The sequence below is a fragment of the Labeo rohita genome, chromosome 17, assembly GCF_022985175.1.
Source record: "Labeo rohita strain BAU-BD-2019 chromosome 17, IGBB_LRoh.1.0, whole genome shotgun sequence".
In the NCBI taxonomy this organism is placed as follows: Eukaryota; Metazoa; Chordata; class Actinopteri; order Cypriniformes; family Cyprinidae; genus Labeo; species Labeo rohita.
In genome coordinates, this window is record NC_066885.1 from 3,794,113 (window position 1) to 3,938,291 (window position 144,179).

Genomic DNA, 144,179 nt, shown 5'->3' on the forward strand with positions numbered 1-144,179 from the left:
AAATGATGGTTCATGAATCATTATGCAGATCGAGACTTTGGAGCACGAATGATTTGATTTAGGTCAGGATTTCGGTGCAGGTTCATTTGGTTCAATGTTGTATGTTATAAAACAAAACAAAAACCAGAAAAAAAGACAAGGAAAACTATATCCAAATACAAATCCCTTAAAATTAACCATGGTTCTACTATAGTAAAAGTGTAGTAACCATTTTTGTATAACCACAGTTTTACTACAAATACTGTGATTAAACCATGGTTAGAGTAGGAAAACCATGGTTAATTTGTGGGGGGGTTTTCGAGTAAGGGAAGTGTTGGCAGGTTAACAAAAAACAAACAAAAAACAGTTTAAGTTGACATCATTGCATTTGCATTTGCTTTATTTCATTTTATTAGTATATTTTTGTTCATCTATGTATCTTTTTTTAACATTTGAAAAACATTGATAAGTGAGATCTCTGTTTAAAGTGCTTGAAAATGAAAAAGCGGCGCTTGAAAAGTTCTTGAATTCATTTTACGGTATCTGTACGAATCCTGATACACTGACCGTTGTGCATTAACCCCAATTGTGTCATTACTGCAAAACAGAAGCAAGCTGACCTCTGAAATATGTGCTTTTTTAGGGACCATTGCAACTAATCAGACTAGATCGATACATAGATCATCCTCAGTTTTCAGGCCTTTCTGGCCTGCGGAGACGCACACAGCCCCGCTGCGCATGTTATATTTACGACGCACACGGGGCAAATAGAGGATTTTTTGTCAGTTCGCCGCCAATTACCCTACGGCAGCGAGCCGGTCTGGCCCCAGATCACCCCTCGAACAAATACGCGTTGGCCCCGAAATAAAAGTTTGCTTGTTGGAGTCATACGCTTGCGTGGTGTCTGATTGTTGCAGTCGGCCCATCGATTTATAAAGCTCTAGTAGCATGTGTGCCCCTTCTTGGCGGAGTTGACTTCCTGAAGCTCTGAACACACGGACCACACAGGCGACTGGCAAAGCTCCAGCGCTGCTTGGCTGCCGTCAGCTTTCTCCATTTCTCTCCCCCTCTCCGTCTACTTCTGATCCTCAGACCGAGCGGGCGTTCGGCCTCGTCCTGTCCTTAAAAAGCTTTCTTCCCCCCTTCGCTAATTTCGCGGGAGCTGCCATGTGAAATAATCCATTGTTTGACTCTTCAGAGGAGTCGGCCCTCCGCGGCACGGCAATTAAAGAAACGAAATCTAGACGGATGTATGTTTCCCTTTCTTCTTCCATGCGTTTTATTCCCCGTGTCGCCGCTGCGTGATTGATGCGCTCTGACGGCTCTGGCTGATATTTGATGTTGAAAGCGTGCTGGTGTTTAACGAGCTCAGGGTGTTATTGCGGGTCACGCCACTATCGTATGGCAATTTAACATGCAGGCGGAGGTTTCGCCAGCGACGCGGCCGCGCCGTGTTTACACGCTCGTATTATTTACCATCATTAGGCATTTTGGCACGAAAACTTTCCTTTTGAGGATATAAACAACCTTTAACCGTAAGTATTAAAGTGTTTTTTTTTAAGAAATGAATACTTTTATTCAGCAAGGACGCATTAAATTAATCAGAAGTGACAGTGAAGACATTTATAATGCTGCAAAAGATTTCGATTTCAAATAAATGCTGTCCTTTTGAACTTTATGTTCATCAAAGAATCCTGAAAAACAAAATGAATCATAGAAAATGTTTCTTGAGCACCAAATCAGCATATTAGAATGATTTCTGAATGATGCTGAAAATTCAGCTTTGCATTACACGAATAAATTAGAGTTTACAATATATTCGAATAGAATCTGTTATTTTAAATTGTAAAAACGTTTCACAATTTTACAGTTTTTACCATATTTTTGGTCAAATAAATGCAGCTTTGGTGAGCAGAAGAGACTGCAACATCATAAGATCCAAGTTACAACATTTTAACATTGTACAAGCAACTTTTGTAAAGACTATTTTCTTTTCCCCCCACCCAAAGCAAAGTTTTATTCTTCAGCCTTAAAACTAATAACCCAAATTTTTGCTGTAACAGGATCTTTTTACTTTATTGCAGACGTGTCCATTTGAGTATTTGAGCTGTGGCGCTGAGAGATGTTTTTGGCACTGATGTAAACGTAAGAGCACTCTGCATGTCTCATAGGATGAGCATTAGGGATTTTCCTTTAGTTCATGCTGAATCATTCGCTGAATCCGTTTTTTTCATTCTGGAAATTTAGTCTTGGACTTCAAGTCCAAGAGTCATTTACTTCTGTCCTCTCCAGCAGTGCTCATGTTCATAAGACGTGATATCCAAGGTACTCGGTATAAAATCATCTGTTAAATGCCATGACTGTATGTAAGTAATAGTGTTACCCAACCTAACATTCCTGTGCATGTTTCTTGTCTGGAGTTTCAGAAATGTCAAAATCTGCAATTGAGATCAGAAAACTCTTAAAAAATTAACTCTCTTAAAAAAAAAAGCTTGATATTCTCCAGCGCTGCTCAAAACAAGTTTATAAGACATACAGTACACGACAGTGATGAACATGATATGCCACTCAGAATAAAAGCATCTGCTAAATGCTGTAAATGTAAATGTAAATATTAGGCTTACCAAATGTTTCCGTACGTGTTTTACATCCAGAGATTCAGAAATGCCAAATTCTGCAATCAAAAGCTAGAAAATCGAATTTGTCATCGAATTTAAAAAATGGTTTCTCTTGAAAAAGCTTTATGGTTTTACTGTTTGACAACTGTTTTGTCATTTTGTCTGCTTTCCCAAGGAAACATCTGCTGACACTTTAATGATCTCCTTTAAGTCTCCTGAGCAATTAAAATGCAATGAGTTCATGGACTTGAAAAGGCCCTTTACATTACATATTCATCATGTATTCAAGTCAGTGGTTTGTGTTATGTAACCCATGCTCATATGTACAGCTGCAGCAACAAGAATTTGTATATGGAAGCCATATATGTCTGCTATGGAATTTAAAAAATAATAATAATAATTGTGACTTTCTCACAATTCTGAGGAAAAAAAGTCAGAATTGCAGGGTATAAACTCAGAATTCGGACTTTTTTGCAATTCTGCTGTTTTGTTTCTGCCATGGAATGTAAAAAATAAAAAAAAATAATTGTGACCTTTTATCTCACAATTCGGACTATATCAACTTTTTTAAATTGGAATTCCAAGTTTAAATTGTGCAATTCTGACATTTTTCCTCTAAATCCTATATGTTTACATTTTGCAATTCATTTTTTTCCACTATGGTATAAAAAAAAACTAAAAAAAGTAATTGTAACTTTTTAATCTCACAGTTCTGAATACGGAGTTTATATCTCGCAATTCAGAATTTTTTTTCTAAATTCTGGGTTTCTGTTTTTTTTTTTTTTTTCCCCGGGCAATTCTGCTGTTTTCGCCATGGAATAAAAAATGTACAAGTTACTATCTCACAGTTCTCGCATTTCAGAATAAGAATATAAAAAAGAAATAAAAAATTAAAAAATAATTGTGACTTTTTATCTCACAATTCAGATTACATTTTTTTTTCTTTTTTGCAATACAAAGATCTTGCAATTCTGACTTTTTTTCTCTAAATTCTGGGTTTCTATTTTTTTTAAACATGCAATTCTGCTGTTTCTGTCATGGAATAAAAAAAAATGTAGAAACTAATTGCAGCTTTTTTTCCCACGATACCAAATTGATATTTCACAATCCTGAGTTTTTCTCAGAACAAAAGCCAGAGCTGTCAGATATAAGCTCCAAATTCTGCTGTTTTCGCCATTCAATTAAAAAAAAAAAAAAACGTACAAGTTAATATCTCACAGTTCTGACTTTTTTTCTCTGAATAAGATTATAAATAAGAATTTTTTTTTTTTTTTGCAATACAAAGATCTTGCAATTCGGACTATTTCCCTATAAATTCTGGGTTTCTATTTATTTTTTTTACATGCAATTCTGCTGTTTCTGCAATGGAATAAAAAAAATGTAGACAAATTTTTTATCTCACAATTCAGATTTTTCACAATTGCAAGTTAATATCTCACAATTCTAACAAGTTTATTACTGAATTACTTTTTTTGTTTGGTTCACCATGGAAAAAAAATTGTGAATTTTTCATCTCACAATTCTGATTTTTTCCCCTCTAAAATGTAAGTTTATTTTTCGCAATTTCTTTTTATTGTTTGTTTTCACCATGGAATAAGAAATAAAAAAATAATTTTTTCCCACAATACCAAATTGATTTTTCACAATTCTGACTTTTTCTCAGAAGCTAGAACTGTCACATAGAAACTCTAAATTGTAAGAAAAAGTTGCAGTTAGCTTTTTGTTTATTTTATCCCATAGCCGAAACAAATTTCATATGTATATCTTTCATAAAATTACATTTGGTGAAAATATTGGCAGATTCTGTTTCACGTCACTCATGAAAGTGAGCAGCTCAACTTCATGCACACACACACACACACACACACACACAGAGGCCTTATTCATCTTAAACTATTTTAAACCGGTTTCCCTTTTTCAGCAGCTGCAGTATTGATTGTGCTTCTTTAACAGCGTATAGCGAGAGGGAATACTTTCAGGGAATTACTTCGCTCTCAACGCAAAGTGCTCGACGTTCGCCTGTGAATGAGGAGCTGTGTTTGCTCAAGTGAACTCCAGAGCACAATCAGGTTTTGCGAGATTGGAGGTAGCTCTGGCTCGAACCGACTGGTGAGCGGCCAAGCTTTTGCAGGAGTTTCTCTTTTCTTCTGTGCGATATTTACTTTACAGCCATTCAGAGCAACCGACCGGGGCGAGACAGACAAGCATGGAAAAAAGGTTCACAAAGTCCCTCTTTAACACATATTCTTTTGGAGTATTGACACAACAGTGCCGTTCCAATGAGATCAGGTTCTTTAGTGGAGATGTTGAGCTACGTACGGACTGGAAAGGGCGGTTCACGTGATCGGGAAAGGGGTAGACGTGGGGGCATGGCGTGACTCGTACTCTTTATTGCAGGAGAGAGGATTGAGTCTGTCCTCTTTTATGGGAAATGAATGAATAAACATTGGCGGGTCATGCTTTTGTCGTGACTCACAGACATAGTTTCAAGCATGATAGGAATAATAGGGAAATAAAGCAGTTGTGTAATTTGACTGTGAATTCTTTTGGATCCATGCCACGGTGTAAAACAACGGCATGTACGGGCAGGTAGAAAGTCGATTTACTTCCCCTCCTTTTGTGCGCCAGTCGCTATTGTGAAAACTGAGATCTCTGTGATTAGAGACCCAGAGATCGCTGATGCTTCTGACCCACATACTGATCTGCTCCTTTGTTTTGCTGCGTTGTTTGGTAAATAACGAGGTTTAATTGTTTGGTTGGCCATCAAAGGGACAGTTCGCACAAATGTGAACCTTCAGTCATCGTGTTGTTCGAAACATGTTTTCTGTGAATATTTATGATAACAGCATCATAAAAGTATTTTATACAATCTGTGTGCTATATTTCATGTCTCCTGAAGTCATACAATAGTTTTTTTCGGGTGGAACAGACTGCAATTTTAATCATGCCTTCAGCTGTAGATGTCAAATCTCACTTACACTTCAATGACTAATGACTATTTTAATTAACTGCGGTCTGTTTCTCTCACAAAACTATGAGGTTTCAACCAATGTGAGGGTGTGTAGATGATGACTAAATGTTCATTACTGTCTGAACCGTCCCTTTAAGAGTGTAGTTCACCCCCAAAAAATGACACTGTCATCATTAATTTATTCTAATGTCACTTGGGGAATCTACAAACCGATCCTTTCTATACATTGAAAGTAAACAGTGACCAAAAATAACAAAATCACCATGAAAGTCCCATGAAAATAGTCCATGTGACTTGTTATGAAGCCATCCCATTGCTTTGTGTTTATATTTTAAGTTGTTATTTGCGCTCTAAAATCTCATTGGCTCATTTTGTGAACATTCTGTATAGCATTTCATTTTGTGTTACTTGAGAAAAAGAAGTCGTCATACGGGATTGAAACAACAAGGAGAGTAAATTCAACCAAAAATGACATCATTTATTCACCCTAGGGTTATTTTAGGATATTTTGGGGAATCTACAAACTGATCTTTTCTATACAGTGACAAAAACACCATGAAAGTACCTTGAAAAGTACCGTTTCCATTCACTTTCATTGTATAGAAAGAGCAGCTTTAACATTCTGCATTAAATCTCTTTTTGAGTTTCTCAGAAGAAAGCAAAAAATGTTCCAAAATGTTAAAATGTTCATCACTTGGCAAACTATCCCTTTAAAAGAGTGAAATTTCCCAAAACATGACATTTCTGTCATCACTTATTCAGTCTAATGTCATTTTAATGTCATTAAATGACATTTTGGGGAATCTAAATCTAAGACAAACTGGTCTTTTCCATGCTGTGCAAGTAAACACTGTCCAAAAATGACAAAAACACCATAAAAGTACCATCAAAATCCTCCATATGACCTATGTACTTTATGCAAGTGTTCTGAAACCATGCAATAGATTTGTGTCAAAAAACGTAAGTTATTTTATCTCATTTGTATCTATTTGTCACACAAAACAATCATATGACTTTAAAAAAGAGAAATAATTACTTTTAGTGCTTTTTATGCTACTTTCCCAGCTTGAACATTTTGCATAACGTCTCGTTTGTGTTTCTTGGAAGAAAGATGCAACAGGTTTGCAATCAAATGTGTAGTATAAAACAAGTGTAAATAATGCCAAAATGCTCGTTATTTGGCAAACTATCCCTTTAAAAGAGTTACATTTGCCTAAAAATGACAGTTCTGCCATCATTTATTCACTCTAATGTCATTGAGAATCTACAGACTGATCTTTTCCATCAGATGAAAGTGAACGCTGACCAAAAAAAAAAAAAACAACTAAATATGTCATGAAAAATAGTCTATTTAACTTTTGTGCTTTATTTGCAAGTTTTGCAATAGATTTGTGTCAAAATAAAGTAAGTATAAGTTATTTGATCTAATTTGCACCTATGTGTCACACAAAACAGTCATATGACTTGAAAAGACTTGAAATATAGAGAATAGATCATTTTTGCAGTGCTTTTTATGCTACTTTCCCATTCACTTTTAATGTATAGAAAGAGCAGCTTGAACATTTTGCATAATATCTCTTCTTGAGGTTCTCAGAAGAAAGATAAAACAAACAGGTTTGCACCAACATGAGGTTGTGTAAATGATGCCAAAATGATCATTATTTGGCAAACTATTTATTTAAAAGGGTGAAATTTACCCAAAAATGAGAGTTCTGTCATCATTTATTCACTCTAATGTCATTTTAAGAAATTTTGGGAATGTACAAACTGATCTTTTCCATACAGTGAAAGTAAACACTGACCAAAATTGACAAAACAACCATAAAAGTACCACGAAAAAAAGATTTAAAATTTAAAGCGTTATTAATCTAAAAGGCTCATTTGCATCTATTTGTCACGCAAAACAATAATATGACTTCAAAAAACAGAGAACAGATCACTTTTGCAGAGCTTTTTTTATGCTACTTTTCCCATTTACTTTTAATGTTTAGAAAGAGCAGCTTGAACATTTTGCATAACATCTCTTTTTGAGTTTCTCAAAAAAAAAAGAAAAAACAGACAGGTTTGCAAAACATGAGGGTGTCTAAATGATGCAAAAATGTTCATTATTTAGCAAACTATCCCTTAAAAAGAGTCATTCATTCATTCTAATGTAATTTAAAGAAATTTGGAGAATCTACAAACTGATCATTTTCATACAATAAAAGTAAGCACTGACCAAAAATGACAGAAACACCATAAAAGTGCCATGAAAATTTCTCTTGCAAGCGCTCTGAGACCTTGCAGTGGATAAAAGTTATTTGATCTCATGTGCATCTATTCATCACACAAAACAATCATATGATTTCAAAAGACTTGAAATATAGAAAATGGATCACTTTTGCAGTGCTTTTTATGCTACTTTCCCATTCACGTTCAATGTTTAGAAAGAGCAGCTTGAACATTTTGAGTTCCTCAGAAGAAAGATAAAACAAACAAGTTTGTTTTACGAGCAACAATATGAGGGTGTGTAAATTATGCCAACAACTTCATTATTTGGCAAACTATTCCTTGAAAAGAGTGAAATCTGCTTGAAAATGGCATTATTTATTCACTCTAATGTAATTTTAAGATGTTTTGGGTATCTTTAAACTGATCTTTTCCATACAATGAAAGTAAATTGACAAAAACACCATAAAAGTACCACCAAAAGAGTCCATATGACTTCTCTGCTTTATTTGCAAGTGTTCTGAAACCAAGCATCCAAAAATGTCAGTTATTTGATCTCATTTGCATCTATTTGTCACACAAAACAATCACATGCTTTCAAAAGACTTGAAATATAGAGAACAGATCGCTTTTACAGTGCTTTTTTATGCTCCCATTCACTTTCACTGTATAGAAAGAGCAGCTACAACATTTTGCATAACAGACAGGTTTGCAATAACATGAGAGTGTGTAAATGATGCCAAAATGTTCATTATTTGGCAAACTATTCCATTAAAGAGAGTAAAATTTGTTTTAGAAAGACACTTTTGCCATCTAATGAAAGTTTTGGAAATCTTTAAACTGATCTTTTCCATACAATGAAAGTAAACTGGCCAAATATGACAAAAACAAGTGTACTGAAAACCATGCATCCAAAAATGTCAGTCATTTGATCTCATTTGCATCTATTTGTCACACGAACAATCATATGCCTTCAAAAGACTTTAACAGATCACTTTTACAGTGCTTTTTTATGCTACCTTCCCATTCACTTTCATTGTATAGAAAGAGCAGCCTGAACATTTTTGCATTTTCTCAGAAGAAAGATAAAACACACAGGTTTGCACCAACACGAGGGTGTGAACTACTGAATTTTTGAGTGAACTATCCCTTTAAAGGTGATCAGAATCGAGCAGTAGGTGTATTAACTGCAATTTCTGTCTAATATTGTTCGGTAGGACACAGACAGAAACTGGAAGACCCCCCTAAACCGCCGCTGTTCTCCGAGCGCCTGAGCGAGTTAGAGCGTTTACGCCAGACCACCATGAGAGTTGCCGTGCAAACCCAGAGTCCCCGGCCGTCTCTCAACGCCACGCCGAACTCCTTCAATCCGCAGGGGCAAACTCAGATCTCAGGTAAACCGGCCCCGGCATTTACCCTTAAATGCAAATATTTCAGCCTGTCTGGCCGTCAGCCATGACTTTTAATGGAGAATCACTATGGTTTATGTACTGTACAAACATCAGTATTTGAAGAACAGGTAGGTTTATACAAGAGGCCTGATTTGCTGAAGATAAACCTGCGCAGATAAAGGAGAGTGGGTGAGAATGATGCAAGAAATAGAAATGGTGAATTCGACAGCGTCAATCAGATTTAAACAGGAGATACTGATGGACGTGCCAAATCAGACAGTCGCAAATCCTTTTGTCTGCTTTTACGGGAACGAGGCATTATCTTTGTTTGGGAATTGGCTGCTTACATCACCTTAAAGAGATAGTTCACCCAAAAATGAAAACTTATTGTTTTCTCACCCTCAAACCTGAGTTTCTTTATTTAAAGAAACACAAAAGATGTTTTGATGAATCTTTGAAAACACGTCTGTCCATTCACTACATTCAAGTCTCCAGAAATCATATGACAGCTTTAAGTGGGGAACAGACCCAAATATCATCAAATCTCATTTAAAATGGCGCAGACCAGACTGATGAGGATTCCTCTTATTTTGTTCCACGGAAAAAATAACAGCTTACGGGTTTGGATCGACATGAGAGTGAGTAAATAATGACAGATTTTCATTTCTGGGTGAACTATTGCTTTAATTCCATTACATTTGTCCAAATATTTTCATTAGTTCCTGCTTCACTTTTGGCAATTTGGAGCGTGTGCTTTTTTTTTTTTTTTTTGTCTCAAATGCGCTCAGCTTTAAAGTTTGCATAATGTTTGCCATTCTCTTGGACCGTCTCCAGCCCCTCTCCTGTCAGAGCGGACGCTGTGTTTACTAGAATACTGTAGAAAGCAAACAGGAAACCGTTCTTGGCTCTGAATGTGATTAAGCTATTTACATACCACGGCCTTTTATACTAGTCTGCTCGCTCTCGGTCTCCGTATTGTTATAAAAAGAAAGGTCACAAACTTGTCCACAGTGAGTATTTAAATATGGATTCTTCTGAGGGTGAATCTCAAAAACATGTCCTTGTTACCCAGAAATAAATAAATAAATAAATAAATACATTTTGTTTACATATTTGTTTATGCCCCTTACAATTTTTTGCATTGCCTTGCAAAAATAATAATAATAATTAAACAACTCATCTTCATTTTTTTAAATATACATTTATTAATCAGCAAAACTGCAATAGCACATTAAAGGCAACTAAATGTATTTATTCATTCATTTATTTATTTGTATTATTATTAATATTATTTTTATTTTTTTTAATAAACATTGAATCAGCAAAAATGCAATAGCAAATTAAAGGCAATTATATATATATATATATATATATATATAATGACATTTTGTATATGTAAAATGACTATATATATATATATATAATATGTATTTTTTATGTCATTTTATTGTATTCATCATTATTATCATATATATTTTATGTAATTTTTTTAATTTTTATTTTAACATCTACAAAATAGATATAGATGGATAGATAGATATTAATATCTATATATAAACATAAATGTATCTATCTATTTATAACCTGTAGTATGTGTATATATATTATCAATACTACAGGTTATATATTAAACCTAAATCTAACCCTTAAATCTAACTGGTCCTAAAAACAGGCTTCATTTTCTGCAAAACATAAATTCTTTTTTTCTTTCCTTTGGTTTTACAGTGAAATATAACTTGACATGTTCTTAAGAGCTTTCACAAGATTCACTATTTTTTGTGGTGGCGTGTGATACCGTTCATTTTTGAGGTCTCTGTTGTAAACATGACTGAGCTATAAAAACACTGCTGTGGTCCTGAAAGAAGAGGCTACAGTCACACCCTAAAACATCTTTGAAGATGCTGTTGTGCAGATGTTGACTGGAGCTATCTCATTTATCATCCTCACAGATCCGCGGCAGGCGCAGTCCTCTCCGCCATGGTCCTACGAGCAGCCGTACACTCCTTACCTGAGCCAAATGACGTCTCCCTCCATCCACTCCACCACCCCGCTGTCCTCCACCCGCGCCACGGGCCTGCCCACCATCAGCGACGTGCCAAGACGCCTCTCAGGTAATCCAAGACCTTATAGAAAACACAAATCAGAAATAAGATCTCAAGAAATTCTCAAGTTCTACCAAAATCAAATCCACATTCATTTTATGCACTACTGGTCAAAAGTTTGGAATAAATGTGATTTAAAGAGGTTTCTTCGTACAGAGGCTGCGTTTAGTTGATTAAAAATACATTAAAAACAATAAAATTGTGAAATACATTTGCAAATTAAAATAACCATTTTCTATTTGAATATATGTTAAAATGTAATTTATTCCTGTGATGCAAAGCTGAATTTTCAGCATCATTACTTTAGTCTTCAGTGTCACATGATCCTTCAGAAACCATTCTAATATGCTGATTTGCTGCTCCTATATTTTCCTACAGTATTTAAGTATTTCAGTAATTTCTGAGTCAAAATTTATATCTAAAGTCAAACTGAAATCAGTCATTTTTCAGGTTGTTTCAGCAACCATCTCATTTTTATTACCCATTATGATTATCAATTTCAGATGGATAAAATCCATCCCCGCCCTACTTTTTCTGCATTGAATATCCTGTTTCACTCAGACAAATGTCAGATTACAGAAGTGAAGTGAGTTTTTCACTTGTTGACTCCACATGAATCACAATTGAGCTATAAAAGACCAACCTCTAAGCAATAAAATTCTCCTCCGGCCCATATCGCTTTCTTTGCCAACCTCTCATTTCAGAAATGTGGGAAACGGAGTGTCTCAACGTGCCTGTGTTTACTTTCTTAGCTGATCGTGTTAGCCGTGAACATTTGTCCAAACACTCATTCGCTTCTTTTTCCGCCGAAGTCGAATCAAAGCATTTTTCCAGCGTTAACTTTCTGCTTTGTAAGCGTTTGTTACGTCGCCCGTGGGCAAATGTCTTGCAAGCAATAGCACCTTTAAAAATAGAGAGCATTTGAAAGAATATCTCCTCTAACCCCCGTCCTCTCCGATGGAGTCTTTGAACTCAACTCTCTTTTGAAACGCCTTGAAAAGGAACAATAAAACAGACTAGAGTTTCTGACTCATGGACCTCAAAAGGTAAACGGGTAGTTGGAGCATAACATGTCAATGGGTTTTTATGATACAATTTATTTGAATGCAGGGACAGTGTGTCATAACTCCAATACTCAATACTAAAACTAATAATACTAATATTAAAATACAATTTTATTTTAAAAATGCAAAATAATATTTCACTTCATATGACCTCACAACAGTTGCCTACACAATAATTTCTATTTTTATATATATATTGTTTTATGTATTTATTTACCTTTTTTTTTTTTTTACATTACAATGATTCAACAGCATTTTTAGTGTGTCATAAGTGTTGTAACTGATCACTAATTCTTTATTTTATCTATTTATATTTCTTTTTGTATTATATATACTACTGTATTTTCATTATTTTGTCTTCAGTAGACAATTTTAAATTATGTAATACTCGTGAATTTTAAAAATGTATTTGTCAGACTATAGGATTATTTAAAATGGTTTAGAAAAAAAACATTACAAATAATTGTATAAATATAAAATACATAATCTCTAAAATAATATATATATATATATATATATATATATACATAATTTTAATGTTTAATATATTAATCATTTAATATAATATATTAAACGATTAACATATTAAACATTAAAATTATGTATATATAAAATTATTTATTTATATATATAGATATATGGATAAATGGATATATCTATATAAGTGTCATGCATTTTTAAAACACAAATATTGCATAATTTACAATTATGTAGTGAAGTCAAAAAAGTATAAATAAATGTGTGTGTGTGTATTTTTTTTTACTTATTCATTTACTTTTGTTTATTTATTTACTTATTTTAAGAATGTAGTGGCATAAAAGTAGTGTAAATAAAACAATAAAATGAATTATATGAAATCCTAGATAATTCTTCATCGCATTCTCACATCACATTCTTAAAAAAAAAAATTATATATATATTTATTTATTTATTTATTTAATATTTATTTATTTATTTATTTATTTTAAAGCGACCTGTGGTGTGGCAAATGCATTTTTTAAACATTAAATTAAAACAAATATTGCATAATTTAAAATTATCTAGTGACAAAAAGTAGTGTAAATACAATAATAAAAAATGAAATATAATATTTTTCTTTCTTTTTTTTTTTGCATACAATAATTTATTATATATTTCATGTATAATCTTATTGTTTATGGTCCACACTACATCATTGTAAGACACAAATATCCCACATGGCATTTAAATTCACATGAGTTCATAACGGTTGGCATGAACAATAATTACAAAAGAATGTTGTTTAAAATAGCTTTAGATGGGGTATTAAAAATAGATTTAGATGGCCTTTCCAAAAGCAATTTTCGTCAACTACCCAAAAGCTCTTGAGTCCAAACCTTTGGAAGAGTTTGCTGTGACCGTGCCTTTATTAATGAAATAGGCACCAGATTGTGTTCCACCCGCCCTTTGGGGTTCGTTTTGAAACAAACACACAGCATGGACGTTTTCTTTAATACACCTGTTTGACTCTCCGCCAGGTTGGTTTTTGAACTCTTTTTTTTTTCTCTTTCTCTTGGCTCCCCACCCTAACTGTTTTCTTTGAGCCTGGAGCGAATGTGAAAGTTTAAATGACTTCTTGGTGTGGCTGCTTTTTGAACCCCGGCCAGCTGCCTCGTTGGGTTTGATTAGTTTAGATTTCACCCGGCTTTCATCTTGGAGATGTCAGCCTTTGTTCTTTCCTCAAAGAGACACACGCACCTCTTGGTCCTAACGCCCCCTATTCTTCCTCGGAGCGCCGCTGAATGGCTCGGCCTCCAGAAGACACGTCCCGAACGCATCGCACCTTCTGCAGCTGCTTGCGTGGCTATTCTTCTCAAGCTTGGGTTCGTGTTACACCTTTCAGCTAGAGACCTGGTGACTGATAAGGACGCAGATAAAGGCATGCATAATATCACACAGAGAGCAATGTATCAGAGTTGGATCATGGGACACTGGAGGACCAGAAAGAACTTTGATTTTACCATTTATGAAAGTCTGTTTTAGGATATATGCAATAACACATAATGAATATACAGATCACATGTCTGCTAAACAAACAAATGTAAATGTACTTTAAAGTCTTCAGATAATACCATGGTTCTGACTGACTGCCATATTAATGTTATGGTATTCAAATGGTACTAGAAAGTAATGTTTTTAAAAAATACCATGTTGTATGTCCACAAAACCATGGTATTTCCATTGTAATTTGATATATACAATGCTACCGAATGATTACTCTTACAAAAGAGTACTTTAGCACTACCATGTTTTTGAAAGAAATCTCTTCTGCTCACCAGGGCTGCATTTTTTGATAGAAAAATACAGTAAAATACAGCAATATTGTAAAATATTATTACAATTTAAAATAGCTATTTTCTATTTTAATATATTTTAAAATATAATTTATTCCTGTGATGAAAAGCTGAATTTTCTGCATCATTACTCTAGTCTTCTGTGTCACATGATCCTTCAGAAATCATTCTAATATGTTAATTTACTGCTTTAGAAACATTTCTAGGGCTGTCAAACGATTAATCGTGATTAATTGTGATTAATCGCATACAAAATAAAAGTTTGTCTAATATATGTGTGTGTACTGGGTGTAATTATTATGTATATATAAATACACACAAAAAAGATGAATCATTTGACAGCCCTAATTTCTGAATATTATCAATGTTAAAAACAGCTGCACAGCTTACGAATATATATAAAGTTGAAAAAAAGATTAATAAAGATGAATATATAAAGTTGAAAAAAAATTACATTATTTTAAATATCATTTTTGTAACATTATAAATGTCTTTACTGGCACTTTTGATCAATCTAATGTGTCCTTGCTGAATAAAAGTATTAGTTTCTTTCAAATAAAAATCTAAATCCAAACCAAACGGTAGTGTACATGAACCAAAACATAATGATACGTATTTGTTAGTGGCTTCCGTACCTCTTAATGTGCTCTTAAAGTAATCAGGCAGTCTTGTAGCCCCGAAGCAACCAGAGGTCAAAGGTCGCAAGATCACACTGATGATAGGTCACAGCTTGAGGCATGATGGTCCTCTTGGTTTCTAGCCTTGAGCTTCAGCTACTAGACCACACCATCCCTATAATACAAAGTGATTGATGTTGTATTAAGTTTAGCCAAAAAGAGTCTGGCAAGAGCCGATAGCATAATGGGTTCATTCTCGTGGATGTCTGTGGCGAGGAGCGATGCTTAATGGTGATTGAAGGTTGTATATGTGAATTTCTGTCATTGTTTTGGAAATGGGACTTGGGTCTCCTCTCTTCTACACTGTCTCCCTGAAGTGTCTTTTTTGTTTGGTTTGAAATGTCAAGAGTTGATAATGTGGAGAGACAATCTGCTCATAATTGGCCACACATGTTCCGTAAAGTTTGCCGAACTGTCACTCACAAAGCGCCGCTCACGGACGACACGCGACCGCTCCTACACCAGCAGACGAGCTGACGGGAAAGACGCCGCTGGATTTATCGTCAGAACTGTACTTTACCTCAGCATAAGGGTGAGAGGAAGGATGAGATCTGATTAGTTCAGAAACTTCGTTTGAAGTGAAGGAAAAGAGAAATGGACATGAAAAAGGGGAAAGAGAAAAGTTTTTTTGGTTTGTTTGAAGTTAAGGAAAATAGGGAGAATGGAAATGAGAAAGACTAAACTGTAAGGAAATCGGAAAGAAAAAGATTTTGGTTTGTCTGAAGTGAAAGGAAAGAAAAGGGGAAACTGAAGTGGGGAAAAGTCAGGAAAGGGAAAATGAAAAGTACTTTGTTTGAACAAAAAGAAAAAAGGGAAACAAAGAGGAGAGGAAAGGGGAAATTAAAAAAGGGGAAAGGGGAAAGGGGGAAGTAAAATATTTTGCTTTGCTCTAACACCATGTCCTAACTAAGATTCCAGTGACAAGCAATTTCACTGAATCACTGAAATATCACAGCCATTCAAAAGACAGAAACTGAAAGTGAAATTGGCAAGTTTATAATCTAATTCATAAATATTAAACATTTTTAACATCATTAAAACTAGTGACTGAGTGACTGATACCATCTTTGTCATGGAAAACACTTGTTGGTTTGCATTGAGTTTGCAGTTTTAACGTGTATGTTTTATTTAAATTTATTTACAAGATCTAAAGTAAATTATTTATTATTGATTTCGGTATGGCTATAACTGTCAGGCAAACTGTCACACTCATATTAGACACTTTCAACACTAAATAAGCACATAATCAGTATCGTTGTCATAAGTTTGTATGTTGTCGTTCCAGCTGCGATGTTGTAGAAATAGAAACCATTTCTAAAATAGAAATTTTGTGTCGCAGTCATGGCTAGTTACGACAACAGCGCCACTTAACGTGAAAAAAAAAACTTTTATTGCATGTAGTTAGGGAGCGGTGTAAGAAAACGGAAACTGAATGGTAAGAAAAAGTAAAATAGGAAGGAAAAGACTTAAGTTTGTCTGAAGTAAAGGAAAGAAAAGGGTAAATGGAAACTGAAAGGAAAGTTGGAACAACTTTGGTTTGTTTGAAGGAAAGAAAAGGGGAAATGGGAAATAGGAACAGGGAAAAGAAGAAGAAGATTTGCATGTTTGAATGATAATAAGGGAAAATAGAAAAAGGAAAACACAAAGGAAGTGATTTTGCTTTTTTGAAGTAAAAGAGAGAAAAGTAGAAATGGGTAAGGAAAAGGGAAACAGTAAGGATAAGGAAAAGGAAAAAATAGTTTGGTTTGTTTGAAGTAATGGAAAAAAACTGAAATGGGAAATGAAAAGTTAAAGAGTTTGGATTTGTTTGAAGTCGAGGAAAAAAATGGAGCATGGAAATGGGAAAGGAGAAACTTTAAGGAAACTGGAAAGAAAAAAACTGGTTTATTTGAAAGGAAAGAAAGGGGAGACTGAAGTGGGGAAAAGTCAACAAAAGGGGAAATGAAAAGAAAATTAGTTTGTGGTAAAAGAAAAAAATAGAAATGGCAAAGGAAAGGGGAAATGTTAATTAAAAGGGAAAATTGAATGGTAAGAAAATGTAAAGTTTTAGTTTGAAGTAAATTAGAAAAGGGTAAATGAAAATTGAAAGGAAAGTGAGAACGATTTTGGTTTGTTTGAAGGAAATAAAAAGGTAAATGGAAAAGGAAATGACAAATAGTACAGAAAGGATCAGGGAAAAGAAAAGAAAAAGATTTGCATGTTTGAATGAACATCAGGGAAAATGGAAAAGGAAAATGAAAAAGGAAAACAGAAAGGAAGTGATTTTGCTTGTTGGAAGAAAAAGAGAAAAAAGTGGAAATGTGAAAGGAACAGGGAAACGGCAAGGTAACGAAAGGGGAAAGGAAAAAATAGTTAAGTTTGCTTGAAGTAAAAGAAAGAAATAGAAATGGGAGAGGTTAGGAAATGGGAAATGAAAAGGAAAAGATTTCAATTTGTTTGAGTTAAGCGAAAATGGAAATTGTAAAGGGGAAACAGAAAGGAAAAGGTTTTGGTTGGAAATTGATATGGGAAAGGTCAGGAAATGGGAAATGGAAAAATGGAGTGGAGTCTGGCTGGTTTTATGACAATGGAAATTGTAAATGGGGAAAAACAAAGAAAAGAGTAAGGTAAAGAACAGAAATGGGATTTTGGTTTGAAGTAAAGAGATGAAAAGAGGGAATTGAAATGGGAAAGCTCAAGAAAGGGGATACGGAATGATTGGGTTTGGGTTTGTATGAAAGGGTAAATGGGAAAAGAAAAGAAAAAAAATGGGAAAGAGCAGATTTTACTTTCTTTGAAGTAAAGGAAAGAAAAGGGAAAACTGAAATGGGAAAGCTTAAGAAATGGGAAGAGGAAATGAAAACAGTTTGGGTTTGTATGAAAGGTCAAATGGCAAATGGACAAGTGAAGATTTTACTTTCTTAGGAGAAAAGGAAAGAGAAGGGAAAACTGAAATAGGAAAGGTCAGGAAAGGGGAAACAGAAAGGAAAAGAAAAGAGCTTGGGGTTGTTTGTTTGGAAGGAAAGGAAAAGAAAGGGGAAATACAATGAAAAGGAAAAGAGGAGAGGAGTTTGGGATTGTTTGTTTATAGCCTTTAATTTAGCAGGCGGCTCCATTTGAAAAGCCAATCACGATGAATACAGAGTGCAAAAATAGACAGATGTGGAGATGATAAGACGTTCCTCTGGGATTCTCTCTCCTGGGGTTCTGGGAGTCACAGCCCATTAGTGGTTTATAATTTAAAAACATCTTGTGGTTCTAAGAGAGAAGATCGGCCCTTCTCTTTGGCTAATCGCAGACATGCCACCACATCTGAGACTGCTCATTATGCATCCTGTGGAAACTGTTTTTTCCTCTAAGCGTTTCCATGTGCGCTCCCAGTTTATTCCGACATTTCTCTTTGATATTCATATAAATGCGAGGATGCGTGTGTTTGTGCATGCGAGCGTGAACGCACACGACGCGTTCGCATACAAACCCCCGGACAACCTTCGGCAAACGACGCCGAAGTAACAAACAGCCAGAAGCGAAACCCGAAATCTTTCAGCGGCACGTTTGACAGTTCATTTGCATATAGATCTTTTATGGCCCGGTGACATTTTTTCAGCATTAGTATTCATCCTGAACTTGAATCAACCCAAGCATTGTGTAATTCAGGTTGCAAATAAACATTTAATTCAAGTTTAAGTTTTGCTAAGGCAATTAAACCGCTGACATGCAAGATGAGCCAGTTTCGCTTGTCGGTTGGTTTAAATTTATTCCATTTTCCTTGATTAAAATTCCTAAGACTGAGCTTGTAAAGAGAAAGTGTACATGTGGAGTCACAAACAAGAACTTCTGGATCAATGCACAACAATAAGAACTTTCCTTGTACTTTGAAGTGTCATTCTGACGCTTTCATGGCTTGAGATGTTTCAAATCTGACTTGTATAATAACATAACAGACAAAATTGTTTTCACTCTAATCAAATTGTTTGTTCATATTTACTTTTGTTACTTTTCACATTCATTATTTAGAAATGCAGAAAAAGTTGCATGCACTCCATCTTTCTTTTTTAGTTTATAAAAGGGAGTTTTGTGCTGACAGGCTATTTAGTTTGAGCTGTATGCAAATTAAGTTTGACAGCGCCCTCTTCTGTCTGACTGAACAATGTCTGTTTATTCATTTCAATCTCAGTTGTCCATGAAGCTACTTTAAAACTCAAGCTACTCATGATTTAAAGTTGTTATAGTCAAAAGTCATTATTTTTTTATAAAATTGTAAGCATTTATCTAATACAAAAACAATGATGACCACGAATATGATTTCACAGGTGAGCTAATAAATAAATAAATCTAGTTGAAAGAGTTAAAGTGACCCAGCAGCATTTAGTACAACTAAATATTTAACTACATAAAATATGATAATATAAAGTGACCCACTGATACTTAAATATGCTAATAAGTCAGTTTTGAAACAGATTTATTTTCACGAACTGCTGATATGAAGAAAAAAAATGGCATCTGAATGTTATATGCAACGGTGCCTAAAAATGTGGCATCACATAAAAAAAATATTGGATTAAAAAAAAAAAAAAAAATTACAGATATACACATCCTAAATCATTTTACATTCTAAATTAAAAAAAAAAAAAAAAAAATTAAAAAAAAAAAAAAAAAGTATTTTTTATATTATAAAAAAAAAATATATATATATATATATATATATATATATATATATATATATATATATATATATATATATATATTTTTTTTTTTTTTTGAATTAAAAATACAGAAAATTTTGGATCTAAAATTAAATAATTTAAATTAATTAATTAAATTAAATAAGTCAGATTCTGCACTTTTTCTATGTGACAGAGAAGTAAAAATGTTTTTAAAAAACACAATTTTTTATTATAATAAATGTATAAATTAAACTTTGATGGAAAATGTATCTTTAAAAATTAATAAATATTATATTATTTATTTTTAGAATCACAGCATTTATCTGGTACAAAAACAATGAGTAAATTTAAGTAAAAAAGTAGGACATACTGAATATAATAGAAACTGTACTGAAAAATGCATAAGTTAAAAAGATGCACAAAAAAGCATTTTCACTAGTGCAATTAGACTTTCGGAGCCCACTAATTGAAGACGTGTTCAAAATATTTTCTTCATTTAAATATCACTAAAAAATTTTTTTTTTTCTTTTTTCACCAGGTACGTCAGATCTCAGTCCGTTCTCGGCCGACCCACGCCAGTTTGAACGTCAATTTCCCGGTCTGTCTTCTCTCACAGATACCCGGTTCCCCAGTCCCAGAATGCACTATCCTGCGACGTTCACGTACACCCCCACGCCGGTCACCTCGGGCATGTCTCTGGGCATGTCCACCACCACCCACTACCATACCTACCTGCCTCCGCCGTACCCCGGATCCACCCAGAACCAGAGCGGGCCCTTCCAGACCAGCAGCACGCCATATCTCTACTACGGCGCCTCGTCCGGGTCTTACCAGTTCTCAATGGTGCCCGGCGGAGATCGATCCCCCTCTAGGATGCTGCCGCCTTGCACTAGCGCGTCCACCGGCAGCACCCTCATCAATCCCAACCTGCCCAATCAGACGGACGGAGGCGAGGCGGACGGCAGCCACAGCAGCTCGCCAACTGTGCTCAACTCCAGCGGCAGGATGGACGAGTCCGTTTGGAGACCATATTGAGACGGGCTGGTCGAACGAGACCTCAACGCAGCACTGTTAGCCTTAAAGACAGAGTGCGAGAGATAGTTGCATGAAAGAATCAGCGGATTTGAAGCACAAACTCATTGGTACTCGTTGGTACTCATTGATACTCACTGGTACTCGTTAGTACTTGCTGGTACTCACTGGTACTCATTGGTACTTGTACACATCAGTACTCATTGGTACACACTGGTACTCGTTGTACTTGCTGGTACTCACTGGTACTCTGTTGTACTCATTGGTACTTCCTGGTACTCATTAGTACTCGTTGGTACTCGCCAGTACTCGTTGATACAAAGGTACAATATTGAATGGTTGCAGTGTATTTTTATGATTACACTGATGTTTTTTTAATTCTATTAAACAGATGACCCTTACAGGGAATGATTTAAGGCATTAAGGTACGACCACATTAGCAATATTACAGCGAAATTTTGCCAAGCAATGGTAAATGTGAGCGTACCTTTAGTCTAATTCACCCAACATTCCACTTTATCAGTGATATAACACATGCAGGTCACTGAATTTAAAGGAATAGTTCAACCAAAAATGGAAATATACTTACCTTCATGTCGTTCCAAATCCGTATGACTTTCTTTCTTCTGCAAAACACAAAAAGAGACGCTTAGCATCATGTTGATGCTGCACATTTAGATACAACAAAAGCATAGAGTCACTGTCAAACTCCAAAATCCTCTTTAAGATAGTTTTTGGTGCTTTTAAACTCCAAAAAAGTGGTCCAATCTATTCAATAGCTTTGTGTAAAGACCTATATTTAAGAGTAACTGATGCCAGAACGTTAATTTTTGGATGAACTATCCCTTTACCTGTCTTAAAGTAAACTTTCATTGCAATAGGAATGCATCTATTGGCGCAGAATATTTTTATACTAACTCGGTATAATTTAGCATTTCTTAACACTGAAAGCAATTTTTTATTTATGCGTGCTAGAAGTCAGCTATCTGAAACAGTACTGGCTAATTCCCTCTGTTTATTTTAATTTATGTATGAAACGGTAGCAAATGGTACTGATTCGAGAAGCAATATAAGCCATATAAACTTTAAATTATGCAATGCGTTTAGAGGGACGAAATTTAAGACGTTTGAATATTATTTTTGGGACATCTATTAATAACTTAATGAAATATTTACTCGTTTTGTAATTTAAATGTTTTGTTATTATTATTATTTTTATTGTAAAGCAACCAAAAAGAAAATCCAATGATACGTAAGCAATGAAGGACAAATATTTCATTGTAAGACTATATCCACATTTAAATGTTTGTGGATTTTTCTTATTTTTCTCAAAATAAAATCTCAGTCAGAAATGTTCCACATTAAGCATTAAGACATCCAGAAATGTTTTCGACTGAGTAGATAACATCTATAATCAACAAATGTACAAAATATGTTACGAGAGGTGACGTGCTGCACTCTCCACTTGTTTGATTTTGGTATCCAATGTTTATCTAGTTAATTTATTTTAGATTTATTGTTTATTTAATGTTTTTGGTGACTACAAGAACGACCAAACTCTTGCAGCAGTGGCCTAAATCTTTGCATCTTCGGACACAGACATGATCAAATCTCACGCATGCACTCGCAATAATAAAACGACCGGTTTCCGTCTCTCGTGCAGATATGAAATCAATACAGTCATCAGCTTTCTGTTCTATAACTGGATGGTTAACTGCACTTTGTAGGTTAGTTAAACACTATGCAAACTGTACTACAACAATCAAACTCAGAAATGTCTCTTTGCTGTGTGCTAATGTTCTTGAGGTACAATATAATCAAGTACTTTCATATTACTGGCATGTTAGACAACAGAATCTTTGGGCTGCAAGACATTTTACAAACAAATACTGAATGGACAATCAAATTGAGTAGCCTAAATTACACAATGGATGTTTACCAGAAAAGTTTATCATCTCTATTTCTATAATTTATTTATTGGTCAACAAACCATAATGAGCTGGGATGAAATGAGAGCTCCTGCAAATATGTTACCAATTCTATTTGTAATAATGCAATTTTCTTTACACTTTGTAGTTGGCGTCTTTGAAGAATAATGTATGTTTCTGGATTCAACAACAAGTGGTACTTGATAGAAAGTTTGTCCAAATGTAAGTTAATAGGCTGCTGGCAGCACCCTTCCGAAACAAATGTCACTTGTCTTTTTTATTTCTGTTTTTGTTTAGAACAAAGCACTTCTTATTTTAAAGGCATGTAAAAGAAATAAAGCCTCAATGGCAGATATAAAGAACAAAAATGAATGTCCAGGTTATATTTTACTTACATTTTGCATGAAAAAAATGAATTTTCATCGCAAACTCTCCTCACTGTAATGCAAAAAAATCATGTGAAATAAATTAGCATCAATTAAAATCAGTTCAATGGCATATAAATATATTTTAATAAATATAAAACACGCATTTTTTTTTTACCTTACAGTGATTAAAAACGATGCAAATATTTGCAATGCAAAAAGTCTTAAACATGGTTCTAAACTTAATGCATATAATATTTTGATAAAATATAACCTGAACATGTGCTTTATCGAAGATTCACCCAAAAACTAGCAATCTGAACGGCATCTCTATTTGGGGTACAAATTTGTACAAACATCATGCCTGTATGCATTTGTCGGCCCGCTATTTTCTTCTGTACAGTATTAAACTCCATTTCTTTGAGTTCGGCAACAAAAACAACACTTACACTGCTGTTCTTAATTGCCCCACAATTTGATTTTGCCTTTTCTTTTACCGTGGTGTCTTCTGGTAGTGAGGAGAGCGTGTATGTTTACAGAATGTTTACAAAAAGCTGCAAGCAGGTAACTGCAAATGTAAAGAACCTCTGCACTGTTAACTTTGTATGAATCCGTGTTTAATTGCTTCAATATGTCTGATAATACAAGAACAACATTGGTCTGTCTTAATCGAACATGTCACAGGGCCAAAATATTTCTATGCTTTTGGGCTATGGACTGTGTTTTTCATTGACCTTTTTTATGTAGTACCCTTGCAAGAATCTGTCTTATGGGTCACTAGCAGAGATTTCTTCCATGAGACTTTCTTCCATGTGACTTATACATGAGAGATTTATATTCATTCTATACATTAAAAAGAGCATTGAGATTTTGAGTACATTCTGTCATTATCACAGAGTTTTGGGCTTCTCCTTGGACTATCTATTTGCAAATTTCATTTACATTGCCAGTACGTAAGGTCAAATTAACACATGAAGAAAACCAAATGCTTCCATGACGTCTTTTGCGCTCCATTATTGTCTGTACTTTTAACTAAGTGTTTCGTATTTGAAACCCTGGAAAACTGCGATCGAAATATGCATCGTTTTGATTCATCACAATGCTTTGTTTGTAAACAACGGGAGAACGCATTATCTCATTGGTGTCGAGCATTATTTCCTTGCACATACTGTACAGATGTTTCAGTTTCGACAATCTTTCGTTCTGTTTCATCCATAAGGTTTGTGAAACTTTAACCTGTTTGTATGGGACTAACAATCCAGTAAAAATTTGTGAGATTTTTGAGCATTTCTGATGATTGTATCATTTGTCTTTGAGAATAAAAATGGCTTTTTTGTTATAACTCACCGTTCCGTTTCATAAGGAAAATCTGATGGTTAGTTAACTAAACGTGCAGTTTGGTAGAGAAATTTAATGCATGCATGCATGAAGTTTGAAGGGAAAGAAGGATTGTTCTCAATGATTTTGTGCAAAAATAATCAGAATTGCAAAGAAAAGTTTACAATAACATGCATTTGTCCTATTCTAGACATTACGCGTGAATGACTTAACCAAATATTATACAAGCATATAAAACTGTACATTTACTTTCGACCCTTTTTCAATAATAAAAAGTCTTGCAATGGTGATTGACTTCATTTAAAACACCTCAAGAGCAGGTGCTTCCCAGAAAATGTGAACTTGTGTTGGAAGCACCAAGGGGAGCAAGAAAAGCTACTTTCACTGCTGTTTCACTCAGCTCTAGTTAAAAAACAACCTCAGGCGCTGCTGGCTTGACAGTCTGTATTAAATATATGGCTGCACTGGAAAACCCCCACAGCCAACAAAAAGAGCTAATCATCAAGGAAGTGCTTCATTAAACGTCTGTATCTGAGTCATGGTTACTAAAACATGTTCACAATCTTTACATTTAGAAATGTCATTTTAAAATGCTGTTCAACAGCTAATAAATAAGCTGAAGTGAGCTGAACTCAACTCAACTGAGCTCAACCTTATTGAACTGAACAGAAGAGACTGAACTTACAGTGCCCTCCAAAAGTTTGGAAACGCCCTAGAAAGTGGGGGTTTGGACAATATTGGCATGAATCCTTTTTAATTTGTGATAATTTTGCACTGATAAGGGACAACACAAACTACGAACAACACTTTATACATAGAAAAAACTTAAATTTTCGATTCATCAAAATATCCACAGCTCTGCATAATCTGGGCCTAAATTCACTGTATTCTAAACATTCCATTGTTGAAGCTATTAAGGTGTGCTGACCCAAAAATCTTTTAAAAACCTGGGCCAAGTTTAAACCAGTAACCAGGCATCACAGCTGGCAAAGGGGCATGTCTGACTTTGACATGTATACATTGCCATTATTATGTAATCAAAATGAAAATTATTATTGCTGCTCTTCAATGATAATGTCAACTTACTTTAATGTATGTGCACCAAAGAAATTAGGATTTATGCTGATATCGTCCACACTTTGCCAGGGGTGTTTCCAAACTTTTGCAGGGCAGTGTAGCTAAATTAATTTTAAGGGAATTAAACTGAATTTAATCAAAATTAGCTGAACTACAATGAACTGAATCAAACTAGATTGAACATAGCTTATATTAAACGAAATGTAAATAAAATCTACTATATGAAAAAAATTAAAATTAGCCATCAGCAGTTTTAATGAACTGAATTTACATCAAACTAAACTCAACCCAACCATACTGAACTAAACTGAACAGAAGAGACTGAACTAAGCTGAATTATATTTTTTTTCAGGCTAAACTTTTAATTGAAATTCAAACTGATTCAAATTGAACTTAACATAAGCTGAGCTGAATATAAACAAAAAAAACTGCAACATTTAGAAATTACATTTGCCAGCGATTGTGTTTAAACAAACTTAGCTGAACTGAACTAAATATAAATAAAATAAAATAAAATAAAATAAAATAAAAAAAAAAACAGAAAATTTAGAAATAACATTTAACCATCAGTAGTTTACTGAACTGAAACAGAAAAACTAAATGGAGCCAAGCCATACTGAAGTAAACAGAATTAAATTTAACTGAACTGAACAATTTCATCAGTAGTTTCACAAACTGAATTGACACTAAAACTGAACTAGGCCCGAACTAAAGTAAATGGAATTGAATTTAACTGAACTTAGCTGAATTTAACTAAATATAAATAAAAACAGAGAAATTTTAGAAATGACATTTAGTCATCAGTAGTTTACTGAACTGAATTGAAACTAAACTGAACCGAACTTCACTGTACTAAGCCAAACTTAAGTAAACAGAACTGAATTTAACTGAACTGAACAATGTCATCCGTAGTTTAATTAACTAAATTGAACTCAACTAAGCTGAACTGAAGAGAACTGAATTGAACTTAACTGTACATAGCTGCACTGAACTAAATATAAATAAAACCAGAAAATATAGAAATGACATTAGCCATCAGTAGTTCACTGAACTGAACTGACAACAAATTAAATCAAACTAAACCGAACTAATCCGAACTTAAGTAAACAGAACTGAGCAATGTCGTCAGTTTAATGAACTGAATTGACACTGAAATTGAAGAGAACCAAGGTGAACTGAATTGAATTTAACTGAACTGAACCATGCAATCTGTAGTTTAATGAACTAAATGGACACTAAAAATAAACAGAAGTAAACTGAATTGAATTTAACCATGCAAACAGTAGTTTAATGAATTGAATGAACACTGAAAATGAACAGAACTAAGCCGAACTGAAGTAAACAGAACTGAATTTAACTGAACTGAACCATGCAATCAGTAATTTAATGAACTGAATCGACACTAAGAATGAACAGAACTAAGCCGAACTAACGTTAACTGAATTTAATTTAACTGAACTAAACATAAAAACAGAGAAAATTCAGAAATGACGTTTAGCCATCAGTAGTTTACTGAACTGAATTCACACCAAACTTCACTGAACTAAGTCGAACTGAAATACTGAACTTGAATTTAACTGAACAAGACATTGTCATCAGTAGTTTCATGAACTGAATTGACACCAAAAATGAACAGAACTGTGTCAAACTGAAGTGAACTGAACTGAATTTAATTGAACAATGTCATCAGCAGTTTAATGAACTGAACCGACACTAAAATGAATCTCAGCTTCGCTGAACTGAAGTGTACAGAATTTAACTGAACAGAACCAAATTTAACCTAACATCGCTCAACTGACTGGAAATGAAAACATGAAACATCTGCTACATTTAGAAATGACATTTGCCAGCAGCTCTGTTGAACTAAATTGATCTAAACTGAACTAAACGGAATTAAACCAAACAGAACTAAAGTTGTACTGCCGCTGTCTGTCTGCTTCCTGTGGGTTTTATGAGTTTGCACTTCGTAATCTTTCCAAAGAACGAAAGATATAGCCGGTCTGCATTTTACATTACACTTCCCCGTCATACGCGATGAAAATCAATAGGGCTTTCTGAACAGCTCTGATGAAAATCCGAGATAGAGAGCTTTTCGTCCCTGGTTTACATTGTGCAACGCTACTTTAACGTGAAGAGCATAGCAATGTTTAAACGTCTTCGATTCAGTTTGTTGAACGGATCTTATCTGCGCATATCTTGCCAGAATATGTAGGCTCAAATCTCCATGAGATTTTATATGATTTCCTGTCACTTTTCCTGACTATATTCTGAATTTCCACCGGAGACTTTCATAACATACACTCCAAGACAGACAAATGCTCCATTATGCAGCACGTGATGATTAATGCCCGTTAATGTGTCAGATGAAACGGATCGGTTAATGCTGTGAGCTGTTCAAACACATTGCCAACTGTTTGTCTAAACCTGCACTGAGGGTCTTTAAACGGCCCTATCAATGAACGCAAACATCCATAAGTTCAGCTTGGATCAATGTTTGGTTTGGATCGCCTCAGCCAGGAAACGACTCAATGGGCTTATTTAGCGCTACTTAGAGCGAGTTCCACACTATTACATTGTTTTAAGACAAAACATGTGTGTTTCCTTTTCAAAATGAACATTGTGCTCAACGTTCTGTCATCTTTATCAGGGCTAATTGATAAAAGTTCTCCGATTCTGTTTTCATTTGTGGGTAGGCACGTTGCCTGATGGTTTTAAGTGAAAATAAACAAGCACGACAAGAGAGCAAGAACTAATGATGGTCCTTCCGTATCAAATAGAAGTGGGGTTGATAGCGCAAAAGCCAAACACTGAGAGGATCTAAGAACTAGAAACATCATCTTTGGCCTTTTTAAGACAAAACTCAGAGCGGCAGCTGATAAATGGATCTTATGGTTTCTTGTTGCTGTGCTGAAAAAAAAAAAAAAAGGATTGCTTCAGTCTCAGAGTTCAAAAATAAACAGGTAATTATGAGATTATTTTTAAAATATGAAAAAGTCACATTGTGAGACATAAAGTTACAATTACCTTATTATTTTTAAGGAATAAAGATATTTGACTGCTTGTTAAATTTAGTTGATGATGCTAAAAATCAGCTTTGAAACCACATTATTAAAAATAATATTAAATATATTAAAAATATTTAAAATCTTACTGTTTTTGCTGTACTTTGTATCAAATAAATGCAGGCTTGATGAGCAGAGGAGACTTCTTACTGTTCAAAAAAAATCTTACTGTTCAAACTTTATATATATATATATATATATATATATAATAAAATGTATTTTACATATATACATTTTAATATATATATTTTAATATATATGATATATACATATTTTTAAAACATTTATAAAATGTTTATTATATATACATTTTATGTCATAATTCATTGCATGAATTTTTAAACATCACTCAATTCCCATCTATTTACTTACACAGTTTATTTAATTTCATATTTTGCTAAAGTAATAGTTTTGATTATTGTTCATTTTTGTTTATTGTCGTTTGGCAGATAAAATAAATGCCAGTCTTTGGGAAAAATAAAACAAAATTAAATTAAATTAAATAAATAAGGGTTTCGGTTTCATTTGCAAAGGCAGGTTACAAAACAATTTAAATTTTTATTTTTGTTCATTGAAGACTATACCAAATGTGCTCAAATTATTTTTTTTCCCTTTGAAAATCCCTAATTTAATTGCTAGCAAGTTTTCCTCTATTTAATTTAATAAATTTTATTAAACTTTTGAGTGCAAGAACAGAAGCCTTTTCTCCGAACACCTCAGTGTCTTTCTTTGAGAAGCACTGATTTACGCATCATTTCCTATCGTTCTCTCCGGATGAAATAGGAGGCTTCTGGTTTCACAGCGTGATTTGAGGGTCAGTCATTTCTCATACAGTTAAGCCCCAGGTTGCTCCAAATCACTTCACAAGCAATCAAATCTGCATACTGCTGTCCCAGTTTGGCTGGAGGTGTGCCAAGGACAATGCCCCGACGCCTTTAACAGGGTGAAACCTGCGGGACATCTGAAAATAGAGACCCTTAGTGTCCCACGGCTGTCTGAAGGTTGCAGACGGGCTTGTCGGGCCTGATGATTTATGCTGGCAGCGCTCGTGAAGTATTTGCTGCCGCTGGGAGGTTTCCGTACAAATGAAGTGTGAAGCTCACGGGAGCACGGAGGCGGCGGGGTGCAATCCTTAAACACCTCCAGCGCGCCGGCAGTAAACGGGACACTTTGCAAGGGGGGGTAGAAGTAATGCATAAAGGTGTTATCTAAAGCTGAGCGCACCTGTAAGCTCTCGATTCATCTTTTGTCCTCTGTGCAGCCGTGACGTTGCCAAGTAGGACGTGTTCCTGGATCAACACTGTTTGTCCTTGATCAACAATCCTGTCAACAGTAATATTGTTAATATTTGTATAACTTAAAATACACTCCCAGTCAAAAGTTTTTGAACAGTAAGATTATGTTTTTTAAAGAAGTATCTTCTGCTCACCAAACCTGCATTCATTTGATTTATTTGAAAAACAGTAACATTCTGAAATATTTTTACTATTTAAAATAGCTGTTTTCTATCTGAATATATTTTAAAATGTAATTTATTCCTGTGATTTCAAAGCTGAATTTTTAGCATCATTACTCCAGTCACATGATCCTTCAGAAATCATTCTAATATTCTGATTTGCTGTTTAAAAAACATTTATTATTGTTATACTGAAACCATCTAAGAAGATTTTTTTCAGATTTCTTTGATGAATAGAAAGTTCATACGAACAGCATTTATCTGAAAGAAAAATATTAATTTCTATATTAACTTCTATAATTCCCCCCCCTGCCCATAAAAAAATACTGACTCCAAGCTTTTGAATGTTACAGTGTATAATGTTACAAAATCTTTTTATTTCAGATAAATGCTGATCTTTGGATCTTTCTATTCATCAAAGAATCCTGACAAAATATTTAATATTTAAATATTAATAATAACAACAATAATAATAATAAAATGTTTCTTGAACAAATCACCGTATTACAATGATTTCTAAAAGATCATGTGACACTGACTGGAATAACGATGCTGAAAATTAATTCCTGTGATCAAAGCTAAATTATATTATCTATAATTATATTATATTACACCCCTCTGTAGCTTTTTTTTTTTTTTTTTTTTAACCCCAAAATAGTATATATTAGTATCTTAAAGTTGCCTTTTGAAATGATCCAGCGACAGCTTTTGTAGGAGTAATTGTAGGAGCAGTTTTGCAGGATTTTTTTTGTCAGGAATTTAAAAACAATTGAGAAAGCTACAAAACTGTGTGTGAATGAATGTAAGACCTCAAATGCATCATCACCTCATTCCCAGTCCTGCTTCAAGGTCAGGTCTGTGCTGAACCATGGGCAAATTTTACGAAACACTGCCCTCCTGTGGGTAAGCTTTACTGCAACTACTGTCTCAGAAATCTCAGAAACCAAGCTGGTGCTGCAACAATAACACAAAATAAACATTAATGAATGCAAATTAAAACTCTTCTCAGCATCAGTTTCACAGCATGTTGCAACATTATATTTAACTACTTTAAAATATTTAACTAAAACAACTGCAACATCATGACAACAGCATGAAAGCTTGAAGAGAAAGAAAAAAAAAAAAAAAAAAAACAGGATGTTAACATACACTTGCAAAGGTGTCTTCTTGTTGGCCACCCTACAGTAAATATGGTGTTTTGATGGAAACGACGGTTGCGCCTTGGTAAACTTGGGATTCCCTCTAGCTAGGGAGAGGCGAGGATGGAGGAGGTGAGGAGGAGATCCAAGAGCATGAAGCCAAAGATCAGTCATTTAGTCTCCATAAATACTATTATGAGTCATAGATGGTGAACAGCAGCCCTTAGAAACCATGAAAAAGAATTTTTCTGATGCACAAGCAGAAATATTAAACTTAAATTATCTTAATCTTAATTATCTCTCTAAAAAAAATCAGAGAATCAAAGAAATATAAACTCACTTCCCTTAATTCCCTTAAAGACAGTCATGTGTTTATATATAATAAAATCTGGTGGTCATTAGCTTTTCAGTTAGTTACAATCTCCACATTTCATTGGTATTGGTATTTACTTTGATATCATGACCGCACTAAACGTAAGAACATGCAGTGAGGCTTTCATCATTATTTTCGAGCCCTGCATGACATGCGCTCTGGTTTCAGAAAAAGAACGTGTGAAACAGAAGCGAGGCTTCGTTCTGACACCTCGCTGGAAACCGCCGAGTGCCAAAGCCTAAACAAACACACGTGTGTGAGAGTGACACTGTTCTACCCCATCACTCTCACCCTCTCTATCTTCCCAGCATGCAGTGGGGCCCGACACCGCTGGAACCCCGCGCACAGAGCAGGACGGCTCATATTATGACCGCAGAAGGGTCATTCCACGCTCTGCAGAGCGATACGGTGACTTGCTGCCAGTAGGTAGCAGCTGTTTACACTGACTGAGGGTTTGTTCTCGCAGTTCTTTTGAGTCGGTTTAGGTTTCGCTGCAACAGATGATGTAGATCGAGGTGTTAAGGTGACATCACAAGCTTTTTGATAAAACATTGTGGTTTTACATTTTAAATTAGATAAATAGTTCGCCCATAAATGATAATACTGTCATCACATACTCACTCACATGTTGATTCAAACCTTTAAGATTTTCTTTTTTTCTGCTTTTGTAAAATGAAAGCATACAGTGACTAGAGGTTATCAAGCTCCAAAAAGGGCATGAAAAGCATCATAAACATCTTTCTTACACTTTATTTCCAGTCTAATTCCTTACAAGCAAATTTACCTTATATTTCAATGCAAAATTACAGAGTAACTAAAAAATACAGCACGCAAATTGTATAATTTTGGCTTTTTTGTTTTGATAGCCCCTGTTCACTAAATGCTTTCATTGTTAGTGCTGCACAAAAATAATACTATAACTTATTTTTTGTGTCACTGAGTTTGTATTACTATTTTGAATAATATTTTTTAATATATTGTCAATTTTCATTTTATTTTAGTTACAGTTTGTCCTTTTATTTATTTATGTGTTTATTTATTTATTTATTAATTTATTAAATGAAAATAAGGAATTTTATATAAAAATGTGTTAATATATTTTTTTCATATATTTTAAAAATATATATTTTATATTTTATTTCAGCTAACATTTATTTTAAGTACAATAGGTTGTCATTCGTTAACATCATTTATTATATTTATTAACATGAACGAACAATGAACAATACATTTATTACACTATTTATTTTTGTTAATGTTAGTTAATAAAAAGTTGTTTATTGTTTGTTCATGTTAGTTCACAGTGCATGAACTAATGTTAACAAACACAACTTGTGATTTTAATAATGCATTAGTAAAAGCTGAAACTACCGTTAACTAAGCTTAACAAATGCTAAAGAAGTATTGTTCATTATTAGTTCATGTTAACTAACGAACCTTATTGTAAAGTGTTACCCATAATTGTTATGGTTTTAGTTAAATATAATAACCCTTACACAGTAAATAGAGGCTTTTTTAAAAAAAAATTCAAAATACCTCCTTTGCTTTCTTAGAATGTCATATGTTTGGCTCGCCAGTCAATGCTGATGAGTAAATTTTAATTTTGGGGTGAACTCTCCCTTTAGGCTTTCCACGGAAAAAAAATACATCATATTGTGATGCAGATCTAAACACTAAGATGGACAGATGGGGAATACATGAAAGCATAGCATACATATACAGCGCGATGGAAATTTAAAGTAGATAAAAGAGTGTATCCCGAAATCCCAAAAGGCAAGCTGGCGATGGACAAAATAAAATATTCCTACCAAAGCAAACAATACCAAATGCCATTTCATACACTCTCAGCATGAAGACTTTTAATTTTCCACCATAAAATGTGAAACCTCTTGGATCTCTTCATGAGGTGCAGACAGACAGCATTGAAGTCTAAATCAAGATCTGACTGATGCATACCCACAATTACCCTGCTGTTTGAAACAGGGGCAAACTTCAACATTTGGTATCATTTAGAGCCCAGGCGATGTCACTGATGCACAACCGATCCACAGTCACAAATCCAACAAGATCTCAAAGGATATTACTGCGCAGCGATGCTTGAATCCAACTCTGTGCGTTAGCCTATAATTATAAGACTCAAGCAAACGCTTGTTTTGATAAAACAGTCCGAGTGAACTACAGGTTGCCTTGCCTTTACTGCCCTGAAATCCTCTGATGTTGGTGATCCGAGCCGAGTTGCGGAGGAATCGCATGCCTTTTGCGTGGTGCGTTGGCAGTGTCCGTGGAGTGGGCTCTGCTTTTGATTACCTTTGGGTTTTGAGCTATGAAAACGCAATTGCCACTTCAGCATAAGTTAAATCAGGTGGGAAGTGAGTAATGAAGTCAGCGGCTACTGCTGCTTTGACACCCTTCAAGAAAGGTAGAAGCGTTCAGGAAAAGGCTCATTTTCTCACACGTACTGTAATTGCTGGTTCCAGGACATATAATGTGCTTTTTCCAGTGCTGTGATGGTATCATTGTTGCTTTCTTCTGCTCAAACACTGCTACCACGGTTTCTGTCAAAAGAAAAGATACTTCAGTTATTGTAATATGTTTAAAAAATGATTTTTACATTTCCTAAAGCAAATTTGAGTGCAAAATTTGATTATGCTGAAGCATCTGCCAGGGCTTTGCAATGCTGTAGCAACGGTGTTTTGAGTGGTTTTCAGCACTTTGCTATGCGGTTGCTTACTGGCCCAAGGCAATGCCATAGAGTCCCAAGGCAATACCATAGAATCACTATGGAAGTATTTACATGTAAATGTCAAGCGTTTTTACAAATCTGTCATTTATGTAGATACGGACTCAGTGTAGCAATATCATGGAAACAAATTTTTATAGCTGGGTCAAAGACGAAAAGGGTTTTTTTTTTAAAGCATCCAAACAATTTTATAAGAAGAATGTGTCCCGTTTAATTTAATGACTATCATATAATGACTATCATATATTTGTGTATTCTGTGTATCAACAGTTCATATACATTACCAGTCAAAAGTTTTTGAACAGTAAGATTTTTAACGTTTGTAAAGAAGTCTCTTCTGCTCACCAACCCTGCATTTATTTGATCCAAAACACAGCAAAAGTAGTAATATTGTGAAATATTTTTACTATTTAAAATAATTGCTTTGCATTTGAATATATTTCAAATACATTCCTGTGACCAAAGCTGAATTTTTAGCATCATTACTCCAGTCTTCAGTGTCACATAATCCTTCAGAAATCATCCTAATATGCTGATTTGCTGTTTAAGAAACATTTTATTATTATTATTATTATAATTATTATCAATATTTTAAACAGTTGAGTAATTTTTTTTCCAGGATTATTTGATGAATAGAAAGATCAACATTTATCTGAAATAAAAAGCTTTTGTAACATTATACATTACACCATTCAAAAGCTTGGAGTCAATATATTTTTTTATTTATATTATTTTTATAATTAATTTTTATAAATTAATTATAGAAAATAATACTTAGCAAGAATGCTTAAAATTGATCAAAAGTGGTGATAAAGACATGTTTAATGTTACAAAAGACTTCTATTTCGGATAAATACTGTTCTTCTGAACTTTTTATTCATCTATATTAAAATATATTCAAATAGAAAAGAGTTATTTTAAATAGTAAAATTATTTCAGAATGTTACTGTTTTTGCTGTACTTTGGATCAAATAAATAGATGCTTGGTAAGCATAAGAGACTTCTTTAAAAAAAAAACATTAAAAATCTTACTATCCCAATACTTTTGACTGGTAGTGTATATTTTTACCATGATTTACAGAAAACACTCAGTAAAATGCTATTCTGTGTATCAATAGTTCATACAAGAAATTCTTATGTAAAAAAATCACTATGTACGTATAAAGTCACTTCTGTAAATTAATATAACTAAGCACAAATGGAAAAAAGAATACCTGACTGAATGCAATCCGATCAGTAAAGTCAAAATAAGCACCTATTCTGGTCACTCCATCAATGCAAGTCTACTGAAAACTCAAAGTCAGAAAAGTTAAAGTAAAAAAGTGAAGTTGGGAAAACAGCACAGATCTCTCAATAAATTAAGCTTGCATGTTGTGTAACAAGCAGAGATTCTCTACAGTACTGGGGGAAAAGAAAAGCGTGTTGGAGAAGGATTTCCATCAGCAGACAGATGATTGTGTGTTTGGCGTGTTGATGTGTGGGGTGTGAGTGAGTCAACTGGGCCTTCCATGCGCTTGAGGCCGCAGGACATTTCATCCAGAATGGTGCAAAACGTACTGAAATGATCAAGGAATGAGCCAAGTGCATGTTTAACCGGTCCTTTGCCCCACTGCCCAAATAAAGATTGCAGAAACAAATGCAGATGGTTTAAATTTGCAGTGAAAGAAATGTGTTGAACGCCTCAGAGATGGTGAAAGGGCTTCCTCAACAGGAAGTAGGGTAATTAAAACCCATGAGGCCGAGCGGCCCTGAGCTACCAGAGGAAAACCTCTCCTGTTTCGGCCTGTGCTCCAATCTGATCTCCGTGCTCGTATAAAGCAATATTATTCTTCTGCCAGCTAAACCTGACATACAGACGTCACACGTGCTGGAAATCAGATGGAACGACAGCATTTTTCACACGTACTTGACAGCTTGATAGACGGTGACCATTTGGTTTTTGTGAAATATTATCTTAAGCATCTCATATTGTATCCAGTTGTTAGTGGTCCCGCAGCTCAGCAGATGTTCAGTTGTAACCACACCAAGTTATTTATGTCAAACGAATATGTTGCCAATTGCAGCGTCATTCAAGGTCATGTATGTAATTTTGAGGAATTAATGTTCATTTATATCCTGCTGAAACAAACAAAAAAACACTTAAACCACCTTAATATGGTAGGCTGGTGTTCAACTGGTTTAGCTGGTCAGCCATCTGGTCTCCCAGTCAGGCTAACCTTAACTGACAAGCAAAAACACCTCAGAAACCAACAGACTCCCTTAGGCTGGTTTTACCTTTCGTCTGATCTGTTAAAATAAATAAATAAATAAATAAATAAATACAAATGTTCCAGGATCAATATAAGATAAACTCTACAGAGCATGTAACGTCGTATTGCCACTGACGATAAATTGCGACTAAAACCGTTAAACAAAAATCGCGTCTTCTTATAGGCCTACACTGGAAATCAAGACAAGAACAAAAACAAACGTTTTGAGCTTAGTTTTGAAACTTAGTTTTGAGCGTAGAGCTACAACAAGTAAAACTACACGATTAAACATGAGAGTAGTGTGTTAAAACCGTTTACTAACCTGCATTTTCTTTCAAAACAATCCTGACAAGACGATAAACGCAGTGACTTTCTCATAGAACGCGGAAGGATACAAAACAGGATCGTCATTTAAAGCGAGTTTCCGCCCAGAAAACTAGTTCCGCAGATACAGTGACGATTGCAAGGGCGTAGAATTTAGTAGGAACTATTAAATTGTCCATATCAATAATTTTGATCGAATGTTATCTTTGGAATGGAAATGTCGATATTTTAATTATAAACAACTTCTTCGCGCTTAATGTTATGAAACTAGGGAGTTAAGCCAGTAGCAGTACTGACAACACAGACATGGCTGAAGGAACGAAAAGCGGTGGAACAGACAAACCGATTCAATTGAGTGTGTCATTTATGCTGGAACCTCTCCGATTGATTCAAACTCGTGACTTCAAACATACAAGCGATTCACTAGCAAACAGATCAAATGAGCCATTCATTTTCGAATTTGGACATCGCTTGTAATCAAAAAGCACTATTCCATTGTGTCGCACAATGATTCGAAGCTTTCCGAATCGAAGCGAAATGCGAATCATTTGATTTAGATCGGCACTTCGGAGCGGGTTCGCGAATCATTTCATCGGAACTTCAAATATCGCGATTCATTTATTCGGATCGGGACTTCGGAGCGCGGATCGCGAATCATTTGATTAAGATCGGAACTTCGGAGTGAAAATCATTTGATTTAGATCGGAACTTCGGAGCGCGAATCATTTGATTTAGATCGGAACTTTGGAGCGCGAATCATTTGATTTAGATCGGAACCTCGGAGCGCGGGTCGTGAATCATTTGATTTAGATCGGAACTTCAGAGCGCGAATCATTTGATTTAGATCGGAACTTCGGAGCGCGGGTCTTGAATCATTTGATTTAGATCGGAACTTCGGAGCGCGGGTCGCGAGTCATTTGATTTAGATCGGAACTTCGGAGCGCAAATCATTTAATTTAGATCGGAACTTCGGAGCGCGAATCATTTGAATTAGTTTGGAACTTCGGAGCGCGGGTCGTGAATCATTTGATTTAGATCGGAACTTCGGAGCACGAATCGTTTGATTTAGATCGGAACTTTGGAGCGCGGGTCGCGAATCATTTGATTTAGATCGGAACTTCGGAGCACGAATCATTTGATTTAGATCCGAACTTCAGGTTGCGAATCATTTGATTTAGATCGGAACTTCGGAGCGCGGATCACGACTCATTTAATTTAGATCGGAACTTCGGAGCGCAAATCATTTGATTTAGATCGGAACTTCGGAGCGCGGGTCGCGAATCATTTGATTTAGATCGGAACTTCGGAGCGCGGATCGTGACTCATTTAATTTAGATCGGAACTTCGGAGCGCGGGTCGCAAATCATTTGATTTAGATCGGAACTTCGGAGCGCGAATCATTTGATTTAGATCGGAACTTCAGGTCGCAAATCATTTGATTTAGATCGGAACTTCGGAGCGCGGGTCGCGAATCATTTGATTTAGATCGGAACTTCGGAGCGCGAGTCGCGACTCATTTGATTTAGATCGGAACTTCGGAGCGCGAATCATTTGATTTAGATCGGAACTTCGGAGCGCGGATCATTTGATTTAGATCGGAACTTCGGAGCGCGGGTCGCGAATCATTTGATTTAGATCGGTACTTCGGAGCGCGGATCGCGACTCATTTAATTTAGATCGGAACTTCGGAGCGCGAATCATTTGATTTAGATCGGAACTTCAGGTCGCGAATCATTTGATTTAGATCGGAACTTCGGAGCGCGAATCATTTGATTTAGATCGGAACTTCAGGTCGCGAATCATTTGATTTAGATCGGAACTTCAGGTCGCGAATCATTTGATTTAGATCGGAACTTCGGAGCGCGGGTCGCGAATCATTTGATTCATTAAGGCATTGCAGCAATGAAAAATGAAACAATAAAGTATGCACAAATACAGATCCCTTAAGAAATTAACCCTGCTTTGCCTTTTACTATAGTGAAAGTGTAGTAACCATGTTTTTTTGTATAACCACGATTTTTCTACAAATATATGGCTAAACTATGGGTAGTGTAGCAAATGAGTTGAATGCCTGTGGTAAACGACAAAATGGGTGAGTATGATGCATATGAGCTTCTCCCCAATATTATTCTTGCAGTATGACACGTTATTAAACAAAAGAAACTTCACAAGCTTCATGAAAAAATATATTTTATTAATAAGAGACAATTAATATTGTTGTTCAGTTCAAATATATTAAAATTCCACACAGGGCTAGAGATACCTGAGACCTAAACATGTGCCTATTTTGATGATGGCTTTGATTTTATTATACAAACAATAATTATTTTTTAAATATTTCTTTGTGCCAGTGTGTATATACTTTATCAGCTGCAAAATAAGGCTATTTTAAATAGCTCAGCTTTATTAATGTCTCCACTAGGTGGGGCTGTGTGCTTAAATAGAATTGTTCTCAAGCCAATTCTAAAGAAATTACATTCTTTCATGATCACCTTTTTTCTCCTATGAATATTTACACAGCTTAACCATAATAAATACTAATGTTGAATATCATACTCTTAGATTAAGCACAAAATTATATTAGTTTCACAAGCTAGCAAAAATAATTTATACATTGCAAAATTTGAGAATTTGGACTTTAAGTGAGGAGAATCATCATCCAACCCTGAAAAGTTGTAGAGAAACAGTGGCACAGTGTTTTTTCTAGACCGTCATAGATAGCGACACTAATAGAGGAGTTTATGTCACTTACAGACAGTAAACATAATGGCAATAGCATGGGAAGTACACACAAGCATGACAGCAGTATTACAGGACCAAGTCAATGTCCTGTAGGCAAATTCTGCTCAATAACTGCTGAAGAAAAATCATTTTGTGAGACAATCTTTCACCAAGAGAAAGGTCACCCCTTTAGCAGTTTTGCATATGATTATTAGAGTCACTGATTAGTGCGTGTTCATTTGCCCAGCCGCTTGGCCACATCCTGATAGGCCAGTTCAATCTCTCTGTCTGCCGCACAGGTGTTGGTGAATTCATCCCGGGCGTAGGCGTTCTGCAGGTACCTCCAGACTCCACTGAAGTCTGATGGGATCTCAAAGTTACGATACTTCTTGGAAACCACCTGAATGTGGACAGAAACATCATGATGAAAAAAATGACACTGCTAGTTTATGATCTATTTCAAACAAATCATCCTATGAGGATTTTAATAAATGGGGCAAGTTGTCACATGTCATTTTATATGTTGCAATTCATCAATTGCAAATTGCAATTCATGAAACAGTAAAAATGTCAATTGTCAAAGCCATCCCTAGTGAAAAATAAATATACTAAATGTATTTAAAATAAATTTATTTCATGCTAAGTACACCACAAATGCATTTACATATTATGTAAATGTGCTCTACAATTGTACTTTTAGTATACTAAACTGGTATACTTAAAATCTGCTAAACTGGACCAACTAATTTTGCACCCTAATGCAAAATTGATTAAATTGAATTAAATTTGAAGTGTGGAAGTAGTGCTGAAGACCAACTAAAGATATACGTAAGTATATTTGATTGTGCTAAAGTCGAACTATCGTAAGTATACTTTAGGTACACAATAATATTTTGCATTTAAAGACAGATATTATTTAAAGATCATACAGTCCCCATCAATAGTGACATTAAAAAAACATATTTTAGGCTTAATAAAATAAATGTGCATTGTGCACAAGTAGTACTCCAAATAAAGTTTAATTACAAATTTTATATCAGTAAGTCTTGAGTGATATATCTGTAAACATGACTTGAACTATACTTAGTATAAAATAAATGCATTTGAAATCTATTACTTTTTTACTAGGGTTGTCAAATTTATTATAGTGTTTTATACAACAGAGATTGTTTCAAAACAGATATTGCAGTTTGCATGTTACTTACTTAGGTTACAATGCATTTTAAATGCACATATGATTGGGAAGATTACTTTTTCATATACTTTAGGTAGAATTTCATATTTGAGAAAAGGTATTTTTCTCAATCAGTGATAATAAACTGAAGGGTCCCTGCGTGACAACTTGCCCCATTTTTAATACATAGTGTGACAAAATACTCCGCTGCATCTTTTTCCTAGGCAATAATAAAGTTATTTAAGAAAATGTGCTGAAATGTTATGAACTGAATGTTGGATACAAATAATGATGAAAGGAAACAACTGACAGTGCTAATTTATACCCTAAAAAATCATCCTAAGATTATTTTAATAAATGTCAGTTTGGGGCAAATTGTCACATATGTATTATATGTTGAAAATGCAATTCATGAAAAAGCAAAAATGAAAATGCAACATGCAAGGATTTATTGCAGTTCAATTTTTCAATTAATTTGCCTGTAATACATTTTCAGTGCAGATATGATGTGGATAATAACTTTTAATTTTAATTTAGGTAGTATTTCATATTTCTGAAAAGGTATTCTTCTCAAATCAGTGTCAAAAAACTGCAGGATGCAATTGTGACAACTTATCCCATACATAATGTGACAACATGCCCCACTGTTTTTTTCCCTGATTGTTTGAAAGACTTTAAAGTGTATCTGTGTTTTTGAAACATTTGATAAATCTGGAATGTTCAAAATACTTTAACCCAGATAATAAATTAAGGTTATAAAACATTGTTTTGAAATCTTACTAAAACGATACAATGTCCAGTTTCTTGCCATGATTCTAAAGTTATTTAAAAGTTTCAAAAGGTGAAGCTTTGTTTTTAACATTCTAAGAATGTTAAAATGTCCAGTTTTTGTATTATAATTAGAACATTATTTAAAAATTACTAAAATATTTCTAACAATATTCTACTACTTCACCCTAAATATGTTACTTTAACATTTATTTTTAATAATCTAAGCACGTTTTTTCTCAGCGTTATGAGAACGTATATTAAATAGCCTATATATTACTTTTGTCGTAAAAAAAAAAAAAAAAAACATTAAAAGTTGTGAGAATGTTTACCTCCAGAAAATGCAGGGTTAAAAACAACCCAAGTTGGGTGAAATATAGAACTCAGCGATTCGTTTTTATTCGTTTGGGGGTTTTTTTCGACCCAGCGGTTGGGTTAAGCTAAACTTTTTGGTAGTTTTATGTAACTCAACTATTGTTTAATAGTTACTATATTTCTTCCTTAAAATGAACCTGAAGTTGGAGGGTTGAAAATGAATGTTTGTTATTATGAATAAATACACATTTTATTAATAAGTTAAATAAATAAGAATTAAATAATAAACTTTTAAATGGCTTTTAAAATTTTAAATGGCTTATTATAAATGTTCACCTTTTGATTGTTGCTGATGCCTCTAGTAATTATGTGTCTGATTTTTAATTTACAACCTATTTTGGCTTCCTTTCAAGCCAGCTATATAGTCATTTTTAAACAATATTTGAGTTAAATAAAACAACCAAGAAGGTTCGGTTAAACATTTAACCCAACTGCTGGATTTGTCCATATTTCGTGTTTTTTAGAGTGTCCCCTGTTAGCTGGAAAGGTGCGTATCTGTGCAAAAACTGACTTATACTAACATAAAACCCAACCTAAAACATTCACTGCAATAAAAAGAACATTTTTGGAACATTTCAGCAATAAAAAGGAACATTTCAGGAATCAGCACTATATTATCTTGCACTAAATGATCAATTACAGCAGCTCTCCCAGCGGTACATCACCTTCACTACGTGCAGTTTGGGGAGGAGGTTGCAGTCCGCGAGCGTTAATTCATTGCCGTCCAAGTACTTGCGGTTGGAGCACTTCTCCTCCCCCGTACTATCGGCATCAATCTCATCCGGCAGAGGGGAGTTCAGGAAGTTGTCCAGTTTCTTCAGAGCTTTCAGTAGCCCCTTCTCCAGACCTACACAGCCAAAAGTTTGATATGTGCTTGTGCTGAATGTTTTTATCTGAAGAAATACAGTGGCTTTAAGTCAAGACAAATCCTGTAAAGGCCTAGTGGAATGCGAATGAGCTCTGTGGCTCCATATTTCGCCGCTGACAGCGGAGCATCCATAAAGAGCTGTAGATATTCCTTGAACCTGTCTAATAAGTCATAGAGCAGACGTTAAACTCACTTGCGTTGGCTCCTGGATTTGTGTTCTTGATGTAGGCCGAGAACTTTGCAAAGATGTCATTTCCCGCCGTGTTGGACTCCTTGTTCTTCGCAGCCAGTTTTGGATACCTTTGGACGTGAATGAAAAATTATGTTGTTCACCTTGCATAAACAACCATCCCTCTGTGAACATCTCTGTGTCAACCTACTTGGGAGGCGCTAGCATCTCTTCCAAGAATTCCTCGATTTTGTTGACGTCTGTCCGCACTTCGCCATTGAAGGTAAGGAATGGTGGAGGAGTACCAGGAGCGAGGTTATGAAGATCAGCTGGTTTCCTTAAAGAAAAATGAACAATTTTAGATTTTCACATCTGATCATTACATAACACAGCTGATTAAAACCAATGAAAATGCTTCTGGTTGAAACAGGACTTTTGGATGGGACATATCTATATAAAGCTAACAAAAATTTTCTAACAGCAACTCTAATGCCAAAAACTGATTTTTAAACACACTTCCGTTACCTTTTCAGGTCAACAGTGGTGACGTTAAACACGACTCCCTTCAGCCATAGGATCATAAAAAGCCTTTGAGAAAAAGGACAATTTCCAATACTTTCTCCATCACTGCCAGCCTGAGGAACACAAACAGATAAACAAGTATGCCAGGTTTAATATATATAAGTACAATACCATGGTATCACCACAGTATTTTTTTCAAATGCAGTAAAGATCTCGAAAATGTAAAAATGTATTAGCTTGTTAGTTATAATAATTAAGCAATGTAAAAAAAAAAAAAATTACACAATGAATTATGACCTAAAATGTATGTATATATGTAATTCTTATTAAAATAAGTAAAGAATTATTAAATATAATATATACATCTTATAAATACAAAATCTAAATATTTAAGTAAAAACTAAATATACACTGTGTATATAATTTGTATAAAAATTACTAAAAAATTAAAACTGATTAAATATAATATATACACCTCTTATATATATATATATATATATATATATATAGTATATATAGTAACGTATTAAATATAATATATACATCTTATAAATAAAATCTAAAGACAATATCTTAATCAATTTTAACATACATTTTATAAAAATCTAATATAAGTAAAAACTAAATATATAGTGTGTGTATATAATTCTTTTAAAAATTTATAAAAACTGTTGAAATATAACATATACATCTTAAAAATATAAAAAAATTAATAAACTATATTTCTTATAAACATAAATAAGAAATTACTAAATGTATGTATGTATATATATATATTCTTATTAAAATAAATAAAAAAATAATTAAATACAGGCCTATGCACATACACACACACACACACACACACATATATATACATATATCAGTTAAATATATAATTAATAAATATATACTTGTATAAAAAGTATATGTAATATAATATATTATATTATATTATATATACTTACATATTATATATATATATATAATATATACATATATTATATTATATATTATATTAGATATACTTACATATTAAGTATATATGTAGTATGTATACACACACACATATTACATTTATTGAATTTTAAAGTTAGACATTTTTAAATAAATATAATAAATACATTTGTATAAATAAAGTTTCAGTTTGTATATATAACTCACAAACCCAGGCATGCATGTCAGTGTCATTAGGGCAAATGTGAGATTAAACCCATGTAAGTCATTCACCATTCAGTGCATGATTTGTAATCTTCAATACAACAGTACACAGCACAAAGAACCAACAGGATTCAGTGCCAAATTTCCATATCTGAAATTAGGCAATCAAGCTATCCAATAGCATCCTTAAACTGGGCCAGTAACCTGAGCCGGACATCAGATCCTCGCTCGAGCTGAATTATGCATTGAAATTCCATTACCTGCCCCATTAGCCCACAGAAAAGGCTTTGGGATCATACTGTACCTGTCAACACAAGTTTGAGTTAGACATCATCCTTACCACCTAAAATTAATGTTTAGCACTTAACTGCGCCGGGATAAAATGCATAGAGGTTAGTTTTCAAACGGTCAACGCTTGATTGGCTCAGATCAAATGTCTGAGTTATTGCTTCTGCTCACACGCAGATGTTTACTGTATCTGACATTACTCAATCCACCTTCCCATGGGATAAATTATATTCAGAGCATGGACTAAATATAATTGTATTATTTTAATTAGTTATTTATATTGAACAGATGTGTTTTATTATTCTGGATTTAGTCCATGCAAAACTTGAAATTAAAGGTTCTTTTTTGGAATTTTTGGTTGCATAGAATCTATCCATTGCACAAAAGTTTCTTTATAGTGTAAAATGTTCTTTACACTTAGAAAAAATGGTTCTTTTAAGAATTGTTAGTTGGAAAGTTCTTTCTATGGCATTTGCTTTTAAAACATTCATTTTTTTTAGAAGGCAAAAACAAAAAAATCACAAAACAATTTGTTGATTCAACTTAAAATAATTTGTTACCCTGCTACCTTAAAATTTTAAATGTTGAAATGTTAAGTTGCACTAAGTGACAACTTAGATATTTGAGTTTAAACAAAAATTTTGGTTTGTTAAACTTAAAAGCTGGGTAAGTTACCCAGCTGCCTTAAAATGTTAAGTTGAATCAACTCAAATATCTAAGTTGTCACTTAGTACAACTTAACATTTCAAGTTGGCTAAGCTTAAAATTTTAAGGTAGCAGGGTAACAAATTATTTTAGAAACATTCCAAGTTGTATAAACTTTTTTGAGTCGACTGAACTTAAAATGTTAAGGCAGCCAGGAAACAAATGATTTTAAGTTGACTCAACAAATTGTTTTTGATGGATAGTTCACCCAAAAATGAACATTCTATTTATTCCTTCACAAAAGTAGATAAGTAGTAAAGAATGTTGGTAAACATGACGGTAGCCATTGACTTCAATAGTATGATAAAAATACGGTAGAAGTCAATGGCTACCGGCAACCGTTTGGTTGCAAAACAATTCTTCAAAATATCTTCTTCTGTGATCAACAGAAGAAAGAAAGAGGGTAAATAAATGAATCATTCATGTCTGTAACACAGTATGCAGAAGTTTAATATTAAAAGTTAGGGGCTGGCAAATCACTAACCTATAATGTTAAGCAACTTAGCAAACATCACATGAGGTCATATATCAATAGTCAGCAAGCAGTAAACACAAAGTTTTTCAACCCCTCTGCATTTACTCTCACTATTAGCTCTATTTATAACTTCGACGCCATGTGGAAAAAACACAGCGTCTGACCTTTTGACGGTTCTTTGATTTATAAAGCTTTTATACTGTTTTTATCAACATTTCATCCTCACTCTTTCACCATTATCAGCTCTTAGCATCGTCTAAACGTCATCACATCTGCAAAACAAACCACAGAAAGCAGCAGAAGAAAGGAGACACTTGAACACAGAGGAATTAGAGCGTGAGGTGTTGATAGAAAGGAAGAAATAATTCAAGAGAAATGTTACTGTCCCGGGCCAAACGCCCATTTTATCGTCAACGCAAACTGCTGAAACTACCAGAAAGCTTTTACAAGTAATGCCAGCATTGATTCTTGGCTATTGATTAAGTGTGCAACAGCCAGAGAGCTTAGACTGGCAGATAATGAAAGCTTATCTTCAAACTTACCTTCACGAAAAGCTCAATATCAGGATCTTTGTCCTCCTCATTTGAGGTCATATCGCTGAAGCTCACTCGAATGCAGAAGCTGATGGAGAATTATGTATATGTAACCTCCTTTTCCTTAAATGTGGGAGTCTGTCCGGTGAAGTGTTGTGATGGTCTCGCCGCTGTAACAGGTTGGCGGAGGTGCGGTGCTTGTTTTGATTTGGCCCCTGCGGTCAGCTGTCAGCGAGAGCTGCTCCGACTGTCACAGGAGAGCCAAAAATAGCCTCCACGCGGCGCAGGAGCACAAGGGAGGAGTATAGTGTCACCTACACCAGCTCAGTGACTCTCCAGTCCTTTATAGAAATATGATGACTCATATTTCACTCCTTCGTGTCAAAACCTGAGTCACGAAACGCTGACCTCTCACAGCGCTGGTGTGAAAATCCTAACTGGGTTTAGTAGTCATACAAAAATGCTGTGTTCTTCACTGACGTCATCATTCCAGTCAGCTGGTGTTAAAGTGATTTTCAGTGGATTGACAGATGTGGCGTACAGTAAGTAACACATTTAATGGGGTCACCGTCTCACAGGCCCCGATTCCGATTCATAATCAGCTGGCGGTTCAGTTTGGGAGGGTTATGGGTAACCATTCCAGTAAGTTCTCTCTAAATATAGAGCTGTAACCTCCCTGAACGCTCATTTACACATGATTACTGACCTCAGGACTGTACAGTAACAGTCACACACTAAACTGCTGATCTATATTAAACACCGACTAAACAGATAAGCATTTGTGGTATGTCATATTAGTTTTAATAAGATTAATATATATAAACAAACATTCAAATGTTTGGGATCAGTATATTTATTTATTTATTTATTTTTAAGAAATTAACATGTTTATTATATACACATGACCATTACAGTTTATCAAATGTTTTTTTTTTTTTTTTTTTTTTTTTTATTATTATTATTATTATTATTATTATTTTAGCAAACTAAAAATTTTAAATTGATCAAAATCAATAGACTTTTTGGAAATTATTTGAAAACTATTAAATCATTTTATATTGGTGTTATTTTATATTCTTATATATAGGTTATATAAAGGTAAATATAGGTAAATAATTCTGTTTTTAACATTGATTTTTTAATATTTAAAAATTGATAAGCAAATCAGCATATTAGACACTTGACTGGAGTAATTATGCTGAAAATTCAGCTTTGCATCACAAGAATAAATTCCATTTTAACATGTATTAAAATAGAAAACAGTTATTTTCAATTGAAATAACATTTAACAGTATTACTGTATTTTTTTAATAAAATAAATGCGGCCTTAGTGAGCATATTAAGCATATTTTATATGTATACACTACCAGTCAAAAGTTTTTGAACAGTAAGATTTTTTATGTTTTTTAAAGAAGTCTCTTCTGCTCACAAAGCATGCATTTATTTGATCCAGAGTACAGCAAAAACAGTAACCTCCCTGAACTCCCTGAAATATTGAAATGTTTGGGATCAGTATATTTATTTATTTATTTATTTTTAACAAATTAACACGTTTATTCAGCAAGGATTCATTAAATCTATCAAAAGTGACATTAAAGACATTTTTTTTTTATATTTTCAAATAATTTAATGACTGTACACATGACCATTACAGTTTATCAAATATTTTTTTTTTTTTTTTTTTTTTTAAATTATTTTTTTTTTTTTAGCAAACCGAAATTTTAAATTGATCAAAATCAACAATGAAGACTTTTTGGAAATTCTATTTCAAATAAATGCTTTTATATTTTTGTTACTTTATATTCAATTAAAAACCTTTTAAAAAAAAAAGAAGAAGAACAAGAACAATTCATCAAAAAATATTACAAGCAACAACTGTTTTCAACATTGATAATAATAAGAAATTATAATATTTAAAAATTGATAAGCAAATCAGCATATTAGAATGATTTCTGAAGGATCATGTGACACTTGACTGGAGTAATGATGCTGAAAATTCAGCTTTGCATCACAGGAATAAATTACATTTCAACATGTATTAAAATAAAAAACAGTTATTTTAAATTGAAATAATATTTCACAATATTACTGTATTTTTAATCAAATAAATGCAAAAAAAAAAAAAAAAATCAAATAAAAAAGTTTCATGTTTTTTTAAAGACGTCTCTTCTGCTCACAAAGCATGCATTTATTTGATCCAGCGTACAGCAAAAACAGTAACATTTAAAATATTTATACTATTTAAAATAACCTTTTTCTCTTTGAATATATTTTAAAATGTAATTTATTCTTGTGATTTCAAAGCTGAATTTTAAGCATCATTACTCCAGTCACATGATCCTTCAGAAATCATTCTAATATTCTGATTTGCTGCTCAAAAAAACATTTATTATATGATTATCATTATTTTTCTTTGATGAATAGAAAGTTCAGAAGAACAGCATTTATCTTGTAACATTCTAAATCTTTATCATCACTTTTGATCAATTTAAAGCATCCTTGCTAAAAATATTAATTTCTATAATTTCTTCAAATCAGCATATTAGAAGGATTTCTGAAGGATCATGTGACACTGAAGCCTGGAGTAATGATGCTGAAAATTCAGCTTTGATCACAGGAAAAAATTACATGTTAAAATATATTCAAACAGAAGGCAGTTATTTTAAATAATAAAAATATGTCAAAATGTTACTGTTTTTGCTGTACTTTGGATGAAATAAATGCAGGCTTGGTAAGTAGTAGAGACTTCTTTTAAAAAAACAAAAGACCCCTGACTGTCCTCACAGCAGTGTCATGATATACAGTGACCTGTAGTTCACCTGGTGGTTGTAAAATAACACAAAGTGAGACCTCTAGTGGCTGCTTGACACTAAAAAACGTCAGACTAAAAAAAAAAAACACTCTTTAAATATCCGAAATAGATATTTTATTTGATTTACAGTTGACAAACGTCATGTATTTCGGAGTGAGAAAATGTTCCATAGGGTTTTGCTTTGCATAGATTCATGAAGATTCAACAAGCGTGAACATGACTACAAACATTTGATAGCCAAATACTGCACGAGCCAGGGTGTTCTCCTGTTTCAGTAACCAACCATTCAGTAACTAAAGACTGATGCGAAATAATATTGGCCATTGCTAAATGTACAGACAAAACTGAGAGCAACACTTATAAAATGACAAGCAACGAATTAAAAAGTCAAAAAAGATAAAGTTTCACACAGCTTTTCAATTTCATTTCAAGTCAACAGTCAAACACCAGCATTAGAAGTCAAAAAAAAAAAAGTGTAATATTTCCAAAAAAACAAGCAATGCCATTTTAATAAAAAGAACAACTGCTATTAATTAAATAGAAAAATAAAATCCCTGTCATACAAACATTTCAAAGCATGAATAAAAATTCCTCATTTTCATTTTCCTCAAATCTGAAACTACAGTGCAACAAGCAAAAAAGCGCAAGCTTTACAGTCTATTTACAAACACAACAATCTCTGAGAAACATTCAGCACTCAGAATCATTCAACTACAAAAGAAACATTCGCTCTTCAAGTAAAAAGCCCTCGTAAACCCTACAGAAATACTCCTCAGTAGGGCGTTTTTAGAAGAAATGTGAGATTTAGCATTCCTTTAGTTGCATTTGATCTAAACACCTTTTCTGCAAAGCAAAACAGACCAAGCAACTTCTAAAAAAAGAAATAAATATTCAGCTTTAACTAGTCGTGTATTCCCTAGTGGTGAAAACAGATAAAACACGTGACTTAATAAATAAAGTTTCACTACAGGCAAACTCAGTACGGGCATTTCTGCATTTTCAAGTAACCTCAGTATCCCGTGTCTTCACTGAAAAGAAGCTAGTATTAATTATTATTGCTTATACTCTGCACTTTTTTGTTCTGCATTTCTCAAAAGCACTGCATCAATGCTTTCTAAGACTTATTATGCTTTTGGGAGACACAAAGCAGTTTAAGAGCATGAAGCATGGCGTACCTTAGTAACCTGACTGGTAAAATGCAGTATGCATAGATATAAAGCAATATTTATATGCATATGATAATGCTAAAAAAAAGCATTACTGGAAGAAGCACGATGTAATTATTCTGAAATCTTTTAAGCGTGACGACAGCATGCTTGTGCGTGTGAGATTATACAGGATATTATCTAACACAATCAAAATATTTGTAGCTTTTTTTCGTATGTTGTCGCCAGGGTATGGAAGCTTATTTCTGCCACAAAAATAAAAGAGTAACTGGGACTTATCTCACAATTCTGAGAAAAAAGTCAGAATTCTAAAAATGTAACTGCAAGATATAAACTCGAAATTGTGATATAGAAAGCTAAAAATTCTAAATATTCAAAATAAAAGTTCATGTTTACATACTATATGTGTGTGTACTATGTATATTTATTGTGCATATATAAATACACACATACATGTATATATTAAGGAAAAATATGTATACATACAATTACTTTTTAAAATATATACATGTGTGTATTTATATATACATAATAAATATACAAAGTACACACATATAATATGTAAACATAAACTCTCATTTTACGTTTTCTGAATGTATTTTAATTGCAGTTAATCATTTTGCAGCCCTAAATTGACCCTTTTTATTTTTTTTATTCGGTGACGTAAACAAGCTTTACTTTTTTCTTGTAATTATGAATCTATAACTTGCAATTCTGACTCAAAATTCGTTTATATCTGGCTATTCTGAGTTTATATCTAGCTATAAACTCCATAAACTCAGAATTATGAAATAAGTCATTTTTTTTATTTCTTATTCCATGGTGAAAACAAGCTTTTTTTCTCAGAACCTTTTTTATTTTTTTTATTTGGTGACGGAAACAAGCTTGACTTTTTTCCTCGTAATTATGAGTGTATAACTTGCAATTGACTGAAACTTAGTTTATATCTTGCAGTTCTGAGAAAAAGGAAAATCAGAATTACAAGATGTAAAGTTGCAATTACCTTTATTTATTCCATGGTAAAAACAAGCTTGACTTTTTCATCAGAATTGTGAGTTTTCATTACGCTACTCTGAGTTTATATCTGGCCATAAACTCAGAATTACAAAATAAGTTGCTATTAAAGTTTTATTTTTTATTCCATGGCAAAAACAAGCTTGACTTTTTATAAAGAAATCTGAAAAAGTTTTTTCCTTAAAATTGCAAGTTTATATGCTCCAATTCTGAGTTTATAACTCACAATTACGAGGAATGAAATCAGAATTGTAAGATATAAAGTCAGAATTGTGAGATAAAAAGTCACAGTTATCTATTTTTCTAATCTGTGACGGAAATTCCATACTAAGTAACTCATAACCTCGTTAAAGGGACAGTTCACCCAAAAATAAACATTCTGTCATATTTACTAACACTGAAGTTGTTCCAAACCAGTTCCAAAACCTACTTTCTTCTCTTAAACATAAAACAATACAGAAAGAAATTCATACAGGTTTTTTGGAACAACATATGTGTGAATTTAAATTTTTAGGTGAACTGTCCCTTTAAGAACAAGCTAAAAATGTTACAACTAAACACTAGTAAGCATTTCCATCTCAACTGCTGCTGACATGTTATGTTCATTAATATTTAGGTCTAACGATGACTCATCATTATTGTGCCTTCTGTGTATGTTACTGGCTTTACCACGGCTGCATTTCTCCCTTACAGTTTCAATATGATTGTCATCTCTGCACCATTTCAACATTTAAAGGAACAGTTTATCTGAAAATGAAAATGCAGTTATCATTTAGATGAACTATTCCTTTAACATATCCTGCATGTGCTTGAATCTCCATCTAACACAGTACCTGCATCTACTAACATCCTTTATTCAAGCAGCGGCTCGTCGTCGGCGTCGTCCTCTAACTCCAAGCGGGCGAACGGACGTGGAGACGAGATATCTCTGTTCTTCATCAGCTTGAATAGACAGGTGAAGGTAGTCAGGATGATCAGAACCCCTATGACGAGGCCCACCGCTAACGCTAGCTCTCCGCACTGCTCGTTGACTAGCGCACAGCGCACGTGAGCGAAGCTGCCGTTGTTGAGCTCCGGAGGGACGCCCACGAGGTGGCACATGAGCGGGTAGAGATCCACACTGTTAAAGCTGGACATCTTATAGCCTTTGCGAAACGCAGGACCGTGAGCGGCCAGGAAGGGGTGCATGCTGGGAAGCGTATTGTCGTAGCCATGATCGCCCACTGCGAAAAATATGCATTTTGCAACACACTTCATTCATTTGAATTCATTAGTTCAATTAATTAATGGCAAATGAAAGGAAGACTTACGTCGTGGGAGTTTGCCATTTTTGACAATCGTCCAGCCTTCATCCGCCACCAACAGGATTGGCTGGATCCTTGCGTTGTTTTTATAGTGCAGCCTATCGGGAACATCGGCCTTCCGGTACGCCTTCATGTTGCTGTGACAACTGGACAGGTTTTTGTATACAGATGAAGTATCTGTGAATTAAATTAAAAAATAAATATGATGAAACATGCATATTAGCAGGTCCAGATGGAATCTGTGGACTGATTTTGGAAGACAAAAGCATGGGATTTTGATGGAAATGGATATAAACAAAGCAAAAAGCATTAAATTAAGCTGAGATTATTAAAGATAAACCAGCACTGTAGACCAAAATCTACAGCCTTGTCTGTGGATAATGCATCAATGCAAAACACTGTTAAAATGTTGTGTAAAATACATTCAATATTAATGTTAAATAATTTATTTAGTATGTTTAATTTAATATATATTATACACAATACTGATTAAATATTATTTAATAAAATGTTACATATTTAATTTAATATCAGTGTTACTTTAGTATCACTGCTATATTACTATAGTCCATTAATATTTTAAATTACCTTTTATTTTTAGATTTTTAGTTTTGGCTTTACTTTTAGTTAAAATTGTAGTAATTTTGTTGTGCAACTTTTTGTATTATTTTTAGTGTTTGTTTTTAAAACAGCATGTCTATATAGTTTTTATTCATTTATTATTTTCTATATTTAATTTATTTTTTATTCATTATTTAATAGATTTAGTTTATTTAGTTTTTTTAGCTTATTAAGCTGAATTTATTTTAGTTAGTATTTATTTAATTTTTATTTCAAGTAACATTTTTTCTGTACGATTTAACACATATTGAATTTAATTTATGTATATATATATATAGATGCACTTCCAGTCAAAAGTTTTTGAACAGTGAGATTTTTAATGTTTTTTAAAGTCTCTTCTGCTCACCAATCCTGCATTTATTTGATACAAAGTACAGCAAAAATAATACAATTCTGAAATATTTTCACTATTTAAAATAACTGTTTTCTATTTGAATATATTTTTAAAATGTAATTTATTCCTGTCATTTCAAAGCTGAATTTTTAGTATCATTACTCCAGAAATCATTCTAATATTCTGATTTGCTGCTAAAAAAAACAACAACAACAACAAAAAGATTTATTATTATTATTATGTTGAAAACAGCTAAGTAGAATTCTTTCAGGTTTCTCTGATGAATAGAAAACTCAGAAGAACAGCATTTATTTGAAATATAAATCTTTTGTGACATTATAAATGTCTTTATCATCACTTTTGATCAACTCAGAGCATCCTTGCTAAATAAAAGTATTCATTTCTAAAATTTCTTTCCCCAAAAAAAAAAGTATACTGACTTCAAGCTTTTGAATAGTACAAAAAGCATCTTACAAAAGCTTTTTTTTAATTTCAGATTAATGCTGATCTTTGGATCTTTCTATTCATCTAAAGAAACACAGTATCTAACTATTTTAAATATTGATAATAATAATAAAAAAATGTTTCTTGAACAGCAAATCAGCATATTAGAATGATTTCTGAAAGAGTAATGATGCTGAAAATGTAGTTTGATAACAGGAATAAATTACATATAAACACATATTCAAACAGAAAGCAGTCATTTTAAATAGTAAAAAATATTGACTGTATTTTGGATCAAATAAATGCAGGCTTGGTGAGCAGAAGAGACTTAAAAAAAAAATTACAAATCTCTAAAAACACGCCAGGCAATTTGTTTTTTTTTAAAAAAAACCCTGAAATAAATAGAGAATAAATAACAAATAATTACCTTCCAGTGGGATGATGGCAGCCACAGGAGTGAGATCCACCACCATATAGCTGCTCGGACTGATGCAGTTATCCAGTTTGATAAGACGCTCTTGAGAACACTGGGCCATACCGTGATCGCTAGTGATGATGACGTTTATTTTTCCCCATAATCCCGTTTTGTTGAGCTGCTCCATTAGGTAACCTATATGACCATCCACTTCCTTTAAAACCCTAGTCATCTCTGTGGTGTTATCCGGGCCGTATACGTGTCCGCTCCGGTCAGGCTCTTCCCAATACAGAGCGGCAAACTTCACCGATTTGTCCTTTGTCATCCACTGTGTGATGTTCCCCAGCCTTTCCTGGAAGGTCACATTGGGGTCGTACTTGAATTGGTACTTTAACGTGCAGTTTTGAATATTCACATCTGTTCCTGGCCACATAGCAGCCGCTGCCCTGTAGCCAGACTGCTCCACCGACACCCAAATCGGAGTGGCTTCGTCCCACCAGAAAGGGTCATGGTCATTCAGAAGAGAAAAATTCTTTTTCGTTACCGGGTCGTACATAATACTGGCAAGTATCCCGTGGCTCTCCGCGTACAGGCCTGTGACGAGACTGTAATGATTAGGAAAGGTTTTTGTGGTGAACACATTGGTCAGCTTGCGTACAAGGACGCCATCCGAGAAGAACTTCTCGAGATTGGGAAAAGAGTATTTGTTTAGGTAGTCTGCACGAAAACCATCAAACGACACCAGGAGGAGTGGTGGCGCTTCGTTTCCAGACTTCAGTCCTGTTTGGTTTCTGTTCGGCAAAGACAGGGTTAATCCACTACAGGCGATAAGAGCGCAGAGATAACCGCTGATCTGCATCCTGTGGTGCGGCTGTGGCAGTCACTTTTCTCACTGTGAATATACAAAAACATTTTTAACAAACAAACCACCGCTTGTTCAAGTGAAAGATTCATAATGAAATTCATTTTTACCCACAAGTCAGCAATTTCTTCAATAACACACACTCTTTTCAGCAGTGGACAATACTACTTAACTTGTGACTGTTACAAACCATTACCAACTCACCCTGAACTTTACTGACTGCATATACAACTTAAAATTACTTGGTTTGTTTGTTTATGTTACTGCCGTGCCAGCTTCTGTTGCTATTTTAATAGCAAGATTTTTTTTTTTACAATTTATTTTGGCTAAAAAATTCTAAAACTGTATTTGGCTTAACTTAAAAACCTTTAAAAAGAGTTAAGTGAATAAAAAAAGTTCTCACAGGGTTAAAAAAAAAGAGCACAATCTAATAAAACATGCTTTAGGGATAAGGAGTTGAACTTTAGTTAATAGTTAATAGTACTTACACTGCCATTCAAAAGTTTGGGATTTGAGATTTTTTTTGTTTTTTAAAAAAGTTATTTTCTGCTCATTAAGGCTGCATTTATTTAATTAAAAATTCAGAAATGACAACAATACTGTGAAATATTATTGCGATTTAAAATAGTGTTTTTCTACTTTATTATATTTTAAAATAGAATTTATTCCTGTGATGCAAAGCTAAATTTTCAGCATCAATACTTCAATTTTCAGTGTCACATGTTCTTTCAAAAATCATTTATTATCAATGTTATTAGTGCTGCTTAATATTTTTTTTGGAACCTGTGATACTTTTTTCAGGATTCTTTGATGAATAAAATATTAAAAAGAACAGAATTTATTTAAAATAAAAATATTTTAAAAATCACTACCGTTCAAAGGTTGAAGTCAGTAATTTTTTTTCGTTCTTTGTTTGAAAGAAATTAATACTTTTATTCAGCAAGGATGTGTTAAATTGATAACAAGGGTTTGTAAAGACTTACATTGTTAGAAAAGATTTCTATTTTGAATAAATGCTGTTCTATTTAACTTTTTATTCAAAGAATCCTGAAAAAAGTATCACAGGTTCCATATTAGAATAATTTCTGAAGGATCATGTGACACTGAATACTGGAGTAATGGCTGATGAAAGTTCAGCTTTGCATCACAGAAATAAATTTTGTCTCAAGATGCACACCAGTAATTTTTCTAAGGCATGTTTATAAAAATTACTTTAATATCCTAATTGAACTATGGCCTAATCCTGGCTTAGTCTAAGCCCTGTCTGTGACACCAGTCTTACATAAACTAAAACCTATTAAAAACTATAAAAATGACAAAAGCACACAACAAAATTACTATTCTTGAACTTATACTTACTTCAGCTAGCTGACAAGACAAAATTTCTAATTTTTATTTATTTTAAGTTGAAGTATTAAAACAACTAAAACTAAAACCTAATAAAAACTATTTAGACATACATTAAAACAAAGGACAAAAACAACAAAATTACAAAAATAACTTTTTCTTTAACCCATTCTTATTCATTTTAAATGTAGTATAAGATGAAGCACTAAAACTAATAAACACTTGCACATATTGTTTTCCACAAAAATGGTTTTCTATAGTAGTTTTCTCATTTTTTAAGACAATTATGAATCCAGACGATGTGAAATATTTTAACTACAGTCATAGGGTTTAATTAATGTGAGGGAGAGACTTTAGGCTTAGCAATAGGGCTGAAATTACTAAAAGATTAACTTTATAATAATCGATAATTAAGATAATTGCACATAATTTTTCATTGTACATAGCCTACATAGATATATTCAATACATTTGCTTTCATTGCCTTCAAATTGACAACATTGGACAGGATGTCGAATTTAGTACAATTTTGTAAATGATGGATTAAAATGACTATATATTAAAAAATGAACAACTTCGTTTTTTTCCATCTGATGTACTAACTAATCGATTATACTGTACTAACTAATTATACTGTACACTAAAAGTTAACTGACTGTATGTTAAACTCTTTTTGAAGGTGCTTTCAACTACAGAGTGACACTTATACACTTATTTATAGACTTCTTGCAGAACCCATGACCAGGAACTTCACCTGTTAGTCAATACTGGAGAATCCAGAGGATGTTTCACCAAATAAATGTCTACCTTCCCTTACTTCAACTTAGAAAAACGAAATGACATACAATTATTAATATCAATATTTACAATAAGTATAACTTTTGTGTAAATTATTTTGTGTTTTGTAGCTATAACAAGGAAGTGAAACAGGAAGCACCTGAGGACAAAACGTGGTTCTAAACTAAATTCTGACAGTGAATAGGTGCAAAACATACAGAGACCTGCTCACATTTACTGGAGCTGATCAATAATCAACACACGCCTGATTAAAACTCATTTATAATACAATGTCATTCTATATAACGTCCAATAGACGTTTCGAAGACAAAATTGTGCACAATAAACTACGAAAAATGCAACCTAAAAGAAAAGAAACTTGACAGTCTAGCAGTGAATACGACCCTGATCACATTATTACTGATTATGCATTATAATCATTAAATAGATGGATGATCAGTGACGGTTTTGACCGAACTTAGCCACCAAAGGAACTCGAAAAAGACGAAACATTAACGTACCTTTCTGCTCGGGACGTTGGAAGTCGTATATTGTAACTGCAGTCACAATAAACTCTTCGTTGATATCGATGTGATTAAGAAAGTCATATGTTCAGGGTTTACTGCCGTTTCTTGCGCTTCCTCAAACACAATGCCCCGATGACGTCACAGTATGACTGACAGATCCAGCAGCCAATAGAAACGAGGTACGTCCCACTGCAGGTGCTCTTCACTTTTCATTATGATGTAGGTGTTATTTTTTTAATATACCACATTTTTTTTAATTGAGCACAACTAACGTGAAAATAATACATCCGGTTCAGAACGATCTTAATTTAGAACTAGATGAGTAAAGTTTGAGAACAAACTTTAAGTTGGCCTGTGAAAGCCTAGCCAGAAAGTCTGAAGCAGCTGTAAAAGTATGAAAGCAGCTAGCATGATTTAACATATTGCTTACATGATTTAACATTACATGGTTGTTAACATGTTTTAGAATGATTAGCTTGTTGCTTGTATTTTTATAGGCTGATTACAATGTTGTTAGCATAATTAGCAAGTTACTAGCATGTTTCTAACATAATTTGCATGTTACTAGCATGTTGTTAGCATGTTTCTAACATGATTAGCATGCTGTTAGCATGAATACCAATTTACTAGCATGTTAGCATGATTAGCATATTACTAGCACGTTGCTAGCATGTTTCTAGTATGATTAGCATAACTAACATGTTGCTAACATGATTACTAAGTTACTAGCATGTTGTTAACATGATTAACATGTTACTAGCACATTGTTAGCATGTTTCTAGTATGATTAGCATGTAACTAGCACATTGCTAGCATGATTACTAAGGTACTAGCACGTTGTTAGCATGAGTAGCATGTTCTTAGCATTTTGCTAGCATTATTAGCATGTTACTAGCACGCTGTTAGCATGATTAGCAAGTTACTAGCATGTTGCTAGCATGATTAGCATGTTACTAGCATGTTGTTAACATGTTTCCAGTATGATTAGCATGTAACTAGCACGTGGCTAGCATGATTAACAAGTTACTAGCATGTATCTAGCATGATTAGCATGTTACTATCATGTTGTTAGCATTATTAGCATGTTACTAGCATGTTGTTAGCATGATTGGCATGTTACTAGCACGTTGCTAACATGATTCCATCATGATTAGCATGTTATTAGCATGTTATTAGCATGATTAGCATGTTACTAGCATTTTGCTAGCATGATTGGCATGTTACTAGCACGTTGTTAGCATGATTAGCAAGTTACTAGCATGTTGCTAACATGATTAGCATGTTACTAACATGTTGTTAGCATGATTAGCATGTTTCTAACATGTTGTTAGCATGATTAGCATGTTACTAGCACGTTGTTATCATGATTACCAAGTTACTAGCACGTTGCTAGCATGATTAGCATGTTACTAGCACGTTGTTAACATGATTAGCAAGTTACTAGCATGTTGCTAGCATGATTAGCATGTTACTAGCATGTTGTTAACATATTTCCAGTATGATTAGCATGTAACTAGCACGTTGCTAGCATGATTACCAAGTTGCTAGCATGTTGTTAGCATGATTACCAAGTTACTAACATGTAGCTAGCATGATTAGCATGTTACTAGCATGTTGTTAGCATGATTAGCATGTTTACTAGCATGTTGTTAGCATGACTGGCATGTTACTAACACGTTGCTAACATGATTCCATCATGATTAGCATGTTACTAGCATGTTATTAGCATGATTAGCATGTTACTAGCACGTTGCTAGCATGATTAGCATGTTACTAACGTGTTGTTAGCATGATTAGCATGTTACTAGCATGTTGTTAGCATGATTAGCATGTTACTAACATGCTGTTAGCATGATTAGCATGTTACTAACATGCTATCAGCATGATTAGCATGTTACTAGCACATTTGCTAGCATGATTACCAAGTTGCTAGCATGTTGTTAGCATGATTAGCAAGTTACTAGCATGTAGCTAGCATGATTAACATGTTACTAGCATGTAGCTAGCATAATTAGCATGTTACTAGCATGTTGCTAGCATGATTTAGATAGATTAGAAATATTAGAAATATTAGAGTGGAAGCTTAAATGAGTCTAAATGGATTAGAAATAGTGCACAGAATGAGCCTCAAGGAATTCTGGGAAGTGTTGAAGAGTGTTGGCTCATTTGAACAGTCTGTCAATGTAAGTCTATGGGATTTTTGGTGGCTTTGAAAGTCTGGTTTACGAAAACCGTAAGCCGGATCAGTCTAAAAAGATACAGCACACCGAGTCAGACCAGTCTGAAGGTCTGGGCCTAGTTTGGTGGTTCTAGCTTGAAAACTCTAGGAGGAGGTAGATACCGAAATTTGGCTCAGAAGAAGAAGAAGAAGAATCTTAAATAGTAGATCAGTAGGTTGGCTTTCTCAAGCCAACTTAATAATTTATATAATTTTTTCTCTTCCGAAGTGAAATTCAAAAATCATATTTTTAATAGCTGTTGAATAAACAATAAAACACACGCTGATATCTTAAAGCCTCGTGTCTATATAAGATTTTACTTTTTTTTTTTTTTTATCAAATAAATCTAGCATCTGAGTGACAAAAGGGATAACTACGTTAGCCCCGCCACGCAAGGACGCAGATTTTTCTACGTGTTTCTGATACTTTAGTTTTCACACATGTGCATTCGTTAAATAAAATAAAAAATATTTTGTATGTGAACGTTTCTTGTATGCCTTTGACGCATTAAGTTCATAAACGTTCCTGTGTGACGCGACGCGTGCATTGCAAGCGATGGAATTCCGACGTCGACCAATCAGAGCGTCTGTCTGTACCGTCACCAGTACCCAGTCGACCAATGAACGACCTCGTTGACGCGACGCGGCACGGACGCGTTCATTTGCAGTAGATGGGGTTTGACTCAGTCACTAAATGCGGCTTGGTGAAGGTAGGTTGTTATTCAAACATTTTTATTCCTCATATCTCTAAAATAACATAGAGGGATCACTGCACAGTCTTCACGAGCGCTGTCACTGAAATGCAGTTATTTATTAGTCTATATTTTTATCTCAGCGTGTCGTCTGTAATATTTCCTCTGTGGTCTTTGTAGAAATGACGTCACGGCTGATTTCGAGCTTTCAACCCTCTAAGAAAATACTAACTAGAGTCTTAGTTTTTATCAAGGCTGTTGTTTGACCTGTATTTTTCATAAAATGTCCTAAACATTGTAGTTGATAAACTATACAAACAGTTGCAGGTTAGTTTTTCTTTCCAACTGGTTAAGATCAAGGAACCAACAAGTCAGAGAGTGAGATTGTGTTGCATATAATGCTATTGTCATACACTATAAATATATTCTATATTGATAGAATATATCAATTCTATAAATATACATTCTATATTGATGTGGTTTTTACAGAAAAATATTATTTTAATTAATAATATGTAAGAAAGTAGTATTATTAAAATTATAAATATTATTAATAAAATGTAAATTCAAATTTAAAGTTATTTTTTACTTAAAAAATACTTAAATATTTAAGTAATATTAACTAAAAAAATTAATCTAACAATTAAAATAATGATATTTATTTAAAATATATAATAACATTTCTATATTATGATATTTTAATTTTTTATTTTTTTTTTATTGTGAAGGAGACATGTTCTTGACAGTTTTCACAAGATTTGAGTGGTTCATTGGTTTAGACATCATGATAATCAGCACACACTCAGCATGTTCACATTATAGTCATTGTCTTTGAGGGACAGCATCCTGTTGCTCAGTTTAATGGTGACTTTTCCATGATTCACAACTTGCAAAAATACTGAGCAGCGGGAAACTTTCTGTGGCTATTTCATCTATTGCATTTTCTACAGTGGACTCTCTGTTTAGTTAGCCAACTTTTTTTTTAGTTGGTCCTCCAAGCATTTCTCTTGAATTCTTTATATAACGGGTTGCATTTCTCCACAAAATTCGCACACACTTTTCTTAAAATCGACCCCAAGGCCATCCAAGATGTAGATGAGTTCAATATCTTGTGAAGTAAAAAGCCTTGTGTTTGTATGTAACAAATTCATCATGAAGACTTTTTAACTTTAAACTGTTGCTTCTGGCTAAAAAGTCCATAATCCATAACATTGCTTTCTCTACTGAAAAAGTTGTTTTATATGAACCAGGAGAGAAATATGCACAGATCAAGCACTGTTTACAAACAAAAGCAGTCCAAAACAACAAATATGTTAGTGGATTTTAACGAGACGACAACAAGGGATGGACTTTTTAGCGTTATAGTGGATTATGGACTCATATTGTGAACAAAAACACCTTAATGATGGGTTAGTTTCTTATAAATGCAGTTTTTCCTTCTCAAGATGTTAACTGATGGACTGGAGTGGTGTGGATTACTTATTGTGATGTTTTTGTCAGCTGTTGTCAGCTCTCATTCTGAGGGCATCCATTCACTGCAGAGGATCCAATTGGTTAGCATAGACTCCAAATCTGATGAAGAAACAAACTCACCCACATCTTGGATGGCCTGAGGGTGAGAACATTTTTAGCAAATTTTCATTTTTTAAGGTCCAGGACAGAGCTTACATAATGTGATGCTATGTTAAGATATGATTAAAAAAAATCATACAATATGACATGATAAAAGCTTAATGGTCATATAAGGAGTTTGTCTGGTCTGCTCTGGTTGATGAGAACTAGAATCACTCAGAGACGCGCTGGACTCAAGGGGTTCCCAGTTTAGCAGGCAGCTGCTGTGTCCTAGTTCACTGCTCAACCTCAACTACAGTCATATGGAGTCCGGCAGACTGTGACCATATCACATGTAAACAATTCACTCCTATATATATATATATATATAGGACTTATGCATTTAAAGAACGTCTTTACTGTGTAACTGTGCTGTTTGTCAAAATTCGTAAAAGAATGTTAGTAGAATTTCTTTCATAATTTGAAACCTTGAGTGATACTGTCATGATAGAGGTATATGGGAATCTCCTGACTGTAATGAAATTAATGCATGAAATGGTTGTACAAACTAACACCACAATAAATATGTTGTTCAGTTTACAATGCATCTGTTCATCCATTTATGTAAAAGCTGCTGTTCACTCATGCAATATGTTGCATCATATGATGGATACGTCAACTACTTAAGATAAAATAAACATTAAATGAAATAAAATATTGTAATACAAAAAAAATTGTCAAGGCAACATTTCTTATTTTCATTATTTTAAGTACTAAAATCCAAAAATATTAAGACAGGGTAGACTGTCCGCCCAAAGAGCGGCTTGCAGATGCTCCAAACAATAAACAATCCAGGGGAGCGGTGGGACAGGGGCGAGACAAGGTGAGGGTTGGAGGACCAGGTCCATGTGGAAGACCTGGGGACTAAGGCAGGACCAGCAGAGGAGGGTAAGCTAGGGACCACCACAGCAAAGCTGACGAGACCAAAGATCCCCACGGCAGAGCAGACGGAGCAAAAACCCTCAAGGGCGGAGCAGACAGAGCAGGAACCCTCCAGGGTGGCACAGATGGAGCAGATGCCCTCCAGGGCGGCGCAGACGGAGCAGATGCCCTCCAAGGCGGAGCAGAAGGAGCAGGAGCCCACCAGGGTGGAGCCGGAGGTCCAAGACCTCATCAGGGTGGTACAGACACCCACGGCGTAGACTGGGACCTGGGGAAAACAGGGACAGAAGAGGCAGACAGAGCAACAACGAGAGAGGCAAGGAAAACAGTAGGTCTTATTAGCATGTCTTTGGCTGAGACAGAGGGGCCAGAGAGTTCAATGATGGCCTCAATAGCCGTGACCCGATGGGCAGAGAGTTCATTCATGGCCTCCATGACCGGAACAGGACAAACAGGGCGTTCACAGCTGAGGTCCTTGGCTGTGGCAGGCAGGGCTGAAAGTTCATAAACGGCCTCTGTGGCCGGTTCAGGACTTGGCGGGAGTTCGCAGACGGCCTCCAGAGTTACAACAGGACAGGCTGAAAGTGCATAGGGAAACTCCACTCCTTTAGGAGACTCTGCAGCCGGAGCTGCCACCTCCGGGGGCACTGGCGCAGACTCGTAGACAGACGAGACCTCTGGAGCAGACTCATGGACAGACGGGACCTCTGGAGTAAACTTGTGGACAGACGAGACCTCTGGGGCAGACTCGTGGACAGACGAGACCTCTGGAGCAGAGTGTGCAGCCCACACGCACAAAATGGCGACAGCCATTAGGGGGAAGAGCAGCAGCGGGTGGCAGGATCTCTATAATGATTGAGCTTGAAGGTACTGATGCCACTGGGATGCCTGCAGCCCACACAGACATTAGTGGTGGGTCCAACACACTGGCCATCATGATAGGTTGAAACCTTGGAGTGTCAGACGAAACATGGCGAGGCTCTGAGAGGACAGACGAGACGTGACGAGGCTCTGGGAGGTCAGACGAGATGTGATTTGATTCTGGATGACCAGCTGAGACTTGACTTGGCTCATGAACATCAGCTGTGGCTTGACTTGGCTCATGAACATCAGCTGTGGCTTGATTTGGCTCATGCAGATCAGCTGTGGCTTGACTTGGCTCATGAACATCAGCTGTGGCTAGACTTGACTTGTGAAGATCAGCTTTGACTTTGCTTGACTCGGAAACAACAGCTTTGACCTTACTTGACTCAGGAACAACAGCTGTAACTTTACTTGACTCTGGAGACACAGCCATGACTTGACTTGACACAGGAGTGGAACCTGTGACATGACGGAGCACCGTTTTCGCCAACATTTTGTGAACGGGCTCCGCCAAATTGTGCTCTGGTGCGGCCGCAATTTCATGAGCAGTTTTGCACACCGGAGTAACGATCAGCAAACTAGAATGTCCCGGGGCTTGCGGCAGACTAAACTCTGCAGCAAGCCCACACAAAATAAAGAAAAGTCCACAAATTGCACGAGTGATGAACGCGGACCCTCGCAAATAAGTTTTGACTTAAGCGGCTGATTAATGCCCTCGCAGAAAAAGTTGATCAAAACACAGTCCTGCAGATCAGAAAAGTATGCAATGTCCAAACACTCTTGTATATAACCCTCAAGCGATCTCGTGCTCTGCTTGAGGGCTAATAACAGTCTTGCAGTGTCCATACCTGGCCAGTGTCCGGGCGAAAAGCTGTTGGATCCTTGTGTGGCCGAGTATTCTGTTACGGAGTGAGGGAGACGTGAAGCGGGCGGATCGATCTGCATAACTTTATTAGAGCGAGACAGAGGCATGGTCATAAAACAGGCAGGGTCGGACATCGGCAAAACAGGTATGTAAGAGCAAGACAAAAGAGTAGTCCGTAAGGCAGGTGTTGGTTGGTGAACGGTGAATGTAATCCAGGGGGCTAGGCAAAAGGGTTAATCCAATAAGACAGGGTAGAGTTCCAAAGGGCAGGCCGCGATACAGACAAAACGAGAAAACCAGGCGTACATTCAAACCCAGAGAACTAGACAAGAACACGGGTAATTTGGACAAGGCTTCGAACCAATGCTAACACAATACAATACTCGGCCAATGGCAAGAGGAAGTCCAAGGCTTATACAGAGTCTCTGATTGGATGCAGGTGATCAGCGCAATGCCTGATGGGGAACGTAGTCCGGAGTGTGGTGCAACAGTCAGTGTAATGTGAGTGTCAAAGGAGTGAGAGGGCGACATCTGGTAGTGAGCGGACCGAAGGTCTCCGGCCAGATTCATGACAATAACATAATAAAAAACATGACTTTTGAAAAAAAAATATATATATATATTTTTTGCAAACAAGGTGTTTAAGGTATAGTAACTAAAACTAAAAAAAAAAAAAAACCTATTAAATCTATTTAGACACTATTGTAAAAATAAATAAATAAATAAATATATATATATAAAATTCAAAAATATTTAAAACCAAATAGTTACTAAAACTATAAAAGTATATTAATTAATCATAGTAAATAAGCATTTTCTTGATGTCACTTTGTTTTGATATATTATGCACAAGGATTAGTGCTTGTTATTTCACAAGAGTCAACGATGAGCCAAGAACAAAAATACAAGGAAGTGGTTATTATAAAAGAAGACTAACTAGTAAAACAAGTGTTAGTTCACTTATGTTGATATAAACTGTCATCATTACAGAACTACACAGGTATGTTTCTTTTACTAGACGATTTGTAGATGTCAGTGTCAGTTCAGCACATTAAAACGTACAGTAGATTTCAATATTTACTTGTATGCATTTACATGCATGGTTTGATGTTATTTGTGTTTCTTTTTTATTTCAGATGCCTCATTATTTCATCACTTTCAGAAGTAAAACATCGTCTGCAAGACTTGTTTGGAAAAACGACACTGAGAGCAAAAATATGAAAAACTGCATTAGTAATGCAATCATCTTCAGTAATGAATCATAAATAATGTTGATCTAAAGTTTTCTAGAACAAAAGATATTTGCTTTTTGCATCCATGGATCCGCGTTTCTCGAACAGTATCCAGTGATGTTGGTTTTCCAACTTGTTTCATTTTATCAGTAAATGCATTTTAGTTTCTCTGCAAGTAGAGAAAAAGCTAGTGGAAATGTCGCATGCATCTAAGACCCCAGAAAGCCTTGCTGCGTCGCAGGTTGACCACCTCTCCAGCCTGAAGGCTTTGACTGAGAAGCTCAAGCTGGAGACCAGAAAGCCGTCTTACCTGGACTGGAGAGCGCAGCTGGAGGCGATGCTCGCTCACAGCAACAGAGACTCAGAGCCGGCAGCGGTGCCTGGTGATCCTGAGAAACAGAGAACGGCAGGCCCTGTTAAATGGATGAAGCCATCGCCGGGTGTTAGTGTGGTCCATGAAGGGAGGCAGCTGTCAGGAAACACATTGGGATTTGGAAGTATGGACCAAGCGCTGGAGTGGCTCAGGAAAGAGCTGGTGAGTTTTTGAACTTGGTTTCTGTATAAATAAATGAAAAATAAAATAATACATTTGCTCTGATGTAATTTTGTGGGTAAAATGTGTGGGTAAAATGCAATATATAACATATAACACATATACTTTTTGTGTGTTTATATGCTTTCAGCTTATTTCCTATTAAACTGTCACTAACTAAACTGCAGTGGGCAAACTATTTAAGCCTATAATACAGTGAATTAAGCTACAAACTCGATCATAATGCACAATGTTTCAATCTGACATGTATTTTAAAGTGCAAGTGCAGCTCGCCATATTAATGGAGTGTTTTCACTAGTTAGCAGTAAACCGGTTACCTCACCTGAATACGTTCGTAGATTTGTGTTGGATGTTATCTTTAGAATGGAAATAATAATATTTTATTTGTAAACATCATACGTTTTAGCTTATTTGAGTTAATGTCATGGCTAAAGACGCGAAAAGCGGAACAGACAAACTGAATCAATTGAGTCATTTACGATGGAACCGCTCCGATTGATTCAAACTCGTGACTTCGATCAATCAGTTCAAACGATTCACTAGCAAAAACGAGGTAGAATTAAAAAAAAAAACATTAATTTTCGAATTTCGACATCGCTTGTAATGTTTTAAAAAGAACTTATGGCGATGGGTGAAACGGAGCTTTTCGAAACTCCGCATCAGTTGAATCATTTGCGCCGCAAATGACTCACTGTTTCGAAAAGCTCCAATCGGATCGCATATCGCGAATCATTTGATTCAGACCGGGACTTTAAATCGCGTTTCTCGAATCAGACTTTAGAGCGAATCATTTCATTTAGATCGGAAGTTCGGAGAGGGTTCGCGAACAGTGGCGATTTCTTTAAGACTGCAAGGGAAGCTCAGCTTCCCCTATAATGTCACAAAATTAATGGTCAAATTATGTACTATTGTATTAACATTTTATTGACTAAAAATGCGTTAGAAAACGTTCATCTCAAAGACGAGTTCGTTCAGAATCAGTTAGATATAGCAGGTCGGCTGACTTGATTTTCTTCTCATACATTCCCGTCGTCACAGTGCATTTCCCGTTGAAGCCCAGCGTCCATTGACTTCAATGCGGCTGCTTTGAACGTTTTTTTTCAGTGCTTTGAAACTAGACGGTCATTGGATAAACGCTGCGATTATGTCGCTCAGCGTCTCTGGGGGTGAATGAGGAGCAAATGAGGAGTGGGCTGGCCTGGACTCCGAGCTTCTGCGTGATGATTGGAGGGTCTGTCGAAAGATTGCATCTCCTTTTGACTGACAGCGATTTTGTACTATAAGGAATCGCTGAAGCTATTCGCACTCAGTCCCATCGCGGATTTCTCAAGTTGAGTCGAAATAAAAACTGCTGCAACCTATTTCTTTATATTTGCTTGGCGAAATTGCTTGATTTTCATCATACATATCACACAATTATACACCACATTCCTTGTTTCACTTTTACAGAGTTTAATATTTTTTTTAGATCGTTCATTCATTCATTCATGTTAATATTTAATGTAGTAATCAGTATATATAGATATATATATAGATTACTACATTAAATATTAACATGGAGGATGACTATAAATTAATATATATATATATATATATATATAGTAATCTTGAAAAATTTTAACATAACATAATGAAACCTTATATTTCTATTAAAATACTTTATAAATAAATAAATCTCCATAAATAACCTTATTTAAATTGCAAAATATTTATACTATATAGTAGCATTTGACTAAAAGAAAAAATACATCCTATTTTGCATAATAAAACTAAAGCTTTTTTTTTTTTACGATTGTTTGCATTGTGACTTACTTATGACAATAAGGCACATTCTTGTGAATAAATAAATAGACAATTTTATGATGTAGGCCGAAAATGAGCTTCCCCTATTTGACAGACCAGTAGCCGCCACTGTTCGCGAATCATTTGATTCAGATCGGGACTTCAGAGCGGGTTCACGAATCATCTGATTTAGATTGTAACTCGAAGCGGGTTCGCGAATCATTTCGCGAATTAAGTGATTTCGCGCTCCGAGTCCTGATCTGAAATGATGGTTCACAAATCATTATTCAGATCTTGACTTCGGAGCGCGGATTACGAATCATTTGAGTTAGATCGGAACTTCGGAGCGGGTTCGTGAGTCTATTGATTAAGATCCGGACTTGAGAGAGCGGATCGCGAATCATTTGAGTTAGATCGGAACTTCGGAGCGGGTTTGTGAGTCTATTAAATCAGATCCGGACTTCAGAGCACGGATCGCGAAAAATTTGATTTAGATCGGGACTTCGGAGCAGGTTTGTGAATCTATGGAATCAGATCCGGACTTGAGAGAGCGCGGATCGCGAATCATTTAATTCGGATCGGGATTTTTATTATTTAATCGGGACAATTATTATTTTATATTAGTTTAATTATAGATTTTTACTATTATTTTATTGGATCAGCATTTTTATGTGTGACCCTGGACCACAAAACCAGTCTTAAGTAGCACGAGTATATATGTAGCAATAGCCAAAAATACTTTGTATGTGTCAAAATTATTGATTTTTCTTTCATGCCAAAAATCATTAGGATATTAAGTAAAGATAATGTTCCATGAAGATATTTTGTAAATTTCCTACCGTAAATATATCAAAAATTAATTTTTCATTAGTAATATGCATTGCTAAGAACTTCATTTGGACAACAGGTGATTTTCTCAGTATTTTTTGCACCCCCAGGTTCCAGATTTTCAACTATTCTAACTAACCATACATCAATGGAAAGTTTATTTATTCAGCTTTCAGATTATGTATACATCTAAATTTCATAATATTGACACTTATGAGTGGTTTTGTGACCGAGGGTCACATATATTGACCATTTTTTACAAAATAAGTTCAGAATCGCTGATTCTTAGACATTTGAAGGCACCTTTAAGTGTAAAGGACCACTGAAAGAACAAATCTGAACAATCATTTTTGGTGAATTGTCTAAAAAGATTCACAGGTATGAATCAAAATTCACACTACTAGTTTAAGCAACCTGAAATGTCAACCTCAGTTTTAAGCTGTTTTCTGAACAATAGCAGATGTTGGCTGAAGAGAAGACTGGAAACCTGTTTGGAAACAATTTTTTGTTTTACATTTTACACTTACACCACAAGTGCTGAAGAAATGGCATACAATAACATGCATTATATATACAGGATATTCATTTTTTATTAACTCTTCCACTTCTATCGCAGGCTGAGATGCGTTTGCAGGACCAACAGCTCGCACGTCAGCTAATGCGCCTGCGCAGCGACATCAACAACCTGAGAATCGTGCAGACCTGTAACCAACATCGCAAGATGCTGAATGACGCCACATTTGAGCTGGAGGAGAGAGACGATATGTCCGATTTGTGTGACGTCCCCATGTCTCCTGGATTAGGCCTCTCAGCGCCGCTTAAGGTCATCGGGGTCACCAAGATGAACATCAACTCTCGCCGGTTCTCCCTCAGCTAACGCTGCACCGAGGAGCGGGTTTTAATCTTAAGTGAAGGATACTGAGTGGTTTCATAGAATATAAAATATTATAAAATAAGGGTATTTTTAAAATGTCTCTGATGTTATGCTTACATTGCCTTAAAGTGCAAAGAGTCAACCGTAACAATCATCTGTACAGTGTAATTTGTGTTTGATATTATGTGACATACTTATATAATTTGGGGAAAAAATGATATTAAATTCATTATCAAACAAATTCTTACCAAACAGGCCTCTTGTCAGCTGTTTTTATTTTAATCTTTGTATTTTATCTCTTTAGAGCTGAATATTTGTTTCCTACAACTGAACTTCCCATCAATAAAACAACAACAAACAATAAATAATTATTTTATTGAAAAAATTAAGGAGCAAATATTGATATGTAATTTTTCAGTGTGAAATTAAAACAATGAAAATGTTTCACTGTGTTCTAAAACATATTTGTTAGTAAATAATGGCAGAATTTTCATTTTTGGGTGAACTACTATTAAAGGCAAACTCCATTTTGGGTTTCCATTTATTTTATTTATTTTTTTCATTTTATTTTATTTTATTTTATCAATGTGACATTAAAAACCTTTTGCATAGTATACCTGAATTTTCATTTTGTGATAAACTACTATTAATGACAAACTGCAATATATTTTTTTAATTATTATTATTATTATTATTGTTTATTTATCTTTATTTTAATGTTATTTAATTTAATGTAATTTTTTCAATATAACGTTAAAAAACGTCTGCAGCATACTATACCAGAATTTTCATTTTTTGGGTGAACTGCTATTAAAGACAAACTGCATAAGGAGTTATTATTTAATTGTAATTAAATTTTATTTTATTTTTCAATCAGAAATTAAAAATATTTCAAATGTTTTACTATTTTCTAAAGCAAGAAATAAGTATGTAAATTTTGATAGCAAATATTTGTTAGAAAGAAATGACAGAATTTTCATTTTTGGATGAACTACTGTTAAAGGCAATCTCCATTTTGGGTTTATATGAAAATAGCTTTTTTATTTTATTTTATTTTTTCAATGTGACAGCTACTATCAATGACAAACTGCATTTAGTTTTTAAATTATTATTTTTTATTTCTTTTTTATTATTTAATTTAATTTTTTATTTTTCAATATGACTCTAAAAAACTTACGCACTATATTATACCAGAATTTTAATTTTTTGGGTGAACCACTATTAAAGACAAACTGCATACTGATTTATTTTATTCTATTTCATTTTATTTTTCAATATGACACTAAAAACCTGCAATATATTATAATAGTACATCTGCATTTTGGGTATATATGATTTTTATTTTTATTTTATTTTTTTATTTCAGCAGTGCGAAGTTAAAAAACCTTTCAACACTTGCTGAAGTATTAGTAAAATTAAAACCTTTCTAACACGTGTTGTCATGTTTTATCAGAGGAAAAACACCATAGCTATTTTCCAGAAAGCATTACCAACAGTTCAAACCGGTTCTCCCAAAAACAAACACTGTTTTCTTCTGCGAGTCCTTCTGTTTTGTTCACAGAAGGTCAGGAGCAGCCACAAACATAATACTTAATTAATTATAATACAGGTGTTTATAAAAGTGGTGTTTGCTAAAATAAGCGTCACTATTTCCATTCATAGTTAATGTCAGTGTTGTGATCAAACACTCAATAAACTTAAAACCAATATCCTGAAGCATTTATGTTACAGACATAAAGGCTTTGACAGTAGCGTTGCGTATCATATTTCACAACATTCTGCAGCACATATCACGTCCTCCCACAGATATACTGTTTCTCATTATGCAACAGTAAAATATTTCTGTTGTTTGCAATGCCGTTTTCACAGGCCGCCATTGTTATGAAATAGGTGTGTATGCATCATTATTCTGCAAACCTCTCCCTCTTTGTACTTTTCAACCTGTTTGCTCAGTCACCAGAGGGTAAGGCCTATAGCAAAGACTTTTGCTGAGTTTTAAGACACTGACAGAGCTCAAAACAAAGCCGCTCACAATGGACGTGCCGTGGAACTTCAGATTTGGGATAGTCATTCTTGGAGACTCTGCCGTGGGGAAATCGTCGCTTCTGCATCGCTTCACTGAAGGAACGTTTGATGAATCCCGTCAGTCTCCACTGGGAATCGATTTCAAGGTGTACAACATGAACTTTGACCCTAATGTTGTGATCAAACTGCTTCTGTGGGACACTGCAGGACAGGAGAGATTTAGGTGAGCGTTTGTCACTGAAACATAAAGTTTACACTGACGGGTGCTTACTGATGTTATTTTCTTTTTTAAGACATGTTTATGTGAATTCAAAACCTGCAGGGTATAAAATATAGACGTGGGACAACAGACCACAGATGAATTATAAGAGTGGCCCAGGCTAGTTTTTAAAATCTTAATTCAAAACTGTTAAATTAGGACGAGTTTTGTGAATTTTGTCCTCCAAACTTCAATTTCAGTATCAGCATTTTTGGGGAACACAGTAAAACACAAAGATAAGACAAGAGTCATTATAATATAATAAAGATAGGATTGAAATTGTACTGCTCTCTGGACATAGTATTTCTCATGAATGGCAGGGCGGGGCAAGTTGTCACACGTGTCTTTAAATGCTGTCATTTTAATGCAGTTCTCTATTGGCCAAAACTGGTCTGATGATTTTGTGTTACCTTTTACATTTAGTTTCATTATTTTAAGTATTATATAATATATTTCACTAATTTAAACACATATTTCACTATTTTACTAATAATATCAATATTTTTGTTTTAATTTATATTTTATTTATTTATTTATTTTTTAAATACACGATTTGTACAGACACTGTAAAATGACATTTCCAGTACTTTCAGGGACTTACTGATCTGAAGCAAAAGATTCATGATGTGCACTCAGAAGTTTCGACTTGAATCAAAAGATTTGTGAGTCTGCTCCGAAGTTCAGATCTAAATCAAATGATTCACGATCTATGCTCTGAAGTCCCGATCTGAATAATGATTCATGAACCATGATTTCAGATCAGGACTTGGAGCGCAGATCATGATTCATTTAATTCACGAAATTATTTGCAAACTGGCTCTGAAGTCCCGATCTAAATCAGATGATTAACAAAACTGCTCCAAAATCTCGATCTGAATCAAATGATTCATGATCTGTGTGCCGAAGTTCTGATCTGAAAATGATTCATGAACCATTATTTCAGATCAAGACTCGGAGCACAGATTGCGAGTCATTTAATTTACAAATGTTCTGCAAACCTTCTCCGAAGTTCCTATCTAAATCAGATGATTCGCAAACCCACTCCGTGTCCCAATCTGAATTTTGTGATTCGTGCTCCAAAGTCCTGATCTGAATCAAAAGATTCGCAAACCCGCTCTGAAGTACCGATCTAAATCAAATGATTCACAATCTGCACTCCGAAGATCTGATCTGAATAATGATTCACAAACCATCATTTCAGATGAGGACCTGGGACGCGGATAGCGAATCATTTAATTTGCGAAATGATTCACAAACCGGCTCTGAAGTCCCGATCTAAATCAAATAATTCCTGAACCCACGATTCAGGAATTTCCTGAATTCACGATCTGTGCTCTGAAGTTCTGATCTGAAAATAATTCATGAACCATAATTTCAGATCAAGACTTGGAATGCAGATTGCAAGTTATTTAATTCAAAAATTATTTGCGAACCTTCTCTGAAGTTCCTATCTAAGTCAAACCCACTCCAGTCCCGATCTGAAATAAATGATTTGTGATTCGTGCTCCAAAGTCCTGATCTGAATCAAAAGATTTGCAAACCCGCTCTGAAGTACCGATCTAAATCAAATGATTCACAATCTGCACTCCGAAGATCTGATCTGAATAATGATTCACAAACCATGATTTTAGATCAGGACACTGAGCATGTATTGTGAATCATTTAATTTGCAAAATGATTCACAAACTCGCTCTGAAGTCCCGATCTACATCAGATGATTCACAAAATCGCTCCAGAGTCCCAATCTGAAACAAATGATTCGCGAACTCGCACCGAAGTACCGATCTGAACCAAAAGATTCACAATCCGCACTCTGAAGTTTTGATCAAAATCAAAAGATCCGTGAATCCATTCTGAATTTCCGATCTAAATCAAATGATTCACGGAACCGCTCCGAGTCCCGATCTCAATCAAAAGATTCGCGAACTTGCTCCAAAGTACCAATCTAAATCAAATGAATCATCATTTCAGATCAAGACTCGAAGCGGGATCGCGAGTCATTTAAATCACAAAATGATTTGCGAACTCACTCCGAAGTTCTGATTCGAATTTCGAATTCAAGTTTCGAAATTCAAATTCAAGTACTTATCCTGTAAATAAAAGAAATTAAAAACCTTCAGTTGTCAATGCAGATCTTATCATTTTAGAAATTAAAACTTTTATAACATATCTGTTGTCATATTTTATCAGAACAAAAACACCATCACCATTTAATATATTATTTTCTGTTTCATAATTGTTTCATCGTTTAAATTTTGTTATTTAAGGAAAATTAAGACAACAATAACAACAACAACAACAAAGGCATAAAGGTATGTTGCGGGCAATAGCTGTTTACTTCAGCCATAACTCATACTTGTATATGTCATATTTCAAAAAAGAGGTGTTCTTCATAAATCCGTGTCAATGTTTTTCTCCCTGCCAGTAACTGTGAAAATATTCAGTACTTTGCTATTGCCAAGACTTTAAAGCTTGTTTCAAAGCAGAAATGAAAAATACAATACAATAAAATAAACAAATAAACATTTATTTATTTATTTATTTATTTAACCTACCCTAAAATATTCAGTAATATTCATAAGTGTTGAATGGTGCAGATTTTGACTTTGACTTTTTTTCCTGCAGGTCCATATGTAAGTCTTACATGCGCAACTCTGTGGGCTGCATCCTGATGTTTGACGTCTCGCAGCGACAGACGTTTGACCGTGTGGACAGCTGGCATCAGGAAGTCTTGGACTACGTGAAACCGAACCCAATGTTCTTCCTGCTCGTGGGTCACAAATCCGATCTGGCCGTGGGACGACAGGTCAGGAAGAGTGAAGGAGAAGCTCTGGCTAAAAAACTCAACATGCTGGCTTATCTTGAGGTGTCTACAAAAGAAAACATTAACGTCAGTGAGTCGTTCGAGACCTTGACCAGAGGCATATACAACCTCTACAAGAAAGGCAAAGTACCCACCCGAGACAACTGGCAGGGGTTTACAGTCGGAGCCGCCATTAAAAAAGATCCACCTGTGACCAAAAAGTCTGCCTGCTGCAACTGCGGATGAATTTACTGCATGAATCAGACTCAAACAAACCTTCCTGGACAAAGTATTGTATTGCAAATGATGTTGGCTACAGTATTTTACATGCATACTAAAACAGCATTGAATTTTATGTAGTTAAAGGGTTGAATTGTATGTAGTTAAACGGGCTCATATCATGAAAAAATCCCATATGGCATACCATTCAAAAAAAAAAAATATGGGCAAAATATACTTAAAATCTATGCTAAATATATGTTTTATACTGTGAAGCTCAGTGAAATATTTTTTTTTTTTAAATATAAAATGCAAAAAAAATGTCATGATGTTAATATTTTTTAAATATATTTTCAAAAAATACTTTTTTTTTTTTTACATGAGCCCTTTTACTTTGTGCATGTCTGTAATATGTCACAAGTTTTTCTCTGTAGGTGTCTGTTATTCAGATTTCCATTAAGAGGAAATGGCAATTACAAACCTGTTCAGAGGAACTAAAACTAACTTCACCCTGGTGAAAAAAACAGCATATGCTGGTAGGTATGTTTTGATGCTGGTTTAAGCCGGTCCTTTGCTGGTTTTTGCTGGTCATGTTGCTGGTCAAGGACCAGCATGAACCAGCATAAACCAGCAAAGGACCAGCATGAACCAGCTAAGGACCAGCTTAAACCAGCATCAAAACCTACCTAACCAGCATATGCTGGTTTTTTCACCAGGGCAGGCAGATGTTTATAGTACTTTGGTTTTGCTGACTAACTGATTTTATCAACATTGTGTTTACAAGCTGTCATTTGCACACAAATAAATGCTCGGAAAAACCTGCACATTTGTTAAAAATACCCATGTTAACGACTATTTTGTTTAAAGATTGTTTTTTCACAAAACTTGTTTCTATTAAAATAGGTCTTAAATACAACAGCGACATCTAGAGGCGTTGATAAGCAACTTCCAATGGAAATAGTTTCATTTTGTACAGAACGATTGATTTTAATTCAGACAGTAAACATACTTTTAGTGCAGTAAGCCAAGATCCATTTTTTAATGCAATAAAAGCATGTGTCTGATTAACCTTCTTGTATAATATCAGCACCTCTTCCACCTTCATTTTAAAGGGTTACTCCAGGCCAAAATTAAAATTTTGTCATTAATCACTTACCCCCATGACCTTCCAAACCCGTAAAAGCTTTGTTCGTCTTCGGAACACAATTTAAGATATTCTGGATGAAAACCGGGAGGTTTGTGACTGTCCCATTTACTGCCAGGTAAGTTAAATACCACTGTCAAGATCCAGAAAAGTATTAAAGACATCATCAAAACAGTCCATCTGCCATCAGTGGTTCAATTAGTTAAATTTCAATTTTATGAAGCAACGAGAATACTTTTGTGCACACAAAGAAAACAAAATATTTAACGATTTTATTTCACAATTCGTCTCCTCCGCGTCACCGTAGCGTCATTTTGGAGACAATCCGCTGGACGCAAACTGCATACACTGTTCTGTGTCAGCCGCACCACACGGATACGTTTTCTACGTATATTTACTCTTTTATTTGAACGAAAACAGCATATCTGGCGTACTCCAAAATGGTGCTATGCTGACACAGAGACAAAGAATTGTTGAATAAAATTGTTTTTTTTTTCTTTGCGTACAAAAAGTATTCTTGTCGCTTCATAAAATTAAGATTGAACAAAAGATTGGCAGTTGGACTATTTTGATTATGTCCAACCCGGGAGTCAATGGGACAGTTACAAGCCTCACGGTTTTCCTCCAAAATATCTTAAATTGTGTTCCGAAGACGAACAAAGCTTTTATGGGTTTGGAAGGACATGGGGGTAAGTGATTAATGACAAATTTCATTTTGGGGTGGAGTAACCCTTTAATGTAAGAGCGGTTGCGGTCATTTTGCAGAGTAAATGTGCGAGACTTCCGGTTTCATCAGCTTATTTTTAGCACAGAACAGCTCGTGATGCTGCTTAATACTTCAAACTGTTTTTTTTACGGTATTATTCTAATTCATCAATCATAAATACACTGGTTTGTAACGTTAGCATAAACAGTTTTACAGTTTACCGTACTTATTCTTCTAGTTATGAATCGGAAGTCTCGTACAGTCATAGAAAATTGCTTACGTTTGCAATCAAAATTAGGTGGATATTAAAGTTTTTAAATTTGCATTAAAGGAGACGTCCTCTTCTAAAACAAAAATTCACATATAATGCACTCACCCCCTTGTCATCCAAGATGTTCATGTCTTTCTTTCTTCAGTCGTAAAGAAATTGTTTTTTGAAGGAAAACATTTCAGCCTTTTCTCCATATAATGAACTGATATGGTGTAAATGCAGCTTCAAACAATCCCAAATGCAGTTGTAAACGATCCCAGCCGAGAAAAAAGGGTCTTGTCTAGCGTAACGATTGGTTATTTTCATAAAAATAATACAATTTATATACATTTTAATGTGAAACACTCGTCTTGTCTTACTCTGCCTGGACTGTTTTTGTTCCGGTTCATGACAGTTAGGGTATGTCAAAAAACTCCCATCTTCTCCCTCAACTTCGAAATTGTCCTATATCACCGTTTTACCTTTTTTGTTACGGGTGTTTGATCTTCTTTGCAAGTTTACTTTGCAAAGACTGGGTCGGTACTTCTGCAGCGATGCAGGATGATTTTGATTTTTCAAGTTGAAGGAGAAAAAAACTGGAGTTTTTCTACATACCCTAACTGTCTTGAGTCAGAATACACAGGGAGAGTTCAGGGAGAGCAAGGCGAGACAAGCGTTTGAGATTAAAAAGTATTTAAATTGTATTTTTTAATGAAAATAACCAATCATTTCACTAGATAAGTCCCTTCTTCCTTGGCTGGGATCATTTACAACCGCATTTGTGATCGTTTAAAGCCGCATTTAAACTGCATTTTGGAAGTTCAAAATCGGGGCACCATATCAGTCCATTATATGGAGAAAAATGCTGAAAGAAAGAAAGACATGAACATCTTGGAGGACAAGGGGGTGAGTACATTATATGTGAATCTTTGTTTTGGAAGTGGACTTCTCCTTTAAGTCCATGATAACTTGATGATAATGAAACTGATGTGACTATTACTAAATGGCTATTGAATGATGGTTTCTCTTGTATTTAATCAGCACTGCTAATATAGATTTCAAATGTGTTCAGGTAATAAACTTTCTCAGGAAGCAGACGAAGAATAATGAGTCTACATGTTTTCAGTCACATTTTATTGTATTAAAATGACAAAGATACAAAATTTAAGCATTTGTCCATGTACATTTGTATCTTGTTCATCTGTGGAATCTGTACAATACATATAAGCTTTGTATCATCTTCATAACAAAACTTTAGATGTTGCATAAAATTTCCAACAACAGAACAGACATAAAGATATTTGAACTCATAATGGCATGTATCTAAAATGAAAACCTGGCACATTCCCTAAATCCATAAACACTGTGTAAAAAAAATCAATAAAATAACTGTACGTTTCACATTTGCCCTGGGAGACAACTGTTTTTGTACTCTATTTGCGTTAATTACAAAATAAACCACGTGAACTATGCTGCTATTTACCCTGATCTGCGCTGTACACTCGGTGTGTAGCGGCCGGCTGATGTTAGTCCATTAAAATACAGTTTGAGGTTAAGACTGAGATGTAGCAATATTGCAAAACAAAACTAAAACAGCTTTCTTTCAACTCCATTTCTGTTTCAGAGTCATAAGACCTGCGTCAAATTGAAAACAGTAAACAAAAAATGACGTTGATTTTTTGCTGGTGATTATTGAAGAGCAGCCTCGTGAAATCAGATACTTTCACTTTATGAGACGAGACCACAGAAAACCATTCACAATCTGACATGATGAAACAATAAATCCTTTGAATTACAAAGACACCAGACAAAATAAAAACAGAATCACTAAAATAACAAAAAATAGAAATGTAAATATACCCGAATCTTCGGAATACCCCTTACGCTGTTAACTCATCAACTATGGCACACCCATGCAAAATTACACAGACGATTTTTGTTTTTCTAATATCTTTTTAGGACTTCTCTCTCATTTTTTTAAATATAAAATCGAAAAGCTACTGAAACACAGACGATTTTTTCATATCAAAGATACAGCCAAATCGAAACAGTCAGATATCTAAAGAATAATATACATTTTCAGATTCCGTACATGTTTAGACAACACGTCACACGAAATTAAAAAATAAATTTATACCTAGATTTCTTGAATCCATTTTAACATTCCGACAAACGCAATAACATTAATACAATCCATAGATCCAGTCAAAAATAAACTATAATCAGTCTGACAAGTAAAAAACTGGCTTTTCTCTAAAAACATAAACTACCAAACTTTTCAAACACATACTTTAGAATATAAACCCTGACCAGACAACTAAGTGCTAAACTACCTTTCAAGTAAGAGAATATCCTTAAAACACATTTATGGGTAAATACAATCACCCCTAACTGAGAAATCAAATGCGTTCGTATGTCAAATGTCTCCTGTAGGTACTTTTGCTTGGGGTCGCCCTGCACTGCTTTGTTAATAAATGGTAATAAATAAATAATAGGTTTGTTGCAAGTTATATTTGGTCTCACAAACGTGATAAATGGTTTGTTTTATATTTTCATGTTCCACGTTCAAAACAAGTTCTACTGACAGCATCAGAAAATCATCAGAAAATGATTTGAACTCACAACAAACAACTACACAACGAACAGGGAATTCACAGAACGTTCTGGCAACGTTCTTTCAATGTAAAGAACAGTAAAGTCAATAGAACGTTCATTCAAAGTTACCTGGTCTTTAATAATTTCCTCAAAACGTTAGCACAAAAATATTATTCATGGAACAGTTTTCTGAAACATTTACTTGGATATTTTAAATGGTTTCCATAATGTTTGACCTTGGACCACAAAACAAGTCATAAGGGTCAATTTTTTTAAATTGAGATGTATAAATTATCTGAAAGCTGAATAAATAAGCTTTCAGTTAAAAGTATTGAGAAAATCGCCTTTAAATTGTCAAAATTAAGTTCTTAGCAATGCATGTTACTAATCAAAAATTCCGTTTTGATACATTTACGGTAGGAAATTTACAAAATATCTTCATGGAACATGATCTTTACTTAATATCCTAATGATTTTTGGCATAAAATAATAATTTTGACCCATACAATGTATTTTTGGCTATTGCTACACATATAACCGTGCTACTTAAGACTTGTTTTGTGGTCCAGAGTCACAAATAATAAAACAGATTGTTCCTCTTAATGTTGTCTTTAACATATACATAACCAAGAATTTTTTGGAAGTTTTGAATGCTCAGAGAACATTAAGAAATAAATTAAAGAGAACATTAGCAAACCCTTCTTAGAACATATTTTTTTCAGCTGGGCATTATGTGTAGAGTAATGCACTTACAATGGAAGACAATGAGGCATTGCACTGAAATAAACATAAATAGCAGCCACAATGTCTGAGAAAATTGCTTACAATCCTTGTCTGTAATCAACATTTAATCTTCTGAATATATGAAGCCAGTAACCCCAGTAACTTTTACACTACATTATGATGATTAAGATTTTACAGCTTAGATAAAATACATTATTGGTGCAACAAAAATATGTCACACGTCTGCTTTTAAACACTACGCTGATTTCCATGTACTGTTGTGTTTTACGAACTGAGAAATGAGATTAAATCATTTTCTGTGGTGACTGATAACATGCCACACATCCTGTCCATAGTTAAACTTGTTTTGAACCTGTAATTTCTCATAAAGTAATTAACTTAAAGGAATAGTTAATCAAATATTGAAAGATTTGCTAAAAATGTAGTCACTCTCAGGTCATCCAAGATGTAGATTAGTTTGTTTCTTTATCAGATTTGCAGAAATGTAGCATTACATCACTTACTCACCAATGGATCCTCTGCAGTGAATGGGTGCCGTCAGAATGAGAGTCCAAACAGCTGATAAAAACATCATAATAATCCAAAAGCAATCCATGCCACTCCAGTCCGACATCTTGAGAAGCCGAAAGCTGTGAGTTTGTAAAAAATAAATCCATGAAAAAGTCGTCTCATCTGAATCAGGAGAGAAATATGCACTAATTAAGAACAGTTTATAAGTAAAAACAGTCCAAAACAGTTCTAAACAAATATGTGGGTGGATTTTGATGAGAGGATAACAGGTGATGGACTTTCTTCTACTGGAGGAAGCGATATTATTGATAATGTATTTTGGCCAGAATCAACCGTTTTAAAACGTCTTAAGGATGGATTGGTTTCTTACGAACATGCAGCTTTTTACTTCACAAGATGTGAACTAAGGAACTGGAGTGGTGTGGATTACTTGTGGATTATTGCAATGTTTTTATCAGCTGTTTGGACTCTCATTCTACGGCACCCATTCAGTGCAGAGGATCCCTTGGAGAGCAAGTGATGTAATGCTACATTTCTTCAAATCTGTTTCCGGGAAGAAACAAACCCATCTACATCTTACTCCCTGAGGGGGAGTAAATTGTCAACAAATGTAATTTTTGGATGAACCTTAAATCAATTGATTGATCCAAAAGCATTTAAATGTCAAATAAAGATGCAACAAACAAAAAACAAACACAAATTTATCAAGTAACATTCCCTGCATGTTTAACCAGCCGGTTTGGAGTTCAGATGTGCTTGACTTTCAGTACAGACTGATACATAAACACACAAAACATTCAATTTCACATTCCACAAGGATGCATATAGTAAAATCTAAGATTCAATAATACATACAACAGAGATGTCTTTTACACAGCACACACTTTGACCTCAGACAATTCAGACTCCTGCTCGGAACGACTACGTTGTGTGAATTATACGTGTTGCATGAAATAGAAATCTTCTATATTACATCATGACGTTTGTTGAGATTTTACTCGGTGAAAACGTGAAAAACAACAATCCACGTCTCACCAAAAAACCTGAATAATCATTTGAGGCCATAAGAGAGCTAAAACACTTTATATTCAATATCCAAACAAAACCTGTAGATCTGCCCGACGTTATTTAGATTTAACAAATACAACTTAATCTTTATGCAAGTCCCAATATCATTTAAAGGCTACCATGAAATAGCAATGTTCATGCACTACAGTATATCACACACCTGTTAGTCGAGGTTTAAAAAAATATATAACTATTCGTCAAGAGGAATTTCAGCGTGAATTTATGTGGGAATGAACTGCTGTATTTCCAAATCTAATCACAGGAACCTGTCGTTATTGTGCTGTTCTTTCGTCCCAAACAATTTTATACTTTGAAGTGAATCTGTTTTATGACAAACACAATATTCAGTTTACATTATACACTCAAAACGTACTTTGAGACATGAATAAACATAAAAGGTTTATCATAAATGAAATATTTAGAACATACAAATAAGAAATGTTCCTTTAGAGCATCAGTATTGGTAAAATATATTGCACTGTGCTTTTCAGCATATATATGTACCATATATATATAATATTTATATTATATTGTATAACAAGTTTCTATTTTATGTGAATAAATCATATGTGGGATAAAAATAAAAGTGACATTCCTTCTCAAAGCAGCTTGACTATTTGTACTGTTTGGATACCAAAGAATATGCTTTTGTGTTTGATCAGAAATCGAAAGAAATATTACAACAAAGGTAATATTAATAATCTGAAAGGGTATTTCTGAAACAACTTTGGTTTGGGATCTACAGCCATCAGATGTGACAGCTGCTCTTTATAACACTATATTATAAAGAGGAGTTTCATATAACTTATACTGATAGCTTGCATTGCATTTTACACGGTTTCAATGTAAAAGGGTAGGACTAAGGGTATATGTAAATATAAAGCTTAACCAGTCTATTAAACCTTTAGCTTTTGTGTTTGAGTTTTTGCGTTCTTATAAACTGTAACCGTTCCACCAGTCGTGCTCATAAACCCTTAAGAAATAATTTTTTTAGACATAAAAAAAGAAAATATACCAGAAATACTTAAAACTTAAAGATTTTAGAACATTTAAATCCTGCAAAGCCATTTTTGAGCCTTAAAAAGAACAACAGATTCTTTTGAAGTAAATCCAAATAAAATCAGAGTAAATCAAACTCAAAATATTTTTTTGTAATTGCATAGTCTGGAATTGAGGAACTGCATTTTGATTGTTGAATTTGTACTCATTAACCGTTGTTGTCCATTTGAGCATTGAACCCTATCTTTTCACAATCCTGCTTGAACATAAAGTAACTTATTTACAACATTTTAGAAATACATATTTATGTGAAGCACTTCACAACAAAAAAAAAAAAAGTCAAAAATGTTCTTACAATGAGGTGAAAAACTAACGTTTTCAACCAGGAAAAAATACCTCATCCTCTAATATTTCAGTGCCAAGGAGAGTTTAAAATAATAAAAATAAATAAAACTATATTTGACACCTATTCTAACTGCTAATGTAGCATTACAGGGTTACCAGAAACATTCTATACATAAGCAACACTGTAATGTCTACTGTATATCATATTCATCAAGCAGTTCCCACCGAATCACAAAAACAAAAACAATATAGATAAAAAAACATTTTTCATCTGTACATAACAACAGAAACATACTTCTACTGTACATTATATACAGGACATTTGTGTTCTGTAATTTTTTTGGATGAACAGTCTGATACGTCGATCAGTACAAGGTAAGGCTTTACAAGAACAAATCTATACATTTAAAACTTAATATACAAAATATGGTTCAGTTTTAGCACCTTGAAGATATTGTTCTCATCACAGGTGAAGCAGTACTGGACATCACATACAGAAATGAACATTAGCCCTAACGTCTGCCTCTCGTGCCGAGCTAATAAAGGCCGATGTCTAGTACTGCTTCGCCGCCGTCTGTGGAGCGTCTGTTCCAATGCAGTCACATAACCATGCCAACGCTGGAATGTTTACATCGTCGTTCTGTCGTGTTGCTATGTTACATGTGTTTATGTACAGTTCCATTTACTGCATTGGCACGTTTGAAAGAAAACAAAATAGAAATATTACTGGCATTGTTGTTTGCTGAACTGGTTGCCTTGGCGGTTAGAAGCACCGACGTTTTAAGGCACCACGGGGTCAAATAAATGGGTGGAAAATGGAATAATGGCAAATGAAAATTCCTATCGACATCACAGCCTAATGATGACATCAGAACAGATGCCATCTTTAAGATGTCCGTGATAATCAAGTACAGTCTTAAAAATAAAGCTTCCGAAAGGTTTCAATGAACAGTTCATAAAAAAGCCATTTTCTTTGTCTAAATGTAAAGAGCATTTTCATATTCTAAAATACCTTCATTCTTAAAAATAAAGGTTCCAAAATGTTTTTTTTTTTTTTGTTTTTTACAGCGATGCCATAGAAGGACCATTTACAGTTTCACAATGAACCTTTCAGTGAACAGTTGTTAAACGAACTGGTCAGGCTCCTAGAGAACCAGTTTCCCCCTCGGACAGTTTTCATGGTTGCATTCGCACCGGCAGCAGGAACTCTGAAGCGGCCGACGGCGACGTCTTTTTTTCATGGATGGAGGACGCCGTGATCGGAGCTGTTGTTGTGTCGTGGGTTTTGTGATAACGGAGACTGAATGTAAACACACAATTTACACGACTGAAAGAGCATTAAAACCGGACTAAATCTCCTACGACAGCTTGCAGTGTTTACATCATCGAGGCTGAGGAAAAAAAACACAATGCTGCAAGACAACAGATACGTAAATACCGTAATCAGCGTTTTCCATGTTTGTGGATTAAATGTGTTTACATGGTTTTTTAAAAATGCTGTGTAGCTGCTGTTTCGTATGCGTTTGGCCAATCAGGGTACACTTACGTCTCTGGTAGTTCCTATCCAACTGATTTTTGCCGTAAGAGCGGGCGCGGCCGTTTGCAAATTTTATGAGTCTGGCTTCCAGTCTCATCCACGTCCACCTATTTTTGGCTGTACAAAACATCGTGTTTTGCTGCTTGATACTGCAACTTGGTGCGTCTTACTAATTACTAACTGATTAAAATCTTACGTCTTAATAATTGACCATTTTCAGCAGCAATAATCAGCAAAATATGCGAGTATTGTTCACTTCAGTGGCACTGTTTACATTCAGTGCCACCAATATGGCCAAGTCATGATGCATTGTTAAAAAAAAACAAAAAACTCTATAGCGGCTAATAAACTGGAGGTTTTGGCCATATGCTTACTTCCGCTTTAAAAAGTAAGGTGGATAGAACTGTTTTAGATCTTACTGTGAAGTAGGAGCTAATTTAGTTCCCCCAAATAGAGTTCCTAGAACTAAATACGTTTCTAGTTCCTGCGGTGTGAACGCACCAAAAAAACGGGGACTTCCACCAACAGTTCTAGGAACTATGAAAATGTTCCTGTGGTGAGAAAGCCCCTAAATATTCAAATAATCATAAGCACATTTTTTCCACTATAAAAAACCTTTTGTGGAATGGAAAGATTCCATAGATGTTAACAGTTTTTCATGGAACCATCAATGCCAATAGTGAACCTTCATTTTTAAGTGTAAAGAACATTTTAATGATCTATTAAACCTTTTTTTCCCACTGTTAAGAAGCTTTTGTACAATGAATGTTAAACATTCTTAATGGAACCACAGATTCCAATAAAGAAACTTCATTTTTAAGAGTGTTTTTCTATTATAAAGAACCTGGAAAGGTTCCATGGGTGTTAAAGGTTCTTTATGGAACCAATAAATAAGGCTCTAGTTTAACATAGTGGTATTAGCTTCATTATTATATATTATATCTTATAATAAAATGTATAATAATAAATGCAGAATTTTAATATACACCTGTATAAATAACTGAATGCTGCAATATTGTCTAATACTGTCCATATCAAGGAAGCCCTTGCATTCTCTGACAGTAGCTGTTGAATATTTCAGTTTGACATATTCAAATCTGTCAGAGGAAAATAAAATGCCTGAGTAAACCAAAAATTAATTTTGACTTCATCATTGCAAGTACTGTCTAACAGGACAACAATAATGTTTGAGGTGTTTTCAGCACGGTTATATTTCATAATACAGTCCGCAGCAGTGGAAGCTTGTTTCTAAACCTTGGATGCTCACTGCTTGGTTAGAAGGAGAACTAATCACAGTGTATTAGTGCCCGGAGGAGGCCAATAGGTGCCTAATATTTACAGCACGGATGTGCATGAGTGAAGATGCACCGACGGACGTAGTACGGCACATCTGGCAGCCATCAAAAAACATAAAAACACACTTTGGCAAAACTCAAAATGATAGCATGAAAAGATGCAGGTTTCTCCAGCAAACAACAGTGATCCAGAATGCAGTGGATGAGCGAAATCAAAGCAAAACATGCAGAGAAATCACACACACAGCCTTGAAATGAACGCTGGAGGAGCTGGACTGTCCTCAGGATGACCTATTACTATAGAGTTATATTTGCAGGGAAATCTAAAACATGAATATCTGCACCAGAATACACCTGAGCCACATGTTAATGTGAGGGAAGGGCTAGCAGCAACCAGGGAGGAAGCCGAGTCAAGAGACCCAGTGTTCAAGAGCAATTTTAGGGGATTTTATGCCAATTGGAGCTCTTTCTCCAACCTGGCAAGAACCCTTTTCACCTGCTGGATGCACCTGTATGGCATCTGGTTGTTGGGATCAAAGCAGGCACAATGGAGTCAAGGACATATGTGATCTCCTCTATGTGGTGCACCAAGCCAGTGCTGCTTCAGGTTCACTCTTAAACTGAAAATGGCAATGAATTTTTGTGAAAAGCAAGAGCCATGACACTGGAGACAATTCAAAGTTAAAGGTGCACCAAGAAATTTTTGTATCCCAAACTGCAATGCATTGAAGATGGCAAATGTTGATTAGAAATATGCTTAACATTTATTTTTATAAAATTTTTTATGTTTGACTAAAAATTTACTATTTTACCCAATGTTTGTGAGAGCTATATATATTTACATTTGCTAATGTCAAGTTTTTTTTAATAAATAAAACAATGATTACTGGAGTACATTTTACAAGAAAAACTTCAAAATTCTATGCATCACTGCCATTTCTTTGTGAAATTTACTAGCAAATTTGAAACTGAAAATTGTTCCTAAACCAATTTTTTTTGTACATCTCATGCATTTAAAAAAGCACTGTTTTTTTTACGTGGATCACTTTTAAAAATCACTTAAAAATTACTTGGTGCACTTTTAATAATCCCACAGTGTTCACATGGCAAAATAATCAAAGTAGCACCAAAAATCAAACGGCATGCTTGTAGATAGTAAGAAATAAATGCTTCACTATAAGCACCAATCAGCAAAGATGTTGACCTTTACAGGCGGCTGGATGCACCAATAGCAGAGAGAGACTGTTACAGTAGAGGATGTGATTTGGCTTTGTTTCGCGCTGCGGGCAGCAGCGAGCCCTGTGTGTTGAGGCAATTATCATCCTCTTCTCAAACGATCGCAAAAATCCTCCTATGGTGAGACTCTGCCACGGTTACTTGTGTAAATACACTCAGGTATATTCAGGCAAAGATAACTTCAAATGCCATTAGCTTAGCATCTTGTTGCACCTTAGAATAAAATTAAACGTTAAAAAAGTGACAATTACGTCATTACACATAGGAAAAATATGTGGGCCAGGGTTCCTCAGAGAACCACAGCCACATTTCTGCACCTCACAAGTTTATTACTTGGAATTTTGGATGACGACACTAGACAAACAGATGAGAGTAGTAACTGTATGCACACTATGCAGTCTAAATGCTCGAAAAGAGGTTGAAATAATGGAGATGATCAGTCACACAACGCCACCTTGTTGAGGGTTTTCTGTGCTTATTTCTGATGAGATAAAACATGCGCTATTGTTCACACCGCAGTTGAATCTGGGCTAAATATTATTTGATTTCCACTCACGTGTGAATGCAGTGGCATCGACCAATCAAACTCAACATTCGTTGGTCAGTGGAATGACATTAAACCTTGTAAATACTAATAAATATATAATTTTTAGAATTGCATCTTTTTTTTTAAATTACATTATATAATTTTAAGTGAAAAATTATTGAATTATAAATAATAAAAATAAAAAGCAATAAAATTAAGATATAATTATAATAATATAGAAAAATAAGTAATACATATCATTTAAGAAAATAAAGATTAGAGGCTTGCAGTGTGAACAAAGCCATGAAACAAAAGCATCCCAATAATTGAGGAAAAATAATCTAAAAATCATCAATTCAACGTGCTATTCTCGGTACAAAACTGTTCCTTCAAAACCTCCCATGAGCGGTGTGCTTTTATTATTTAATTATTAATATAAATTCCCACTAAACTTTACAGATGATTCTCAGTGCAATATTAACCATACTTATTGTGCATACTTGAGGGTTTAATGGATCTGAACTGTGCTATAGTCAATGAGGTATTTCTTTTTAATAACCAAAGAATACAATAATCAAGACACTAACAAGCTAAATACGGATTTTAAGGCAAACAGACAATGAATGCCACTTGGATTTTGTCTGACAGGTGGATTCTCGCCTGCAGAGGTCAGTGTAAAGGGGCGCGTACAGCAATTAATTCACTAGAGGTCGCCAAATCACTCTACTGTAGCTAGCTAGTAGAACTCTTACTGAAAATAAATCAGTTATGATTGCATTGTCAATGCAAATCACTCTCTGCAAGTGGAAAAGTCTAGGCTATAACAGACGCTTTTTAAATATAAACCACAACTTGAGCATATCGATCAATGCAAATGTGAAAATAAGCTTTGAAATATCAAATCAGCTAGTATAGATTAATAAAAGTTAAGAACACAAGGAGGTGTTGATGTGGTCAACCGATCTCCATTTTTCCAATGTAATGGTTTCCGCTGGCTGTAAACACCATGACGCATACATATCCCTTCATGGGGACACATTTCTAAACGGATATTGTAAAAAAGAGACAGTATATACATACAAAATATATACACATCTTCTGGAGGCTTTTCACATCAAAGAAAATGTGCAATGCTCGATGCTTACACTCTTTTACACACAAGTACGCATTTATAACCAAAATAGCATGCATTTTGCGAAACGTGGCAGATCTGAAACTAAACGTGGACGTCAGATGTCACAGGGACGACTCGTACTGCAGGAGCTCATACAGCAGCGGTCCGTCCCTGTACCTGATCCCGACAGTGGCGGGCGTGATGAACTGCAGGATGTTTATCGTCCTTCGCAAGCGCCTGTCCACAAAGTGCGCGTCCCAGGCTGGGTAGCGTTTCCTGGGCATGTCGATCTTGATCAGAGGTCCCTCCGGCCGGTAGCGGCCCAAGGGAGTGGTGGGCTCGGGTGAGCGCACTTGAAACACGGGCAGGCAGGTGTCCGCTGAGGCGTCATCCTGGTGGCCAAAGGCCCCCATGGAAGCCCGGGTGGGAGTGGGTTGGGACGCCCGCGGTCCAGGGGTGGGTGCCATGGGCTCGGCCTCCGGGGGTAACGGAAGTCCCCAAAGAAGCTCGGCACAACAGGAGCTAGCTAGCACCCTTATTTTAGGTCCCATCGGATGAAGGAACCCATAGTAGATGCCCATGAAAACCACCCCTGAGGCGAAGGTTAGGTAAACCCCGCAGAGCACCGGCACTGCATAGGAGTCGGTGGTGACTGGGTCTCGGTAGGCGTACCACAGGCAAGTAAGCACCGTATTCTCGGCAAGCACCACGAAGTAGTAGATCACCATGCGGTACCGGGTTCGGCCCTCCTTCACGTTGAACCAGCAGAAGATGTAGACGATGCCCACCACCATGTTGAAGAGCACCTCTTCCCATTTGGACATGCAAAAATCCGTGCCGCCGTGCACAATCCAGAATGCCATGGCGCACCAGTGCACGACCACGAAAATGCCAAAGTAGATGTGGAAGATGGAAGCGAAGAGGGCAAAGGAGAGCACCCGGGAGGATATGGTGAAAAGCCTCCAGAAGATGTGGATCAGTGCGCCTCTGTAGCTCATGCTTTTTTTGTCGTCTCTGGAGTCGCGCAGGAGCTTGTGGTACGAAGCCAGGACCCAGGCCAGCGAGAGTAGGGAGGCAACGGAGGAGACACCTGTGGAGGTGTTCATGATGAGAGACATTCTTCAGTATACTTATAAGCGGGTGGTTCTTAACCACATTCCTGGAGCCCCCCAACACTGCACAGGAACATGGTTGAGAACCACTGTAATAGTCCCCATTTCCACCTGATATTAAGATGTTTTCAGTGATCCCATTACAAGCGATCAGCCGAGACATACTACCGTTTACACCTGGCATTAACATGCATTTTAAAGGCATCTTCTATGACCATTTGTGTTCATGTTTCATCTAGACCAGAGGTGGGCAAGTTCGGTCCTGGAGGGCCAGTGTCCTGCAAAGGTTAGCTCCAACCCTAATCAGACACACTTGAACAAGCTAATGTGTCTTCCACATCACTAGAAAGCTTCAGGCAGGTGTGTCTGATTAGGGTTGGAGCTAAACTATAAACTAGACAAAAGGTTGTCCAAACTAAGTCCTTGAGGGCCACTGTCCTGCAGAGTTTAACCTCAACTGGCCTCAACACACCTGCCTAGAAGTTTCTAGTATGCCTAGTAAGACCTTGATTAGCTGGTTCGGGTGTGTTTAATTGGGGTTGGAGCTAAGCTCTGCAGGACAGTGGCCCTCCAGGACCAAACTTGCCCATCCCTGACCTAGACCAAGAGTGTCCAAACTCAGTTCTGGAGGGCCACTGTCTTGCAGAGTTTAGCTTCAGCTTGCCTCAACACACCTGCTTGGAGGTTTCTAGTATGCCTAGTTAGACCTTGATTAGCTGGTTCAGGTGTGTTTAACTGGGGCTGGAGCTGAACTTTGCCGAAGAGTGGCCCTCCAGGACTGACTTTGGACACCCTTGGTCTAGATCAGGGATAGTCAACTTCGGTTCTGGAGGGCCACTGTCCTGCAGAGTTTAGCTTCAGCTTGCCTCAACACACCTGCCTGGAAGTTTCTAGTATGTCTAGAAAGACATTGATTATCCTAGTTCAGGTGTGTTTAACTGGGGTTGGAGCTAAACTCTGCAGGAAGTTGCCCGTCCCTGATCTAAACCAAGGGTGTACAAACTCAGTTCTGGACTGCAGGTGTCCTGCAGAGTTTAGCTCTAACTTGCCTCAACACACCTGTCTAGTATGCCTAGTAAGACCTTGATTAGCTGGTCCAGGTGTGTTCAATTAGGGTTGGAGCTATACTCTGCAGAACACCGGCCCTCCAGGACTGAAGATGCCCAGCCCTGATCTAGACCAAGAGTGTCTAAACTCAGTCCTGGAGGGCCACTGTCCTGCAGAGTTTAGCTCCAACTTGCCTCAACACACCTGCATGGAAGTTTCTAATATGCCTAGTTAGACCTTAATTAGCTGGTTCAGGTGTGTTTAATTGGGATTGGAGCTAAACTCTGCAGGACAGTGGCCCTCCAGGAGCAGGATTGGACACCCCTGATCTAGACCAAGAGTCCCCAACCCTTGTCCTGGAGATCTACCTTCCTGTAGACTTAAGTTCCAACCCTACTCTGTCACCCCTGCCTATAATGTTGCATTCCATTTGTACTTGGAAGTTGGAAATTCCAATTTCCCGTAGGAACTCTCAACTGACTCAGAACCTTGGAGGGATCACAACAACTCCAGTTTCAGAATCCAATATGGCTGCTCAGTGCATCAACAGAAGTGAAACAGTAGAAATACAATGTTTATATTGAGGACATGATACCATGGCATTATCTGTACAAAATAAAGATTTTTATGCTTTTTAAATCGACTGTTATTGTTAGTCCATCTTGGTTTTCTGACTTCTCTACTGGAACATGGCTCACTTGGGACATTCCCAGCACCGACATCTAACTTTCGAGGTAAATCGAATGCAGCACAATTTTTAGGTAACCCTGAACACCTTGATTACCTGGTTCAGGTGTGTTTGATTGGGTTGAAGATCTCTGCAGGACAATAGCTCTCGTAGTACGGTTGGAGACCCCAGATGTACATGCTCCCTTCTCATTTAAAAAAAAATTGTTGAATAAAGTCACCGTTTTTGTTTTATTTGCACACAAAAAGTATTCTCGTAGTTTCATACAATTAAAGTTGAACCACTGTTGTCACATGGACTTTTTTAAGAATGTCCTTACTACCTTTCTGGGCCTTGAATTTGTCACTTGTGTTGGTGTCTATGCAGGGTCAACAAGCACTTGGATTTCATCAAAAATATCTTAATTTGTTTTCCGAATATAAACGAAGATTTTACGGGTTTGGAACGGACAGGAGGGTGAGTAATTAATGACAGAATTTTCATTTTTGTGTTAACTATCTCTTTAATTTTCCTGAAAACTCATTTAACCACTGGGTAGCAACTACTAGTAAATGTTTCACTAGTCACTAGTGGGTATTACCCATGTATTTTATGTTGTAGAATAAAACATAAAAATATCTTGAGCTTGTGTTAACCACAGACCGTATTTCAGGCATTTAACCAAAAAAATTGACTTCGGGATGATGGAAGCGGAAGTGCAAAAATGCATGTTTCTGGGTTTCAGGACTCAATCCTGGTCTACAGTACTCTATAGATGTCTAGATGATGTAGAGGGATCTGTTTAGCTAGTATTTATCATGCATTCTGAATGTTTACAATTGCAAGTGCAAAACTGCACCAATACACTCACACTGCAGTGTCTCGGCCCGGTTCTTCTGGATCATTATACAGAGTTGTAGCACCAGTTGGGGGGCACTCTCTAGAAACGTCTCCAGCAGCCGGAGCATGTTGACGTCGGCATACTCGTACATCATCGCCCAGTAGAAGCGCCGCCTGTGTTCCTTCTGCCGTCGACTCTGGATACCCAGGTACATCGTGCGGATATACCTGTTCAAAAGATCAAAAAATTACTACAAAAACATATACGCAGTCTGCAATTACCAGAAGCTATCAAATACCCAGCACTATTAGTTGCTCAGTATCTCATCATATTCCAATGACCCATTCCAATGAGATTCATAGCTAATCGTTGTTGCCAAGTGGCTACCTTAACACTGTTGCCGTTGGTTGCTTTTGATGCCCGCGGGTTAAAGCGACCCCAATAACGTCATATTTAGCCCCTGAAATATGAAAAACTTGTATTTTATCCCCAGGATATGATTTTTAATGCGATTGGGCTAGTTTTGAGTAGCAACTGGGCGGGTTTGTTTGTGCAAATCTGGTAACCCTCTGGTCAAAATGAATAACGCACACGTCAAAAATATACTGGCCTTCAAATTTTGACCAGTGAACTTGGAAATGTCTAGTTTTCATTAAAATAGCATCTATTTTTCCAAATGTGCACTTGGCATCACCATCTAACTTCCCATCAAAGCATTTTACCAGAAACGGACATGGTTACAAAACATAAAGGGTCCTTGCTGTCCTCAAAACGTCGGTGCTTAAAAATATGAATAAAAAAATAAATGCATTGATGTATCCTATTAAAACAATTTTGGAATACCACTCATTCAGAAGAGATGTTCAATAAACTGTAGCGTTCGCATGTGCCCATCATTTTCACTGGCTGCTTGAGGCACAGCAACTCTGGACGTGAGTGTGAATTATTTATGTCTATAAAATGAGCTGGAGCACATGGCAGCAGGAGTTTCCCATCAAGGGCAGAGTTATTACATCAGTGTTTCTCCATCCTTATCCCAGAGGACCCAAAGACGACACGTTTTGGACGTCTCATTTATTTGAATTATGCTTATGCTCACTTCAGATCAAATATTTGGGGCAATATTCAGATTGCAACAAAATATGGCTGACAAGAAAGCATCACCGATATACATTTTTAAAATATTTTGCATTCGTTTTTATTTTTGTATTTTGTTTGTTAACTAAATGAACAGGAGAAATGTTGCTGAAATAGCTAAAATAAGTATACTTTATTTTATTTCAAGTAACAAAAATGTTTATTTATAGTTTAATTTTATATAATAACTCTGCACTGCTCACATACTCCAGTGTGTAAAGCTGTGAACACAGACAAAAAGAGTGCGATTTCACACTATACCACATACGCATCTCAGCGATTTCACAGTTTGCATATTAACACTGCATTTATTTACAGTCACTACAGGACATTTCTGCACTATTATGATTAATGGCCAATATTGACTGTATGCAAACAAACAGACAACCTCTTTGTGTTGATATATAGCCAGTGGATACCGCACCGCCTAAACCGGGATATTAAAGCCTCTGCGATCCAGCAGACTTCAGGCATGAGTCTAACGCCAGTCAGAAAGAGTTATATCTCAAATCTCTCTAAAAGTACCACAGGAAGTCACTCAGTGAGCAGCTTTTATTTTATTAGCTTTTATATGTTTCCAGCTGAATGAGTCACCGTACGCAGCTGTGCCACTGATATTGACCCAGATGGGATGGAAATGGGTGCAGGTTACAGTAATGTTGGGTTTCATGACATCCAAGCTGTTTCCCGTGTTAATCGATACTGCCTTAAAAGCATAGAGTGCATGTACTAAAATCACTGTATGAAAGCTGATAAATGTAGCCACAAATTCATAGGATGTACTGTGACATACAGTTCAATATTTTAGTAGCAACATTTGTGAAATAAAGAAGTGTCTTATGCTCAACAAGGCTGCTTTTATTTGATCAAAAATACTAAAAATTTCCAAAATATTTAACAATTTCAAATAACTGTTTTCCATTTGAAAAGTTTTTTAAATGTAATTTATTCCTGTGATCAAAGCTGAATTTTCAGCATCATTACTCCAGTCTTCAGTGTCACATGATCCTTCAGAAATCATTCTAATATGCTAATTTGCTGCTCATGAAATATTTAATATTATCAGTGTTGGAAACAGTAACATTTTTGTGGAAACCATGATTTTTGAAGATTTTGTAAACAATTTTTATTAGAAAAAAAGAGAAAAACTAGCTCTACAGAGGCGAGAATATAGATGTTCCGTATTAATGCAAACTATCGATCTCTAATATCATAGTCTCCATTATACAAGCAACAAAACTATGAATTAAAATAAACATGCCAGCACATCGATCCACATAGAGCAATAATCTTTTCCAAAGTCTAAATACAGACAAACAGAACTAAAGATTTGCATTCTATCTATAAGTGTTACATCTTAGATGAAAGATTCACATTCCTGTGAAATCCTGGAGTTTTCCTGCCAAATCCCTCCTAGGGAATACTATGAAAAAAGGATTTCCACTGTTTCATATCATCCAACAAACATACGGAGAAAGACAATGGGAAAATGACTGGGAACATTATGCATGCATGTGATATGCCAGATCTCACTTCGCAGCACTTCCAAGGCGCAAAGTACATTTTTAACATAAAGCAAGTTGTAAGAGGTGGTGAAACGTAAAACATGTTTTTGCTTTAGTAATACAGAAACAAAAGTAAAGTGGAAAATAAAGAGACAGAGAGGTAGACTTACACTCATCTCGCCTCGTTCCAGAAGCCTCTTTCTTTCTGTCTTTCTCTCTGTGAGCGAGTAAACCTCCCTGTCCCAAACCAAACTGCTTCTGTCTAGATCATCAGTCCATCAGGGAAACTAAAGCAAAACAAACAGAACATAATGGAGTCATGAAATGAGAATGGGGTGAGGGAGAACACACAACAACCAAACTGCAACAGAATTATGGGATCGAGCAGACATCAAATGAAAATGGGTAAAATGACTCCAAACAAGGCATAAATTAGAAACTTGTAAAGCGGAGGGACAGACATGCTTTTCAGAATGAGAATTCTGGACTTGAATACTAGCTTTACCAGGAAAGTCCTATATCTCTCGGCAGTTGTGTTTCTCTTGAATCGCTAAAGAAATTCAACATATTGCAGAAGGTTAATATATGCATGCATATGCATATATTTACAAAAACAAAATATGAATAGTTTCATAAGACGATAAAATGGCTATAGCATGCAAACATGTTTCCACAAAACAATAAAAAGAAAAAAAGGCAATTGTGACTTTTTCTTTATTCAAAATAATAACTCTCATTATTCAAAACTCAGAATTATGAGATATAAAGAGAACTGCATGATATAAACTCAGAATTCTGACTTTAAACTTTTGAATTGAATTTTTGCAATCACTTTTTGTTTTTGCGAGAGAATATAAATTAAAAAATTAAAAAAGGAAACACAACTTTTTAACTGGCATTTTTCTCAGAATTGTGAGTTTATATCTTGCAATTTTGAGTTTACACTACCAGTCAAAAGTTTTTGGACAGTAAGATTTTTAATGTTTTTAAAGATGTCTCTTTTGCTCACTAAGCTTGCATTTATTTGATCCAAAGTACAGCAAAAATAGTAAAATTTTGAAATATTTTTACTATTTAGAATAACTGTTTTCTATTTGAATATATTTTAAAATGTAATTGATTCCTGTGATTTCAACGCTGAATTTTTAGCATCACTACTAAAGTCGCATGATCCCTTAGAAATCATTAAATCATTATAATGTTCTGATTTGCTGCAAAAAAAAAAAAAAATATATATATATATATTATGTTGAAAACAGCTAAGTAGAATTTTTTTCAGGTTTCTTTGATGAAAAGAAAGTTCAGAAGAACAGCATTTATCTGAAATAGAAATCTTTTGTAACATTACAAATGTCTTTATCATCACTTTTAATCAATTTAAAGCATCCTTGCTAAATAAAAGTATTAATTTCTGTAATTTCTTTACCAAAAAAAAAAAAAAAGTAATCTACTCAAAGTAATCTGATCTACTCAAAGAGTCCTGAAAAAAAAAAACAACACTCAACTGTTTTAAATATTGAAAATAATAAATACAAAAATGTTTGTTGAACAGCAAATCAGCATATTAGAATGATTTCTGTAGGATCATGTGACACTGAAGACTGGAGTAATGATGCTGAAAATTTAGATTTCATCACAGGAATAAATAACATTTTAAAATATATTCAAATAGAAAACAGTTATTTTAAATAGTAAAAATATTTCACAACATTACTGCTTTTGCTGTATTTTGGATCAAAAAGTGGAAGCTTGGTGAGCAGAAGAGACTTCTTAAACAAAAACTTACTGCCCAAAAACTTCAACCTTAACTCAAAAAAAAAAATTGCCTCTAAAAAAACAAGTGCCTCTACTTATATTTTTGCATAAGCTCCAAGGCTTCAAAGGCTTATTTTCACATGGAATACACTTTTACAATGGTGTATAATTTGTAAACGAACACATTTTGAATTTGCATCACATAAGCAGCTCCATATGCATGGCTTTTTTGATGAGGTAAACTTGCTTGCTGCCTCACCTGGTACAGCATTGCTCTTGCAATGCAAAGCATGTGGGTACAAGTCCTGTGAAACACCAGTAATGATAAAAGAGCTCAAAGGCTTAAGCAACCTTCCACAAATTAGATTTTCTTTCACGTTTGTTTTGTTAACACTATTAGTGAGCTTTAGAGTGGGTTTTATTGTTAATTGTTATGATATTTGACAACAAACTGAGAAATAAAAAAGATTTATGTTCTCAATGTTTCGGACAAATTTAAACGCAACGGTAGCGTCATTCTTTCACTAGACATTTCACTTTAAAAAAGTGCAGAAGAAACAAAACATAATTTTGCAGAAATGCCACAAGCATGTTTTTCTAATGAGCCTGAGCCTGAGTTGGAAAAAATGTCCCATAAATTCACAACAAAATCTATTCTAGTTATAGAAATGTTGCAGGAAATGACAGTCAGTCATTAATCACAAAACAACTCCCTTCAGGGTGATACAGTTATTATCATAACTGTACATTATCCCTCAAACATTTATCAACAACACAATATGACATGATACTAAGGCCATGAAAAAGAGCTAAAGCAAATACTGTGAGGAGGGTCAGAATTCACGGGTGCTTGTTAAAGCAAAAATTGTTGGCATTTTTCGATGTGCAATAATTCATTTTATATATCTAGGCCAGATATGTAAAATGCACATACAAAAATGCCCCGCAAGTGAATTCTTTTCTAGGCCTACGTATATTGCATAAAATATCAGCTCGAAAAACACTGAATAACACTCTAAAAACACTGTGACAACTGCAAAACAGCAAATACATTCAAATGCATGGTGACAGATTCCAGCAGAGACCTGCATAATTCAACACAAGGATTGGCAAGTGATTTCAAATGCTTTCCAGCAGAGCATTTATTCCGTTATGATATGTTATACATTATTTAAAGATAATTTTGCTGTTTGATATTTATTTAATTTGTCTCTTAGTTCTAAAACTGTATGTCACAGTCAAAATTGTAAAAAGTTTTGAATAACATTTAAATTATGCATGCTGGCATACACCAGAGAGTTTTCCCACATGCAGAGACAAGTGTCTCTCAATGTCAGGAAATAAGACAATGCTCATTTTTTTGGATTTGTTTCTTACAAACACACAGCTTTTGGCTTCTCAAGACGTTAACTGATGGAGTGGTGGACTGGAGTGGTGTGGATTACTTGTGGATTATTGTGATGCTTTTATCAGCTGTTTGGACTCTCATTCTGATCGCACCCATTCACTGCAGAGGACCCATTGGTGAGCAAGTGATGTAATGCTACATTTCGCCAAATCTGATGAAGAAACAAACTCATCTACATCTTGGACTGGAGTCTTGTGTATTACTTGTGGATTATTGTGATGTTTTTATCAGCTGTTTGGACTCTCATTCTGACGGCACCCATTCACATCCATTGGTGAGCAAGTGATGGAATGCTACATTTCTCCAAATCTATTCTTGGATGGTCAGAAGGTGAATAAACATTAACCCTTTTTTTAGTTTTGAGTAAACTATTCCTTTAAAATATGCAAGTCTACAGTAGATTGTCTGGATTTTTGTGAAACAAGAAAATTTGACGTTTGCTCCTTCATTTGACCCCTAGATGAAGTACTCAGACGCTATTTCCAGCGAGTGCATCATGACTAAGAGAAAGAACCTGCTGAGACACTGTAAACTCTCTCTCTTTCTCTTCTGGAGAGCTGTTACTGAAACTCCCGCAGGGAGAATAGATTCAGTTCACAGGCTTTATGCTTTTACCCTGAAAATTTCACAGATTGTGCCTGCAATCAATAATTGAACAACTTTAACACTGAGGCTTGTGTGCAACTCAGGTTCTCATAGCAGAATCTTTTATAAGGAAATAGTCTAGGTTTAGTTCATAAAAGCTTTACAATTTAACAGTCTGTTGAGCAGTTAGCAATACAATCTGAGGAAACAGACTTTAAGACCTGTTTTTCAGCTACTGAGACATGTTTCTGAGCATTGATTACAGCGGGGTGATCATGACAACATCTAAAAGTCAGATGCACTATGAAAACATCCTGTAAATTTTAGATCATAACAAAATGTCTCACTTTCTGAATTTATGCAACTTTCAGAAATCAGCCAGATGAATATTCTGGTCTTTACAGAAGTAAAAAAAAATAAAAACAAAGATTGTTTAATACTAACAGTCTGCACACAAAAACATCAAATTATTATAAAAGAATTATAAGAAAATGCATGATACTATAACATTAGTTAACAGTAGATTCTCAAAGTAAAGTATTTTCTGTCTTTCAGTCCCTGAAAGTTACTCGCTATCCTGCAAATCCCATTTTCAATTTTCTGTTTGATATTTTTAGTCACAGCTGCAGAACGAATACAACAGTCTTAATCCTTATGAACACTCATACATGCACAGGCAGGAACTATAGCTGCAATCGTCTCTGAAAGTCCAATAAATCTAATTCCCCAATAAAAAGAAACAATAGTTGAGGCTCGCAGTTATCTGAAAGGTTAAACGGATGATAGAGGATTATATGGCTAAGTAGATGTAAGAGCTACTCAGGTTTAGAAGCTGAACACATTATTAAATTAGAAATATCCCTGTGAATATTGACCGTTTCAAACTGATTTCATTTCTACATTCATATCAAATTCATGTTAGTGTCATCAAGATTCTATAGTTTATAATTTTCTATTTTTCATTTTAATTTTAGTTAACATTTTAGTCATTTTGTTGTGTGTTTTTGTAAGTTTTAATAATTAATCATTTTTACATTGTTTTAAAAAAATAGTTTGTATTAATTTTTATTTCATTTTTAGTACATCAAATTAAACAATTAAAATGAGAAATGCTGAATTGGCAATAATGTCAATTTTGGTAATTTTATTTTAATTCAGTTAATGTTTATTTCAAGTAACAATTTTTATGGTTTTCATTCTAGTTTTAGTTAACTATAATAACCCAGATGCATGTTCTTGTCTTGAATAATAACAGATTCAAAAAAATAACTGATTCAGATAAAAAGATCAATATTTTAATAACTTTCCGGGGAAATTAAAAATGTTGAATGAAATAAAAACTTAAATATAAATATAAATATATTTTATTTCAGCTAGTTGCCAAAGCAAATTTTAACATGAAGTACTAAAATTAAAAACAGAAATAAAAATTAATAAACAACAAAATTACTAAAAAAAAATTAAATAAAAGTGGAAAAAATTAAAATGTAAAATTTATATATAAAAAAATTATTAAAAGCTATAACAGTATATCACTAATAATGGTAACACTTTAAAATATGGTGTCATTTGTTACCATTTAATGTTAATGTATTAACTAAGATGAACGAACAATGAGCAATACATTTATTACACTATTTATTAATCTTGATTAATATTAGTTAATAAAAATACAGTAGTTCATTGTTAGTTCATGTTAGTTCACAGTGCATTAACTAATGTTAACAAACAACTTGTGATTTTAATAATGCATTAGTTAATTAGTTAAATTTACATTAATTAAGATTAATTAAATACTGCAGATATATTGTTCATTCTTAGTTTATGGTGTAGTTAACTAATGTTAACTAATGAACCTTATTGTAAAGTGTTACCAAAATAACCATTAAACTAATACTGCATATTTTGGAAAAAAAAAATAATAATAATAATAAAATGCATTAATCTTCATTCTTCATCGTTATTTGACCTAGCTTTCTTATAAACCTGGGATTGTACACTATGAAAATACCGTTTGGCTCTGTGAAACCGTCACTTATGTTTCTATTTTAAATTGCTTTGGATAAAATGCGTAACTGTAAACTGGAATGGGACAAAGATTCAAAGAATTTTAACATCAAAAACATTACACATATCACCTATAATTCTCATGCTATAAGCAACTGGTACTCTTTCCGTAGAAGGTCTTTCTGTTGTATTTCTCATGTCATTCTACAGAAAGAGCCTGAGCAAAATAAATAAACAATGTACAAATGCTGAACATTAAACAAGGTAAAGGTTGCACAAGTGGGTGGACTAAAAAACATGAAAGCAGGGATCCAGTGTGTAGAGCAGCTGCGTCTGTCTCGTCCCAGGAGCCGCTCGGCCTGCGGTTAAGTGGAGGCAGTAAAAGCCCAGCAACGGGCCGGTGAAAGGTGTGAGCTCTGGGGCTCGGGGTGACTGAAAGTGCACTGAACAGATACAGGAGAATTCAGGTCAGTGTGTCAGTGCCAGCATCTACAGACACACCAGATGCTGGAGTACAGATCATGCCTGTGTAACAGGACCGCATGGACCCATACTTTACCCATTTCATTAGGACGTTGTCCAGAGGGTTAATAACAGATGCTAGAATGCAAATTAGGTTTTTGTGTTCCCTTGCTAGGTGAATTACATTAGGCTGCTACACTTGGTGGTTTCACACTGGTTCTGCAGTCAATGCTCAAGTCTTTGTTATATTCTTGTCTTTAGACATGGCTCAGCTTTTTACAATGCAAGTCTGGGATTTCGCCCATTTTTATTTTAAGCAAAATCTCCATAACTAGCTAATTATTTGAGGAACCATTCATGCACAAAATCACACACCGCAAAAAAAAAAGATTTTCTTTTTCTTACTCAGTATTTTGTCTCGTTTTCCAGTACAAACATTTTCAAATAACTTGGCACGTTTTTTTCCCAAGAACAAATATCTGCCAAAAATTCTAGTTTAATTTAATTTAGTTTTACTGATATTTTTTCTTGTTTTGAGCATAAATTCACTTACCTTTAATACATTTCTCAGAAAACAAGACTTATCTTAAATCATTTTACATGTCAAGTAAATGTATCTTGATTTAAGATTGTTTAGATATTTGTACAGGAAAACAAAACAAAAATAGATTTTTTTTTTTTTTTTTTTTTTTTTTTTTTTTTTTTTTTGGGACCAGTTTTTAGGGTTAGACTTGTCTGTTCAAATCAACTCCAAAAACACTGTAAAAAAAAAAAAAAACAAACAAACAAACAAACAAACAAATATATATATATATATATATATATATATATATATTTTTTTTTTTTTTTACGTGGTTAAAAAAAACTACTGATGTACATTAGGCCTAATAGTTTGTTAAAATCAGTAACTCCAAATATAAATAATAAATTGTATTATTTATTATTATTTATTATTTTTTTGTAAAAATATTTTATTATGAATAATTACATTGAAATAATATTTTATTTTATTTTATTTTATCTTATTTTATTAATGGTTAGGCCTATTAGTTTGTTCAAACAATTAACTCTAAATACACTGTAAAATAAATAAATAAATAAACATGTCAAAAAAAATGTCAAGCTGTCAAAAAAAAAAATATTAAAGTAAATTAGGCCTACTAGTTTGTTCAAATCAGTAACTCCAAAATAAATTTATTTATTTATTCAGTTTTTCTACTTAAAAATAAATATATTTAATTCAATGCGTTACTTTATGTTTCTTACCATTTTTTTCTTGTTAAATTTACTTACAGTTTCTAAGTGAAAATTGTTTTACAACAGCTTTTTTTGTGCAAAACATCACAAATTAAATCCTCTATGAAAGCACCAAAATGTATTACTACTACTATTATTATTATTATTAAACCAGTATGGGAAAAACTTTTTGAGCTTAAAAAGGAGTGTCCAGGCCAAAATATGCAGCCAAAAATAATATGTATAAAAAACCAAATACAACTAAGACCAGCATGGAATACTGAAAAATTAAACAGCAGACAAGAGGAAAAAAAACATCTTGGAGCTGTTGATTAATTCAAGTCATATGTTAACATTAGGGTCCAAAAGTCCTCTTGGTAACATTGAGAACATCATTTTCTCAATTCTACAAGCCCAAATGTCACAGAACAACAACTGGACATGATCTGCATGTGTCAACTAAATGCATGGAAGGGCTGAAAGGATTCTCATGCTGAGAGAGCTCAGAGTCAAGCTGGGGTCTTACACTCTGAACACCGCAATCAGCCCTCATCAGTGTTAGATCTCTGCCAAGGGAAGCATATGTGCATCCAGAGAGCGTGAGCGCTGCCGCCACCGCCGCCGACGGGGAACAAATTCTCTGCCTGCGCCTGTCAGCGTCTGGTCACCCCTGAGCCCGACAGATGATCTTAACCGGCGTGACAGTCAACTAATTGTCTTATTCAGGCCTGCAGACACTGAGTACATTTCCTGTCGCCCTGCCGATGAAGCCAAGCATCAACAACAAGCTATTCTTACATATCACTGGATACAGGTCACAGAGCCGTATGGAGCTAATCACAGGCGATTATCCATATTGAACAGAACAGTGCGCAAAAATTATGATTTATTACTTGGAAATGCTGTAATCTGATAACTGGATTGACTGAAAAATCATGCAGCCAAGAATCCTTCTCTAATTTAATCATTTCTATGAAAATGCTATTTAAAGTAAATGTTCTACTTTATTTAACCAACAGACTAAACTATGGCAGAAAATAAAGCAAAAGGAAATTAGATGAATTTCACAAAAAAATTTGTCAGCAACATGTTTGCACCACTATATTTATTATTATTATTATTATTATTATTATCATTATTTATTATTATTTTATTTAGTGAAAATTAAGCACATTTTACCCCCAGAATCCCCACAATAATTTAATTGCCATTATTTTAATGCAGAAAACAGAAAAAAAACAAGAATTTATAACATTTAAAACTGTACACATTTTATAAACTCTTATAATTTTTAAATTCTCCTAAAACATTTTTTTCTAAAACAAAAAGTCTAATTTATTATTATTATTATTATCATGTTATTAATTTAGTGACAATTAAGCGCATTTTAGCCCCAGAATCCTTAATAATTAATTTAATTAGCATTATTTTAAAGCAGAAAAAACAAGAATTTATAACATTTAAAACTGTAAAAAAAAAAAAAAGTAACTTTTTTCTAAAACAAAATAAAGTCTAATTTTAATATTATTATTATTATTATTATTAAGAACAACAACAATTTAGTGACAATTAAGCACATTTTACCCCCGGATTCCCCACAATAATTTAATTGGCATTATTTTAATGCAGAAAACAAAAAAAAAAAAACAAACAAACAAGAATTTATAACATTTAAAATTGTACACATTTTATAAACTCTTATAAATTTTCAATTCTCCTAAAACATTTTTTCTAAAACAAAAAGTCTAATTTATTATTATTATTATTAACATGTTATTAATTTAGTGACAATTAAGTGCATTTTAGCCCCAGAATCCTTAATAATTAATTTAATTAGCATTATTTTAAAGCAGAAAAAAACAAGAATTTATAACATTTAAAATTGTTGAAATTTTATTAAATTTTCCTAAAACAAAATTAAGTCTACTTTTATTGTTTTTATTAATAACAACAACAATTTAGTGACAATTAAGCACATTTTACCTCCAGAATCCCCATGATAATTTAATTAGCATTTTTAATGCAGAAAAAAAAAAAACATTTAAAATGATACATTTTATAAACTTTTTTTAAAACAAAATAAAGGCTAATTTTATTATTATTATTATTATTACTAATAACAACAACAACAACAACAATTTAGTGACAAGTAAGCACATTTTGCCCCCAGAATCCCCACAATAATTTAACTGGCATTATTTTAGATTTAGAAAAACAAGAATTTATAACATTTAAAATTTTATACATTTTATAGATGCCTCTATAAATTGTCAATTCTCCTAAAACACATTCAATTTTTTTTTTTCTAAATTATATAAAGTCTAATTTTATTATTAATAATAAATTATTATTAATATTACGATATTCATTTAAAGTCAATTAAGTGCATTTGACCTCACCAAAACCCCACAATAATTTAATTCATTAATTTATTGCTGAAACACTAAATATATTACTAAAATTGTAAAATACTTACACATCACGTTTTATTTTATGCATTTTATACTGACTGTAATTTAAAAAAAAAAATCATATTGTAATAAGAAATATTAATGATATGCAAAAAGAATATGAAAATAGTCATTACAATTTGGGAGTAAATTGTGATTACATGTTATATATAATAATTTGGTGAGATTTACTCGACTTTACGGAAAAATTCTGTATTTAATTATTTTCAGATAAGCACATACAAGCCATAAGTTATAATGTAAATACTGTTCCAGTATATGTTTACAAAACACTATCGGTCTCTCCTCAGGCTGTGTCTTGATGACATGTTTATTATCCTCCACTTTGAATGCAAATGCTTCATATTTAGTTCTATTCAACTGGAGACAGAAGCTGCACAAAACATCCTCTCACACGCGAGACACATCAGCCCAAAGCAACCCCTCACCAGAACACACATGCTTCTCAATCAGCATGAAATATGACCTTGGCACGGCTGTAATATTGACAACATCCTGAAAGTGCAAGCAACATCCTACAAGATCAAGCCCCAAGCTGGATGCAGCAAAACCAACCCAAGCAGACCGAGGTTTGTTTTCCTCTTGCAGAGGTCATTCAAGTAAATTAATTACAAGCTCTATCGATTTCACACTCTCCAGCCCAAAGTGAGCCCGTCATTCTGCTGAAATGAACTGTTTGGCACCGTTACACAGATGGTTAGAGGACACCGGACGAGCCATAAAAGCGAGAGAAAGAAAACATGGTGTTTCAACCGAGCTAGACTGCCCGACTTGATGGATAAACAAGGCACCATATGATGCATCCTCACGCAGTCGCTCAGTGTGCAGCATCACCTCCGGAGTCTGATCTGTGCATCACTTCAGCGTCTTACCTCCACACTTGTCCCATCTGAAGGATGTGCACACAAGCATGCCAGATCCAAATGGAGATCACACAGCACCTGTCCCTGCCGTAGATGCGCGAGCTCAGATCCGCCGTGGCTTTTCGGCTGAGCCCCTCCACGGCCCCGAGCCCGCCGCCCGTGTAATCCTGGACGAACCACCTGAAGCTGAGGATCTGGAACCAGCACCGACGGCACCAGCACGAAGAACAGCGTGAGCCCGAACCACAGATAGTCCCGTTTGGAGTAGTAGTCCAAGGCCAGCCACAAGTCCGTGCCGACGTCCCAGAAGAAGACGAGCAGCGCCAGGACGATCCAGAGGCAGTCCAGCCACAGGCGCTCCTCCGGCTGCTGATGCTGCGGCCGCCTGAATCCTCCTCCGGCATCCCTGTCGCCCAGCAGCGACTGCAGACACGCGCTCCTGCAGCCCCAGTAGCACGACGACGAGTTGCAGCAGTGGCAGATGTGTATGGCCGCGCTGTCCAGCGCATCCTCGTCGCCGGCCGCCTCGTCCAGGTTGTGCAGCTGGGCGAAACCGGTAACGACCCCCACGCCATCGGATTTTGCTGCCATCTTGCTCTCTGAAACGCTTCATCCCCCCCTCCTTCCGCGCTGCGTGACGTCACTTCCGCGATACCTGTGCTGGGGGGGTTGGGGGTGGTGGGGTATGGACGATGCTACTTAAAATGGTTTGTAGGAATCGTGAAAAATGTACCAGTCAGAAGTCTGGACACATCCTGTATTTTGACAGTTTTTCATATTGCACAGTAACAGCCGGAAATATCATAGCCATGCTGTGACAAAAATACCAAAATATATTATGTACTAGGCAGAATTATACTAATTTTAAGACAGTATAAATGAATAAATAAAAACATTTTTATGATTATTATTCTGATTATTATTTTTGTACGCAAACATTTATGTTTTTGACTAAACAAACAAACAAATAATTAAACGGACATTCAAACAAACAAATAAATAAACAAATAAATTGCCATTATTGTCCAGAAAATAGCATACACTTTATTTGCCACACTTTTATAAACATTGAATATTTCGTAAGGGTTTTGTTTGTTTGTTTGTTTTGTTTTTGAAAGTCAATTTTCTGTACATATTTTTAGGGTTTTAAATAAATAAATAAATAATTCCATTATTATTATTATATAAGTCAATTTCTGTACACAAACTTTTTTTTACTACTAAATAAATAAATAAATAAATTCCGCCGTTATTACGTTTAATAATATTTATTTTTAAAATATTTGTAATATATATATATATATATATATATATATATATAAAATAAATAACAAATATCGTACTTACAAAAATCTCTTTTTGACTATAAAATAACTAAATAAGTAAATAAATAATGTTTAATAGATGTATTTTTAAATATTTTTAATTGAATAAATAATAAATATTTCCACCATTATTGTGCAGGAAAAATCATACAATCGAATATTTCTCAAGGTGGGTTTTAATTATGAAAGTCAATTTCTGTACACAAACCTTTTTTGACTACTAAATTAATAAATAAATAAATTCTGCATTATTACATGTTTAATAATATTTATTTTTAAAATAGTTTTTAATAATTATATATATATATATATATATATATATATTAAGGTAGGTTTAATTATGTCAATTATTGACTCAATTAGTCAATTTTTGTACACAAACCTTTTTTTTTTTTGACTACAAAATAAATAAATAATGCCAATATTACGTTTAATAATATTTGTTTTTTAAATATTTCAATAAAAATAGTACTTTCATGAATATTTCTCATGATGGGGGTTATGAAAGTCAATTTCTGCACACAAACTTTTCTTGCCTACTTAATAAATAAATAAATAAATAAATTCCACCATTATTAAATGTGTAATAATATTTATTTAAAAAAAAAAATTTCAAAAATATTAATTAATATATATATATATATTTCCACCATTATTTTACTAAATTTAAACAGTAAAACAATTATGAAACACAAAGGAATCTTTAATTTCTACACTTATTTAAAGACAGACGCAGGCATACATATTTGTGTCAGCATTTTTTAGAGTTCCTCTGCATTACTGTTACTGGGGTCTATTTAAAATGCATTGTATTATTGCTCAATTCATATTTAAACAGGTTATTATGTTAAAAGCAAAACACTGGAAAAAAAAACAGCCTCCTTGAACACAATCTGTGAGCTTCATAAAATCCACTGCAGTTGCTTTCAGCACATGGGGAATTTCCTAGATTAGCAGAGCACAAGCAAAACCCTCTGCCACAGGAATATGACAAAAGCCCCCGTCTTTAGTTCCGTCCCAGTGGAGAGAGTCCAAATCTTCAAACAGACACTGCGCCGCATCTGACAGAGATACTGGGCGGCTTAACTGCTCTGCGCTAATTAAACTGTCATGATAAAACGAGAGGAGTAGAGTAGAAAGTAGAAACCTCATTTTCACTAACAGGGAAAAAATACCCCAAAGTGCCCATGTACAAGCACGATGACTGTTTAACCTCCTGATGCATGCATTATTAAACAAAAATGTGTTTATTTTAAAACAACTGTAGTTGTGTGTATTTTTGCGACTTTAGAGCATCAGTGAGTGAAATTCACTGCCATAAATATAGGCCTGTCACTGTCCTTAATGGAGGAGAAGCTTTACTAAGAAATTAAATGAACTGTTTGGCAAAAAAGAGAACCGTTTAGCATTGTTACGCGGATGGTTAATGGACACTGAACGATTCGCGATCAGCACGGATGTTTCGATCTAAATCAAATGATTCGCGCTCCAAAGTCCCGATCTGAATCAAATGATTCGCGATCCGCACTTCGAAGTTCCAATCTGAATCAAGTGATTTGCGAACCCACAATGAACCCGCTCTGAAGTTCCGATCTAAAACAAATGATTCACGCTCCAAAGTCCCGATCTGAATCAAATGATTCGCAATCCGTACTTCGAAGTTCCAATTCGAATCAAGTGACGAACCCGCTCGGAAGTTCCAATCTAAACCAAATGATTTGCGATCCGCGCTCAAAAGTCCCGATCTGAATCAAATGATTCGCGATCCGCACTTCGAGGTTACGATTTGAATCAAGTGATTTGCGAACCGCAACGAACCCGCTCTGAAGTTTCGATTTAAATCAAATGATTCGCGATCTGCGCTTCGAAATCCCGATCTGAATCAAGTGATTCACGGTCCGAAGTCTCAATCTAAATCATGATTCACGAACCTGCACCAATATTCCGATCTGAATCAAAAGTTTCACGGACCCGCTCCGAAGTTTCGATTTAAATCAAATGATTCGCGATCTGCGCTCCGAAATCCCGATCTGAATCAAGTGATTCACGAACCCGCTCTGAAGTTCCGATCTAAACCAAATGATTCGCGGTCCACTCTCCAAAGTCCCGATCTGAATCAAATGATTCGCGGTCCGAAGTCCCGATCTAAATCATGATTCACGAACTCGCTCCAAAGTCCCGATCTGAATCAAATGATTCGCGATCCGCACTTCGAAGTGCCGATTTGAATCAAGTGATTTGCCAACCCACAACAAACCCGCTCTGAAGTTCCAATCTAAACCAAATGATTCGCGATCTGCGCTCCAAAGTCCCGATCTGAATCAAATGATTCACGGCCCGAAGTCTCAATCTAAATCATGATTCACGAACCTGCACCAATATTCCGATCTGAATCAAAAGATTCACGGACCCGCTCCGAAGTTTCGATTTAAATCAAATGATTTGCTATCTGCGCTCCGAAGTCCCGATCTGAATCAAGTGATTCACGAACCCGCTCTGAAGTTCCAATCTAAACCAAATGATTCGCGATCTGCGCTCCAAAGTCCCGATCTGAATCAAATGATTCACGGTCCGAAGTCCCGAACTAAATCATGATTCACGAACTCGCTCCAAAGTCCCGATCTGAATCAAGTCATTTGCGAACCCGCAATGAACCCGCTCTAAAGTTCCGATCTAAACCGAATGATTCTGCGCTCCAATTTATTCCGATCTGAATAAAATAATTCATGGTGCGAAGTCTCGATCTAAATCAAAAGATTCACGAACCCGCTCCGAAGTTTCGGTTTAAATCAAATAATACCTGAAACGTGATCTTAAGTCTTGATCTGAATCAAATGATTCACAATGCGCGATCCGATTGGAGCGCTTCGAAACATTGAATCATTTTGCGACAAAATGATTTAACTGATTCAAAGTTTCGAAAAGCTCTGTTTTTTACCCATCACTACATGTGCTTTTTAAAATCATTACAAGCGATGTCGAAATTCAAAAATGAATGGCTCTTTTAATTTGATCTGGCTTTTGCCAGTGAATCGCTTGAACTGAATGATAAGTCACAAGCTTGAATCAACCGGAGCTGTTCCAGCGTAAATGACTCACTCAGTTGATACAGTTTGTCTGTTCTGCCGCTTTTCGCATATTCAGACACTTTCAGTTTTATTAGGTTAACTGATATAAGAAAAAAAAAGTATGATGTTTGCAAATAGAATATTAATATTTCCATTCCAAATAACCAACACAAATTTGCCAACAAGGTTATCGTTTACTAACTAAATGACGAGTTGCAGCTGAAAATACAAGCTAGATGGAAACACTGTGCAATTATGATCGAGTTTGTAGCTTAATTAACTGTATTTTAAATAGTTTGACAACTGCAGTTTATTTATAAGTTGCATCTTGTGAATGGAATACTGTAGTGGACATTGTGCACTAGGCTATTTTATTAAAAATGTTTTGCACAAGTGAGTAAATGTAAAACAGAAAAACGGCAGAGAAAGAATGAGAGATATAAAACAGTTCATACGAGTGTCCAGCGTTCTGCCTGACTGCAAAAGCAAAATCCATTTACACAAAATATGATTTGGAAAAGCGCATGCTTCCCTGTTCAGAAGAGCGACTGCTCTCTGCACCGCGTTTGAACCAAACAGAACATCTACTAAACGCAAAAGCACAAGGGCATGAAATTTTTATGAAAGCCAATGTTGTGACTGTAGGGGCAGTGAATACTACAAGTAAGATAATTGCCTGCAGATCCCTTGAGTTCTGGGCTGCTTTCATGTGCTGCTATTGAAGCAGACAATAAATGTATATTTTTTGCATGACTGCTGCACACGAATGCTCATGCCGTGAAAGACACACCATTGATTCAGTACATATTAAGATTAATAATTTATTTTAAATCATTTTATCAGCCTAACAATTCATGTTTGAAGTTCACTTTTAAAATGAACCAGAAACTATCATTAAATGCATAGTATTATTAGTTTTATTATATATAAATATATTTAATATGCATTTTTATCTCATTTAATATAAATATGTATTCAATTATTCAATTGTTTGTTAAATACATTATTTAATAATTCACAGTTTTATTACTAATTATTTTATCAGCATAACAATTTGTAGGTTTTGGTGTGATTTTTGAAATCTAGCAACATTTTCATGTTTAATTCATTTTTAATTCATGTTTAAAATTCATTTATTCATATATAATTATATTATATAATTATTGTATTAATACATTACTATGCATTTCCCACATTTTAAAAGATATTTTATAAATATATTAAATATGTAATTTAATAATTTAATATTTATTACAGATTTTATCTGTGTAACAATATGGTTTGTATTTTGTATGGTTTCTGTTCTTTTTCTGATGTTACTTCTTTGCTAGTGAGCGGGAAGAACAAGGAATATTACTCATGAAAATTCCCACAAGCCTGTTTGGGTGCTAAATGTCATGTAGGTGTGGGAAAAGTCCTTTGGAAACAAGTCGTACAAGTCTCCCAGCATGTCACGGTGACACACAGTCCATGTTCAAGGGTTTGACATCTTATATAAATAAACCCTTTAATGAGAATAGATGTCCAGATTCTGTAGTATTCATGCTAGTTAATTGCAAGACAAACAGAGGAAATTTCCACTGGCTCTTTGTGCAAGACATGAAATTGATTTGCTCAGACTAAATAAATGGTCTGAGCACAATAGCCTCTCTGAGTCTTCTGTCTGAGGAGAGGCTAAAATACTATCATCAGTCATTCATAAAGAAGATTATTTGTGTCCATTATTGCTCTGGCTTACATTATAATTGCTAAATTCAAGAACCAAAGTTTAGATATGGGTCAAGTCAATTACCAGACTATCAACCATGTAGGCGGTAGAGAAAAATCAATCAGTCATCTGAGTAAGAAATAAAATGTCACATATTTGTCATATAAATAGAGCTAAAATAAAGGCTAGGTTCTCCTTCATAATGTTACAACAGGAAGAAAAGCCAGTTATATTTATTTACTTTTTGATTATTTTCATTTTTTAATTTGACAGTGTTGTGTAAAATGTGGAACTTATGAACTAATTAAAATAAATTATGAATACAGATAATATCAAAATGTACTTGCTTTGATTTTATTTTATATTTACTTTTATTAAATTACATTTGAGTGTAGTTTGAAAAAAACGGAGGCCGCTATAATAATAAAAAGCTAATTTACTAATGTAATCAATGTATACAGCGTAAAGTGGGAGTATCTCGGTTGGACTGACCAATCACAGCAGACAGCTGAGACCTGTAGCTGATGCAATACTGATGGTCAATGAAGAACTGATGGTCTGTCCTGTCAAAGACATTTACACCTGATCCTCTTCAACTCCAATGTAGTTGAATAAGTAGTAGTATAAGAGCATACAGGTCGTTCACCTGTTTCTATTCCCTTTTATCCTAGACATTTTGGCGGTGAGTAAATCAATATTCTCTTATATTAACTTATTAATTGTCATAATTCTAAATGAATGACGTGATATACTGCGGGAATGTTTCATTGTATCAGCGAGTGTATCCGGAGCCTTTGATATTCCCGCCGAACTGACACACTGTATCAGTCACAGAATCAGAAGCAACGATACATGTAGCAACCAGAAGTGAAATCACCACTGCTGTGCGTTGGTACAACAAAGGCGTTTGTATGTTCTGATGTTGATGGCTAAATAAATCAGCGTGTGCTTAGGCACGTTTACTGCACTAGTTTGAAAGTGTGAGGAGAAACACTACACTCGATTTAATTAATAATAATTAGAAAGTGAAGAAAAGAAGAAGAATCTGTCCGGGGATTTAAATCATTACCAAGGTGAGGATCTTGCTTGACAGCCACTGACAATCACGCTTCTGTGACCGAGAGAGTCACTGGTGACCTTCACACAACTCGGTTCAATTTAGTGTTTCTTTTAAACAAGTTATTTCAGATTCAGATTAGACTAAGAAAGTAAGTAATGCGACTTTAGAAGTGGTGAGCAGTTAAGTTTAAACTACGTGTGGTGGTAACAAACTGAAAAGAGTTTATACCTCAGTCTTTTGTTTCTGAATCACTGTTATAGCCATGACCAGCAGGTGGCAGCAGCGGGGTCTTTCTTCAGAGACAGGCAATTTAATGCCCCAAGGGTTGATTTTTGTTCAAACTAGCAGATTTTAGCTTTTTGTCTTATGTGGAGGACACATTAAACTTGTTTTAGAAATAAGATTTAAGTTTAGCATGTGCAGGATGATGATGCATCAGCCGATGTGTTACTAGGAGAAATAAATAGAAATATTTAGTAATTTAGTTGTCATTTCAAAGAAGCAATCTTACCCCATTACTCCAACTTTTACAGAATGTATAACAGAATGTATAAATGTATTTTCATTTAATTCTTATTCATATTTATTAAACTGACATTATTGCAAAATACTAAATCAACTCTTGTATTTAAATTGTATTTTGACAGTTTATTACCTTATTTTGCAATGTAGAACTTTGCTATTTTCTGCATATCGAAAATGTCTGATTCATTAGCTGATAATAATAATACATTAGTCTAATACATTAGTCTAAACCAGTGTGTTAATGATTAATGAAGATGATATTTACACTAAGTGAATATAGCATATTTTCTTAGCAATAGATGCTATTTACACTAAGAGCAAATAGCAATTAGATGCTGTTTACACTTAATGAAAATTGCATATTTTCTTAGCAATAGATAATATTTACACTAAGTGACAATAGCAAGATTTTCTGCTATTTATAATAGTTATTATAAATAGAGACAATTATTTGCACCTCAGTATTGTAGTATTTTATAAAACAGTATGCAATAATAACTTATTGACTGTAAATTATAGTTTTAATTCAAATTATTAAATGGATGCCACTTTATTGGGACAATTACGCGCTCCCTACACCTACCCTAACGCTAAACAATACTTTATTTTCAACTTTCGATTATTTCCTTAATGTTTATTGAAAATAAATGCCTGTCCGATATGATATAAAATTTGAAAAATTTGCCAAAACCCAGGTTGATCGCGTCAAAAAGACCGCAGTACACACTTTATCAACTGCGCGACTAGAGCTGTTATTTAACAGGCGACGTTTATAGTGTTGAGTATCCTAATCACACATTAGTGGGCGGAGTTAGTGTAAATAGCCTCTGCCAACAAGGCGGGCTATTTGCACTTAGTGTAAATAGACACTGTATTATGGGCATGAATTACAATACCATTTAACACATACTAGTTTGCAATATCAAGCAGCATAAGCAACTGTTGTTGTACAGGTAAAATAACTGGAAGCGAATGAAACCGGAATGGCGCATGTTCAAACATACAGATATTCGTGCCGCTCTTACATTAAAAAATAGGGTGTATAATGTTGTTCTTTATTCATGTCTTTATGTTGGCAGAAGTAGAAAATGTCCTGTGTGAGAGCTGTGCGAGGTCTGGCACCCGTCTGTGGCTTTCAGCCTCTTGCTGTTTTATCTCGCGGTGTCAGTTTCTCTCCGCGCCAAGTCACATCCGACGCCAGTTTTCACTCGGTGTCCTTCTCTGAATCTGATCATCCCAGAGTTCTCATTACCGGTATGAGAACAGAAGACAATTGATTGTATTTGTGATGCACCATTTATTGTGTAATCCTATTTTTAAAGATTGTCTTTTGGACTAAGCTTTGAGGCCTAAATGGATGTTATATAAACCTTTAGATGCCATGTTTCCCTGGTTACCACATTCTGAAGCATGAAACGTAGTCTCCATGGCAACGCATCACTGATGATGAGGTTTAATCATATTTTCTGTCTGTTTTTTAATTCAGGAGGTCTGGGTCAGCTGGGAGTAGGGCTGGCCAAACTGCTCAGGTGAGACTGAAACGCTTTCAGATGCTTTTATAACTTTCGCACTGAAGATCCAAGACATTTTAGCCAATCAGAAGTCAGCATGTGAAAGACAGACAGACAGGGGCTGTTTCTGATTGGCTAAAAAAGTGCTGTGACTCTTCATTTGTTGACTAATCTAGAGTTGTCACAGTAATATCTGTCAGGTTGTAAGGACATTTTATGCATGGCATTCCAGAAAAAAAGCTTGTTTATTTTCCTTTTCACACAGGAAGCAGTTTGGAAAATATAATGTTATTCTGTCTGATATCAGGAAACCCTCAGCTGATGTTTACCAAAGCGGTGAGTGTTAATATATTTACTTACAGTGGGCAGCAGTTTAGTCACTTTTTTTCTCCAAAAGCGGTGTACATATGTTAAGTTAAATATATACTTGCAAAAATAGATTATTTAAAAAAAAATCTTTTTTTTTTTTTTACATTTTTTTATTATTTATATTTTTGGCTCTTAATTATAAATGTTGCCTTCATGTACCTTTACTTATTGAAAAGTATCTCCACATTTTAGTCACAATCTTTCATATTCTATATTAATGTATGTATATTCACTGACCAAAATTATAAATGCAACACTTTTGTTTTCGCCCCCATTTTCATGAGCTGAACTCAAAGATCAAAGACTTTTTCTATGTACACAAAAGGCCTATTTCTCTCAAATATTGTTCACAAATCTGTCTAAATCTGTGTTAGTGAGCACTTCTCCTTTGCCGAGATAATCCATCCACCTCACAGGTGTGGCATATCAAGATGCTGATTAGACGGCATGATTATTGCACAGGTGTACCTTAGGCTGGCCACAATAAAAGGCCACTCTAAAATATGCAGTTTTACTGGGGGGGGTCTGAAAACCAGTCAATATCTGGTGTGACCACCATTTGCCTCACGCAGTGCAACATATCTCCTTCGCATAAAGTTGATCAGGTTGTTGATTGTTGCCTGTGGAACGTTGGTCCACTCCTCTTCAATGGCTGTGTGAAGTTGCTGGATATTGGCAGGAACTGGAACACGCTGTCGTATACGCCGATCCAGAGCATCCCAAACATGCTCAATGGGTGACGTGTCCAGTGAGTATGCTGGCCATGCAAGAACTGGGATGTTTTCAGCTTCCAGGAATTGTCTACAGATCCTTGCAACATGGGACCATGCATTATCATGATGCAACATGAGGTGATGGTCATGGATGAATGACACAACAATGGGCCTCAGGATCTCGTCACGGTATCTCTGTGCATTCAAAATGGCATCAATAAAATGCACCTGTGTCGGGTGTCCATAACATACGCCTGCCCATACCATAACCCCAATGCCACCATGGGCCACTTGATCCACAACATTGACATCAGCAAACCCACACGACGCCATACACGCTGTCTGCCATCTGCCCTGTACAGTAAAAACCGGGATTCATCCGTGAAGAGAACACCTCTCCAAAGTGCCAGACGCCATCGAATGTGAGCATTTGGCCACTCAAATCGGTTACGACGATGAACTGCAGTCAGGTCTGAAACACCTTTGGGGACGGCTTATGGTAGCGAAATGAACATTCATGGGCAACAGCTCTGGTGGACATTCCTGCAGTCAGCATTCCAATTGCACGCTCCCTCAAAACATCTGTGGCATTGTGCTGTGTGATAAAACTGCACATTTTAGAGTGGCCTTTTATTGTGGCCAGCCTAAGGCACACCTGTGCAATAATCATGCTGTCTAATCAGCATCTTGATATGCCACACCTGTAAGGTGGATGGATTATCTCGGCAAAGGAGAAGTGCTCACTAACACAGATTTAGACAGATTTGTGAACAATATTTGAGAGAAATAAGCCTTTTGTGTACACAGAAAAAGTCTTAGATCTTTGAGTTCAGCTCATGAAAAATGGGGGCAAAAACAAAAGTGTTACGTTAAGAATTTTGGTCAGTGTATTAATAATATTAATATTTAAAATGAAAATGAATTAATATTAATTAAAAATAATATTAATATTCAAAATGTATAATAAAAATACAAAAGTGAATAAAATGCTTATTATATACCAATATTCAAATGCTTCTTTTAATGTGAAATGTATTATTTTACATTTTTAAAATTATTTCTACTGTTTTTTTGTCATTTAATTAAATTACTGTTTACTTATTTTATTTACTTACTCTTTTCTATTCCGTTCATTGGTGTGACATTTTAGTCGCAATTCTTTTTCAAAAATATTGTATGTACATGAAACTATGTACATGAGTTTAATATTATAGTTATAGAATATATTGATCTATATTTTAATGTATTTTATTTTTAGAATATTGGTATACCAATATATGCAAATATGCACACACAGTATAAATATTATGCATATTATTTATTTTGAATGTTTTAAAAAAATATATATTTAATTTACATTTTTTTACATTTAATTTAATTCTCACCTCAGGTCCCTTTATATATTCTGATGTTTTGGACTATAAGAACTTGTGTGAGATTGTTGTAAACAACCGCATCTCGTGGTTGATTCACTACAGCATCCTACTGAGTGTGGTCGCAGAAGCCAATGTGTCTATCGCTCGTGACGTCAACATCACTGGTTAGTCACTGTGGTCAGTCATCTTCCGTCTCTTTTTAGTGGTAAGGTACACAGATGCTTCTTTTCCTGTTTCTTCATCTTTAGGGTTGCACAATGTCCTTGATGTCGCCACAGAACATGGGCTCCGTCTTTTCGTCCCCAGCACTATTGGAGCCTTTGGCCCCACGTCCCCTCGTAACCCAACCCCAGATCTGTGCATCCAGCGTCCGCAAACCATTTACGGAGTGTCCAAGGTTCACGCTGAGCTAATGGGAGAGGTCGGTACACTTTTGAGAGGACACCTGCAAAAGCTGAACCTTTGTTGGGATTTTAGTATAGCATTATATTAAATGAAAAGAAATGAGAGTGCAAGCCTGATATGTAGGCAGTAGAAAATGCATCAACATATACATGAGCTCTGTGATGCATTATTTAAATCTTTACATTTCTGTGTTGTATTTTACAGTATTACCATCACAGGTATGGTCTTGACTTCCGCTGTCTCAGATACCCAGGAATCATTTCTGCAGACTCTCAACCTGGGGGAGGAACTACAGGTAAGCTAAAATAAAATTAGAAATATTAGATTAAAAAAATGTAAACTTAAAAACATACTTGTTAATTTAAAAATTTGAATTAAAACTTTAAAATATTAGAGAATGTTGCCATGTTGTTACTGTAAAACTATTAAAATTTCAATAAAGCTGAAATAAAATAGAAATATTCTGTAAATTAGAAATGCTCCCTTGTGTTGTTGAAAACTAAAGCTATAAAAATTTAAATAAAGCTGAAAATGTTAGATGAGACACTTAAAAGAAAATTAGAAATTGTTATTGTAAACTATTAAAAAAATAAACTTAAGTTTAAATTGAAAACTTAAGCTTAAAAACTTGTGAGAAAACTTAAACTTAAAATACTTACAGAAATGTTGCCATGTGTTTTAATTCCAAACAAAAATATACAAAAATTAAATAAAGCTGAAATAAAATAGAAATAAAAAATAATAATACCAAAACACAAAATAAAATGAGAAAAGTTGCCATGTGTTTTTTTTTGTAAAATAAAAAAAAACAAATATATAAATAAATAAAGCTGAACTAAATGAGCAAATATTAGATGAAAAACCTGAACTTGAAAAACGTAAAAGAAAATGTTGCCTTGACAACTAACTGAAATAAAAATAAATATAGAAAAATAAAATAAAAATGATGCAGTTGAAGGAAACTCTTAAACAGAAACGAGAACTGAAAACATAAAAATAATAGCTAATTCAAAATATAATACTATAATATTAAACTAGATGAGTAAACTTTGAAAACAAACTTTAAGTCGGCTTGAGAAAGCCTAGCCTGAAAGTTTGAAGCAGTTGTAAAAGTATGAAAGATGATGTTGCTGGCATGATTCTGACCATTGCTTACGCTATTTAACATGTTGTTTGCATGTATTAGCATGATTAGCTCTTTCCTTACATTTTTAAAGGCTGATTACAATGTTGTTAGCATGATTAGCATGTTGTTAGCATGTTACTACCATGTTGTTAACATGATTCATAAGTTACTACCATGGTTTTAGCATTAATAACAAGCTACTAGCATGTTGTTAGCATGCTTAGCAAGTTACTAGCATGTTTTCTAGCATGATTAACATGTTACTAGCATGTTGCTAGCATGTTTGTAACATGATCAACATGTTACTAACATGTTGAGCATGATTAGCATGTTACTAGCCTGGTGCTAGCATGATTGGCATGTTACTTGCATGTTTTCTAGCATAATTAGCATTTTACTAGCATGATTAGCAAGTTACTAGCAAGATTCAAACACGATTTGCAAGTTACTAGCATGATTAGCATGCTGTTAGCATTATTAGCAAGTTGTTAGCATGTTTCTAGCATGGTTAACAAGTTACTAGTGTGTTGCTAGCATGATTAGCATGTTACTACCATGTTGTTAACATGATTCATAAGTTAATAGCATGATTTTAGCATTAATAACAAGCTACTAGCATGTTGTTAGCTTGCTTAGCAAGTTACTAGCATGTTTTCTAGCATGATTAACATGTTACTAGCATGTTGCTAGCATGTTTCTAACATGATCAGCATGTTACTAACGTGTTGTTAGCATCATTAGCATGTTACTAGCCTGTTGCTAGCATAATTAGCATGCTACTAGCAAGATTAGCAAGTTACTAGCAAGATTCAAGCATGATTAGCAAGTTACTAACATGATTAGCATGCTGTTACCATGATTAGAATGTTGTTGGCATGTTTCTGGCATGGTTAGCAAGTTACTAGTGTGTTGCTAGCATGATTAGCAAGTTACTTGCATGATTCCAGCATGTTACTACTATGTTGTTAACATGATTCATAAGTTACTACCATGGTTTTAGCATTAATAACAAGCTACTAGCATGTTGTTCGCATGCTTAACAAGTTACTAGCATGTTTTCTAGCATGATTAACATGTTACTAACATGTTGTTAGCATGATTAGCATGTTACTTGGATGTTTTCTAGCATAATTAGCATGTTATTAGCATGATTAGCCAGTTATCAACATTAGCCATTAGTTGATTAGCCATGATCAACATGTTAGCATGTTACTACCATATTGCTAGCATGTTTCTAACATGATCAGCGTGTTAGCATGTTACTAACACACTGTTAGCATGATTAGCATGTTACTAGCCTGGTGCTAGCATGATTAGCATGTTATTTGCATGTTGTTTGCATAACAAAATGACAAACTCTTCAACTGAAATGAGAACTGAAAACAAAAAAAAAGCTAATTCAAAATATAATACTATAATAATAAATAATACTAAAATATGTGTGCTAATGCATCTGTGTAAACCTTTCACTTCTGTTTATACTGCCTTTTTCTATCAGACTATGCTGTTCAGATCTTCCATGATGCTGTGAAAACGGGTAGATTTGTGTGCAATCTGAGGCCTGACACGAGACTCCCCATGATGTTCATTGATGATTGTCTGAGAGCCACACTGGAGTTTCTGGAAGCTCCTGCTGAGACGCTGTCCATGCGAACGTACAACATCAGCGCCATGAGTTTCACTCCAGAGGAGCTGGTACGAGAAATCAAGAAGCAGCTGCCAGACCTGCAGGTCACCTATGAGATTGACCCAGTTCCACAGGCCATTGGTAAGAGTCTGACACAGCGGTTTGAGTGGGTTCTTTACTGAAAATCACCTATAAATAATCCAATTTCAAATTCACCATGGCTCTTAAAGGAACAGTTCACCCAAAAATCTCATCCAAGATGTAGACGAATTTGTATTTTCATGGGAAGAGATTTAGAAAAATGTGGCATTACATCACTTGCTTACCAGTGGATCATATGCAGTGAATGGGTGCTGTCAGAATGAGAGTCCAAACAGCTGATAAAAACATCACAATAATCCAATAAAGCCAAAAGATGAATGTTTGTAAGAAACAAATCAATCATTGAGTCATTTTTAAATAACTTCAAACTGCCTTCTTCAGTGAAAAAGTTATCTTGTCTGAATCAGGAGAGAAATCTGCACAGATCAAGCACTGTTTAAAAGAGAAAACAGCCCAAAACAGCTCTTAACAAATATGTGGGTGGATTTTGATGTGAGACAACGACAGAACATTGACTTTTTCACTAAAGGAAGCGTTATTATGGATAATGGACTATATTTTAGCCAGAAACAAGGGTTTAAATTAAATTTGTTTTTATGCAAACATGCAGCTTTTTACTTCAGAAGATGTTAACTGATGGACTGGACTCATGTGCATTACTTGTGGATTATTGTGATGTTTTTATCAGCTGTTTGGACTGTCATTCTGACGGCACCCATTCACTTCAGAGGCTCTGTTAATGAGCAAGTGATGTATTGCATTGCACTGCAATGTATTCTGATCATGCAATGCATGATCTTTGGTGGACAAGCAATGCAAAAAAACCCAGTTAGCAGATTATGTAATTTTATCTCATTTTCTTTATTTATCATTCCAAATAGTTTCTGTCTTGTGTCTTTTAGCTGACAGCTGGCCAATGGTCTTTGATGACGGCAATGCCCGCAGTGACTGGGGCTGGAAACACAACTATAGTTTGCCAGAGCTGGTTCAGACGATGCTCAAATTCACTGGCTCAGACTCCAGAATGGCTCGAGCCAACTGAACACCATCTGCTGTCATGTGTTTGAGTTTAGCTGAGATGTTTGGGACCTAATGGAACGGATGGTAATTGGGCTCTGCAGTATACTATGTAGCGTACTGAGGTTAATGAAGGTCAAACTTTCTGCCTTTTTCCATATGTAGCGCATATTTGCACACTTCTTCCTGGTAAAGTAAACCAAAGATTTACAGGGTTCAATTATATTCTTATTTTCCTCAGTCAGCTTAATAATTTATTAATCTTCCTGATGATATATTTTATATTATTTAAGCTTAAATTTGTTTTCTGTAGCAAGCTGTGTGAAATAATCTGCTTTTGTTTTTGTTGGTAAATTGCGGTACAGATTTTCTTTGTTCTGCTCAAATAATTTCCAGTACCGTTCAAAAGTTTGAGGACAGAAAGATTTTTATTAAAAAATAATAATAATATTAATTTTGCTCTGCAAAGTTTCTTTAAATTAATCAGAAGGAACAGTTAAGACATTTATAATGTTGCAAAAGATTTCTGTTTCAAATAAATTCTGTTTGGAAAAAAAACGGAACTGTCATAGTTTCCACAAAAATATGAAGCAGCACAACTGTTTTCAACATTAATAATAATTAGAAATGTTTCTTGAGCAACAAATCAGCATATTAGGATGATTTCTGAAGGATCATGTGACACTGAAGACTGCAGTAATGATGCTGAAAATTCAGATTTGATCTCAGGAATAAATTACATTTTCAAATATATTACAATAGAAAAGAGTTATAACATTTCATAATATTACTTTAACTTTCATTATATAAATGAAGCCTTGGTGAACAGAGGAGACTTCTTTAAAAAACATTAAAATCTTATAGACTCCAAACTTTTGAATGGTAGTGTATACTTATGAAGTTGTGTGTAATTGTTTGGAAAAAATGTAATGTCCTAGTATAAAACAATAATTCTGAATATGGTGCTATTTCTGAAAAATTTAATAGCTTCTTAGTTTTATTAAAATAACTTTATCATGGTGCTTAGAGTGTAACTGAATTCGATTTTTTTCGTACTTTAAAGAACACTTTATCTAATTATAAAGACTTAACATTTTTAAACGTCATCTTTTGTGTGTACCAGAAAAAAGAAAGTCATACAGGTTTGAAATTCACAACTCATTTTTGGACAAACTTTCCCTTTAGGTTTGATTTTGGCTTGAAGAAATTTGCAACAGTAGTGAAACATCACTGCCAAAATGTTCATATGCTTAATGAAATGCGGTCATTAAAACCAGAGCTGCTGCTGGTTTTTTATGGCCACTGCAAAATTTTAGAAACTTTTTTTGGTAGTGGTTGTGAATCTCAACATAAGTGAACTGGGTTGTAGACTATTTTAATTCATAATAGCATTTCTTAATAAATCTTACCTCTGATAAAACATGATTCGCCAACCCGCTCTAAAGTCCTGATCTGAATCAAATGATTCATGATCCAAGATTCGTAAACTTACTCCGAAATTCCGTTCTAAGTCAAAAGCTTTACGATCCATGCTCTGAAGTCCCAATCTGAATAATGATTCATGAACCATCATTTTAAATCTCGGAGCACGGATCACGAATCAATTAATTCACGAAATGATTTCACAAAGTCGCTCTGAAGTCCAGATCTGAATCAAATGATTCGCAAACCTGGTCCAAAGTTCTGAACTAACTCAAATTATTTACGAACCCGCTCCAAAGTCTGATTTACGATATGTGATTTGAAGTCACTATCTGAATCAAATGATTCGCAATCCACACTCCGAAGTCCCAATCTGAATCAAATGATTCATGATCCACACTCCGAAGTTTCAATCTAAATCAAATGATTCACAATCCACACTCCGAAGTCCTGATATGAATCAAATGATTCGCAATCCACACTCCAAAGTACCGATTTCAATAATGATTCATGAACCATCATTTCCGATCTCTGAGCACGAATCACAAATACTTTAATGTGCAAAATGATTCGCAAACTTGCTCTGAAGTCCCAATCTGAATCAAATGATTCACAATCCACACTCCGAAGTTCCGAACTAATTCCAATGATTCGCGAACCACACCCTGAAGTCCCGATCTGAATCAAATGATTCGCAATCCACACTCCGAAGTACCGATTTGAATAATGATTCGTGAACCATCATTTCAAATCTCGGCGCACGAATCATGAATCACGAATCATTTAATTTGGGAAATGATTCGCAAACTCGCTCTGAAGTCCTGATCTGAATCAAATGATTTGCGATCCACAATCCAGAGTTCCAATCTAAATCAAATGATTCACGATCTGCACTCCAAAGTCCTGATTTTTCTGATTCGCGATATTCAACTAAATTGATGTTAAATAGTGGCATAGTCTTACAGATCCAAAATAGTGATGACGTTTTTGTGGGTGGTTCAAGTGGCAGTCTATGAAGCCATGGAATAAAAGAATAAAAAAAGGTAAAAATTTGATTTTATATTTCAAAATTCGGACTCTATTCTCGCAATTCTGAGATTATATCTCACAGTTCTAATAAGGAAAAAACAACTCGTCATTCTCTTTTTTCTCCTCGGCTCAGAATAGGAGTTTCTCTCACACTTTTGGCTTTTTTCCCTCATAACTGAAAAATTCACTATTTTTGAGTTATAAAGTCATTCAGGGTTGAAATTGAGTAAGTAATGACAGAATTCATTTTTGGATGAACTACTGTCCCTTTAAGTTGTATAAAACAACCTTGGTTTGATTTTGGCCTGAAGAAATAAGCACATAAATAAGAGAAGTGAATCATCACTGCCAAAATGTTTATATGATTAATAAAACACAGTCAATAAAACCAGAGCTGCTGCTGGCTTTCTATAGACACTGCAAAATTTTAGGAACTTTTTTGGATGTGGTTGTGAATCCTCTAATTTATCACTCCATTCTGTCAACATGAGTGAACAGTATTAATCTTTAATTTTCACAAGTATCTTAAAATAGACATTTTATAAACTGTATTTCAACTTCTCTTCTTTTTTGATTTTGTGGGAGTCACCACACAGTTCTTTCCAGGTAAAACCGGTTGATTTGTAAGGTGTCTTTGTACTAGTTGAGACTTCTGGCTCAACAGATCCTCTGTGAGACAGACTTCCTTCATCAGAGCCTCCATGATAATGTCTCCTTGCGACTGTAGAAAACTGCGCAGCAATTCTTCAACCTCCTACAGTAGAGAATATGAGACAAAAAGAAGATCATTCATTTCACCCCCAATGAGTTTCATTAAGCACCAAAAAGAACTTAATGGAACATTTGTGTAATTAGTCACAATAAAACCCATTTGTTTGCTTGAGCTAGTTTCCCATCAGACAAATATTCGCATTGTTTTCCAATGAGAGAATAGAGAGAAAACTGCTGGGTCTCAGAAGTAAAAATCCCATTTATTTTCTCCACAGAGAAATTGATTTTCGGCGATAGCGTATAAACCTTTCAAGGCAGACCTACCGCAAGCTCTGAGGCTGTTAGGGGATGATATATGCTTCTGTAGAGGCCACTAGTCTTGGTCCAAGTGTTATTTCAACTAGGAAAAAATACTTCTAGAACCAAAGCTGTTGAAAATTGCCTGTGCTCAACAGGGTTAAATAACAGCGCTGTGTGTTCCTTTAATCCATCTTATCTGGTAACTGCTGACAGCCTGCATCTCCTTAAGATATTAAGTAAGAAGTGGTCAGGCTGAGAATGTCTTCGGTATGAGGTTGATAACCGTAGGACAATACACAACAGAAATAATCCTTTGTTACTTGTGTCAGTATGAATTATTACAGCCTTCACATTTCACACTGTGCTACAAAATGGCAAAGTCTGCAAAATACGGTTTTTAGGTCAGCGCTGGTGGCGGTTACGCATCAGAGACGCTCGCCAATAGCTTGCAGATTAACTTTGATGGTTTTTGAAAAGGTAACAGAGTGCCAACAGCTACAGGGCAGCTTGGGATCACAATCCTGTTTTATATCAGCGCTGAGCAGGAAACTACATTGCAAGTTGCTGTCCAAACAGTCCGCCTACAGTACATTTCTTCCTTTTGATAAAGTGTCAACGAAATGTTGATAAAAATACAATGCAAATTTATATTCTTATTATAAATCATCAGTGTGCAGTGTTTAATAAGACAAGCATCACTATTACCATTTTTCTTTCTTTTTTGTGAAAAACATCCTATAGACATACATTAAAGGAATTTATAGAGCAATGTCTAGATGCAAGAATATAACAGCAGAGCAGTAAGAAACCTATGAAAGCCTATTTCTAACTTTTTCTCTCACAATTCTGAGGAAAAAAAGCAAATTCTCACACGTTTTAGGTTTAGATGTCAAAATTCTGAGTGCAGTTCTTGCAGTTCTGAGTTTTATATTTTGCGATTCTAAGTTTATATCTCGCAATTCCAATTTTTTTCTCGCAGTTCCAAGATTACATCTCAAAATTCTATTTTATATCTCGCAATTCAGATTTTTTTCTATATATATTCTGACTTTTTTTTTAATATTTCGTAATTCTAACTTTATATCTCACAATTCTAAGTTTATATCTCACAATTCAGACTTTTTCTCACAATTCAGATTTTATATCTTGCAATTCCAATTTTTTTTCTCACAGTTCCGTGATTACATCTCACAATTCTATTTCATATCTCACAATTCTGACTTATTTTTGCAATTCGGAGTTTATATTTCAGAAAGTTTATATTTTGCAATTCTCAGAATTGTGAGAATAAAGTCAGAATTGCAAGGTATAAACTTAGAATTGTAAGATATAAAGTTAGAATTGAAAAATATAAACTCGCAATTCTGAGTTTTCTCGCAATTCCGTGTTTATATTCCGTAATTCAAACTTTTTATTTCACAGTTCCATGATCACATCTCACAATTCTATTTCATATCTCACAATTCAGACTTCTTTTTGTGATTCCGAGTTGATATTTCAGAATTCTAAATTTATATTTCGCAATTCTGTTTTTTTTTCTGGCAATTCCGAGTCCATATTTTGCAATTCTAACTTTATTCTCACAATTCCAATTTTTTTTTTTTTGCAATTCCGAGTATAAATTTCATAATTCTAAGGTTATATTTCGCAATTATAAGTTTATATCTCGCAATTCTGACTTTTTTTTCTCATAAATTCCGTGTTTATATTTTGTATTCTAACTTTATATCTCACAATTCTAAGTTTATATCTCACAATTCAGACTTTTTCTCACAATTCAGAGTTTATATCTTGCAATTCCAATTTTTTTTCTCACAGTTCCGTGATTACATCTCACAATTCTATTTCATATCTCACAATTCTGACTTATTTTTGCAATTCGGAGTTTATATTTCAGAAAGTTTATATTTTGCAATTCTCAGAATTGTGAGAATAAAGTCAGAATTGCAAGGTATAAACTTAGAATTGTAAGATATAAAGTTAGAATTGAAAAATATAAAGTTCCGCAATTCTGAGTTTTCTCGCAATTCCGTGTTTATATTCCGTAATTCAAACTTTTTATTTCACAGTTCCATGATCACATCTCACAATTCTATTTCATATCTCACAATTCAGACTTCTTTTTGTGATTCCGAGTTGATATTTCAGAATTCTAAATTTATATTTCGCAATTCTGTTTTTTTTTTCTGGCAATTCCGAGTCCATATTTTGCAATTCTAACTTTATTCTCACAATTCCAATTTTTTTTTTTTTTGCAATTCCGAGTATAAATTTCATAATTCTAAGGTTATATTTCGCAATTATAAGTTTATATCTCGCAATTCTGACTTTTTTTTCTCATAAATTCTGTGTTTATATTTTGTATTCTAACTTTATATCTCACAATTCTAAGTTTGTATCTCAGAATTCTGGCTTTTTTCCCCTCACATTTCAGAGTTTATATCTCGTACATCTAAGTTTATATTTTGCAAGTCCATTTTTTTTTTTTTTTTGTAGTTTTGAGATTACATCTCACAATTCTATATTATATCTCTCATTCTATATTTATATCTCTCAGTTCTGACTTTTTTCTTACAATTCCAAGTGAAAAGTTTAGATGCAAAACCAGCTAAAAGCCATCTCGGTCAAAGAGCTGAGTGAATGCTCCTGACACATAGTATACATCCATCATATATTTTGTAATTTTAAATTTATAACTCACAATTCTAAGTATATATCTTACAATTCAGACTTTTTTTCTCACAATTCCAAGTTTATACCTTGTAAATCTAAGTTTATATTTCCCAATTCCACATTTTTCCTCACAATTCCGAGTTTATATTTCACTATTCTAACTTTATTCTCACAATTTTAAGCTTATATCTCACAATTAATTTTTTTTTCTCCCATAGAATAAAAAATAAAAAGGTAATTGTGACTTTTTTAACTCACAATTCTGACTTAGAATTGCAATTCTGTATATCTGTATATAAACTTGCAATTATGACTTAATATCTCACAATTCTAATTCTGACTTTCATTCTCAAAATTGCCAGAGAAGAAGTCTAAATTGTGATATATACAGTCTCAGAAATTACTTTATTTTTTTATTCTGTGGCAGAAAAAAAAAACAGATTTTTTTTATCCTGTGAAACAAGCTTCCATGGAAACCACCTAGTAATCACCCAGAACATCCTAGCATATTTGAGTCTATATCCATCTTATTTTTAACATAAGAGTGGGTGCAACTTCAGTGTGTGAGGCTTCCGGTATCTGTAGCTTTCACAGAAAATAGCTTCCATGTTGCAAAATAAGGTGGATACTGTAAATAGCTGATATCTTGTACCTGTCTGCTCATCCAGCCTTCACATGGAAGGCTTTCTAAACTGGCCCGCAGCGCTGCCATCATCTGAGCTTCAGCCGTCTCTTTGAGTTCCTTGATTTCTGCTTCTTTTCTGGACTGTGCCAAACTCAGCTCTTTGAGATCCCGCTGCTGTTCCAGCTCCACAGCATCTGTTCCCTCACTGAGGGGCCACGGATGAGGTGGGCATTCAATCTCAAGCTCACATCTGATGCGTCTAAGACCCGTCTCACCGTTTAAAAATGCCTGATAGAGCCGCTGATGAGGAACATATGTTTTCACAATATAGTCCAGGAGAACAGCATGATGGGCAGTGGAGAGACGAGGCTCTATCAGTGATAAATGATCCTTGGCGAGGCAAATGACCTCCGATGTCTTCAAACCTAATGAGAGTATTAAAAGCAGAGATTATCTCAGTTATTAATCAAAGACTCCAAATGATATTAAACAGATCTTCTTAAGAATAGTTATTCTACATAAACCACCCCTTTTTTTCTAAGACTAGGATGAAATTATAGACTTTATATTCTTTATATTGATAGATAGATAGATAGTCAGACAGATAGATAGACAGACAGACAGATGGATAGATAGACAGATAGGTAGATAGACAGATTGATAGTTCTTTATAGATATAGTATTCTAGATATAGTATTCTTTATATATGGATAGACACACAGATAGATGATAGATTGATAGACAGATAGAGTTCTTTATAGATAGATAGATGATAGTTCTTTACAGATAGATATAGTTCTTTATATACTGATAGATAGATAGATAGATAGATAGATAGATACAGTTCTATATATATTAATGATAGACAGACAGACAGATAGATAGATAGATGGATAGATAGAGTTCTTTATATAGATAGACAGACAGATAGATAGAGTTCTTTATATAGATAAATGGATATATAGACAGACAGATAGATAGATAGATAGATAGATAGATAGATAGATAGATAGACAGACAGATAGATAGGTAGATAGACAGAGTTCTTTACAGATAGATAGATATAGTCTTTTATATATATAGATAGATAGATAGATAGATAGATAGATAGATAGATAGATAGGTAGATAGACAGACTGATAGATAGTTCTTTATAGATATAGTTCTTTATATATTGATAGACAGACAGATTATAGATAGATAGATAGGCAGATAGACAGAGTTCTTTATAGATAGACAGACAGATAGATAGAGTTCTTTATATATAGATATATAGATAAATAGATGATAGATAGAGTTCTTTATATATAGATATATAGATAAATAGATGATAGATAGATAGATAGATAGATAGATACATATATATATTATATATATATATTAATGATAGATAGATAGATAGATAGATAGACAGATAGACATAGATAGATATATAGACATATAGATAGATAGATAATGGATGATAGTTCTTTATAGATACATATAGTTCTTTATATATTGATAGATAGATAGACAGACAGATAGATAGATACATAGATAGATAGACAGATAGACAGAGTTCTTTATAGATAGACAGACAGACAGACAGACAGACAGATAGATAGATCGATATAGTTCTTTATATATAGATAGATAGACAGCCAGATAGACATACAGATAGATAGACAGATAGATAGATAGATAGATAGACATAGATAGATAGATGATGATGATAGATAGTTCTTTATAGATACATATAGTTCTTTATATACTGATAGATAGATAGACAGACAAATAGATAGATAGATAGATACAGTTCTATATATATTAATGTTAGATAGACAGATAAATAGATAAGAGTTCTTTATATATATATAGATAAATAGATGATAGATAGATAGATAGATACAGTTATATATATTAATGATAGATAGATAGACAGAGACAGATAGATAGATAAATAGATAGACAGACAGATAGACAGACAGACAGATAGTTCTTTATAGATATTTATATAAAGAACTCTATATAAGAACTGTATCTATCTCTCTATTAATAAAGAACTATCTATCTCTGAATAAAGAACTATCTATCAATATACAGTATAAAGAACTCTATCTATCTATCTATCTATATAAAGAACTCTATCTATCTATGTCTATCTATCAATGTGTCTATCTATCAATATATAAAGAATTATCTATCTATCTATCTATCCATCTATCTATCATTCTTTATAGAACTAAATCTATGAATTATGATCACTGAATGATGTTACTGCCAATAGAAATACTGTTATGCCAAAAGTGTCATTTAAGATGTCAAATACATAAAAACAAACAATAAAAATACAAATGTCTGACTGGTAATTGGTAGCCTATTTAAAGGGTCAATGCAAGTCAGGATCACAATTTGGGTGACACCATCAAATGGATATATGCTAATCTGAATAATGAATCTGAACTTTTAGTTTTAAATGAAAGTTTGCATAATATTTATTTTGGTATGAACAACAATAAAATGACGCGCACAGAATTATGGGCGTCCCAGTGATCACGTGATAAATAACTATTGGCGGTAATCAGAAATATATCGCAGCGACTGGAACTAAGACGTATTTCTCTGTAATGACCCACCTTTGAGTTTGGGCAGGAGGTCTTTGGTGATGTTTGCCACCTGCCCGACTGCCGACCACGACAGTCCTCGCGTAACTGCAAACATCACATTGTCATACACAAACTGTTGATGTAAATACTGGCGTTTGTCGTCACCATCAAACTCCGTCCAGTGAAAACAGGTGCTCAGTCGCTCGATACCTTCATCTCTCTGAAACAACACACATCATATGAGCTTTCAGACAACAGGTGCCGCGTGTTAATGCGCACTTCACAGCTGATCATGGATCTACTGTATCGTGACTTAAGACGCGTCGCGCGAATCTGCTGCGTGTTTCACGCTTCTATCAACAAGTGCGAGCGCAGGTAAGAGCCATCGCTTTACTATATATCTCGCGCTGTTTATTTGAAGTATAACTGGTGTTTATTTGTGTGAGAATGTGGTGAAATCGGAGGTAAAGCGCTGCAGGTTTACCTTCATCCTCGATATCTCCTGTAATGTGTGTATGGAGGCCATCGTGAGACTGACTGCTGCTGTTGTCTTTGTTGCCAGGGAAACGCAGATGACTTTAAACTGCACAGTGTTTCTAATGTATGCTGTATGTTCTGTTTTACACACATTAACTTATATCTGGTGTAAACTTTTTGCGTAACAATATTGTGATATTATTATTATCATTATTAATTATATATAATATGGTTTCATAATACTGTACCTTTGAACTAATATTTATTAATTCTATTATTAGTTTATGGCTCTTTTAAAACAATATTTGTTTGTCATAACAATATTATAATATTGACGTTAATATTGTATTATATACACGCACACACAGAGACACACACACATATGCATATGTTATTTTAACTAATATTATACTGTTTTAGGTATAATATTCAGAATTTAAAATATTTCATTAATGCATATATTTAATTAAAAATAAATTAACATGTTATATTTTATATCCCATTATGGGGGCAAACATGTCAATTCAGTTTAAATTAAATATATTTACAACTATTAATAAAATATGTTATGAATGTTATACCTTCAAATTGTTTAATATATAAGGATAATATTGATCTTAAAATTAATATTTACATTTTACGTTTTATTATTTATTTCTCTCTATATATAAAGTATATAAATGTCTCTCTATTTAATTTAAATTAATAATAATAATGTAATTCATGTCTATATGTGACCCTGGACCACAAAACCAGTCCATTTTTCGAAATTCAGCTTTATATATCATCTGAAAGCTGAATAAATAAGCTTTCGATTGATGTATGGTTTGTTAGCATAGGACAATATTTGGCTGAGATACAACTATTTGAATATCTGGAATCTGAGGGTGCAAAAACATCAAAATATTGAGAAAATCAACTTTAAAGTTGTCCAAATGAAGCTTTTACTAATGCATATTACTAATCAAAAATTAAGTTTTGATATATTTACAGTAGGAATTTTACAAAATATCTTCATGAAACATGATCTTTACTTAATATCCTAATGATTTTTGGCATAAAAAAAATAATAATAATTTTGACCTATACAATGTATTTTTGGCTATTGCTGCAAATATACCCCAGCGACTTAAGACTGGTTTTGTGGTCCAGGGTCACATATTATATTAATGTGAATATTTTTATTATATATCATTTTAATCATATATAATTATTATTATATTTAATCAAAATATTGTATGATATTATGCTAAGAACAATATTTGATTTGATTGTAATAGCCTATATGAATGTTATACCTTAAAATTGTTTAATATTTAAGGATATCATTGTTCTTGAAATTAATATTTAATTCTTAAATTTTATTATTTAATTCTCATCACTCGTTCTCTCTCTATGAAGTGTATAAATGGCTCTCTATAATTAATTCTATATAATTATATATAATTTTAATCATGTATAATTATTATTCATCGGAATATTGTTTGATATTATGCTATGAACAATATTTGATTTGACTGTAATATATTATAAATGTTATACCTTAAAATTGTTTAATATTTAAGGATATTATTGTTCTTAAAATTAATATTTATTTTTTTATTTAATTTTTAATTCTCTCCCTCTCTCTCCATATATAAAGTATATGTCTCTCTATAATTTAAATTAATAATAATGTAATGTAATTTTAATAATAATAAGGTACGTTTCCAACATTATATTAATGTGAATATTTTATTATATATAATTTTAATAATCTATAATTACTATTATAATTAATCAGAATATTGTTTGATATTATGCTAAGAACAATATTTGATTTGATATTATGAAGTAATATGAAGAAGAATTGCATACTATATTTGCCCCCAAAATAATTTTTTGATAATAATATTAGATCTGGTGTTGTAAAATGAAGAAAAATGACTAACATAACATAGGTCAACATATGTAGTGTAACTTTATGTTGGTCAGAACTGACCGATAGTTTTCTGTTTGTGTTTTTGATGCCGTTTTTGGAGATCTAAGAGTTAATTCAGTCTGGCACAGATGGCCACACAGTATAATCCTCTTTCAGAGGAGTCCCACTTCTCCTCCTCCTCCTCTGTGGATGAAGGTCTGCCTGTGATAATTAGCCTAATGGAATGAATGGCTGTGGATAGACAATATGCAGCTGTGGCACGTCCGTGGCTCATCGTCGTGGGTGGAAAGTGACATTCCTCACAGGAGTGAACGCCATGATTTCAAGCGCTGTGCCTGTTTTGTTCTCACCTGCGTGAGCCGGAGGAAGGAGCGCTGCTTATTGTGAGAAAACCTGTTGAATTCTCTAACTGGATTGCTTCAGAAGTATTGACAAAGTTTGGAGGTTCGGTGTTGGAGGATTTGGCAACCGAGGAGAATGAATCTGTGCCTGCAGGATAAGCCTGTGTGGAATTAGGACAGAACATCAAGATGGCTTTGTTTGGTTAGTAAAAAGGCCTGTTTTTCAATTGTTTTTAGTGGAATACGCATTTGTGAAGTAAGAAATCTAAGCTAAAATGGGAGAATGTGAATATAGATCTATTTGTGTGAGCTGTCAATGCGACTATTTTATTTATGAAATAGTTATTGCTTTCTACAATCTGGCAGATGAACTGATGAATTGCTCTGAATGTCAAACTTAGCATTGGTTACAAATCCTGTGAGCGTAGCTGTCGTTGTCTCTAGTGTTTTATAGCATTTCTTATTATGCTGTCATTTTTACGATTCCCATTTCAGACGTTTCACGCCTCACTTGAAAAACAGACAGAACATTTTCAAGGACTTGGGATTTTTTTCTGTTCAAAAGTGACTAATGTTTAGCAGCTCTGACTAACATGAGTGCTGTTAAGTGCGTTAAGTAAGCATTAATGGTCTTTGTTAATATAGGCACTGTTAGGCAGGATTATGGAAATCATTTTACACTGTTTTTAAGTGTTTTGCAAATTTATTTATTTATTTTTTTGTTTTGTATGGAAGTATGGTTGTATCTCACAATTCAGTTTTTTCTTATAGTTTAAGTTTATATCTCACAATTCTCAGTTTATATCTTGAAATGCTGAGCTTATATCTTGCGATTCAGACTTTTTCTTAGAATTTGAGTTTATATCTTATAATTCTGAGTTTATATCTCAGAATTCAGTTTTTTTCTTATAATTTAAGTTTATATCTCACAATTCTGAGTTTATATCTTGCAACAATTCACAAATAATGTGCTCACCCCCTTGTCATCCAGGATGTTCATGTCTTTCTGTCTTCAGTCGTGTTGAAATTGTGGTTTTTGAGGAAAACATTTCAGGATTTTTCTCCATATAATGGACTTCATTGGTGCCCCAATTTTGAACTTCCAAAATGCAGTTTAAATGCAGCTTCGAAGAGCTCTAAACGATCCCAGCCGAGGAAAAGGGGCTTATCTAGCGAAGTGACCAGTCATTTTTTTTTTTTTGGAAAATACTTTTTTTAAATACTTTTTAAGCACAAAAGCTCATGTAGCACAGGCTCTGGGATCCACGTTCATGACGCTACGTACTATTGAATCACGAAAGGTCACACGGAATGTAGGTGGACCTACAGACCCAGTGTTTACAAAACGAGCACGCAAAGACTAAGAAAGTGCAAGTAAGTTTGTAAATGCTGTTTACAAACAAAAAGGTACAACGATATCCTCCTCTCAAGTTGTAGGAGAAAATAAGATGGAGTTTTTCGCCATACTCTACATTTCTGAGCCGGAGTACACAGACGATGAACTTAGATGTGATTCGTAGTAGTGATGGGAAGTTTGGATCATTTTACCGACTCAGACTTTTGAGTCTCGTTCAGCAAAATGAACAAATATATTTTTTCTAGTCATTTCGTTCATTTTAGCAAAATATAATTCAAATGTTACGTGTTACTTCCCTAACACATCTACTGCTTACACAAATGTTGATCACACTACAAACAAGACAAAACTATAATGCTATAGGAAAAAGAAAAGATTCATTCATTGTTTACTTGGGTCTTTAGTCTATGATTAGCTCACCTCACCTCTTATCTGACAAGTTTTCGAGTCACGTGACAGCCCCATAAGAGAAACGAACAAATCGAAAAACCTGAAGGCTCAACACAAGTAAACTAATTCCAGTACAGAACCTATTAGGATATTGCACATGCGTGACTGAACAAATCACTCCCCAAGATGACTCGTTCTTCCCGAGTCACATTAAAGATTCGTTCAAAATGAAAGAATCGTTCAAGAACGACCCATCACTAATTCGTAGCATCGTGGACGCGCATCCCAGAGCCTGTGCTACATGAGCTTTTGTGCTGAAAAAGTATACAAATTGTTATTTTTCGAAAAATAAATTACAGATCGTTTCGCTAGATAAGGCCCTTCTTCCTCGGCTGGGATCGTTTAGAGCCCTTTGAAGCTGCAGTTAAACTGCATTTTGGAAGTTCAAATTCGGGGCACCAATGAAGTCCATTATATGGAGAAAAATCCTGAAATGTTTTCCTCAAAAACCTCAATTTCTTCACGACTAAAGACAGAAAGACATGAACATCTTGGATGACAAGGGGGTGAGCAAATTATTTGTAAATTGTTGTTCTGGAAGTGGACTTTTCCTTTAATATCTCGCAATTCAGACTTTCTTCTTAGAATGTAAGTTCTATTTCTCATAGTTCTGAGATTATATCTTGCAATTCTAACTTTTTGAGTTTATATTTTAATTCTGATTTTGCATCTCACAACTCAGACTTTTTTCCTCTTAGAATTCTGAGGTTATATCTCACAATTCTGAGTTTCTATCTTGTTTCAGACTTTTTTCTTAGAATGTGAGTTTATATCTCACAATTCTGAGTTAGTTTCTCACAATTCAGACTTCTTCTTCAAATGTAAGTTCTAGATCTCAGATTTCTGAGATTATATCAAGTAATTCAGACTTTGTTTTTACAATTCTGAGATTATGTCTTGTAAATCTTAAGTTTATATCGCAGTTCTGATTTTGTATCTCACAATTTAGACTTTTGTTTTTAGAATAGTGACTTTATATCACAATTCTGAGTTTCTATCTTGTGTTTCAGACTTTTGTCTTATATCACTTTTTTTTTTTTTTTTTTCTTAGAATGAGTTTATCACAATTCTAATTTTAAATCTTACAATTCAAACTTTTTTCTACAGTAACTTTTTTCTTTAAACAGTTGCGAATGTATATCTCAATTTTGAGTTTATGTCATGCATTTCAGACTTTTTTCTCAGAATTTTATAGTTTATATAACAATCCTGATTTTATATCTCACAATTTTGACTTTTTTCTTAGAATTGCAACTTCATACCTTGCAATTCTCAGTTATATTTTGACATTTTGAGAGAAAAGTAAAAAATTGTGTTTTTATCTCACAGTTTATACTTTATTGTAATTCTGATTTTTTTAGTTTTTTATCCTTGTCTGACACAGGCTTCCATACTGAACAGATCTGGTAAAGCTGTTGCGAGTCTCCTCCTCCTTCTCACACATATCCCATGAGTCTCAATCGCTGTTTCCTCAGTCTCAGTAATCTGACAGCGTTATGTTGCAGGTTTCTCCCAGTGGGCTGCCAAGTTCTCAGTTACTAATTGTGGAAATCATGTGTAGCACGTTCGACTGTTAATTCAGCCTTTAGAGATTTATAATTACTGTCAAATATATGTACACCTCTCAGAGGTGTTTAGTAATTAATTAGCCACTAATTAAACTGGGTTTGTGCTTGGTGTGCCATTAAAAGAATCAGAATTAAACATAGAACCTGCAAACATCCGTATTAATGTTCCTTCAGCTTGTAATAGTAATAGTGGGTCAGTTAAGAGTGGAGAGGATGTGCTGTCTTTTCCTGAGATTACAGTAAGCCTGTGCTTTGGCACTACTAGAGCGAGCAACAGTCAATGTTATCGCAGTTATTTGTAAAATTTACTAGCAATTATTGAGTGCAAATAGTGTACAAATTTAAAAAATCCATGAAATGTTCACCTTTTTTAATGGAAAAGTACTTGGTTACAGTATGACACTGCAGGATTCAGAGAGAATAAGCAGCCATTCACTAAAGGCTCTATTCACGTTCACTTTCATCTCAAGATTAGAAGCTACATATAAATCAATACGAATGAAGTAGCAGGCAGATATTATAGAGAGGATGAATTTTCAACTCATAAGGAAGGTTCACACAAAATATTCACTATTAAATAAATTTTTCTATGAATAGTTCAACTCTTCTAATGTTGTAATTACAGATACTACTACTATGTTTAAGTTATATTGCCTGCCATATACCTCATATCTGTGTGAATTTCATAAATATATATATATATATATATATATATATATATATATATATATTTACCTATTTGTATTATATAATAGTATTTATATTATTAAATGTATTATTATTGTTTTGAAATATTTATATTGATTTTATAACAAATGTTATTATTATATTGAATATATAATAGTATTATATAATTAAATTATTTACTAATATTTATACTTTTTTCACCACCAAATATAGTGGGAATATATATATATATATATATAGCATAAAATAAGATTGCTTATCTTATAATAAATATTATTATTATTATAATATTTATTATAATAGTATTGTATAATTTGGTTATTTATATATATTGCTTATTTTATAATAAATATTATTATTATTATATTTATATAATAGTATTGTATAATTCAATTGTTTTTATATATACACAATTTCAAAGCAGTTTTACAGAAAATAATTATGATAAAAATTATAGTCTCTTAATATCTTCATGCCTTATAGTCACATTTAGCAGATCAGAGCTGGGTGTATGAACAATCAAGTAGTTGAGATTTGCTGTAGCGTTTTTATATATTGCTTTACATGAATGTACTGGATTCATGCTCTATACAGTTGTGTGTATAGAGAGAGAGAGAGAGAGAGCTCTGTGTTAATATAGTTTATATTTTGCAACGATATTAACATTTAAGCAACTGAGATTTGCTTTATAGCCTAGTAGATTTTGCCTTATGTGATGTATGTGAATAAAGTTGTGTGTATATATATATATATATATATATATATATATATATATATATATATAAAATGCATGTTGTGTCATTCAGCAGACGTAAGCACTAGAGCACTGGAGTGAATATGACAGCAAGTGTATTGTGTATTTTCAGTCTGTGTGTTTGGTGCATCATTGTTTCAATGACATGTTTGTAGAATATACACAAACCAGCCTGTCATTAGGGGTCAGAAAGCAGACGTCTCTCAGCTCTACACAGCTCTGTTTATGCAACCCTGGTGTCTCTGTCATGTGTCTCACGCTCCCCTAGAGTTCAGTAAAATCTCAAGATGATTAAAGAAGCTTTTCGTTCTATCCTTAGCTGCCGAAGGCCCTGATTAGTGGTCAGTCCGTTTGTGGGAGGGCTCGTGAACTTGCATCCCTGTTGCAGTCGTGTGTTTGGATGCTACCTGGAACATTCATCTCTATAGTCAGATTTTATTTTTTTAGTTTTCACATTGTACAGTTTTTATTTTTAGCTTCAAATATGATCATGTATTCTGTGAATGTAAGTATATTGTTTATATAATATATTGTATATTTTATTTTATGTTGAGATAAGGTACTGAACTGCTATTTTAGCTGTAAAAAAATGTTTTATTACTGATAAAGTGATTTGTTCAGTGAAAACTTGCTTGATACAGTATGTATGGATCAGTTATTTAAATTTCATAAAAATAGAATTAGAACATTGCATGTGTCAAGATACAATATGTCATTTTATTTAGTCTGAACTGTCATGATTTTGTGCATTTTGCTTTTTAATTCAACAACCTCCAGCTTGGTCCACTTCAATGTTTTAGAATTGCGTTACAAGTAATCTGGTTATAATACAACTGTCTTTGGTCTCAGTTATTTACTGCACAAACTTTGTTCAGAGACGATGCTCTTGAATGTCTTTAATTGTTGGATTAAGGACTAAGAACTAAGAACTAAATGCAGTTTAAAATAGTCTGTAATTGTTTCCTGAAGAGCATGAGATTAACCTCTGGACTAGGGCCTAGTTTCTTAGTTTCTTACACTTTTAAATGACATGTTATGTAGTAGTATAATATTTTAAAATGTAATTTATTCCTGTGATCAAAGCTAAATTTTCAACAACATTACTCCAGTCTTCAGTGTCAAATTGATTCGTATGACAGAAATCATTCTATTATGCTGATTTGCTGTTCAAAAAAACATTTTTTATTATTATTATTATCAACATTTAAAACAGTTGAGTACCTTTTTTTTCAGGAAACTTTGAATAGAAATATCAATAAAAAAAACATTTGTAACATTATACACTATAACATTCAAAATCTTGGAGCCAGTTTTTTTTTTTTTTGGAAAAGAAATTATAGAAATTAATACTTCTATTTAGCAAGGATGCTTTAAATTGATCGAAAGTGATGATAAAGACATTTGTAATGTTACAAAAAAAATTCTATTTCGGATAAATGCTGTTCTTCTGAACTTTCTATTCATCAAAGAAACCTTAAAAAATTCTACTCAGCTGTTTTCAACATAATAATAATAATAATAATAATAAATGTTTTTGAGCAGCAAATCAGAATATTAGAATGATTTCTGAAGGATCATGTGACTGGAGTAATGATTCTAAAAATTCAGCTTTGAAATCACAGGAATAAATTACATTTTAAAATATATTCAATTGGAAAACTGTTATTTTAAATAATAAAAATATTCAAAATTTTACTGTTTTTGCTGTGATCTGGATGAAATAAATACAGGCTTGGTGAGCAGAAAAGACTTCTTTAAGGAACATTAAAAATCTTACTCTGCAAAAACTTTTGACTGGTAGTGTATATATGCTTGTTCACCTCTCACTAAATCTAATTTAACAATTAAATAATTATATTTTAGCAACTGTGTCTTTGGTTGAGAGTTTAAAGACTTAATAGCTATCTTGGCTTGTGTTACCTGACATGTTTGAGGCTTAAAATATTTTTCAGCGTTGCTTTTTCATAACACAAGAGGCTTAGAGATCTCAGTTACTGTATGTTTTATTCAGGTATCTCCCTTTGTCCACATGTTTTTTCTATTCTCTAGCAGAAATAAATGTAGTTTATTGGATAGCAGATGATTTGATTTTGGAAGGTTTTGAGTTTTGATTAAAATATCCTAATATTTGTATTACAGACTGTGGTTTCTTGCCAAATATAAGAGGAATTGAACAGCAGATGCATTGCTAATTTCTCATATTCAGATTCATATTTTGATGTGTTCAATGGCTTTTTTTGAAATGTTGATTGTGAGTTTCAAACATTGTCATTCACATTCCCAAATGTTCCTTCACAGATTGAATTGACGAGGGGGAGAGATGCACAGGACGACCCAAGGCTCCTTCGACGCCAATACCCGTTTTCAGAATGAACCTCATCAGTTTCCTCATCCTCCAGCGTCGTCCTTTGGCTTCAGCGTGACTGCAGCCAGCCCAGCCAAGAGAATCACCTTCTACAAGAGTGGCGACGCTCAGTTCAAAGGCGTCAAGATGGCCATCCATAAACGGAGCTTCAGATGCTTTGATGCCTTGTTGGATGACCTTTCCCAAAAGGTTCCTCTCCCTTTTGGCGTGCGCACCATCACGACCCCCAGAGGGACCCACAGCATTAAACATTTAGAGCAGTTAGAGGACGGAGGCTGTTACCTCTGTTCTGACAGACGCTATGTTAGGCCAATCAACATGGAGGCTGCAGGGAAGAGGCCGGCGGTGTGGCACCACCACAGCCAACCGCATAACCCTCGCCGCAAGCCCTCCCGACCCGAGGAGCCCCCCCTCTGGACATCAGCACCACCATCGGCATCCCAAAAGGATTGTTCTGGTAAAAAACAACGACCCGACTGTTAGGCGATCCATTATTCTGAGCAGACGGACCGCTCGGAGTCTTCGTGTCTTCATGGACGAGATTTCAGAACTCATGCAGTGTCATGTCAAGAAACTCTACACTCTGGAGGGACGTAAGGTCAGGGAGGATTTCATTTCTTGAGACATTCTTTAATTAGCCAGGTCAAGTATTTTAGGAGGCAGGTGTCATGTCAGGACAGAGATGAAGGTCCTGGGACCTACTAATCTCAAATGTTTCTTAAAGGGGTCATCGGATCTTTAGGGTCTTAATGAAAAGTCTATAATATACTTTGGTTAAAAATTCTCAATGGTTGTGTAAAACAACAACCTTTTTACCTTGCCAAAATCAGCTCTGCAAAAATCATCTCATTCTGAGGGATTGTTCCTTTAAATGCAAATTAGCTCTGCTCGCCCCGCCCCTCTCTTCGCTCTGTGGAGTGACGAGCCTGTTTACTTTAGCTGCATTTAGCCGCATTTAGTTGCTAAACTTGCTAACTAGCACGTTATTAGGAAAGGCGATCGCAAACATTCATAAAAAAAAAACCCCAGATCACTTATGCTGTAAGTGAAGCTGGATCACAAAATGATTTGCGCAAACATAGACACATTTATGTAGATCGGGAGGCGCATTCCCTTCACAAACAAATGTAATCCACTGCATCTTTAGCGGTTCAGATGTCGGGAGTAAATGATGACCACTATGTTCATTATTACATCCAGCAACACAACACCTCAATCGCTCAATCGGAGATATTCTTGTCTAACTTACATCTCCGCTCCAGCACTAAAAACAATGGAGGTCGGACTATTACAACTGATCTGAGGTAAGACGCTCATGTAAATCAACTATCGTGGGAGCGGCCTCTGTCTGTGTGAAAAAGGGGATATTATTTTTACAATTTAATTAAAAACCACTGCATGGATTTTTATCATTATAGGGTAGATTTGTACATACACTGCCAACACACATTAATGTTCAAACAACATGTAAAAGTGAACTTAGCATCCGATGACCTCTTTAAAGGGATGATTGACTTGCCCAATATTGCCAAATATTGATATGTATATCCTTACATCCATAAGCTTGTTTATTCAGCTTTCATATGATGTAGAACTGTCAATTTAAAAAAAACGTACCCTTTTGACTGATTTTGTGGTCCTGGGTCATATATTAGAATGATTTCTGATTTCTATGACACTTTAGACTGGAGTAATGGCT

At 34.5% G+C, this 144,179-nt stretch overlaps 9 protein-coding genes across 13 annotated transcripts in view; 5 read left to right on the forward strand and 4 right to left on the reverse strand.

The window, feature by feature from the left end:
* The window catches only part of runx2a (RUNX family transcription factor 2a), an 81,754-nt gene extending 57,119 nt beyond the window's left edge, over positions 1–24,635 (forward strand). Inside the window, exons 6-8 of one of the 3 annotated variants that reach the window (XM_051133103.1) lie at positions 8,994–9,170; positions 11,117–11,278; positions 20,507–24,635. In XM_051133103.1, coding sequence (XP_050989060.1) covers positions 8,994–9,170; positions 11,117–11,278; positions 20,507–21,003 — 836 coding nt within the window. In that variant the 3' untranslated portion in view covers positions 21,004–24,635. The remainder of the gene's footprint in view (positions 1–8,993; positions 9,171–11,116; positions 11,279–20,506) is intronic. The other 2 variants (XM_051133104.1, XM_051133105.1) reach the window with 2 other exon arrangements.
* A 14,589-nt stretch (positions 24,636–39,224) lies between these two features.
* Positions 39,225–47,108, reverse strand: clic5a (chloride intracellular channel 5a). The gene is made up of 6 exons (XM_051134206.1): positions 46,799–47,108; positions 43,652–43,761; positions 43,338–43,463; positions 43,151–43,257; positions 42,755–42,936; positions 39,225–40,172 (listed from the first exon to the last, which is right to left on the reverse strand). The coding sequence occupies exons 1-6, from the start codon at positions 46,847–46,849 to the stop codon at positions 40,008–40,010; spliced, it is 741 nt and encodes a 246-aa protein (XP_050990163.1). The 5' UTR covers positions 46,850–47,108; the 3' UTR covers positions 39,225–40,007.
* A 2,954-nt stretch (positions 47,109–50,062) lies between these two features.
* enpp4 (ectonucleotide pyrophosphatase/phosphodiesterase 4) lies at positions 50,063–58,542 on the reverse strand. The gene is made up of 4 exons (XM_051133997.1): positions 58,406–58,542; positions 54,912–55,791; positions 53,092–53,262; positions 50,063–53,004 (listed from the first exon to the last, which is right to left on the reverse strand). The coding sequence occupies exons 2-4, from the start codon at positions 55,756–55,758 to the stop codon at positions 52,634–52,636; spliced, it is 1,389 nt and encodes a 462-aa protein (XP_050989954.1). The 5' UTR covers positions 55,759–55,791; positions 58,406–58,542; the 3' UTR covers positions 50,063–52,633.
* Positions 58,543–61,285: 2,743 nt separating this feature from the next.
* Positions 61,286–71,316, forward strand: fam167aa (family with sequence similarity 167 member Aa). Of its 2 annotated transcripts, none has more exons than XM_051132689.1 (3): positions 61,286–61,339; positions 66,680–67,310; positions 70,555–71,316. In XM_051132689.1, the coding sequence occupies exons 2-3, from the start codon at positions 66,972–66,974 to the stop codon at positions 70,813–70,815; spliced, it is 600 nt and encodes a 199-aa protein (XP_050988646.1). In that variant the 5' UTR covers positions 61,286–61,339; positions 66,680–66,971; the 3' UTR covers positions 70,816–71,316. The 2 variants fall into 2 exon arrangements, with proteins under 2 accessions (XP_050988646.1, XP_050988645.1); XM_051132688.1 differs by lacking the exon at positions 61,286–61,339 and adding an exon at positions 62,200–62,936.
* A 1,428-nt stretch (positions 71,317–72,744) lies between these two features.
* LOC127180068 (ras-related protein Rab-39A) lies at positions 72,745–76,340 on the forward strand. Its single transcript, XM_051133978.1, has 2 exons — positions 72,745–73,060; positions 75,722–76,340. Exons 1-2 carry the CDS (start codon positions 72,846–72,848, stop codon positions 76,143–76,145), a joined length of 639 nt encoding a protein of 212 aa, XP_050989935.1. The 5' UTR covers positions 72,745–72,845; the 3' UTR covers positions 76,146–76,340.
* Positions 76,341–82,580: 6,240 nt separating this feature from the next.
* xkr6a (XK, Kell blood group complex subunit-related family, member 6a) lies at positions 82,581–107,883 on the reverse strand. The gene is given in 4 exon segments (XM_051133977.1): positions 82,581–91,277; positions 93,885–94,081; positions 107,293–107,480; positions 107,482–107,883. Coding segments are annotated over 4 exon segments (1,746 nt in total). The 5' UTR covers positions 107,875–107,883; the 3' UTR covers positions 82,581–90,309.
* Positions 107,884–113,944: 6,061 nt separating this feature from the next.
* LOC127180043 (L-threonine 3-dehydrogenase, mitochondrial) lies at positions 113,945–124,554 on the forward strand. Of its 2 annotated transcripts, none has more exons than XM_051133939.1 (9): positions 113,945–114,066; positions 116,049–116,223; positions 116,456–116,498; positions 116,746–116,816; positions 118,953–119,102; positions 119,187–119,359; positions 119,548–119,638; positions 121,968–122,237; positions 123,101–124,554. In XM_051133939.1, the coding sequence occupies exons 2-9, from the start codon at positions 116,058–116,060 to the stop codon at positions 123,238–123,240; spliced, it is 1,104 nt and encodes a 367-aa protein (XP_050989896.1). In that variant the 5' UTR covers positions 113,945–114,066; positions 116,049–116,057; the 3' UTR covers positions 123,241–124,554. The 2 variants fall into 2 exon arrangements, with proteins under 2 accessions (XP_050989896.1, XP_050989897.1); XM_051133940.1 differs by lacking the exon at positions 113,945–114,066 and adding an exon at positions 114,360–114,457.
* A 15-nt stretch (positions 124,555–124,569) lies between these two features.
* Positions 124,570–133,155, reverse strand: c17h8orf74 (chromosome 17 C8orf74 homolog). Its single transcript, XM_051133941.1, has 4 exons — positions 133,045–133,155; positions 132,591–132,780; positions 130,003–130,400; positions 124,570–126,420 (listed from the first exon to the last, which is right to left on the reverse strand). Exons 1-4 carry the CDS (start codon positions 133,084–133,086, stop codon positions 126,220–126,222), a joined length of 831 nt encoding a protein of 276 aa, XP_050989898.1. The 5' UTR covers positions 133,087–133,155; the 3' UTR covers positions 124,570–126,219.
* Positions 133,156–140,477: 7,322 nt separating this feature from the next.
* The window catches only part of rp1l1a (rp1 like 1a), a 14,185-nt gene continuing 10,483 nt past the window's right edge, over positions 140,478–144,179 (forward strand). Inside the window, 3 exon segments of the mRNA XM_051133938.1 lie at positions 140,478–140,620; positions 142,414–142,881; positions 142,883–143,078. Of these exon segments, the coding sequence (XP_050989895.1) occupies positions 142,436–142,881; positions 142,883–143,078 (642 nt within the window). The 5' untranslated portion in view covers positions 140,478–140,620; positions 142,414–142,435.

Excerpts from the sequence above, each read along its gene's own strand:
- clic5a (XM_051134206.1), bottom strand. The coding sequence starts at position 46,849 with ATGACCTCAAATGAGGAGGACAAAGATCCTGATATTGAGCTTTTCGTG. Across the intron at positions 43,762-46,798 it reads ATATTGAGCTTTTCGTGAAG|GCTGGCAGTGATGGAGAAAG; the intron begins GTAAGTTTGAAG and ends TGTGTTCCTCAG. Across the intron at positions 40,173-42,754 it reads CCAAACTGCACGTAGTGAAG|GTGGTTTCCAAGAAGTATCG; the intron begins GTGATGTACCGC and ends GTCCACATTCAG.
- fam167aa (XM_051132689.1), top strand. The coding sequence starts at position 66,972 with ATGTCGCATGCATCTAAGACCCCAGAAAGCCTTGCTGCGTCGCAGGTT. Across the intron at positions 67,311-70,554 it reads AGTGGCTCAGGAAAGAGCTG|GCTGAGATGCGTTTGCAGGA; the intron begins GTGAGTTTTTGA and ends CTTCTATCGCAG.
- enpp4 (XM_051133997.1), bottom strand. The coding sequence starts at position 55,758 with ATGCAGATCAGCGGTTATCTCTGCGCTCTTATCGCCTGTAGTGGATTA. Across the intron at positions 53,263-54,911 it reads TGCCATCATCCCACTGGAAG|ATACTTCATCTGTATACAAA; the intron begins GTAATTATTTGT and ends TTTAATTCACAG. Across the intron at positions 53,005-53,091 it reads AAATGGCAAACTCCCACGAC|TGGGCGATCATGGCTACGAC; the intron begins GTAAGTCTTCCT and ends TATTTTTCGCAG.
- c17h8orf74 (XM_051133941.1), bottom strand. The coding sequence starts at position 133,086 with ATGGCCTCCATACACACATTACAGGAGATATCGAGGATGAAG. Across the intron at positions 132,781-133,044 it reads AGGAGATATCGAGGATGAAG|AGAGATGAAGGTATCGAGCG; the intron begins GTAAACCTGCAG and ends GTGTTGTTTCAG. Across the intron at positions 130,401-132,590 it reads CCTCCTGCCCAAACTCAAAG|GTTTGAAGACATCGGAGGTC; the intron begins GTGGGTCATTAC and ends TACTCTCATTAG.
- LOC127180043 (XM_051133939.1), top strand. The coding sequence starts at position 116,058 with ATGTCCTGTGTGAGAGCTGTGCGAGGTCTGGCACCCGTCTGTGGCTTT. Across the intron at positions 116,224-116,455 it reads TCCCAGAGTTCTCATTACCG|GAGGTCTGGGTCAGCTGGGA; the intron begins GTATGAGAACAG and ends TTTTTAATTCAG. Across the intron at positions 116,499-116,745 it reads GGGCTGGCCAAACTGCTCAG|GAAGCAGTTTGGAAAATATA; the intron begins GTGAGACTGAAA and ends CTTTTCACACAG.
- LOC127180068 (XM_051133978.1), top strand. The coding sequence starts at position 72,846 with ATGGACGTGCCGTGGAACTTCAGATTTGGGATAGTCATTCTTGGAGAC. Across the intron at positions 73,061-75,721 it reads GCAGGACAGGAGAGATTTAG|GTCCATATGTAAGTCTTACA; the intron begins GTGAGCGTTTGT and ends TTTTTCCTGCAG.